We start from the raw sequence: 116,461 nt of genomic DNA, 5'->3' as shown, positions 1-116,461 counted from the left end.
AGCACAATTTCCAAAGGCCTGTATGCGAGGACATAAGGACTCCTAGAGACTTCGTAGCGCCGTTGAAGGGAACGCTGAAGAATATCACCATTCTGGAGCGTCTGCAGAACGATCCTGCACACTTCTGCAAAAAGAGGAAAACAGCAAAGAAACTCACTGGCTTTTAGACGATGTACGCATGCAGGCTGTTCAACGAAAAAGAAAACAATGCCTTCATCGGTGCCTCCACCAATGAATAGGAATGGAAGAGATTGTGCAGTTGTGAACCTACATGTGCTGGACAATATGCTGTTCAAATACAGACATCAAAACTTACCCTCTATTTTATGATGGGATTTTAATCGTCGTGCTTTCTACTTCTTGTTAAAATGCTTCCTTGAGGACACAGGACAATTTCCGTGCTGACAGTCCTCTGCAGAACGTATCTATAGAACTGCAAAATCCCGATGCCCTAGAGTGAGCATAAGTACAGGGGCAATTACACTTAGTGGGAACACAGCTCTTCGTGGCTGTGCTCGTGAGGAGCATAATTGCGCCCAATAGCCAATAGCAAATTCACGCAAAATGATGGACCAGCCGAAGCTCAACCTGTGCCTGTGCCACTAAGCCTTGATTCATGCCCTGGTTATGTGCAATGGTGCAAAGCACGTGCGTGGATACGCGGAGACGTGCTCACGATAAGCGTGATTGACCCTGTACAAAATCGTCCCGTTGTTCCGAGCCATGCTAGACTGCATCGTGAGGTGACGCCCCAATGATGTACAACGTGGTTACGATACTACCTGAATGCACATCGGGCAATTCGACTTCCAAAATATGCATATATGATGTTGCTTTTTGTTATAGGCAAGAAATGATATAATATAGGTAACAACTCGATTAAATGCAAGTGCACATCACGATAAAAAATTAGTGTAGAGAAAAAGTTACATCATCATTGCCCTTTTCTGAGAAAATTATTTGAAATAGCGGATTTTTTCCCATTTTAAGCTATCATCAATCCTTCCAGCTTGTGAAATACAGCAAATGTACAGAAGAAAAGCATGAGCTCAGTTTCATAACTATTTATGTAATCTTAAACATTACAAGACCACTCCGTATTATCTAACATTTATAAGTACTGAGAATTGTTAGGGCGGATTTATTAAAGCTCGAAGATGCTGTTTTTTGGAATTCAAATAAAAATTGTTAATTCTTGATGGTTTTGAATTTTGGCAGATTTTGAAAAGGCTTCGAACAAAAAAAAAAAAAAAAAGAAGAAACTTTGTGATCTAAAGCTACATATCTTGCCTGAAGTGAAGAATATGACTTGAAAAAGGGAACAAAAAAGGGTGCAGTGGGGAGACCTCCGTTTGTCATATGCCAGAAATGTAGAGTTGAAAATTTATCTTTCTTTTTTCCTTTTTTGCAGCGCGTCCATCCTGATGCAAAGTTTGCGATGTAAAAAAAAGTCGACTTCCCATCAAAAATAAAACTGTTTTACAGCATTTCAAAGAGTACAATTCGTATAGATTTATTGAATGAATACTAATGTGCAATAAAATTTTAGTGTGCATGCAGCAGACCTCCAAAGTTGCAACTTTAAAAAAAAAAAAAACAAGAAAAAAAAAAACAAAACAAAAACGACGTTGTCTACTTCTTGTGATATACGATTTATTTACCGAGAAAATACGGCGTATTTTACAAAATAAGCGTCATTAAGTTGAGTAGACATATTTGCCTATCACATGTAAGAAATTAAGAAACCATAAAATGGTCAAGACACCTCGATTACCGTTCTTTTCTGAAAACACCCATATATGCCTGTATCAGAGAAATTATATCCACAACTGATCATTAAATGTAGGCTTTTTGAACTAAAGACGTCTTCAGAAAACTTTTTAATTATATCCTCTATGTTAACTTTTAACTACTAAATATAGGCACAATTAATGGTTTCAGTTACATCTTTGTAGCTTATCACTATAGCGACTGCCGTAACAGTTTTCAAAACTCCAAAAATACCAATATTCTCAGCCTTGCGGCTTAGCGAATTTGGGCACATTTATTGCGCAATTCGAAAGTCACGCGCCCTCGTTTTGCGCTAAGAGACGCCCACTAGTGCAACGTTACTAGAACCAGCTGCACCAGTGTACATTACTCCACAGCGCACGAACCACGTGACCTTCTCGAAGGAGGTCCCGTGGCCCACCGAAAGCCACGTGCCCGTAGAGTCACGTGAGTTGATGGACGTCGCTGTGCGCACGTAGCCGGGGTTCTCGTGCGGACGCACTAAAAATGAGAGGACGGACCTCCCTGAGAGGCTGAGACACGTGGTTCATCAGGTAGTGAAGTTACTCGAGACCAGCAATTGTTCTAACCGGTTCACTCGGTGCAAAATAAGGAGAAAATAAGCGCAGCAAAGTGTAGTCTCTACAGTTGGCATCAGTGGACGTCCTTCAAGCTTCAAAGTACGCCTTTTATATTCTAATTTGAATATGTGGGGGACGAAGAATGATTAACAACTGCTGCAGAACAGTTTTACAGTGAGAGAGGGAATAATAGTGATGTGCTAACAACTGTTTGTACACATTTAAGGCAGTTAAAAAATTCTTCCGGGATAGACATTATCGGCAATTCCCAAAATGTCAACATCGAATGGCACCAAAAAATGCACACTTGGTAGTTACAGGCACAGTATGCTGAATTAAAGCAATAACTGGAGCGCATGAAAAAGCCGCGAACAAAATAGCGTAGAAATTGTTTGAGCAAGACTAATTTACAAACAAATAATTGCGACTAGAACACTGCACGGACTTGGGGCGGCCCGAAAGCCCGATCCCGACCCGGCCTGCCCGGAAGTGTGCTGCTTTGCGTGGCCTGAAGTTACGGGCCCGGGCCCGGTTCGAGCTTAAAGTAAAGGACCCTGATCGGGCTCTGAACCGTATATAGGGGGTCGATGCGCGGGGATTGAATAATATTATTGTGGAGTGAGAAATACTTCAGGTGTTAAAGCAGCGACACGTTTTAAATAAAGCCACGTATAATGCGCGTACCAAGAACGTGCTCCCGCATCTTGCGACTGTGCCACAAAAAGTTTCTGGAGTAACGGTTGCAGTTCGAGAGGCAATAACCCCTGTCGTTCAATCAGCAATGGTGGAAGATTGTTGCTCTATGGCAGTTTATATGTGGAGCGATGATCAGAGGAAGGTGAGCTTCGTTATTGAAATTGTTCATTTCACCAACAAGGGGGAATTGAAGAGCTTTATTAACGATTTCCCTCTAAATAAAAAAAAAAAACGATAGAAAACATCAGCCAAGAAATTGTGCGCAGGTCTGCGAGATTTCGAATCAACGAACTTGGCATGCTAAATAACGTGGTATTTGTTATCGATCCCTGGCCGAACGTCATTAATGCGCTGCAACCCTACGTGACCTTGAATCGTCGTTTCCGTATACTAAACACAATCATATGGGTCCCTTTTGATGTCACGTTTCTCACTCGAAAGCTTCCTGACTTTCGTGGAGATCTGCTGAACCTAAATACCGCTGTGTGATCCGTTAACCAAAGCGTGCTCTATAGCTAACTGCCCGCCGAAGTATTCCATAAAAAAAAAAAAGAAGAAAAATATGTAAGCCCCAGGTAGAACGCGAAGATTGCAGTAAAAAAAAAAAAAAAAAAAAAAACAAAAAAAAAAAACGTCGATTTGAAAAGAGCACGACGACATTGAAAGACTTTTGAACGAGAGAGGTGGCCAACTGCTGACGGAGGTTAGCAGTGCAGTGCTGAAAACATTAGTCATTAAGTTTCTGGAGGGAGAAAATCCACAAACTGCGGGGAGAAAATCCATTGATGTGGTCTCTGGTACTAAGTACTTCAAGAAAGTAAGTACAACTTGCGTCTCTTTCCATAGACAGCCTAGCGATATTTTATCTAGGGTGCTGGAACTTCTTCACACTATATCCAAGTGCATTAACGTCACGAAAATGCGTTTCCTTGGACGTTTTTTTCGCCATTTGCGCATGATGACTGAAAACGAGTGGCGAACTCCCGCCAAGCGTTGCCGGGGATGCGTTAATCTTTCTTTGATGGTCTGGTTTGTGGGGTTTAACGTCCAAAAGCGACTCCTGCTATGAGAGACGCCGTAGTGGAGGGCTCCGGAAATGTCGACCACCTGGAGTTCTCTAAGGTAGAGAAGAAATGTTGCGATGAACTTCCAGTTAAAATCGAATCAAACGCAGTAGGCTTTTTGAGAAATTCAGAAACTAGCGCGATGTCACTGAACCAGTAGTAGTTCAAGATGAAACAGCAAAAATATTACACCACGGGTTCATGTGAAAGCACTGCATATTTGCTACTGTAGAGGGGGGGGGGGGGAGGGGAGGGGAGATCAGTTGAGCCGGATTCCTCGACTTTCGGATCCTGCACGAAATGTTATGTGGATTCCAACCACGAACGCTAGCAGCGAAAGAAATTTCTGTGTCGCCAGCTTCGTACTTCAGGAGCGTTGGATTGAAGCCTGCAACTGTTGACAGCCGAATCTTTCTGCGCTAGAATATGTTCCATAAGTTATATATATATTTTACGCTGGTTCCACCTACGCAAAATATCAAGCCGTATTGAGGTGTACGTCTGTTCCTTTCGTTTAGTGTCATTATCAAGTAAATGTTTTTTTTTTGTTTGTTTTTAAGTAAATGTTCCTGTTCTGTGTCATTTATATTAAATTTTATTACTTATCCAATTGTTCAAAACACGGCTTCTGTGGATATAGGCATGTGAGCCGGGCCAGCTGTATTTTCTTAGAATTACATTTTTTGGTCCAGAGGAGCTTTGAAATAATAACATACTGTGTACCACTTTTTTTTTGAATACATTGTAACAATGGATAAGGGCAGGAATCATTGTTTGTTCCAGTATGCGTATAAGTATATTAAAAGCGCACTGAAACATTTCGTGATTGAAGCACAGTTTATTTTTTTAATTTTTTTTTTTTGCCTCCACAACGGTGCAGCCTTCTGCCTTTTCTTGTTTGAAGCTGAGCTGTTTGTCGCACTGAGTTAGCACTGATGCGAATTTTTATTGTTGTCTTCATGACCCACGAGCAATGTCTTACTAATGCACGGACAGGGATAATATTTGCTTCTAAACCTCCACGTTTCTTTATCACCGTTTGAATGATGTATATGCTTCGCCCTGCAGTTTGCCACATGGGTTGTACGCACGTTATCTTCGGTTTTGATCAGTTATAAAAAAAATACGACCGGTCTCATTTACCTGTGGATTTTTCGTCATCTTAAAACTCATTTGCACGCTATTAAAAATACGTTAGGAGGATGGGTCTGGGACACTTATATATCTTAGAACATACAGTACGAAATACACAAAGCCGTTTGCTTTTGGCCTACTTGAACGGCGACCAGATCGGCCTAATGAATTAAACCCGTCAAATTCTGCTCATTGAAGAAAGTAATTCCACTGGCTACGAGTATGCTTAAATTCTAAATATCGCCAGCCGGGAAATATAAGTGATCAAAAACTTTAAGGGAACACAAAGCAGCTTATTACGCATGAATGCAAACATTTTCATTTGGCTGTTGGAATGATGTTTAAAAAAAAAAAAATATTTGCTAATGCATTTTGAGCTTCTTTGTGGGGCAGTTCTTTATTTGTGTATGAGTCTATCTTGTTCACAGTGAGCAGTTTACCAGCAAGGAAGTGACCGAGCTGGGCCCCACATAGATCTTTGCGGGCCGAGCCGAGCTCAGGATCATTTAGTGCGCCAGGACTGGCCCGAGCTCGGGCCTCAAATTTAGGCCTGTGCAGGGCTCTAGTAAAGACAACGCTTGCAAATGATATTAATTATTATCACTATCGCAACTATGACATAAATTCCAAGCCACTGCAATAACTAGTAAAACCATAAAGAAAACACTAATGAGTTCGCTTTTTCTTTGCACCCTCTTGTACGCAGAGTTCTTCGCTTTTTTTATTTTTGGTGCGAGCGTGTACGAGCAACAGATGCGCGACCAGCAGATCGTGTGAAGTAATTCAAGAGCCAATGCCATCGCAAAAGCTTAGCCGGGGCTGCACCGTTTCACTTCCGACATTCGCCCTTCTCTGCAAACCGGAACACATCCTTTATATTGCATTTTTATGAAAAACACAAGACGTCGAAGTGAAAGAACCCGTTCAGCCTTTCTGCTGGCGTCCTTTAAAATGACTGCAGTGAACTCTTTGCAATTCGGTTTGACTGCTCCTTCCTCCTCCATCTCATGCTTGTGCTTCTTTATTATTATTATTTTTTATGACTTGCTTCCTGATTGTGAAAAGAATCTGCCCTTGGTTGGGCGCGAGCACATTAAACGTCCAACCGAGGATCCGGTTGTCGCTATCACGAACCCGAAAAAGGGTCCGCACCTATAACCACCGTCCTCTTGGCTCCAGGCCGAACTGAGGAAACCTTTCATCCCCCTTACCCTCTTTCGCTTCTCCACCGCGTGCTTCCTCTAAGTTTATGCAAGCAGGCAACGCTTGCTTCTTTTGCCTGTGTGGCGCGCGAGCGCGTACTCTGGTCTCATCTGCGGGCAGCACGCGCCCGCTCGTCCCCTTGCTACCCTTACCCCGGGTCGCTGAGCTGGCCAGTCAAGTGCTTTGACCCCCGCGGGCCTTGTCGCCGGTGCTGCGGAGACATCCGGCGCGCGGCGGAGCTAGCAGAGCAACATCTTGCCCCTTTTTCACCACCAGTCGCGCGAGCGCGCGCGCGGCTGTAACCAGGCGGGCCCAACCCGCTCACCGCAGACGCCGCTGCAGCAGCCGAGCCAAAGCGCTTCGCACCGCCCCGCCGCCGTGTCTGCTGCTGCTCCGCTCACTTGTCCCCCTCTCCGAACCGTGCGATCCGAGCGGTCAGGAGAAAAGGGTAAAACAAATGAGAAACAAAAGAAGAGGAGGAAGAGGATGCTCGATTAGATCGGCTATTTAGTGCATCCAGACCGGGGCGTCCGCCTCTGTGGCCGCGTTCCACCAGAGATCCGGTAGGTGGCGCTGAAAACGTATGCGACTTAATGCGACTTCGACGTTCTTTCTTTCTTTCTTGTAGTAATGTCGAGTCTCGTGGCCGAATCGTGGTGATGAATGCGAAACGAAAAGATACGGTTTGGTTTGGTTTTGGGGTTTAACGTCCCAAAGCGACTCCTATGAGAGATGCCGTAGTGGAGGACTCCGGAAATTTTGACCACCTGGGGTTCTTCAACATGCACCGACATCGCACAGCACACGGGTGCCTAGCTTTTCGCCTCCATCGAAAAGTGGCCGCTGAGGCCGGGATTCGATACGTGCAGAAGAAATGGTGAAACAGCGACCATTTACAGCGTCTGTCTTATCGGGTATGGTAGCTTCTTCACTTGCATTGTGTGTTATGAGCTGAAGCTTTCCTATGCCTTTCATGATGCGATTTCTGTGGTGGTAGTGCAGCACCCATTTTGTTTGACTGGGATAAGAATAAACTACTTGTAATGGTGAAAGAAAATGGTTTAATTGCCGATTATAAACGACACCACTCGGTTGTTTTAACCCTTTAAAGCCAAATGCCATAAATTTGCGGCATGTCGCTGGATCGACGTGTACTGACGACTGCTGCACGGAGCTGCACGCAAAGTTTGAGGTCTACATGTTCTTAGACGCTGCTGAATCTGGAAAGAATATCCGGAATAATTGTGATAAGGATGTGGGAAGAATAAGGAAGCGCTAATTTGCGAATTCCAGCCAGCGTCAACCAATTACGCGATCACTTTTATTCTCTGGCAAATGCTGCGGGGAAAGTAACAATCTATTTATTGGACAAAAATAAGGTTTACTGTACATGGGCTCTTAATTTGGATTCACATCTTCTATTTACTCTTCCCAACATCTTGGCGCAAAATGCACCAATTGCTAATTGTGGCCAATCGTTAACACGCTAATTTCTGACATTTTAGCGACGCTATAAAAATTTTTATATCAGATTTTGAATACGAATACATTACGCAGCGTGTATTCTAGAGGAATTATGTTTCTGTAATTGCGTCATAAATTCAGCGTTAAGGGGTTAAACTAACTGGAATCGAACAAGTATGGGAATGAAAACATATATCGCACGGCGTCGATGCGAAAGCCTTTATTGAATTGTTTTGTAAGGACTTTCGAAGACGTGACGGATCCTTTGCAAACTGAACATGAGCATTTTATCTATCTGCTGACACAAGTGGCAACGTATAAAACTTCCAAAGGATAAATGAAAAGGTAGGGTGACGCGGGGAAAGATGCATTTACTCTTGGCGACAAAAATGCAAACTTCTTTCAACTACTCCTCAAACTTTAATGCCCGCACTGTTAACGCAAATGCGCGGCGCGGAAACAAAAACTAATCCTAAATTTTCTATGCCACAAACGCCGGAGACGGTGATGTCAAAGCGAGGTATTCTTTCAACTATCCTGTTACAAATTCCAAACTCACGCGAATAGTTGTACTCTCGCCAGTGTACAAGGACAGCTTGAAGAGCTGCGGACATTCACGTATCTTCTGTTTTTGTTTCTATCGTAATAACAAGGTCCGACACGTTTCTCTACGTTCTGCGCAGCGCGCGTCATATCGCGAAACCTTACACCAAGCATCCGCTGCTTCTGCCGAGCGTTGCGGAGGCGCAAGCGATCGCCGCGCCCTCGATGTTTAAGAAGTGTCACCACGTTCACGACGTGAGGCTGAAGTGGATCTTCTCTCTCAACTCTTTTAGCGCTGTGGCGGGACATGGCGTCGTCGCGCGCTCGAGGGATGCTGCTGCTGCCGGCGGCGAGGCGGGGCGCGGGCGGGTGGCGAGGGCGTCGGGAGAGAAGGCGACTGCACGGCCGGGCGGCGTGAGCCGCGTGCGGAATCGATCGCGTGTGCGTGCTGCGTCGAGAGTGCGTGCATGCGTCATGGGCCGTGAGTGGAGAATGTTGACTCACGCGCATCGGCGCGGCAGCGGCCGCCGGCTTCCTTCCCCGGTGGAGCAGCGCGGCGGAGGAGGCGCGACGACATGTCCTCCGGCGAGGAAGCGGCGGCGCCATTTCACGGCACCTTCACGAAGGACATTCTGTATGAGCTGCACCGGCGCCAGCCGCATCGGTTCCACTTCATGACGAAGTTCAACGCCAAAAGCGCCTCGTGGAAAGACTTCGAGTTGGTGGTGCTCGACGGCGAGCTGCGCGACTTCGCGCGATGCGTGCACTGCAAGAACTTCGTCTCCTACTCAAGCAAGAAGGGTACCGGTAGCATGCTGCGGCACCGCTGCCACGCCAAGGAGTCCTATTTCACAGGTGAGAAACTACTTGACACCGACCGAAACACTGCGCTGGCGGTCTCCCCCTCCCACCGAGCCCCCACCCACCTGCCAAGCGCAACACCACTCCAGTTTCCCTCTCCCGTTCACCCTCTTTCACCACTTTTCGCAAGTACACTATAGGCAAACTTTTTGTGTAGTGTAACCCTCGCGCATGGTGTCGCCTCGATCATAAATGTGAAGCAGCTGATCGAGGTGCACTTGTCATGGCGTGAACATGCACGGGAAGATAAGGGTCATGTGCATTATTTAGTGCTTTGCCTGAACGCATTGAGGGTGCTGCCCACACATTCGATCAGTGCGTTGGCAGCCTGCGCCCAGCTTTGCTCAAGAGATATTGTGAACCGAACGGAATAAAACTTAGCGTAGCATGAATTTCACGTCCCATCATTTCTCGACGCCGTATTCGTGATTAGCGCTGGCGTAGTGTAGTTTAGTGCGCATTGGTTGTAATGACAACTCGTCGGATCTTGCGTGAATCACCTTCTTGTACGCATCAGTACGTGCGATTGCTACTGTACTTTTGCGCCGTGCAAAAGTAAACGCTCTATGATATCATTGGAATGCCGCTGGGAAGCCACGAGTGAGCACCGTGGCACGTGCACTACGCTCATGCAACCCCCCCCCCCCCCCCCCCCACACACACACACACACACACACACCAATCTCTCCTCCGATTTTGTACTTTTGCTTCTGCTAGTCCCGTTCCGAGAACCACTAACCGCGCAACACAGTACTGATAATGTGGGTGATAGCAACCAAGTCAGCAATATGCGCTGAGACACGTTGCGTAGCGCTCATGCAACCCGCACTCTTCTAGTGTCGTGACTTGGTTCATCGCCTTCCGAGAACCCCACTGAACAGGTACTCTAGATGAGACGTCTTTCGTGTAGGCGCGCACTCTTCTACGCGCACATTGGTCATATGAAGCAAGTTCCTTGCTGTCTACGAAGATCCGGCACTCTCGACGGAATGTCAGCCCACGTGCAAACGCATTGGAAGGCGAAGATCCGATTGAGCTATCTCTGATAGTTTGACAGGGTGGTGATAAGCGCCGATTCTAAGAAGAGGGGTCCAACTTTCGAAGACTGCTACTCGGCTGTGATTTCCGGCCTGATGTATAGCGGACTGACGGAGGGAAGGGAACCGGCGTCATGTTCATTCCTAAATTCCGCGCTCGATTTAAAACTCTATAATTATAATGCAGGTGGCTGGATGAAGCGAGTGTAACAAAATGGGACGAGAATTGAACCGGTGCTCAGGAATGATGAATAAATCGAGTGAACTATCCGACTGCGCTTCACTTTCTTTTCGCATTACTCAAGACGTGACAAAAAAAGGGGAGATAACTAAGACATCGGCTACGGGTTGTGGATAGCGCATACTTTTTTATGCAAACCCGCGTGAAAAAAAAAAAAAAAAAAAAAAAAAAAAAAAAAAAAAAAACTTCAGGCATGAGACCTTCGTCTCTTTCCCCGCTGTTCACATCGGATGTTTGGAATTCTGATCTTTTTCGCACTCTTGCCATCAGAAAAATGAATATGTATAAACGTCGACTCCAAATAAACTTGGAAACAGTATGAAGCAATTTTTCACTTGTATATATATATATATATATATATATATATATATATATATATATATATATATAACCCTTCAGCGTCCCATCTTTGGACGTTAGGCTTGGGGGTTGGGTACAAATTCCATTTCCACAGACGGTGGCTGACAATCCGGCTTCTCGGCTTACAGCGTCCGATGTGCAAAGCGTGCAGGCTCGAGCAGAGTATGAAGGGCAGGCGCAGTGCATACGCGCGCTTATAGCGGTGCACTGGCGGTTCGTAATGAATGTTCCTGGATATATTTTTACCTTTGCTGCTTATTTCACGAATATTTAGTCGAGGATATAGAAGGCGGAAAGTAAGGAATGGAAAGGAAAAAAAAAAAATGCCCGTAGAAGCAAGCAAAAGTGACAGGGAACGAGCCGAGAGTTATGCGATGGGCGCCGCGCGCACAGACAGGAATGCAGCTGACCTCCGGTGCGTTTATTATGCTGGCTTGCTTGCTGCACGGTCGGGTATGCGTCGAGCCAGGTGTAAAGTGGAGAAAAGAAAGAAACGAAAAATGTATAGAAAGCCGCTGTTACGCTGGATCAGCGCATGTCGGAGCCAGCGGCGGGGCGCCCAGAGGCAATCGCGAACTGGAGCGAAGTCCCGCGATGGCGTGAGGGAAGGTGTTCTCTCTTTCCCTTTTATTTTTTTTTTTAAATCTCGACCAGGGCTTTATTTTGAGAGGAGAGTGAGAACAGATCCCCCCATGCTCTTGTCGGAATCGCAATGCATTGATATATGCGGACACAAAAATATTCTCAAGTAAGAGGGTTGATTTGTTCAAAGTGGGCCTCTTGCGGTGAGCAGCCTTCCATGATGATAAACCACAGCAGACAAAAAAAAAGAAAAAAAAAAGAAAGAATAAATACAATAATGCCGCTCGTGCCGTTGGCCAGCTTTGCTCAAAACGTTTTCTTAAGCACTTTTTTTTATTGCTTTGTTCTGTCATTTCTCGTGTAGAAGAGGAAGATACAGCAATCCCCGTGTGGGTGTGAGCAATGTTTAAAATGGAGAAGACAAAATGACCTCCGCATATCTGCAGGGATTTGCGTTGGACACTATTTGTGGAATTACACATGACTACATTATAGCAACTGGTAGGCTAACCTGTTAACCCTTCTCGAAATGCTTCCAGGTTATTTTCTTTCATCAAAATTAGTTATTTTTATTATTTTATAACCATAATTCTTATAGCTGCGTTGTTATATTTATTTGAAGTCTCGCTTTGCGACAAGCTTGTGCCTGTAATTGAGTTTGTGGACAACACCACACCTTGGTCAATCCCCCATGCTTGGTACGTGTCATTTTTCAAGTGGCCAACAACAACGACAACTCTGCAACCCTTGATACAGAAAGAGGAAGTTATGCATATATAAGAATGGGGTAGGAATGGCGATAGTCGGCTGTTGTTTTTGATATATCAAACACCGCAGAGTCCACTGATAACTGCGTTCACTATATACTACGTTCAGTTAATAACTATACTGCATGCGCATCAGTTACAATTTCACGGGCACAAGTACGAGCCTTGGAAACAAAGTGTCTGCCTCTAATGCACACATCTCGCGTCAAACTCAGCTTGAACATTTAGGAAATCTGAGCTTTGTTCTTCTCAGCATCGTGTCTAAGCTGCGGAATGCAGGATTGTGTGTTTGGGAATATAAAAACAACGAGACAGCAATGAAAATTAAAGCGATAAAATGCTTCGCAATATTCATTGCGTTCTTCCCTAGAAGAGTATAGGCAACCTGCTGGCACAATGTTTTACTTGCGTTTCCCGAAACCGCTCGTTCTCCAGATCAATACGGCAAAATATAGCCTTAATTTTCCGCGAAATCCGATTAACTCGTGTTAGCGGCCGACTTATTGCGCCGGGATTTCCCGCCTGGGTGGCGGCTGTGTGAACCTTGAACCACACGTGAGCGTCCCGTGAGTGCGTCTTCGAACATGTAAACCAGTCCCGACAACCCCCCACCTGCAGCGTGCCTCCGACGAGTCGGCGCCGCGGTGGCTGCCGCCGTGCGTGTTTACCTTATTTTGGTAGTGATGTTTTTTTCTTTTCTTTTTTAATGGGCCTAGTGCGCAGCGAATACAGCGTCCATGTTTTGGCGCGAAAGAGTGCGATCACGGGACTCCGCTCGAACAGAAGTGCGCGGTGCGCCAACAATTAGATCGGACGATTGAAGATATGTGCAAAAGAGTGCGCAGTGCGGCATCAACTAGAGCGGACGGTTGACGAAAATTTTCGGAAGTGCGGGACGAAGAATAAGATAGTAATCAAGTTTTTTGTCTTAATGTGTGGTGAGTGTTTCTTTTCTCATATTTTCCTCCCTCTTTTTTTTCTAACACTCGGTACGAGTGGTGCGATATATTGCTGGGGATGTTAGAATCTCCATGCGAGTCGCCCCGCCGGGGTGGTGCAGTGGTTACGGCGCTAGAGTACTGTTCCCAAGGGCGCGGGATCGAATCCCGGCCTCGGCGGCCGCTTTTCGATGGAGGCGAAAAGCAAGGCGCCCGTGTGCTGTGCGATGTCAGTGCACGTTAAAGAACCCCAGGTGGTCGAAATTTCCGGAGTCCTCCACTACGGCGTCTCTCATAGCCTGAGTCGCTTTGGGACGTTAAACCCCACAAACCAACCAACCATCTCCAAGTGAGTCTCATTCTGATATTTATTTCCCCTCGCATTGCATATCCGTTTTCCTGTACTGTTTCTTCCATTTTCCCACCGTCGTATTCCTTGCGGCAAGAGAGTTGAGATGGTGATATAATGAAGGAAACCTTTGTTAAAGGCATAATATCGTCAGAAGCGCTGTGGAGACCAGCCTAAACGTACTCCAGACTAACGTGGAAGTATAGCTTGCTGGCTGTACGGCGTTTTAGCAACGAACGTTTAAGCACAGACATCACCGAACTGTGCTGCTACAGACGTAATTCAGAGTTCATGTCTGTCATGGCCTTTGTCGACAAACCAGCGATCACTATTACGAAAATTGGAAAGGTTTATTCACGTCTTCTGCGTTTACGAAATCCCTGTAACATCAGCTTAGCAATGGGAAGGTGTCACTGAACGGGGCAGTCTCGAAAAGTATTGTTTTATTGATTTTATATATTTGTATGATGGCGTTAAAGTTGGTCCAAGCAAGGCGGGCAAAAGTAGTACAAAAAAAAAAAAGCAAATGGTTATTTGTTACACACCGATAGCACTTTGACATGGGTAGCCATTACGATCATGTCGCCTCTAAAAATATAACGAAATACAACTGGTTAAAAATTCGCTCAGTGGTAAAAAGAATTTCAACATTCTTGGAATTTGTAAACATGCAAACCTCTTCAAGTAGTGATTAGCAGTCATCGATTGTTGTTTAAAAAAAAAAAAAAAAGAAAGAATATTTGTGGATGTTGGTGCTGGCGAAATCGGGAGTTAAGCTGTAATTCCAATCTTGATACCTTTGGCCGGGTGCAGAGTTGTTTTATTTGGTTCGTTTCGATAAGGAGAGATGAATCAGAATTTCGATATAATCTTATAGAGGAAACATCTAGCGCGCCTTTGAACCTGTTCTACGTGTGCAATGTATTTTGTGTTTGTGTGTGTGTGTGTGTGTGTGTGTGTGTGTGTGTGTGTGTGTGTGTGTGTGTGTGTGTGTGTGTGTGTGTGTGTGTGTGTGTGTGTGTGTGTGTGTGTGTGTGTGTGTGTGTGTGTGTGTGTGTGTGTGTGTGTGTGTGTGTGTGTGTGTAGGTCCCACGTCACGGCAAATAATAAATTCATAAGCAATTTTTTTCACTCTGCATAGTGCGCCTTTTAACTATCACATTACAAACAGGTTTTTCATTGCATATAAAGTTATATGGCGAATGCGATCCCTTTAGGTTAGCTGGTCATTAATTATAACACCTGAATTCTTTATATGTTTTTACTTCACTCACAGATGTATCAGGGTGTGGCAAACTTCAGAGACGTCTTCTTTCTCGTGATACGCATAAATACTGTTTTATCAAGGTTGAGGGCCACTTTTTGCACCAACACGCAGCATGATTTTAAGGCCGTATTTTGATGTGAATCAGAGCAAATTTCTTTAAATAATAATAATATTGTTTACTGCGCAAAATTCTCTTTAAACTTCGCAGAGGCGGGTCCTTCAAATTTAAATTGAGGCTTGTTAGACTTGATCTAATAAAACCTATTTCAGATGCAGCATGAAGCATAAGAGAAAAAGAGTCAAGGAGTTATTTAAGATAAGCATATCGACATACACATTATTAAGACAAGCATATCGACATACACATTATTAAGACAAGCATATCGACATACACATTACTACAATCATCATAATGTACTATCATATCTTCCAGTTTTAATAATATTATTATAGGGCTCTCGAAGCAATAGGCCGGTGATGTATGGTGACCTCTGATCGATGTTACGTAAGCTTCGTGGTTGGCGTGCGTTACTTTGTCTCACAGAAGTGCTTCTATTATCTCCTTTCGCTCTCCACTACCCCGACAAGCGAAAAAATCAGCGGTCACTGGGGCATCCTTCGGATCGAAGTACACGCTCGTTTCGGTGTAACTACAGTGTTGTGAGACAAATTACAATAGGTACAAGCTTCACACAGGAATTCTGTACAGGAACCTTGCGGGCTAGTGGAATGTAAAAGGAGCTGTAGCGTTGGATTAGCAAAAACTCCATGTCCCCACGGGACAGCCTTTGCTGTCGGTGCACTCGTCGCTCCTGGATAACGAAGGATGCGGTAACCTTCAGACGCGATACCGTGGAGCTATCAGCTAACTCGCAAAGGGGATGTTACCTTTCGTCACCATTTGCCGTCGATATGGCTTTTCAAGCCCAAGTCGGCTGCTGTGTTATATTGCGTGGATATCAAGATTTCATCAAGGGAAGATAGGGGGCTAGGATGCGCAAAGTACACCGATGGCCGCTGCACTTTGTGCAGAATAGAGGTGAGGGAGGTAAAGAGCTATCTGAGAGCAGTGCATTGGATATGGCCTGGCGGTCAATTTTTTCGAGCTACTTGATAAACCAGCACATCGCACCTAGTACGAGCTCTCGTATAGAGTGAATCAGGCTATTGTAAAAGGTGAAAGCTCTTTTAATGTTACAAGCGATATGTGGTCAGGTGGTTTATTCTATAGTTTTTAGCATTTGGTTTTGTTGTAAGTGCTCAATGTTATGCATCGAACCAGCTTCGGCTGGTTATACCCAAGTTGCCTGCTGAAGTTGCCATATATACGTAGCAAGAGATATTCAATGTTGTGGTTCGCCCTTAGCATGCCGTTTTGCAGTGCGCTAATTCTGGCTTTCGCAGATCACTTCGATAGATGTTAATATTGAATGTTCTTGTTTTCTTCCTGATATCCTGATCTCCCAAACCTTGTAGCAGGGGTAGGATTTAGTTTTATTTAAAATAACTACCACCGACTTTGCGGATGACGCCATGACACTTTGGAGTTGTCACGCCACATGGATGACAGGCATGGACGTGCGTATAGACTGCTACCAGAGTGTCCAGCTTCCGACTCGGCAACTGTCAGATGGGGAAGTAACAAGGGTATCGAACATGGTAACCTTGGGTCTCGTGTCAGACATGCAACACCTAGGCCAGACAGGGGTGTTCTTACGGCTTGGCTAAAACAGGACTTAATTTCTATGTGGGGTGGTGTTTCGCGTGGTTTGGTGGCTTACAACTGCGTGCCGTGTGTGTTTGAGATGACGTGTGATGCAATAGGTGCACAAATTAAAAGAGCAACCAGTGATTTAGCAAAGTACGCGAATTGGGACGTAAATGAGAAAGGAGAGCAGCAGACGGTGCCATTAATGTGATCGCGTCATGCCTTTAGTGGAGCTTAAGGAATGCTCAAATTTTCTGCGGTGAATTATGATTGCGCAGAAGACAAAAACGCGTCCACCTCGCCCATATGCCGCTCGAGGCGACGCCGAAGAGGCACAGTTCCGGCAGGTGTCATGAAAGCGCTTCTTTCATATCCATCAAGAACTGAGAAAGGATTGAGTGCCAGCTGAAGAACGGTTATGAGGGACAATGTGGAGCATATATAGACTCAAACTGCACATAAATACAAACACGTCTGTTTGTTTCTCTACCTCTGGGGAGCTGAGCTCAAGTTTCGCGTCACTGATTATCGTGATCGTCGGCCACTATATTTTTTTGTGTGGTCATGATCGATGAGAAATTAGTAATTGAATCATTTCCTGCTTAAAAGGCAAATTATTAGAGAGCAGCAGACAAGAAGTTGCCTATGGGATTTGAGCCAACGACTTCTGCATATCGCATACGGTGCTCTGCCAACTTTCGAGTGTGCCAGTACTTCGTGCAACCTAATCTTGAGAATGTTCACGAATGCCACTCTCGAACATAGCTGGGGACCGTCCTGTAATGACGTAATTACCACTTCGCAACCGACTTATCGGCATGTTAGCGGCTGACAAGACGAATGTTGAGGAACAAGAGATCGTTCGGGAAATTATCGCAGACTGGAGGCGAAAGGGTATTGTGACCGAGACATCTTCACCTTACGCCAGTCCAGTACTATTCGTAGAAAGAAAAAACGACGAAAAAGGGTAGACGTCGACAAAACCACAAGACCGGCTGGACAACGACATCTCCAGTGAAGGGGAAGAGATCGTATTCGAAGCGGAAGTGCAAGTTGGACTGATCTTTATTTTTTATTGCTTTTCTGACGCTTTCATGCCATCCCCCAGTGTTGTGCTCCCTTTTTACTTTAACGAGCACTTTAAAATCTGTCAGGATGCCCGAGTGTTAGCGGCTGATTTATTGTGCCGGGAATTCCCGCCTGGGCGGCGGCTAACCACATGTTAAAGTTACCCCGCCTTTCCCATAGGAAGGGAAAGGCGCAGTAACTGTTTCACTTGTTTGCTGTGGACACCTCAACCGCGCCGTAAGGGAAGGGAGGAAGGTGGGAGTGAAAGTGTAAAGAGAAAGAGGAGCCGTAGTGGAGGGCTACGGAGTAATTTCGACCACCTGGGGATCTTTAACGTACGCTGACATCGCACAGCACACGGACGCCTCTTCGTTTCGCCTCCATCAAAGCGCAGCCGCCGAGGTAGGGTTCGAACCCGGGTACTCCGGCACAGTAGTCGGGTGTCTTATTAATAATAATAATAATAATAATAATAATAATAATAATAATAATAATAATAATAATAATAATAATAATAATAATAATAATAATAATAATAATAATAATAATATTATTATTATTATTATTATTATTATTATTATTATTATTATTATTATTATTATTATTATTATTATTATTATTATTATTATTATTATATTATTATTATTATTATTATTAGATGAGGTGGTGATAAATGCAAATTGCAAATGCAAAACTATCTTATAATAATAATAATAATAATAATAATAATCAATCAATCAATCAATCAATCAATCTTTATTTAATGTGCGCAGGAACAACCATGTGGTCTTCGTGCTGCAGCACAAATAAAAAAAGAAACAAAAATGAAAAAGCACAAACATGTTTACACACACAAAGAGAACACAAAAAAAGAAATAAATAATACATGAAATGAAACAGACGAAAAGTATCACGGAAAGTAAGCAAACAATGAGTAGCATCACTTATATACACAGTGAGAGAATTTTTTAGCACACCAGGAAATAAAGAAAAAAAAAAAAAAAACGAACGGTAGATAGAAGACAAAAAAAAAACAACAACAACAAATAACTGACATTGATTATAGTAATATAGAAATATACATAAAATAAACAACCCTTCCAGGCGCAACAAGTGCATGGTACTTAAAACACAGGCTAGAAATACAGAATAATACAATAAAGAAGTAAAATTGAACAAGGGGCAGTAAGATTCGAATATAAAGTTTAAAGTTGAAATATAAGTAAGAAACGGATAAAAAGTAGTTCACGATACAGACAGCATTGAACAGGAGAAAAAGCAAGAAGTGAAGTAAATACAATTTAAGGCTAGAAAGTGGGAGTTTTAAGTGATAAAGTACTATTTAGAATACAACGCTACGAACATCCAATGTAAATGAACAGAGCGAGTTTTGGAAGATGTCAAGGTGAGGACAAAAAGAGTTAAATAACCACTGCATCCTGTCCAGAGGGGAGTGGGAATGAAGAGGAGAAACCTGAAATGGTCTGAATTCCCTCATGCTCTTTCGCGGAACGCGCAGTAGGATGTACTCTAAGAGCTGAGGGCACATAATGTGGCCATGAAAGAGTTTGTACAGAAATATGATATCAAGTCTGATACGACGGCAGTGAAGGGTAGGAAGATTCAGTTGGGCGCTCCTGGTGGAGCGAGAGGGGGAAGTTGCGCAAGGAAAGCGATAATGAAATATCCGTAAAAATTTTTTTTGTACTCTGTCAACCTTGTCCAAGTTCGATTTGCAAGTGCCATTCCAAACAACCGACGCATACTCCAAGACCGGCAGGCATATGGACAGGTACAGTTTTAGGAACGGAAGTGGAGTATGGAACTCTCTCGAAAGTCTGCAAACGAATCCGAGTGTGCGCATAGCCCGCTGAGCAATGCGGTTAATGTGAGAGGAGAAGCTGAGGGTGCGGTCAAAAAGTACACCAAGGTCATTAATTTCATCAACCCTATCCAACAGCACGGAATTCACAGAATAATTGTAGAGAAAGCTATGTGTTTTACGAGTAAAGGACACAACCCTAGTTTTGGAAGAATTGAGGGTAAGTCGATTCATCGCACACCAATCAGAAAAAGCAGATATGTCCGATTGCAACAACACGCAATCTTGAAAAGAATGTATTACCTTGAATATTTTTATATCATCAGCATAAAGAAGAAACGAGGAGTTCTTTATCGCCGCGGAAACATCATTAATAAAAACGGAGAAGAGAAGCGGGCCTAGTACTGAACCTTGAGGAACTCCACTCGTTGCAGGGTAAACGAAAGAAGTCTGTCCATTGACACTGACAAAGCAGAAGCGATCAAGGAGATAGTTGCGTAGGAGGGCTACAAGTGAGACTTCAACGCCAGAGAGTAGAAGTTTTTCAAGAAGAAGTGAGTGAGTAACAACGTCGAAAGCTTTGCTCATATCACAGTACACAGTATCAACCTGACCCCTCTGAAGGACAGCTGCAGAGGCATACGTCATAAACGTGACAAGGTTGGTAGAAGTAGAGCGGCCCGACATGAAGCCATGTTGATTCGGTACTATGATATGTTTGAGATGGAAGGAAAGTACGCTGTGCAAAGCTAATTCGAACAGCTTAGAGGTTGCACATAGAAGAGAAATCGGACGATAATTGGAAACATCAGATTTGTTTCCAGACTTGAAGACAGGAAACACGCGTGCCATTTTCCACACGCGAGGAAAGGCAGCATTTTTTAAACAGTTATTAAATATGGCAGTCAGTACTGGTACGAAGATATAACTGAAGGCTTTTATTATGGCAGCTGGAATGCCATCAGGTCCAGGAGACAAAGATGGTCTCAGACGCTTAAGACTCTCAGTTATCAACTCCTCGTCAAAGAGAATGGAATTAGATAGTGCACCAGATGGGAGGCAAACGGAATCACAATGTGGATGTTTGTAAACGGAGGAAAAATGTTGTGCAAAACTGTCGGCAACATCCCGAATTTCCGAACCCTGAGAGTCAACTAAGCTGATACTTAAATCTGATTTAATGGAACGCTTGCGAACGTAACGCCAGAACTGACTAGGACGATTTGAGGCATTCCTCTCTAAAGACTCAAGATAGGAGTCGTAGTCCCGCTTGTATAAGCGTTTGCAAAGAGAACGCACACGGCGAAACTCCTCTGCCCAATTGTGAAACCCAGGGCGTTTCGCTTTACGATGGGCCCGTTCCTTGAGCTTTAACGCCGTTATTAGTTCCCTTGAAAACCAGGAAGGGAACTTCCTACGCGTAGGAGTATACAAAGGTATGTACCGACGCATACCATCAAGAACTATTTCTGTAAAGCGACTGACTTGTCTATCTGAATCATTAATGTCATTTAAAAGAGACCAGTCGACGGAAGAGAAGAAATTGAAAAGACCGACATAATCACCACGTGCATACGCGAAAAGGGGCGAATTCCCCACCCGATCTGAATTAGTAGAAGGTGAGGCAGAGAGAGCAGTAGTAACTAGAAGCGGAGGGTGAAATTTGTCACAGCGAGTCAGCGGTATGTCTGAACTCGAGACTCGAACACTTTCAAAATTCGATAGACAGATGTCAAGAATATTACCGCAACAGTTTGCAATGAAATTGTGTTGCTGCAAAGAGTTAAAGGCTATAAAATCAAGTAGAGCGTTACACTTACTTAATATGTAATGATTGTTGTGAGAAGAAATAAGTGAGTTCCAGTTGATACCAGGAGTATTAAAATCACCTAAAATAAGAAGTTTGTGTTTGCTATGACGGGTTATAACATGTTCGATTGAGAGCAGAACATCATCATAGGCTGAAGGAGGTAGATTCGGAGGAATGTAGAAAGCTGCAAGTAAAAGTTTTTCATATCGATTTAAAGTGAGCTCGAGCCACACACATTCTTCAACAGTTTCCAGATCGGAACGTCGAACACACTTCACAAAACTGTCAATAGCAATGAGCACTCCACCTCCTCTTGATTTGGGACCTGTTTCAGGGCGGTCGCTACGAAAAACAGAGTAATTATTTGGAAAGAAATCATTGGAAGGAATATCACTTGACAGCCAGGTTTCGGTAACCACAACAGCGGTATAACAAGAGGACAAGACGCTAGAAAAAAATTCTGATCCCTTAGTCCGAAGACCTCGGGCGTTTTGATAATAGATATCCAAATTAGGGGCCACTGCAATTTTGCGTCAGTTCAGAGGGATGAAGCATATCGTCGTAAAGCTTCCCACGAAAGTCCTTGTATATGCAGCCCATCGGCCACATCGAAGGCTCAACAAGCTTACTGTAGGATTCTTCATCAATTTCAATATGGAAGGACGAGTAGGAGTCGTACCTTGTTTTCAGCTGCCGGCAGGAAATGGGAGTAATATTCACTGATTTTAGATGGTTGGTAAGGTCTACCGATGTAGTATCGGGACTGAGTTTAGAGACGAAAATAGTCTTCGGACGCTTCTTTTGGTAAATGGCAACGTTCAGGACAGATGAGCTGGATGCGCCAGTAATGGCTCGACTTCGGTGCTTCTTCATCGCACTGGGTAAGTCAACCGCACGGCGAGGAGCAGAGGCAGAAGATGAACAGGTAATATCTCCAGTAGTCATCCCTCGATGAAGAGCGGCGGAGTAGTCCACAGATGGCTGCTCCTCACGGGTAGGATTGCCCACGGAGACAACGAGAGGACGCTCGACGAGAGGACGCTCACACTGCGAAGCAGCGCACCGCACAAGCTCCTGGCGTAGGCCGTGAACATCGGCACGTAGAGAGGCGATAACCTCGGCTTGTTGTACGAAAGCCCGCGAGTTCTCTACACGAAGGCGCTCGTTCTCTTCCCGTAGCTGGGCAACCTCATCGCTCAGAAAAGAGATTCCCTCAAGCGCGTCGAGGAGGAGAGCCCGTAGCGAGGCAAACTCACCGCCATGTTCGCCGGTCGCGGCTGAAGGGGGAAAACCGGTCGGGTGGCTGGGCAGGAGCGGGGCACCAGGGACTCTAGCACCACCGTCGCTAAGCCTAACACCGTCAGACGACGACGACGCACACAAATTACACAAGAATGGCCGAGAGCCGGACTTCAGAAGTTGCAGCTCGTCATCCGCCCAGGTGACGCACTTCGTGTGAACACGCTTCGCACAGTCGGCACATCGTAAAAACTGCTGCTTGCCAAAAAACGGGCGGGAGCACAGCGCACATGCGTCCTTACTGGGCGCCATCTTGGAAAAAAAAAAAAAAAAAGAAAAAAAAAAGAAAAAAAAAATAATAATAATAATAATAATAATAATAATAATAATAATAATAATAATCAATCAATCAATCAATCTTTATTTAATGTGCGCAGGAACAACCATGTGGTCTTTGTGCTGCAGCACAAGTAAAAAAAAAGAAACAAAAATGAAAAAGCACGAACATGTTTACACACACAGAGAGAACACAAAAAAAGAAATAAATAATACATGAAATGAAACAGATGAAAAGTATCACGGAAAGTAAGCAAACAATGAGTAGCATCACTTATATACACAGTGAAAGAATTTTTTAGCACACCAGGAAATAAAGAAAAAAAAAGAACGGTAGATAGAAGAGAAAAAAAAAACAACAACAAATAACTGACATTGATTATAGTAATATAGAAATATACATAAAATAAACAACCCTTCCAGGCGCAACAAGTGCATGGTACTTAAAACACAGGCTAGAAATACAGAATAATACAATAAAGAAGTAAAATTGAACAAGGGGCAGTAAGATTCGAATATAAAGTTTAAAGTTGAAATATAAGTAAGAAACGGATAAAAAGTAGTTCACGATACAGACAGCATTGAACAGGAGAAAAAGCAAAAAGTGAAGTAAATACAATATAAGGCTAGAAAGTGGGAGTTTTAAGTGATAAAGTACTATTTAGAATACAACGCTACGAACATCCAATGTAAATGAACAGAGCGAGTTTTGGAAGATGTCAAGGTGAGGACAAAAAGAGTTAAATAACCACTGCATCCTGTCCAGAGGGGAGTGGGAATGAAGAGGAGAAACCTGAAATGGTCTGAATTCCCTCATGCTCTTTCGCGGAACGCGCAGTAGGATGTACTCTAAGAGCTGAGGGCACATAATGTGGCCATGAAGGAGTTTGTACAGAAATATGATATCAAGTCTGATACGACGGCAGTGAAGGGAAGGAAGATTCAGTTGGGCGCAGTTGCGCAAGGAAAGCGATAATGAAATATCCGTAAAAATTTTTTTTGTACTCTGTCAACCTTGTCCAAGTTCGATTTGCAAGTGCCATTCCAAACAACCGACGCATACTCCAAGACCGGCAGGCATATGGACAGGTACAGTTTTAGGAACGGAAGTGGAGTATGGAACTCTCTCGAAAGTCTGCAAACGAATCCGAGTGTGCGCATAGCCCGCTGAGCAATGCGGTTAGTGTGAGAGGAGAAGCTGAGGGTGCGGTCAAAAAGTACACCAAGGTCATTAATTTCATCAACCCTATCCAACAGCACAGAATACACAGAATCATGGTAGAGAAAGCTATGTGTTTTACGAGTAAAGGACACAACCCTAGTTTTGGAAGAATTGAGGGTAAGTCGATTCATCGCACACCAATCAGAAAAAGCAGATATGTCCGATTGCAACAACACGCAATCTTGAAAAGAATGTATTACCTTGAATATTTTTATATCATCAGCATAAAGGAGAAACGAGGAGTTTTTTATTGCCGAGGAAACATCATTAATAAAAACGGAGAAGAGAAGCGGGCCTAGTACTGAACCTTGAGGAACTCCACTCGTTGCAGGGTAAACGAAAGAAGTCTGTCCATTGACACTGACAAAGCAGAAGCGATCAAGGAGATAGTTGCGTAGGAGGGCTACGAGTGAGACTTCAACGCCAGAGAGTAGAAGTTTTTCAAGAAGTAGTGAGTGAGTAACAACGTCGAAAGCTTTGCTCATATCACAGTACACAGTGTCAACCTGACCCCTCTGAAGGACTGCTGCAGAGGCATACGTCATAAACGTGACTAGGTTGGTAGAAGTAGAGCGGCCCGACATGAAGCCATGTTGATTCGGTACTATGATATGTTTGAGATGGAAGGAAAGTACGCTGTGCAAAGCTAATTCGAAAAGCTTAGAGGTTGCACATAGAAGAGAAATCGGACGATAATTGGAAACATCAGATTTGTTTCCAGACTTGAAGACAGGAAACACGCATGCCATTTTCCACACGCGAGGAAAGGCAGCATTTTTTAAACAGTTATTAAATATGGCAGTCAGTACTGGTACGAAGATATAACTGAAGGCTTTTATTATGGCAGCTGGAATGCCATCAGGTCCAGGAGACAAAGATGGTCTCAGACGCTTAAGACTCTCAGTTATCAACTCCTCGTCAAAGAGAATGGAATTAGATAGTGCACCAGATGGGAGGCAAACGGAATCACCATGTGGATGTTTGTAAACGGAGGAAAAATGTTGTGCAAAACTGTCGGCAACATCCCGAATTTCCGAACCCTGAGAGTCAACTAAGCTGATACTTAAATCTGATTTAATGGAACGCTTGCGAACGTAACGCCAGAACTGACTAGGACTATTTGAGGCATTCCTCTCTAAAGACTCAAGATAGGAGTCGTAGTCCCGCTTGTATAAGCGTTTGCAAAGAGAACGCACACGGCAAAACTCATCTGCCCAATTGTGAAACCCAGGGCGTTTCGCTTTACGATGGGCCCGTTCCTTGAGCTTTAACGCCGTTATTAGTTCCCTTGAAAACCAGGAAGGGACCTTCCTACGCGTAGGAGTATGCAAAGGTATGTACCGACGCATACCATCAAGAACTATTTCTGTAAAGCGACTGACTTGTTCATCTGAATCATTAATGTCATTTAAAAGGGACCAGTCGACGGAAGAGAAGAAATTGAAAAGACCGACATAATCACCACGTGCATACGCGAAACGGGGCGAATTCCCCACCCGATCTGAATTAGTAGAAGGTGAGGCAGAGAGAGCAGTAGTAACTAGAAGCGGAGGGTGAAATTTGTCACAGCGAGTCAGCGGTATGTCTGAACTCGAGACTCGAACACTTTCAAAATTCGATAGACAGATGTCAAGAATATTACCGCAACAGTTTGCAATGAAATTGTGTTGCTGCAAAGAGTTAAAGGCTATAAAATCAAGTAGAGCGTTACACTTACTTAATATGTAATGATTGTTGTGAGAAGAAATAAGTGAGTTCCAGTTGATACCAGGAGTATTAAAATCACCTAAAATAAGAAGTTTGTGTTTGCTATGACGGGTTATAACATGTTCGATTGAGAGCAGAACATCATCATAGGCTGAAGGAGGTAGATTCGGAGGAATCTTAATAATAATAATAATAATAATAATAATAATAATAATAATAATAATAATAATAATAATAATAATAATAATAATAATAATAATAATAATAATAATAATAATAATAATTATAATAATAATAATAATGAGCTCGATGCGCCATTACTGGCGCATCGAGCTCATCTGTCCTGAACGTTGCCATTTACCAAAAGAAGCGTCCGAAGACTATTTTCGTCTCTAAACTCAGTCCCGATACTACATCGGTAGACCTTACCAACCATCTAAAATCAGTGAATATTACTCCCATTTCCTGCCGGCAGCTGAAAACAAGGTACGACTCCTACTCGTCCTTCCATATTGAAGTTGATGAAGAATCCTACAGTAAGCTTGTTGAGCCTTCGATGTGGCCGATGGGTTGCATATACAAGGACTTTCGTGGGAAGCTTTACGACGATATGCTTCATCCCTCTGAACTGACGCAAAATTGCAGTGGCCCCTAATTTGGATATCTATTATCAAAACGCCCGAGGTCTTCGGACTAAGGGATCAGAATTTTTTTCTAGCGTCTTGTCCTCTTGTTATACCGCTGTTGTGGTTACCGAAACCTGGCTGTCAAGTGATATTCCTTCCAATGATTTCTTTCCAAATAATTACTCTGTTTTTCGTAGCGACCGCCCTGAAACAGGTCCCAAATCAAGAGGAGGTGGAGTGCTCATTGCTATTGACAGTTTTGTGAAGTGTGTTCGACGTTCCGATCTGGAAACTGTTGAAGAATGTGTGTGGCTCGAGCTCACTTTAAATCGACATGAAAAACTTTTACTTGCAGCTTTCTACATTCCTCCGAATCTACCTCCTTCAGCCTATGATGATGTTCTGCTCTCAATCGAACATGTTATAACCCGTCATAGCAAAAACAAACTTCTTATTTTAGGTGATTTTAATACTCCTGGTATCAACTGGAACTCACTTATTTCTTCTCACAACAATCATTACATATTAAGTAAGTGTAACGCTCTACTTGATTTCATAGCCTTTAACTCTTTGCAGCAACACAATTTCATTGAAAACTGTTGCGGTAATATTCTTGACATCTGTCTATCGAATTTTGAAAGTGTTCGAGTCTCGAGTTCGGACATACCGCTGACTCGCTGTGACAAATTTCACCCTCCGCTTCTAGTTACTACTGCTGTCTCTGCCTCACCTTCTACTAACTCAGATCGGGTGGGGAATTCGCCCCGTTTCGCGTATGCACGTGGTGATTATGTCGGTCTTTTCAATTTCTTCTCTTCCGTCGACTGGTCCCTTTTAAATGACATTAATGATTCAGATGGACAAGTCAGTCGCTTTACAGAAATAGTTCTTGATGGTATGCGTCGGTACATACCTTTGCATACTCCTACGCGTAGGAAGTTCCCTTCCTGGTTTTCAAGGGAACTAATAACGGCGTTAAAGCTCAAGGAACGGGCCCATCGTAAAGCGAAACGCCCTGGGTTTCACAATTGGGCAGATGAGTTTCGCCGTGTGCGTTCTCTTTGCAAACGCTTATACAAGCGGGACTACGACTCCTATCTTGAGTCTTTAGAGAGGTATGCCTCAAATCGTCCTAGTCAGTTCTGGCGTTACGTTCGCAAGCGTTCCATTAAATCAGATTTAAGTATCAGCTTAGTTGACTCTCAGGGTTCGGAAATTCGGGATGTTGCCGACAGTTTTGCACAACATTTTTCCTCCGTTTACAAACATCCACATTGTGATTCCGTTTGCCTCCCATCTGGTGCACTATCTAATTCCATTCTCTTTGACGAGGAGTTGATAACTGAGAGTCTTAAGCGTCTGAGACCATCTTTGTCTCCTGGACCTGATGGCATTCCAGCTGCCATAATAAAAGCCTTCAGTTATATCTTCGTACCAGTACTGACTGCCATATTTAATAACTGTTTAAAAAATGCTGCCTTTCCTCGCGTGTGGAAAATGGCACGCGTGTTTCCTGTCTTCAAGTCTGGAAACAAAACTGATGTTTCCAATTATCGTCCGATTTCTCTTCTATGTGCAACCTCTAAGCTTTTCGAATTAGCTTTGCACAGCGTACTTTCCTTCCATCTCAAACATATCATAGTACCGAATCAACATGGCTTCATGTCGGGTCGCTCTACTTCCACCAACCTAGTCACGTTTATGACGTATGCCTCTGCAGCAGTCCTTCAGAGGGGTCAGGTTGACACTGTGTACTGTGATATGAGCAAAGCTTTCGACGTTGTTACTCACTCACTACTTCTTGAAAAACTTCTACTCTCTGGCGTTGAAGTCTCTCTCGTAGCCCTCCTACGCAACTATCTCCTTGATCGCTTCTGCTTTGTCAGTGTCAATGGACAGACTTCTTTCGTTTACCCTGCAACGAGTGGAGTTCCTCAAGGTTCAGTACTAGGCCCGCTTCTCTTCTCCGTTTTTATTAATGATGTTTCCTCGGCGATAAAGAACTCCTCGTTTCTTCTTTATGCTGATGATATAAAAATATTCAAGGTAATACATTCTTTTCAAGATTGCGTGTTGTTGCAATCGGACATATCTGCTTTTTCTGATTGGTGTGCGATGAATCGACTTACCCTCAATTCTTCCAAAACTAGGGTTGTGTCCTTTACTCGTAAAACACATAGCTTTCTCTACCATTATTCTGTCAATTCTGTGCTGTTGGATAGGGTTGATGAAATTAATGACCTTGGTGTACTTTTTGACCGCACCCTCAGCTTCTCCTCTCACACTAAACGCATTGCTCAGCGGGCTATGCGCACACTCGGATTCGTTTGCAGACTTTCGAGAGAGTTCCATACTCCACTTCCGTTCCTAAAACTGTACCTGTCCATATGCCTCCCGGTCTTGGAGTATGCGTCGGTTGTTTGGAATGGCACTTGCAAATCGAACTTGGACAAGGTTGACAGAGTACAAAAAAAATTTTTACGGATATTTCATTATCGCTTTCCTTTCGCAACTTCCCCCTCTCGCTCCACCAGGAGCGCCCAACTGAATCTTCCTTCCCTTCACTGCCGTCGTATCAGACTTGATATCATATTTCTGTACAAACTCCTTCATGGCCACATTATGTGCCCTCAGCTCTTAGAGTACATCCTACTGCGCGTTCCGCGAAAGAGCATGAGGGAATTCAGACCATTTCAGGTTTCTCCTCTTCATTCCCACTCCCCTCTGGACAGGATGCAGTGGTTATTTAACTCTTTTTGTCCTCACCTTGACATCTTCCAAAACTCGCTCTGTTCATTTACATTGGATGTTCGTAGCGTTGTATTCTAAATAGTACTTTATCACATATAACTCCCACTTTCTAGCCTTAAATTGTATTTACTTCACTTTTTGCTTTTTCTCCTGTTCAATGCTGTCTGTATCTTGAACTACTTTTTATCCGTTTCTTGCTTATATTTCAACTTTCAACTTTATATTCGAATCTTACTGTCCCTTGTTCAATTTTACTTCTTTATTGTATTATTCTGTATTTCTAGCCTGTGTTTTAAGTACCATGCACTTGTTGCGCCTGGAATGGTTGTTTATTTTATGTATATTTCTATATTACTATAATCAATGTCAGTCATCTGTTTTTTTTTTTTTTTTTTTTTCTTCTACCTACCGTTCTTTTTTTTTTTCTTTATTTCCTGGTGTGCTAAAAAATTCTCTCACTGTGTATATAAGTGATGATACTCATTGTTTGCTTAATTTCCGTGATACTTTTCGTCTCAGTTTCATTTCATGTATTATTTATTTCTTTTTTTTTGTGTTCTCTCTGTGTGTGTAAACATGTTTGTGCTTTTTCATTTTTTTTTTGTGCTGCAGCACAAAGACCACATGGTTGTTCCTGCGCACATTAAATAAAGATTGATTGATTGATTGATTGATTATTATTATTATTATTATTATTATTATTATTATTATTATTATTATTATTATTATTATTATTATTATTATTAATATTATTATTATTATTATTATTATTATTATTATTATTATTATTATTATTATTATTATTATTATTATTATTATTATTATTATTATTATTATTATTATTATTCGCCTGTATGCTGACAGGGCATTGAGGTGTCCACTGAGTGGAGATATAAGGTAGTTTTGCATTTGCAATTTGCATTTATCACCACCTCATCTATAGGCCTGTGCGCCGTCGGTTAGCCCCCTCCGCCTCGAACCCACTACCTCTGGCTCCTTCAGAGCCCACACCTCTGTAGAAGCGGAGGAATCCGCCATAGCTCTTGCAATCACTTCTGCTGCTGCTGCACTCACCATCACAATGAACCGCGCTTCAATATTTTGCTAGGGGGCAGCTACTCTCACCTCCAGTTCTCAACCACCCGACCCGTTGAACTCGTGTGGGTACCATGCCCACTCATGCAAAAGCGGTAAAGAGGTGGCCCACTTGTACTGGTGCTCGAACGCGTCGACCAAGCGGCGGGTCCCGTTGACCCAGGTAGTGTCAGAGTTCACTTACTCACATAGGATGACATGACACTCCACTACCGAGCAACTGTGTGCTAACCTTCATCCCGCTCATCTCTTTCTAAGCCGCACCAAAACACATGGAGAACTCCAAGCTCGTACCCGTCCCTTGCAAGCATTTCTGGCCCTGTTCTCCCCGTTCCAATACCAACCCGAATGCACCCTCTGCGGGGCCCCGAGCGCTACCTTTGAGCACGTCATGTTCATCTGTGGAGAATTCCGTAGCCACAACGAGCTACACAATCTGTTTCACGATACGTGGAAAAGAGGAGAAGAAATCAGTTTTTTAATCTTATTAAAAAATTACGATATAGGCTCTTGTTCCTACCGGTGATAACTAAATGTATATGTGTAGGTTAAATGTTCTAGTAATATCAATGTACGTTGTACACTTCACATTTACGTGTGCATTGTAACATGTGCAAGTGCGTTGAAAACAGTTCAATATTTCATTGCTTTTGTTATCATATGCACATTCGTGATGTGAGGCGGCTCTGTTACCTGTGCTCCTTTCAGCGAACCAGTTTTTACTTCCTGTTTCAAATTGAGTAAAAAAAAAAGACACGGAATAATTAAAGAAATTAACAGAGTGAAGTGTGGCTTCATGTGCTTTGCTATACGGAATGTATATTGTTTTATGTGAAAAAAAAAAATGAACATGCAGTTAAACACGATAGCGCACGAAAACTTCGCTGCAGCAGTATGCGTCGTGATCCGCAACTGGAGCCGGCAAATAGTAACCATTAATGCTGTCGCATCATAATCTTAAAAGCAGAACTTGTGTCCTTCGCTGGCGAGAAGACGTCGAAAACATCAACCTAACTGCGCTATCTACCGTGATAAACTACGTAAAACGAGTGCTTTCGCACATTATAGTACGTTTTTCCACCTGTGAGCTCGCAATTAACAAAAGCGTCACTACGCCATGTATCGGCCAAAGTTAACTTGTCCGGCCGCTTGACCTGCCAACAGCTACATGTCACAGTCTGGCTATATAGCTTGACCACGGTACCACCTATGTTGTACCACCAATTCACCTGTGATGGCAGATGCAGCATGATGCTCCCTCTGGTGTACTTAAAGGACATCGCTGAGAACAAGACCAAAACACAAAGTAAAAAAGGACGGACACAGGCGTTGTGCAGGTGCCTCTTGTTGTAGCCGCGCCGTGCTCCTCGACTCCATTGTACATTGTCTCGGCAACTTAATCGCTGGAAAACCATGTTAGCTCAGGCCTAAATCTAAGTCTAACTAAAGGAAAACCAATCTACATCACGGCTTCGTTTCGAATGACTGCGTTTAGCAGAGTTAAGCCTCAGCTATGTTTTTTTTTTTCGCTCTGTTTACCAGGAACCGCGGCGCTCTGTTGAAATCCCATTTAAGAGTGTTTATTTTTGTTTTAAGATTTTGCTAGAGCCATAACTCTGTAACGACCGAGACATGACACCTAGTTTGGCATTGGAGTTACATGAAACTGTGAAATTGTATCGCATCGCCGTTTGCAGCGCTTATCCTCACTATGATCTGTACGCGTCGTTTGCTCGACGCCCCCTATATATAATTGAGGCTGAAAACGTCCGTGGGTGCCTCCTTTGACCTTGCGGCAGGTATACGTGTACCCTTCCAACCCGCCCTTCATTCATATCTCCGCTAACGGTGCTCTTCCATTTGCCTGTTCTACTCCAGGTGCAAATCTCGCCCAGGGCCAATCTGAGGCGGGTTTCGCAGCTATAGTTCCTCCCTTACCACTCTCGCAAGGAGCGCAGTGGACGAGGAATTATGTTTCGTTATCAGCACTCAGAAGCGTTGCACATACAGAGCAGAACGCCACAGCCCATTGTGGAGCTTATTCCTCGTTGATGTGCTAACCCTGATTCCCCCCGCCCTTTCTGACCTAAGGGGCCGTCGTTTGCACAGGGCAACGTTCTTAGTCTCTATCTAAGGACGTTGGCACAGGGCTGTGACAATGAAAAAAGTGCATGACGGTAGGTATGAACTGCGGATAGGGAAGAGGGCGTGAACAAAGTTGCTTTTCACTGTCGTACCGGCACATTTTAGTAGAAAACAGTGCGTATCCGATTTTTCATATTTTCAAGGGCTGTACGTAGTTGCGGCGGTCGGCACTGTAGTTGAATGTACCTGGCCTAAACGGAGGCACCTACCACGATAGAACACACCTACCCAAATCGAATACACCTATACACAATCGACGGCAACTACAACTATCAGTCGAGCTAGAGCCAGCGTGCAAAAAAAGTTATTTAAAAAAGGACTTCAGTTTTTGATTGTAGAGTATTGATAAAGCTGGCTGCACTGTGGAAAATGCCGCCCCGATATCAGTTAAAAAAAATTCTTATCAAGCCGTCTTTGCTGTTCAGCGTTTTTCGCGCTGAGCCTTTTCTTCTGATACGTGAGCCGAGTGTCACGACGGATACTGCTACGGCACAGTTTTCTTTCTTTATCATGTTTGATTTCGGGCACACCTTTAACGTAAAATAATATTATTTCTTCGCATAGCAAAGCGCTTGCGGCCACACTTTTCTAATAATTCTTTTCTAATAATTTTTTTAATAATTTCGAGTCTTTTTTTTTTCTTTCTTCACGCAATTTGAATCAGGAGATAAAAGTTGGTTCCCTGAAAAGAGCACAGGTAAAAGAGCCGCCTTGCACCACGAATGTTCGTATTACAGCAAAAGTACAGAAATATTGAACTGTTTTCAACGCAATTCCACATGTTCCAATGCACACGAAGATATGAATTGTGTACAGCGTGCACTAATGTTATCGGAACATTCAATCTACACATGTGCATGCACTCAGCGCCGGTAGCTTTACATGAACTTGTGTAGTAAATTTTTTAATAAGATTAAAAAAAAATCTAATTTAATCCCTGCTTTTCCCCGTATCGTGAAATACATTGTGTGGTCCTTGCGCATACGCGAATTACCTATAGATCTCAAGCATATATGTCCTGAGAGAGGGGTGGGGGGAGGCACAGCCCTAGCTCCGGCAAACGATGTGAGGCCTGTTGGGAGTATACAGCGCTGCCTACTCAGCAGTATCGTTTCACTCCACAAAGTTAACCAATTGGTAAGGAGTTGTCTCTTGAGCAAAAACATTTCGCTGTGGTTTAGTCCTGGTTATATCTAGATGGAAGCGAAAGCTTCTTTTGCCTGCTAAATTATTCCTCTATCACGCCCTATCAGTGTAAGGTGCTACATTACTGGGGACACTTAAGCTCAGCCTTTAAGGGTATGACGCGAGAGTGGAAGCTACCAGCCCACATATAAAGTCCCGCTTTAACCAAGCCGTATGTACAGGGTCGTCCACTTCTAGCTAGAACACGGTCACTGCTTTTAAAGCAACATTGTATCTGACGCAGGCAGATATCGATGCAAAGCGATGCAAGCACACAGAGACACGGATGTGCTGCTTCACATGGCCAGCCACTTTAGATTACTGCGTGGCCGGGTCGGATGCAATGTTGCTTTAAAAGCAGTGACCGTGTTCTAGCTAGAAGTGGACGAGGCTGTACACGCCTGCGTGTCGTAGGGGTAATGCGAATGCAAATGGTTCTGGCAGGCTGATTCTGATATCACCCTCTCATATGAAAGAAGAGATCCGAATTGGCGCTCTTTCAGGCGCCCATCGACGCTGACCCTGAAGGCTCGAGCTGGCTGGCGGAGTGAAGCTTCTGCTTCAATGGGGTATTCTGAGCAGAAGGCGCTAGCATCATCGTACAGGTCGTATGCAGTATGGTTTCCGACATTGTCGTTAACTGTAATTAGCTGGCAGTAGTTACATCCTGATTTTAATCTAACAGCGTTAAAGGTCCCGTCCTCCAAAAAATCCGGGGTTAGCATTGACGCCTTTGTGAGCGGAAAATCTTGGGCGTGCCTCTGTGAGATGGCAGGTGACATGGAAGGTACTGATAGGTCCCCGCGACTTGTACCACGCCACGGGACGACGTGACATGGCCGCTTTGGCAGGAGCTACCAACTCGGAATTCTTCTATGAGACGGGAGTGGGAGGGAATCGAATGAACCATTGGACTGCGAGTCAGACGCGAGCTACCTCTAAGCCACACAGGCGCGTTCGCACGGCTTGAGCATAGCTGGGTCTGTATGTATGCTTCGTGGTCTTTAATATTGTCGTAATGTTAATTACTTAGTGGCGCCGCCATGTGGCCGAGCTCGGGAGACTGGTACGCGCTCGTCTTCGCTCGGATAGCCCGCTCGCGGGTCGGTTCACCAGTTTTGCCTTCGTTCGCCGGTGTTTTTGTGTTAGTGCCCAGTAAACCGACTTACTTAACTCTACTGGTTTCTGTGACGTTTTTAATGTGGTAACTTACGACTTGAGGCTACAGATTGCGTTTGAGATAACGATATGATGCTACCGCGTCATACCCTCAAATCTGGAGCTTAAGCGCTCACCCCAATTTTTACACTCCGCTTTCTTCACATCGTGAACTACGTGTGTAGTTCACATCGTGAACTACACATCGGCAACGAATACCCACTGAAACAAACAAATGTTTTGCCGCGTGTGTGAGCAGCAGGTCATTGCTCCCACGTCGACTAACGTCCTCCCCCTATCGCACTCACGAGATATACGTTCCTTTGCAGAAAAGGGCCTCTCGGCGGAGATAAACGAGCGCGTGCTCGGGGACGTCCTCCCACTCGCGCCACACGCCAAGGCGCTCGCTGTCTCTGGGTTCGTCCGGAGTTCCGCAACGCACGCACTGTGTGCCGGAGACGTGAGGGCACACATGTGTCGCAAGCCACAAGTGCTCTTAGACGCAAGTGCATGCTTGATGCCAGTTCCTCTCGAGAGATTTCAAGCTGCCGTTGCGTCACCGAGTTGTGATTGCAGCAATAAAAGGCGATAAAATTAGTAGCCGCTTTTTCAACGGCGTTTATCTCTTGATCACGACGTAAACACACGCGACATCGCCTAATGCGCCGACACCGCTGGAGTCCGAAGTGCATGGGAGAATTGGCATGCTGCATCAGACATTGGAGAGAACCTTGCTACAGAGTCTCGCTATACATGCACGTACACTGCACGTGCTGTCGGCAGCGGAAACGGTGTAGACCACTTGAACTTCGATTACACTTCACTGCCACGCCATTTTACAGCAGCGCCGAGTGTCGATAAGGGCGAAAGGGATATTTTTTATCTGCACGCATTTCAATTTTGTTAATTCAATACGGGGCGCTATAGCGTGACGAAGACTCCGAAAGGTGCCATGGGAGCTGCGAGCGGTGCAACTCCGAGTGGTGTACACTGATGTTTCCTAAATCAGTAAGCGCAAGAACCGATGCACCATGGGCATTCGTCACCGCAAGACGATCTACGGTTTCACGTATGATTGAATTGATTTCGCTCTTCAACCATCTTTTCTGTAGTGGTTTTTGATGGGTAATATATCCACTTTACTGGGTTCTGTAACGAGTAAATACAGCAGAGCAAAGTGTGCATTACATTTTCTGTAGCTCTAATTTCATCCGGCAGCCTGAAGCACAATCAAATTAGATTAAGCGAGTTCGGCACTGATCACTGCCGATTCATCAGTTCGTCATGATTATCACCAGATCTATCTGGGGAGCTCTTAATCTACAACCATATTTATATTCAGTGCAGCAGCAGAGGCGTTAATTCAGGCTGGTGCTGCTATATGCGTTGAAGGCATTTGGTCTCTGCTAAAACCACACGTGTTTTCCTGTTTCAGCATTTCGAGTAACCTTTTACGAAGCCATTAGGCTGAGACCGATATTTTGCCGTAAAGCCGCATTCTTTCTAATACAGCGATCGACTACACAACTCTTTTCCTTGCGGAACTCGGCATCAAATACACAAAATTTCCAGAAGGCCTTTTCAGCAGATTTACAACGTTCTTTAGCCTTCGCACCTTCTTCCGGATAAGTTCTAGCGGTCCCTTTGGAAACGAGGTAAAGACCCAAGCCTAAAAAAGAAAAAAAAAAAAGTAAACGAGCGAACGAATGAACATAACGTCGCATTTATAAGCAGTTATTTTTTCCAATTATTTGTTCCGCATTTCGTAATTCGTTAACACAGCCTTTTGTATTCTATGGCGACGCGCACGTCGGCCGCTGTCAGGGGCCGACGTGCTTTAAAAAAAAAAAAAAAAATTAAAGTATGCAGTTTGAGATACAATAGTTTAAGGTAAAACATCTCAGATGTGGCGAACTAATGTTCTGCCTAGCAAATTAACTAAACGTATGAGATTAGCACAGTTGCGGGTTACGACCAATGGGAATTCGAACTCCTAGACAAGACGATACCATACCAGTTTCTGAAACTGCTAAAGATAATTTTCTTATGCCCTTCAGCTCAAGGAATTCCGGCGCTTTTACAACACCCGAACTTTGTATGCTTTGTATGCGCAGAAATATTGTTATTAATGGCCCATCTTCTGAAGGCGTGTTGCAGTGACACGGCGTGACACTCGAAGTGCCTCCTTTGCTGTGCCTTATCATACAGTTTCTTTTAAAACTCCGTCTCCCTAAAATACTTTGACCACGAAGCTTTTCACGACTTTTTCCCTGCGCCAAGTGGAAAAGCATATGCGGTGCTACGAACGTTCTCACCAGTTCTGTTCCAGAAGATAATTAGCAGTCCTACAGGCACCTTATCTTTGAGCATGGTCGATAGCGATGAGAGCTTCGATCTTCGCCTAGCAATGTGCTGTTTCATTTGACAGTTCAAAGAGGCCCAGATAAATTGGTGTTTGCCAAAGTACTTCCGTCACGTCGTAAATCAGAGTGGCATGTCCAAAAGAATCAATTAGCATAAACTTAGGGCAAAGACAACGCTCTGGAACATGTAACTTAAACATGTTCCTCTAACGATAATAAGGTCGGGCTTCTTGAGGTGGCTTGGTGGAGGTCGGGCACGAGAACTGCCGATAAACGCAGCACAAACGTTCGGCAGTCAGCAGTGAGAAAAGACTAACGAATCTGTGCACATCAAGTCGCAGCATTTCAGATTGGTGATGAACGACGAGTCACTAACTCGTCTCACGTAGCCGCGACCATCGTTTTGGCCTAAATTAGACCGGCAGATTTCTTGAAGCCGAACCTTCCTCCGTAACACATCTCGCTTCGCGGATGGAAGCCTGTAAAGTTCGCTTGCATCGCGGACTAGGGGCTAACTGCACGAAAGAGACGCATACTTGCTCGCGTCGTTCAACATGTTTGGCACCGGGGTGGAGGAGGAAGCAACAAAAGAATGGAAAACATGTGAAAGTGTTTTGCCAGTGGGAGGTCCTAACGTCGGAGGAATGCGTAGGGAAGGAGACAGGCGGCAGTCCTCAAAATGGGGCGCTGTATACTTTTAGCTGTTTGGTTTAGTTTGAATGTACTCTGTAACATGAATGGCCTTCGTATTTCCCTCGTCGCATAAAATGCGTACGTTATAAACGACGAGATGGACATATATATATATATATATATATATATATATATATATATATATATATATATATATATATATATATATATATATATATATATATATATATATATATATATATATATATATATTATCTTCTAATCTATGACTTATCTTTATGCAAAAATGGGAAAGGGTTTTGTTCAGAGGGGACGCACTAGTTGTCGTACTCTGAACTTAAAAACTTTGAAAATTCTATTTTGTGGCGTCTATAGTGCCGATTACAAACGTGCGATTTCAAAATATTGTTGTGGGATGTACTACAGCAAGTTTTTAGTCCTGATCGGAGTGGTGGGATACTAAGAAGCGTTACCGTTATCACAATGCTTTACAGGATTGTGGAGAGAGTGCATACTATTGCGACCACCCCCCTTTTATTCATCATATGAGCCTTGAATGAACAGGGGGTAATTATTCTCAGGTGGTTAAACTCATATGGCTTGGGGCTTGTGCCGTAGATAACGTTACTTTTGATGATGCCCAGATTTTTAAAACAATGTCTAACGCTGGCGAATTCTTTTCTTGCGCCTTTAGGTTACGCGGCAAGGAAGAAATCAGGTGAGAGATAATCTTTTTTTATCAGTTGGTGGCTTAGAGAATAAGTTAATAATCGCGATTAATGTAGTCGTTTCTGCACCGTGCGGCGGATGGTTTTGCTGCATAGATGCCCATTCAGATGTGTATAGCAAATGTTAAATAGTATATAGGTAGTCTTAGACGTGGCGAAAGCACGGTCCTCTAGAAAAGGTGCGGCACATAATGTTAGCTTTTACGTACGATATCACAGTTGTATTTTTTGTTCCTAGTAGTCTTTAGAACCATCGTACTATCTCATATCCGTAAAGCGAAAAATTTATCAGTAGTATTACATGTGGCAGGAAAGGTGTGGCACGTATTGTTAGCTTTGACGTGCGACATCACAATTGCATTTTTTTCTTGGTAGTTCTTCAAACCGTCAATCTATCTTATCAAAGAAAACGATGAATTAAACAATGTGAATGCTATGTGGGACTCGATTTAGGTGCGGCTCACTAAAAGATAAATTCGAGTGTAGATCTCCAGAGCGTGCGCCCTTTGGGGACCTTGCAGAAGAACAGAGCTAGGAGCTTTCTGCTCAGACATCTAAAGGTGTTTCGATCCGCGGATCCGATAATTTGATCTAAATTACATAACCTCTTTAGCGGTTAATATAATCGCATACAGCCAGAGGGACCTTTTAGTCATGCAATGGCGTCGAAAGGTTTCCCGTGAGTAATTCCTTCGGACCTGGTAGCGGGACAAAGAAGGATGTGGCAGGCGAAAGGAGGTTCAGGACAACTTAATCGGATCACCCGCGGCGTCATGGGAGTTGGTCGATGCCATTGGCTAAATGGACTTTCTTGAGAGGCTTTTGCTCATCTTCCCTCAATATTTGTAGTTAATACTGATGAGTGGATCGTAAAGCAGCGCGAAACACTAGACGAAAAGGAACAGCTGACGGCATGAGCGCTTTACGATGAATCCATTCCAACTCGCCCATAGTTTTCTATGCTCGTGACTTGTGTGTGCACTGATCCTCTCGGAGTATCGATCCAATATTCATGCAGTTGAAAAGATGGCACTACAACATGGTTACACGCGATAACCCCCCCCCCCCCCCCCCCCTTTTCTTCCTAACACACAAACACACACGGGACAACACCTTGCGTCTATAGTCCACGCACGCACGTGGCCATGACTGGCTTCCCGGAGCCCGCTTATCGTGGGTCGAGTAGGGAGGGTGTAGCTTGCCAGAGTGACGGCTCGTTGCAACGATGTTAACAAGCCGAGTGGCTACACGTATTGTCGCTGATATGGCCGAAGGGTTTGGCGCATGGTCACTCACTTCGCGCTTTTCGTTATAACTACTCGGTCCAAGGCCTGATCTCGGATAAAGCGTTCCTGGAAAAAAACAAAAGTAAAAAGAACAGTAAAGGCCTGCCAAAAGCTTGACCCTTGTGTCCTTGCTCGTTCGCTTTCGCAAGCGCTTGCTCGCGTCTGCTACGTTTATGTGTGACAAACTCTTCATTCCCTGGCGCCTTCGCGGGTTGCGAAAGCCGACCGAATAACGCCGGTGAAATGATGGCACGAGAGGCTCTCCTCCTGCGCGTGCTGGCAGGTGACGCCGGCGCGAGCGTGAGAGACGGCGAATTTTCGTGCGTGCGTGTTCTGTTGGCAATTATATCGCCGGCGATTCCGATCTAGTCCGCACTGTACCTCCTATAACTTTAAATTTGATAAGAACGGCCGGGTGACTGTTGGAGTGCCACACTGTCTAAGTGCACTATAGATAGGGGCTGGAAGTTTCGGCTTAAACCGATAAAAGACTGTGAGAAGCACGCCAAACACACATTTCGAAATAAGATTTTACCAGAAAAAAGTCAGTGTTATGGCCTGCAGTCTATAGCTAGATGGCTGTTGAGTTTGAGTTAGTGAGTAAATGTTGGAAATGAACTAACTATAGGCAAGCTATAGCGGAGTGACGCGACACAGGTATTGTTACGAAAGCAGGCGTAAGTCCGATTTGAGGTACTGCTTCGCTAGTCTATAGGTATCAGCTGACCGGGAGCACCACCTCCTCAGCACCATCTTGTTAAGTAGTCTTTGTTCTCTTTAATCACTCGCTTGGAACAGTTTGTTGGTTAGGATAGCGTTGTAAGCGGCATGTAGTACAGTTATGCGAAAGTTTGCATTGCTTCATGCAAAGATAAATTCTGGCTACCGCGACAGCTGAGCTGCAGTTCCGTCAACCCGCAGACTATGTCATGCTCCGCCATCTCGTCCAACCCAGCGCGACATCGGAATGATAACGATGATAACGGAAGAATGATAAGACCACCCTGTTCTTAGAAGTAAGTTTGACAAACATTTCTGTCTATCTGCTATCTCATTTAACTTTTATTTTTTTATAGTGACAGCAATTCCATATCAAGCGTAGTTTCAAGGAGAGCTGTATTTACGCTAACTACTGGTAAAACAAAAATCATGTCATGCTGAAGAAAGTACCAAGATGTCTGAACTCACAGCCACAGCTAATATACTGTCAATACTGCAACTTGTTTTTCCTCGGCTAAAACTAGTGTCATTTAATGAATGGGCTTTACAAGATAAACATCACTGAATTGCTTCCCTTCACTTCTGTATATGCAACTAGACAAAAGGCTGAGAAAAATATAACACTCTTCCGCATGCACCATAACTGATTCGAAAACTTCCATTATTTTCTCTGGGAGGACAGGCTGGAATCGCCTTGACAAGCGTGCCGTTTTCCAACCAGAGCGGATTCTGTCTTCTTTAAACAGCTAATTTTAGATGAAATCTGGCATTTCATTACTTGCCTTGATTCCACTTATATGTATTTTTTTTTTACATTCTCGGCACTTGTTTTCTTTTTAAAATTATGTTTTTATATTTCCTGTTGTATGAGCCATTACCACCAGAAATATAAAGAAAGAATGTGCACAATGTGCTACGTACCTTATTAGCATATATATGCTCAAACTCACAAAAAATATATGCCTTATAAAATTTTCTCTGTGGTAGATGAAAGCGCGGACGTAATATAAGCAATCATGATAATCAATGAGAATTAACCATTACGGCTGTGCTCGAGGTGAGAGCGAACCAATGTTTGTATTCAATAGTATTCCGTACTTTTATCGGACATCCATAGTCGAGCGCTAAGATACGAAACTTGTGTTCGAGGCGTCGTTCAGATCATACGCGAAGGTTTACCACTAGCACCGTGCACAGAGGCTGCGCTGCTCAGCACTCAATGGTGACATAGAAGGGGTGAGAACAAACCAACATTTTTCTCAACCCTTGCGTTCTTCGAGCAGTTTCATTCGTCAAAGCATACGTAGAAGACTACATTTTGCAAACCTAGGCGATGCGCTGCTCTACTTATCGATTCTTCAAGCGCGTCATTTTCTGTCAATCGGGTGTGACTGTGTGTGTGAGATGCACGCGTGCACAGCGCATCGAGTCATCGCATTTAGGTCGACAGCCGTTTCCGCCCTGGCGTGTGACGAACGAACCGAAGAGTAATGTGTCGGACTGGTCGGGAAGCGTGCAACTGGCTGCGCAGTGAGACTCAAATAAGCTGCGTTGCGGCAATCGTGTTAGCAGCTGTTTTCAGTCATTTTTATTATTATTTTTTTTGCAACCGCGCTTCATGCGCCTTTTGTGGATTTTGTCTTTGGCAAGTGGAAGCACTGTCAAACACACGAGCGTATTTTTTGGTTTGTTTTCATTTACGCCGTTCGTTCACCGTCGAAACATAAAAACTGGCTCTTCACCAAGGTCTCCTAATCTGGATTGTGTCAAAGGTGCACGGTCATGTCACAGAGATATAAGGAGACAAGCATGCCCGCACGCACGCAAACAAGCGCACAAAATCGTTCACGTACAAATGCTTGCGACACCAAACTGCTCATACAAGCCGCTGTCGAAGCCTGTACGTAGAACGAAAGCTTTAGCCAGGTGTGGAGTCTGAAAATGGCTGGGAGTGCTGGAAGTGGCTCCACTGACTTCGAGAAGGACTTTTTTGGCTTTCTGGTATAACCCTTTAGGAGAATGCAAGTGAAGTGTTCGTTTGTTTGTGGCATATCCAACGCAAACTGTGGGCTGCTATACATGTGCGCCTTCTGATAACGGTTAATTGTTACAGGTGATGTCGGTTTGTGTTCAGGAAACCGATATTTGTGATGAAAAGGCATGGCGCCATTTTTAAGGAACTAGGCGAGACAATAGAGAGATTTAGCTTACCGTGGTCCGCGATCCGCCACCGTGGCTCTCTACCGCGCGTGGGCGGGGCGGTCAAGCTGATTGGTCCCGAAGCGGCAGGTCTGTGTGCCGACATCTACCGACATCCAGTATGTGGCGCCATCTGTCGGCGTCAAGGGGGGTCTGGGCATGCGCAGTGGAACGCGCGGTGGCGGAGCACGGTAGCGGATCGCGGATCACGGTAAGCTAAAACTCTCTAATAGGGGTCGCGCATCTAAATAGCTGATTGATTTAATGATGAACTGCTACAGTGAACGTTCGGCTTCGGGGTGTGTTTCAGTCAAATCGTCTGCGAAAGAAGGTTACAGAATTTTAAATAAAAAAGAATTCTTAATCGTAAGGTGCCCAGCAGGCGCTATAACACTAAGGAAAGTGTAGGAGATTTCTTCAGTTGCAGTATAAACAGCCGTCACTTTACCCCAGTAGTACAGCACCAAACTCGAAATTCGGTGGTCGTGGGTTTGAATCCCAGCGGTAGCGTGCGGTTGTTGTTTTTTCCTACTATCTAACTTAGTTATCTCCAAAGTTAATTATTACTTCACATTCATCAGCACAAAAAAATCATCCATGTTTTCCTTCATGTCCGTATTTGTTGGCTCCTATCTTATCTCATGACAAAGCCCCCGATTTTCCTTGCACCTGTTTGCTGATTACTATTGCCTCGAGCTTTAGTACTGGCGCTGTCAATGTCATACGCTCGGAGCGCTTTATTATTATTTTTTTTTTCTGGATAAATGCTTGATTTTTCATTCACCGTATCCGTGACAACGTAAATCTGCTTCACGTGGTCTCTCTCGAGCAAGTATTTTGGAAGTATTCGGGGTGAATAAATTTCCCTTTCTTGTGGCACACAATTTATACCGTTAGGTGTTTCAGGTATGATGGGTTAAGAGGGAAATAAAGTGCCAAATGCAGCCTGGTAGCCGTGATGACGCCAATCCAGTAGGCACGTGCTGTTCTTGGAAGCGATCAGCCCTTGTTCATACACCGCAGCAGCAGTGAACCGTCGACAGGGAATAGAAAATACCGTTTAGGGTCTCGGTTGTTTGCTAGTATATTGTTCTAGAGGGCAGCTGTTGAGCGTTTGTTCGCCGATTGAACCGTATCGCTGTTATTGCCATTGCCGGTGTAACCTAGTGAAAGAGAGAGACAGTCACGCGTCACTACCCAAAGAGAATTTCTCAGAAGAGGAGGAGAGCCACGATTCTCCTTCTCGCGATTCTTCTTCGGAGAAATTCTCTTTGGCTTGTCAGAAAGCAAAAAGCACATCCATGCATGCAAGCATCTCTCAAATTCTGTGCCTCAGTATATTGCAAAAACGCTTAAATAGCTGCGCTCAAATTTCGCAATAGGGAGCATCGTAATCGTCCATAGATTTTTCTTTTAAATAACGATAAACGTCGTGGGAATTGGATTAGAGCAGACAAAGTTACAATTCGGAGTAACAGGAACCTAGCGATCACCCTGCAGTGACCAAATAGATGTTTGTCTCTAGAATTTCCTAAGGCAGCTCCTTCTAAGAAAAAAAAAATGCTTGTAAATTTCTTAAGCATCAACTGACTAAAAATTTGTAATGCCGAACATTTGTGTCACTGTACTGTCTGCGTTGTTTTTTTACACAGAATGCGGGAATTATTTAAACAGTTGAGCTCTGCCTTCAATTAAGGGTTTGAGGCGATATCGTAGGCGACTACCCGACATGTAAAGCCACGCTTTAATCAAGCCGTAGGAACGTGCCTGCGAGGCCCTAGGTGTAGATGTGCTTGACTTGGTATCCAACGGCATTGGAAGGTTTAATCCTATTCCACCTGCCCACCTCAAAGAGCAACCCGGGTTTGCACCTCATCCCTATTTCCTGATATCATGTGGTCTCATTAAGTCACACAACCCGTCGAAGAATCATTGTGCGGCAATGTCAGCTGTCAGCTACCACCTACCAGCACTGCGCCTCTCACAGTGCCGACGACGGAGTTTCTGGGTTACTGACCTTTAACGCCTCACTTTAAAAAAAAAAAAAAAAAGAGAAACCAATTCGGACACTTGCACGTAGATAAAAATTACTCAAGCTAAAGTTGTGCGTTTCTAGAAGCGCTTTCTCCTGATTTTTGAATTTGGACGCTTTAATTAGGTCGGATGGTGTGACAAATGCGGCTATCAAGTCAATAAACGAAATAACATGGTACCCAATTTGCATCACCGCCTTTCTGTTGCGTTACAAACGGGCCCTAATGGACCCCGCCGGATTGGCTCAATGGTTAGGGCCCCCCGACTAAACGTCATTGGAGCCGGGTTCGATCCCCACCGCATACAGAGGCTGCGTTTTGGTAGAAGCGTAACACAAAAGGCTGCTTACTGTGCTTTGTCAGCGCACGTTAAAGAATCCCAGGAGGTCAGAGTTGCAAGGACCCGTCAGCTATACGGGCTTTCTCATTATAGAGATTTAGCATACCGTGATCCGCCACCTACCACTCGTGGGCGGAGCGTACAAGCTGATTGGTTGCAATGCTGCAGGTCTATGTGCCGACATCCAGTATGTGGCGCCATCCATCGGCATCAAATTGATCTGGGTATGCGCGGTGGCGGATCACGGTAGCGGATCGCGGATCACGGTGTGCTAAATCTCTCTATTGCCTGACTAGATTTGGGACGTTAAACGCTTTGAAACGAAAACTAAAACCAGAGCAATAAGGATTACGCTCACCCTTTCGGCGATGCTGCCGCCACTGCCTTCTGTTCTATAGTTTTCTCTTTAATCACGTGTATTATACGCGATTGTCTACTTAGACATGCCTGCCGTGTATGTCCGCATAGGACAGGTAGTAACCGCAGATCCGGACCATGAAATGGCAATAGGACAATAAAATTGCGATGGAGCGCATTTAAGAAGTATTCGCAGATTATGAGTAGCAGCTTACCGGTATCGCTCAAGAGAAAAGTATACAACAGTTGCATCGTACCTGTACTCACCTATGGGACTGAAACGTGGAGGCTAACCATGAGGGTTCTACTTAAGTTGAGGACAACGCAGAGAGAATAAATGGGCATGGACGGGGCATCTAGTGCGAAGAGAGAATAACCGATGGTCGAAAACGGTAACGAATTGGATACCAAGGGAAGGAAAACCTAGCAGGGGGCGTTAGAAAGTTATGTGGGCGGATGTTAAGAAGTTTGCTGGAGTCAAGTGGATGTAGCTAGCACAGGACCAGGTTAATTGAAGAAATACAAGATAGGCCCTCGCCCTGCAGTGGATATAGTCCGGATGATGATAGTCATATGTGCATCGTGTCAGTGAGTATCGTGTCGCATGCAGCACATCAAATATTTCTGCAACTTGTCGTGCAGGCGTTTTTACTGTGTCAACAAGTGGCAACGTCAGTCAAAGAAAAATGCGGGAGAATATAGGAATGTGCTTTTAATAGCTACCATCTTAATTTCTTCAGAAGGCTGAACTCTTTTCTTAGAGAGCTTATGCTCTGCTGGTACTTACGGGTTAGCTGTCAATATCAAAAGCATCGCAACCAGCGAGCTCGTGATGCTTGTCCCTTAAATCGTGCCATCATCTCGGGGTGCCGCATCTTGCACATCCGAAATAATACGCGACCTAAATGCCATCACCGGTGGTGACTATTCCTGGTTTCGCTAGATTTCAACACTTCGGAAAAGGGTAGCATCAGTGGCGACATAAGAGGCCAGAAAAAAGGGGATTACATAGTGGTTTTTTGTTTGAACTTTCCTCGATCCTACCGGCTTTCTAAGCTTTAAATGTTTTCCACCATTTTTCCCTTTGCAGCCCATCGCACGTCCATTCAGCCGTTCAAGTATGCCGCAGTCCTTTTTCGTCCTGCATCGGCATGCACGGTCAACGTGTGCGCTCCAGTTGTGTAATAGGCAAAGACGGTGAAGCGGGCAATTTACGAACCTCGCGACCGGCCAAACACGGTCGCCCGCGTCCTTGGTCTCCCTCCGTTCTTTCTACTCTTTTTTTTTTTCTTTCTAGTTTTGATCCGGCTCGAACACGATCTATCAGAAGTGAATTGTCTCATCTCGAGCCCGTTGGCCGCGCCCTCAGCTGCACCCGTGTTCGTCTTCTCCGAACCACACCCCTTTAGCTGCTGGAGAGCCCTAAAACGTGAGCCGTGCACGTCTTGCCACGGCAGCAACCGGGAAGTGCACGGAGACGGCAGCGTCTTCTTCTAGTTGGGCCGACCGCAAGATAGCTTGGGCCACGCTGGCAAGGAGGGGGGGATGCGGGGAAGGTGATCCACACCAAAGAAGAAGGCCGTTCGTACGATAACTACGCCCGACAAGCGGCGGGCGGCCCAGTCAGCGGCGGCCGCGGGCCGCGCGCGTCCAGATAGCGCCCCGTGGCCTTCCGTTACCGAGAAGCGGTGTCCGATTGTGGAGCGCGCTGGGCGCTTCAACTGACCGCGCCCACCAGCGGGCAATCTGGGTGCATTCGATTGGCGATAGGCGCCGAGACGAGCATGCTCGAGGACCGGAGACGCAAGCTCGCGGCCGCCGCCAGCCACGTGATGCCCGAGCCTCACTGGGGGTCCCGCGACCAGACTGCGCTACCCAAGCGGCGCTGCATTCTTCGAGGCATGGCCCCGTCGCAGCCGCCGCCGCTGGTGGCGGCGTCCTCAACGTGGATGACGACGGAGCGCGCGCAGGGGGGCCCCCCCGGACTCCTGCCCAGACCCGCTTTCCTCACACGTATGTAGTGCTGCAGCAGCATTGTAGTCGTGTCGCGGCGCATCTAAGAGGAGGAGAAGAGAGGAAGGGGTTGGGATTTGGTGAGGAGGAAAGAGAAGGAAAGAGATACCACCATGCAGAGCGCTCGTGCAAGCGGTGTAATGTACCGAGGCGGGAGCCGGTTCTTGTGGACTAGCTAGTGCTGGTGACGCAACAACTTGCCGTTGGTGTTAAAATACCCGGTACGGGGGAAAAAAGAAAGAAAAATATTGCGTGAAGCTGAATGTGCCGAACGGCACGGCAGTGACGATGCGCATATGTAGCGCTAGGTGCTTACCCCTGTGACAAGAATTACAGCTAGGCTGATAGGTAGCCATTGCTTGTGTGCAAATTCTGAACCTTTAATTTTAAACACTTATTATTTGATTGCGGGTTGTCGCTTTTATTTCATAAAATTAGGAATGCTAAGTGTCATCCGGTAAGCAACTTGCACACTGATGTCGTATCGTCATAGGCTATGTCGCTCATTGCCACGGTTTGAGAAGTTTCCTAAAAATGGCGTGTAAGTTACAAGGGACAAGGCAAGCGCGGGAAGATTACAGTGCGCCAGTGCACGGCTAGCCAGAGCTTGCCCTGGGAAAGGAGGACGGAGGGGTTGTAATTGTTGTGGTCAATAACCAACATATTTCATGGGGGGGGGGGGGGGGGAGGTGAGGTCGGACTGACTTGTGTTCATAATACGCGTGGTGCCGTGAAGTACTGTAGTCAGTTGTCCCCCTGTGGTACCAGATCCGGAGCTCGTTTATTTAATTGTATTTTAAAATTTAAATATACTACTAAAGCGTACACTTGAACGTAAACCGCGCGCAGTGGTATGGAGCTCCTGAATCTTATTCCCGAGTAGGGGCAATGGAGACAAAATCATATTTTTTTCTGAGCAACATTCAGACGGCTGAGCATCTCGCGACTCTCGCAACAAGATAAGCTGTCATCACCGGACCATTTTCGCATAAATTTCAACTGTTTAGTTTTTTATTCATGCTATGTAACGTGACCGGTGGTCGGCTGTTGTGAGTTTGCTTTTCTTTCACCTTCTACTTCTATTGTCTCGCGCGCGCGCACACACGCACGCACGCACGCACGCACGCACGCACGCACGCACACACACACACACACACACACACACACACACACACACACACACACACACACACACACACACACACACACACACACACACACACACACACACACACACACACACACACACACACACACACACACACACACACACACGCACACACACACACACACACACACACACACACACACACACACACACACACACACACACACACACACACACACACACACACACACACACACACAAAAGTTGCCGGAGCAGCCTGTGGCGGCAATACCTTATATAGCTCACATACTTTTGTTCTTAATAAGATAGCCTGATCGCCATTAAAATGTTTTAATCAGTCTATGTGCATGCTAACATAATTTGTCTCTTTGACCCTGCGAAGCTTTATGCGACATTTGTTAAAGAAAGGCAGCCAGTTTTTCACCAAAGCACGAAAAGTTCTCTTCAAGTTTGTGTCAGGATTCAGGACAACGACGGCATAGAGTTCAACGTGAAATGGTCTGGACTAATTAGGCGATGCATTTTGGCTTTGCAACAAAGTTGTTCATTAACGCCTTGCAGTTGCTGCACTTTCAACAAAACATGTTGGTGTGCGAGCTGTACTTTATCATATTAGTAACGGGGAAAAAACAGCCAGATTTTAATGTATACGCTTAACACCTCGAAATTACTAACGGCATTTACCTCGGGGAGTTCGCATTGACGTCGTTCTCATCGCCAACCAGGGTTAACAATTATTGAAGATAGTTCTTTTTATATCCCGCTGAACAGCCACCGTCGAAAGGTTATGGACCGCGCAGTATTTAGCGGGACGTCTTGATTTCGACTTCGCATTTGCACCCAGCTTGGAAGAGGTGTAATAAAATGTGTAATCAGGGTAATGGGTGTGCATTAGATATTAAAGCGCAGAATCTGAAGCGACGCTCCTTGATTGATGAAAAGAAAGTCTTGTTCGCCACCATCGTGCCCCGTGAACTTATGGCGCCAAGTGAACGTTTTTTTTTACTCATTTTCCTCTTTTGTATGGTGTGTTTTGCCTGAAGAGAAGAGCGTTGAGGTGACCGTGGCATCAAGAGAAAAAGCGAGGGAAACAAAAAAAAAATAAAAATAACCGATTCTCTTAACAGCATTAGAAGCTTTACAGCTGCCGACTCGGCCACAACCTTTGTCTTCTACGGTGATCATTGGAATGACTGTGGCAACATGGTTTTCTCCCTAATAATATTTAGCCTAAATCAGAGTACACTCAGCGGAGCTCATTGTATTTAGCGACCTAATAAACTTGCAATTCTCAGGGAAATTTTATGTATCTGGAAAAATCAGTGCATGGCCTGCCATGCCATCAAAAATGTGACCAAGTCAGTCACAAGTATAGACGGAGATTTACGCAGTGTTCTCCCGTGAATTTCAGTCGTGAATTTCAGTCGTGAATTTCAGCCGTGAATTTCAGTCGTGAATTCCCAACACATGGTTCAATCACAATGGCATGTTTTTTCCCTTGTTATTGTGTACGCAATGACGTAAGTTCATTTTAGTTGTTCTTCCAGTTCTTCCAGTATTATTGAAATAATAACGGTAAACAAGGAAAAGTTATGAAATTTCAAAAGAGCAGCTTGCCAGACACCTTGGATCCGGTCCCAGTCTGGCTCCTTCGCCTGCATGTTGGACAGACTTTGTGGCTGAGCATTTCGCGCCAAATTGTATAGGGATACCTGGAAGCCTTATCGTTAGATATGTGACAAGTATCTTGTATCTCCCGGATGTTTTCACGACGTGAGTGGGCTTATCGCAAGCGCGTGTAATGCCCCGTTTTGACCTGTAATGCTGTGTGCGCTCACTCGCTGGTACACTGTACGGTCAGCGGAATTTCGTAAAGCGTTGAAAGTTGTGTGTGCTTACACTGTAGTTTACAGTAAAAACTCTACTACGGATAGATTAGAAGCATTCTCACCGGTATATTTACATAACCACGCTTCGTTCCGTCCAATTATTTTCCAGTATCTATTGTCTATCTTAAGTTTTTACTCAAAGCAGGAGTAAGAGAGCTTGCCCCTGATCGAAGAAGGGAGTTTCACTGTACACAGCGATACTTTTAGCACCTTCCTTCAGGTCATCGTGATCGGGAGCCCCAGAAACGTACTGTTAGTTGCTCGCTTTAATGATATGAAGATACTACTGTTATTAGCAAACGTATTCAGCGGACGCCGGTAAGCGAACAGGTGCACCCGTATGCAGACAAGAACTACCGGGATCAAGGTCAAATAATTGTGTCCCTTCGTCGATTTGTTGTCACAAAAATATCAGGAAATCGTAATGTGCCGCTTTTTAAAATCTGCCTCTATCCCTATGCAAATTATTCCTTCAGAAACCCTTCGCGGTGACTGCACCGAATCTGTAAGAAATCGTGGAAGTTGTGTAAGGCGAGGTCTTGGGCGCTGAATCAATTTCAAAAAAGAAGAAAATGTTGAGGAGTAAGCTGGCATGTTTTTTATTTCTTGCCCGAAACGTGCGCTTGAACCCGAGTATATCCTCTCAGCATACTCCGTGAACTTGCTTTTGATTTTCTTGAAAGGGGACTACTGGATTTTGGTTGGTAATCGTTGATTAAAACAGTCAAGGGGTCGACGGCCCAGATCTAGGGGTCGGCCTAGACTTTTTGGAATCTGGCAGCCTTTAGAGCGAGACCGATGAGCGTTCGTTGGTCGTCCAGGGTAGAGCTGCGTAGACAAGCCTTCCAGGTATGTTGTGTGGGTGTTGGCATGGGTTGTCGTGGAGATGTCCCGACCATATGAAGGAGGTCTGCTGGGATATTGCAGTGTTTACACTTCGGCATATACCGTTCAGGAAATATATTATGGAATCTTTTGGGATTGGGGAAAGTGTCTGTCTGGAGTTGGCGCCACATGACGGCCTCTGTCTTTGTAAGGTCTTGGTGCGCACCTGGATAGAGTTTGCGAGAAAGGCGATAGTGTTGGAGCAGGTCGCGTGAAGTGATTATGGTGTCCTTCCTGACCAAGGCGGGCATGTTGGGGGCGGGATGATAAGCTGCTCGGAAAGTGAGCCCTCGAACTAGCTCATCTGCTCCCTCATTACCATTGAGACCTATGTGGGCTAGAGCCCATATCAGGAGGGTCAGGTGTTTAGGAGGATTTGATATGAGTACGCGAAACGCTTCGACTGAAATACGGCCATGAGTAAAATTAAGAACGGCTGGAGCGTTTCACCGTCTTATCTATATGCAGTCTTCCGTCGACCTGCGCACCAATGACTTTAACCGAAACTTGTTTCGGTTTAATGGTTTAATGTGCCAATGCGAATCACGCCACGAGAGACGCCGTAGTGGAGGGCTTCGGCAACGGGGGGTTAATTAACGTCCGCTGACATGGTGCAGTTACACGGGTGCTTAGCTCTTCGCACCATCGCAAACCTTCCGAGGCGGCCGGATTCAATCCCGCATTCTTGGGTATATAGCAGTCGAGCGCCTTAACCACTACGTCACCGCGACGGGGTAACCGCGCAACTGAAGTTGCAATAGAGGCTAGCGTAAGTTAAAGCTAAACGCGCAGCGTATAATTGCCGTGTTAAGAGGATGAAGGTAGTGGATTTGTGATGGACATTGTTGATTTTCGATGAAATTGTGGTAAGCATCGACACAAAAGAATTGTCCAATGTTATTGGTCTGCTGTGTTTCATCACGTTCACGCTTTCTTTTCTTCTTCCTTGTGCTGCTGTAAAAGTGTCCTAGAGGTTAGAGGATAATTCCGGGTTTTTTTTTTTTCGACATCGGCTTATTCTGGCATCACTTTTACTGTAGGCTTTCCTCTCCGCTGTAATACGTTCTACCAAACAAATTCTTCCGAATTTGAGCGTCGTGCCATAATTCATTCCTACGCTGCTAGATTTTAAAATTTGCCGTCTTTTTTTTTTTTTTTTTCCTCAGTTTAGGCGATTTCTGCGGGCAGCATTTCGTTTGCGATGACACAAACATCATACCCTCGTTATTGCTCGCTCCTTGTGTTAAATTTTGAGGTCTGTATTAGGCCATTTAAGGCATGTTGTGAACTGCGTGCTGATTTGCTGCCCTACATCACCCAAAACATCGTTACTGACTACGTAATCAGCTTTGTTACGATTTGCCGCTTTTGTTTTTATTTTAAATACAGTTCTACATAGAATCTTAAGATGTGGTTCGTTGTGTCGGAGACATGGAACACCAAGGAATCTAATGCAATCAATATATCAAATGATATAAAAAAGAACACGGAGTTGCCCTTTAAGGAGAAAATGTTGGGCAAATAATGGAGCGCTTAATGCTTCCTTTCATCTTGCACGCACACCAAACTTCCCAAGATGTCACCGCGGTTCTGTTGTGGAAGCAGCCTGTGAAGCGATGCCTGTGTTTCATGCTTAGCTCTTTTCTTTCTTATAAAGCCCTAATTTGTTCTCGATAAAGTACCTCTCATATATTAGAATGTGCTAATCGGTCGATGCAGGCTAACTGCAATTCGTACCCATTCTTCTTTTCAAACTTTCGGCATCTCAGTTTTGCATAGAGTGAGAAATGTCCCTTTATATGTGCACCAGAAAAATGCGTAATGTGCAACGTGCTTTGGTTCAATCAGACGATGCAGTCTGGCCCTAAGACGAAGTTAACTAACGCCGCGCACGTACTGCATTTTTGTGTGCCGTTTTCATTTTTTCTCTTTGCTTTTTCAGTAGTGGTATACTGTATATCTAAACACCTGGAAATAACTATTGAATTTTACGCAGGGCAACTCGAATCAGCGTTGGCGTATTCGCCGATCTCATTAAAGTTTTTGCATAGCTCTTTTTTTAACAGCCGCCATGGAAAGTTTATGGAACGCCCATGGTATTAAAGGGACATTTTAATTTCAGCGCCTCATTGCACTCAGCTTGGAGAAGGTATAACCAGCCTAACGATTTGTGGACGAACCGGGCAGGGCACAGTTTCATCTCGAGTTGTGTGCCGTGGAATTAAAAAAAAAAGAAAAAAAGAGAGAGGCATTTCATTTTTTCCGGTCTTTTTCACCTCTCTTCAGCGCTGCTTATTTTGCATAGGATACGAGTGCATAACGTGGGCGTGGTATTCCAAGAAGAGAAATGGAGCGTGACATAGAAAAAAAGAAAGGTGGCTATTTTGAAAAAAAATCTAAAGATGATTATGATACTCTCTAATGCGAAATATGAGCGCAGCTATCAAAGCGTTTTTGCAATATATTGAGACAAAAAATAATATTGAGAGGTGCTTGTACGTATGTGTGTGCAGTTACATAGCGCTCTTTACTTTTCTGGCGAACCAAAGATAATTATTCAAAAGAAGAGCAAGAAAAGCAGCTAGCTAGCGGAACGAAGTCTGCGGCTCTTCTTTCTTGCCTTCTGCGGAATTCTTTTTGGATCGTGATTCTGTCGTGACTCTGGACTCTCTTTTGTTATTTTACACCGACCACAACGGCGACACGGCCAAAGCACTTTTTATGGAGTTCTCCCCAGTGCCTCTAACCTTGGACAGTATTTTAGGTCCCTTAGCCTGCCCTAGGCAACAGAGACAAGCAATGAACTTTCTGTTTGAATATTTAAAAGACATTGGGCTTCTTGACAAGCTATAGCTTCACGCAGTTTTCAAGCTATGAACGTTGTGCGCTTACTGATCACTGTCATGCATTTTTCACGCTGTCAATTTGGTAAGCTCATTTTTAGTACTATGGATCTCATCACTTTAACATTTAACATTCCTCGACGATGAACTTTATCAGTACGCATTTAATGATCACATTCTATCTCCCCCTAAATTTATTTCATTTATTTCAACTCCTCTCTGATTCCGCCTTTATCTCCCCAATTCCCTTTCCTACGAATGTCAGCTGCTTTGTAAAATATTGTTTTTTACAGCAAAATAAGTCACCACGTTCCAGGTTCTTCCCATGATCATTTGTAGACTGCATGGTCTGAGCGATTATGGCAAAGTTATTCCTTCATCAATTTTAGCTTAACTCTCAACGCACTCAACGGGTTTGGCCGCAGCTATGAAATATTCGTCCTTGGGCTACCCGTTGACTGCTACCGTGGCTGTGTATTTCACTCCAGACTGTCTGGGGGTTGCTTTGCTAAGCTTCTTATCGCTGGGCATATGATGCGACTGACGACCATGTTAACTGTATTGTTTCGCCCGGGAGTTTTCACGGCGTGACCTTGTTTCTCGTGGGATCCTAGGTAAGTTTTCCACTGTACAGATGCCATGAGCACGGACTGTTGTGTACTTTCACTCAGCCGCCACTGGAGTGTCTCAGGTCCATAGTAGAACGTTAAGTGAATAATAATAATAATAATAATAATAATAATAATAATAATAATAATAATAATAATAATAATAATAATAATAATAATAATAATAATAATAATAATAATAATATGTCGTGACGCTGGGGCTACGTCGACCCGGCCTTCACTTGGTAGCGTGCAGAGACTCGGGGTTGAAGTAGGATTGAATCTTCGAAGTTGGTGAAATATGTACAAGCAGGTTTAATGGCACTTTGAGAAACTTATTTACAAGAATATTTACACGAAAAAGAAGGGTACATCAGCAAAATGGCAAGCGTTAAGAGTTCATAGCGAGAAGCGACTGGATGAGCCGTTTACCCAGGGCCCAGAGCGACATTTCGTGCTCTGCAGCGTCCTTAAAACCCCCTATGTCCAGCCCCTCCCTGAAGATGCTGACCAACCAAATCCAGGGCACGCCCCTCAGATATCGGCATCCAATCGAACACATCACTGCACTGATGGTCTGAAGCACTGACTGGTCCGGCATTAATTCGTTGGGCGTGATCACTTGTTGGCGGGAAAAGCTTGGGAACGGCGAGGAGAGGAGGTACATTTCTATTCTTCAGCAAAGAAACCACAGGCTGGTTCTGACAAGTGGGTTTACTTCTCAGAAACCCAAGTGCACGTGGGCGCCGCATTCGCTCCCAGCATTGTCCGTTTTCGACAATTGCAAATCTTTCCTGCATTCCTGGGAAATCACTTAATGGCTGTATGCGTCATGCTCCTTTCTTGTCCTACACGTCAGCGGACGTGTCACTCTGTCGTCTCCTTTGTCCAGTAGGCATTCCTTACTGGACGATAGGGCTTCTCGACTGGAAGGGTGAACAAAAGAAAGAAAGCACTTCCTGCATTTCCCGCAGGGGGACGTTTCTTTGTGTTTTTCCAGACGTTCTCTTGACAGGGTCAATTTGGCATTTGCAGGGTGTCCACAAAGCAAAACAGGCTTACAAAACAGGATTCCTGGAAACAGGCTCACTTAGAGCCATTGGACCATCACCACATATCCACAGCACTTATTCATGCCCACAGGCGAACAATAGAGCGCGCCAAGGCGGATGCACGGTCGTAACAGCCTCCTCCCCCGCCAGAAGAGTCTCGGAGGGCAGCAGTCGCAGCTGCTGCATGAAGAGATGACTTAATGGCCTGCACGTGAACGCTTGAAGCTCGCTGTTGCTTGTCGCGTTGTCTTGATTGTTGTAGGCCAAATTGCTCGAGCTGTCTGAAACTCAACCACATGTCTAAACAAGCACTCGGCTCCCGTCTGAAGAGACCAGGTTAAAAGAAAACTGCCATTGTTGTTCGAGAAAAGCCCACTCTCAAAACGTTCAGGACCCACGTATGCCTCGAAAACCAAACGTGCTGCTTTACATAGTCACATATATTCAAGCGCACGAAAAAAAAAAGAAAAAAACCTGATTATCAATTTGGATACATGGTGAGGAACACCTCGGACTGCTTAGAAACAGCGGCTAAGCGCGTCCGCATTCCCATTTAACTTCCCCTTTTTGTATCTTATTTCAAAATTGTACTGCTGTAAAATCAAGCTCCACCTAAGAAGGCGACTGTTCTTCGATGTCGCAGTTTGCAGCCAAGCCAGGGGACAATGGTCCGTCTCTACGGTGAATTTGGCCCCTCCAAGATAGCACTTCAATTTTTGAATGGCCCATACAATGCAAGCGCACTCTTTCTCTGACGCGCTATAAGCCCTCTCTCTAGAACTCAGTTTTCTGCTCAAGTAGAGCACGGGGTGCTCATTACCGTCGTCATCTCTCTGGCAGAGAACAGCACCTAGCCCTCGATCACTGGCATCACACTGGACCGTGAATTCTCGGTCATAGTCTGGAGCTCGCAATACCGGACGGCTAATCAGCACAGCCTTCAGGTTTACGAAGGAGGCTTCCTTTTGTTCGTCCCAGACTACATTTGTCGGTTCTGTCTTGCGGAGAGCGTCGGTCAGAGGGCTAGCCAAAGCTGAATAGTTAGGGATGTAGTGATTGTAGTACCCAGTCAGACCCAGGAATGCTCGAATTTCCGTCTTCGTGCTCGGCCGCGGGTAGTCTGCTACCGCAGAAATCTTAATCTCGCTGGGTTTCCTGAAACCTTGACCTACATTGTGACACAAGTAGTCCACGGTCGCCCTTGCAGGCAACATTTCTCGGCCTTTACGGTTAGTCCAGCTTGACGCAAAAGGCTCAGTACAGCTCTTAGATGTACCATATGGTCCGCCCATGAGTCGGAAAAAACCGCAATGTAGTCTAAATAAGGCACCGCGAATGTTTCACACCCCTTTAAAACCCTATCCATGAGTCGGGAAAAACAAAATGGAGCATTTTTGAGCCCGAAACTCATCATTGTTGGCTGGTAGCTGCCCGTCGGAGTGACGAAAGCCGCGTATCTGCTGGCGCGTTCAGTGAGCGGTACTTGCCAGTATCCTCGAGTAAGGTCCAGCGTAGTCACATATGCCGCTCTACTGACCTGTTCTACTCTCTCCTCAATATTCGGAATAGGATACACTTGATCCCTGGTGAGAGAATTTAGCTTTCGGTAGTCTACCACAGGCCTAGGGTCTTTACCTGGAGCTTCTACTAAGATCATAGGCGAAGCATAATCGCTTTCCGAGGGTTTTATTACTCCCAATTCCAGCATGCGAGTTACTTCCCTATCCAGAATTTCTCTTTGCCTTGGAGAAAATCGGTAGCACCTTGATCGCACTGGCACGTCTGAAGTCAGCTCAATATCGTGCTCAGTCAAATCAGTTCTGCCTGGCCTGTCCACGAAGCAGGCCTCAAACTCTGTTATTATCTCGCCCAGATCGGACAGCTGGGATTTCTTTAGTTCTCCTCTCTGCTCCGTCTTTTTGAGAAGCTCCTGAGCGTTGCTTCCCTTTCCGCTGAGGCAAATCAAGTTGTCCCCCATCTCCTCGGGAAGGTTTAACGTTAGATTTACCTCGGCTTGCTCCATAGCTAAGTCCTCTCGGGTTCCACTTAAAAGTCTCGGGAGATTACTAGACACTGGCGGAAAGAGGTTATTCTCAAGAACGTCCTCATTCCGCGTCTCATCAAGCTCACTTTCAAGTTGATTTATCTGAGATGCCTCGCTCTCAAAGTTTTCTGACCTGCTATCTTCCGCATTTACCACTGTTTTAACTGCCGTTTCCTCAGCTGTGGATTTTTCTGGAATGAGCAGTGTAGCTAGTTCTCGCGCCTTTGAACGGGTTAAGGCTTGCACAACTCTGTTTCCGAAAAGGATGCCCCTCTTTCGCAGTAGCATGTCCGATTTGTTAGAAAACAAATACGGATAGCACTTAGGAAGCTTTCCTGAAACGGCAGCCTCGGTTGTTAACTTGCCGAAAGGGCCCTCGATGACCACGTTCGCGATTGGCAAGCACACACTCTGTTCCTCCACTACCTGGCGGATCCATGCACACTGTCCTGTATAGTCGGAAGGCGACACATACGCCGGATGGACAACATCCATCGTTGCGGCCGAATCGCGCAGTACCTTGCAAGGCTTCCCGTTGACTACTAGGTCATGCAGGTAGGGTTCTAAAAGCTGCATATTTTCATCGCAGTCCCTGACATACGAGAAAGCAATCTTTTCTTTCCGGCAGTTGACGGCAATGTGACCCTGCTCATTACACCTAAAGCATGTGAGCGGCTTCCTAGCCTCAAGCTTATTCTTTGTGTTCTGCGCGTTGGTCACTTCCCCACTTTTCTCACTGCCGTCCTTTCTAGGGCGTTTGCCTGAAGAAGCCTTCCTTTCTTCGTTTGCAAATCTAGCAAAGTGCCTTTTCTGACGGTTATTCGCACTGAACTTGGGATTGCGGGGCCTATCCACTGCTGGGTTGCTGAATTGTCGGCGCGAAGCGTACTCCTCAATGAGTTCGGCAGCTTCAGTTGCCGACTTAATGTCGCCTCGGTCCTGTAACCAATTTCTTTCTTTTTCTGGGAGGCAGTTATAAAACTGCTCCAAGAGAATTCGCTCGATTACAGCGTCCCTATCACTGTAGGAATCTGTGCTCTTTAGCCACTCGCCCAAATTTACTCTTAAATTGTACAGGAATTCAGGGTAACTCTCGTCCCTGGACTTAGTAGCGTTCCGAAAACGTTGTCTGAACGCCTCGGCGCTAAGCCTATACTTTCTCAGAAGGCAAGCTTTGACCTTCTCGTAGTTGTCCGCCTCCTCCTTGCTTAGCCGCGCGACAACCTCCGCTGCCTCGCAGGGCAGAACCGTCAATAATCTCTGAGACCAAGTGTCTCGCTGGAAGGACAGTTTTTCGCAAGTTCGCTCAAAGTTAGCCAGATACAGACCGATATCCCCTGATATCACATATGGCTGCATGTACTTTGACATCTTGAAATCTGCCTCCTTGTTGAGAAGAGGCACCGCTAGCTGGGGACAATTGCCCGACCTCTTGCTCAACTCTAGTTCTAATTTCCGGAGCTCAATTTCTAGCTCCAGCCTTTTTGCTTCTCTTTCAATTTCACGCTTCTTTTCCTCTTTTTCCCTCTGAAGTTCACGCTTCTTTTCCTCTTTTTCCCTCTCAAGTTCACGCTTCTTTTCCTCTTTTTCCCTCTCAAGTTCACGCTCACGCCTCTTTTCCTCGTTTTCCCGCTCTTTCTGCTGTCTGAGATGCTCCTCCTTTTTTTGTCCGATGAGGTTCCATGCTTCACTGAGCTCCTCATCATCGGTTCCCAAATCAGTGATTGCTTTTATAATCAAGGGTTTTCGTGCCAAACCACTTGTATCAATTCCCAATTCCACACACAATTGCAACAGTTCCGGTTTCTGCAGCTTTTGTAGGTCCATGATCGCTCCGAGTGTCGGCTACTTCCAAAACAACAGTGCAAACTACCAAACCTAAAGGCGTTTCAACACTTTTTACCAGTTCTAAAATCTAACCCTGTTCTAGAACCTGGTCCACATCAGAAGAAAAGCCAAGCACTCACCCACACATGCGATCGATGTTCCGAGCTGCTCTCTTGTTGGCCGATTGTTGCGCCTGCTTGTTGCTTGAGATGCCACCTCCGATCACCAGATGTGGCTTGTAGATTCTGATCCACCTCGAATCACCAGATGTTGTAGCTTGTAGATCCAGATCCCACCTCCAGTCATCAGATGTTGTGGCTTGTAGATTCAGATCCCAACGCTGGACACCAGTTGTCGTGACGCTGGGGCTACGTCGACCCGGCCTTCACTTGGTAGCGTGCAGAGACTCGGGGTTGAAGTAGGATTTAATCTTCGAAGTTGGTGAAATATGTACAAGCAGGTTTAATGGCACTTTGAGAAACTTATTTACAAGAATATTTACACGAAAAAGAAGGGTACATCAGCAAAATGGCAAGCGTTAAGAGTTCATAGCGAGAAGCGACTGGATGAGCCGTTTACCCAGGGCCCAGAGCGACATTTCGTGCTCTGCAGCGTCCTTAAAACCCCCTATGTCCAGCCCCTCCCTGAAGATGCTGACCAACCAAATCCAGGGCACGCCCCTCAGATATCGGCATCCAATCGAACACATCACTGCACTGATGGTCTGAAGCACTGACTGGTCCGGCATTAATTCGTTGGGCGTGATCACTTGTTGGCGGGAAAAGCTTGGGAACGGCGAGGAGAGGAGGTACATTTCTATTCTTCAGCAAAGAAACCACAGGCTGGTTCTGACAAGTGGGTTTACTTCTCAGAAACCCAAGTGCACGTGGGCGCCGCATTCGCTCCCAGCATTGTCCGTTTTCGACAATTGCAAATCTTTCCTGCATTCCTGGGAAATCACTTAATGGCTGTATGCGTCATGCTCCTTTCTTGTCCTACACGTCAGCGGACGTGTCACTCTGTCGTCTCCTTTGTCCAGTAGGCATTCCTTACTGGACGATAGGGCTTCTCGACTGGAAGGGTGAACAAAAGAAAGAAAGCACTTCCTGCATTTCCCGCAGGGGGACGTTTCTTTGTGTTTTTCCAGACGTTCTCTTGACAGGGTCAATTTGGCATTTGCAGGGTGTCCACAAAGCAAAACAGGCTTACAAAACAGGATTCCTGGAAACAGGCTCACTTAGAGCCATTGGACCATCACCACATATCCACAGCACTTATTCATGCCCGCAGGCGAACAATAGAGCGCGCCAAGGCGGATGCACGGTCGTAACAAATAATAATAATAATTGGTTTGCAGGAAGGGAAAGGCGCAGTATCTGTCACACTTGTTTCTGTGGACACGTGAACCGCGCCATAAGGCAAGGGAGGAATGTGGGAGCGAAGTGGTTAGAGAGGAAGAGGAGCCGTAGTGGAGGGCTACGGAGTAATTTCGACCACTTGGGGGATCTTTTAATTTAGGGCTCTGCCCTGATGGGGCTGGTGCAGGTGGGTCACCGCTGCTTGCGGCGGGGGCTGGCCTGGCACCGAATTTTTATCTGTTGTAGGCCGTCATTGCACACGCCACCGCTGGTGATGGACAACGGCCGTTGTTGCGGCGCGCGCCTTTCTTTGCCTCTTGCTTTTCTTCCTTCTCTATATTCTCTTCTATCTGCACGAGGCAGCGAAGGTGGCTCAGCTACAGAGCCAGTAGCAGGCCCGTGCATTTTCTTTTCATTCTTCCTACAGCCACAACAACAACAACGTGTGCTGGTACAGGTGGGTCTCCGCCGCTTGTGGCATGCGGCTGGCCTGGCACCGAATTTTTATCTGTTGTAGGCCGTCATTGCACACGCCACCGCTGGTGGTGGACGGCGGCTGTTGTTGCGGCGCGCGTCTTTCATTCCCTCTTCCTTTTCTTTCTTTTCTATATTCTCTTCTATCTGCACGAGGCAGCGAAGGTGGCTCAGCTACATAGCCAGTAGCAGGCCCGTGCATTTCCTTTCCTTCTTCCTACAGCCACAACAACAACAACAACGTGCGCTGACATCGCACAGCACACAGACGCCTCTTCGTTTCGTCTCCATCGAAACGCAGCCGACGCGGTCGGGGTCGAACCCGGGTACTCCGGCACAGTAGTCGGGCGTCTTACCACTGCACCACCCCGGCGGGGCAAGAAAATTATGTGTGTACTGCACAATTAAAGATCGAGAACATCCAAACCAGAGAGGGCCTCGGCCTCTATTCAGGCGCGCTTCGTTCCGCCCGAAGAACCCGCTTAATTTATTGTTCTGCTCACTTGCGGCTCCGATAAGGAGAATGTAATTACCGTGGATTGTTCACCTTTGTGATTGGATGAAACGAGCGTGTCAGCAAACGCATTCAGTTGGCGCGATTTAGCGGACGCATGAATGCCCGCATGCGGTCACAAGCTATGGATGTGACAGTCGATGTATCGTGTTTCGTCCTTTTAGAGCGCAGCTCTTGTGTAGCCCGTTTGGCTGTTGAACCGCGTCGCCGTTAGCGCCGCTGTGACTGAGCGAAAGGGAGTCACAAGCCAAAGGCAATTTCTGAGAAGAAAGCGCTGCGCCATAAGCTCTTCGTTCTCTTATGACCCTTCTTTTCTTGTGGTGGTGGAAAAAACTTTAATCTCCAACAGATACAAGATAGGCGTCAACATATCCGCCTAGACGGCAGTCTGGTGTCCTTGGACCCGGGCGGCGTGTACGGCCAGTTAGATTACACCTATAGCTGAGTGTCAGGGTGTGAACCTAACAATATAAAGTCTCACAAAATTCTTCTGTTTTTGTCTCTCGCCTTATATTTTCGATTTCTGGACACAACCATACCATATGTACCAGATCCGCCTTGTCCTGACATAGTTTGCACCTATCTGAGAATTATTCCGCAAAAGTCGTTGTTTGTGAGCGCCTCCAGATGCTTTCTTGGATCTTATTTAGTGTCTAATCTCCCGTTGGCTATTCTACCCTTTTTTGCCGATAATGATTAGTAATATCTGTATAGCTGACCAGTCTGTCCCTGCTCAGAGTGTACTTAGGGTCAGAGCCTATCCGGATGGTGAGACGGCGGGCAAGCTTATGAGCTCCCTCATTTTCCTGAAGCTGAGAGTGGGCTGGTGCCCACATTAGCCAGATTATTCTGTCATCCGACATGTTTTCAGTATCCTCTTTGCCTGTCAAGAGATCCTTCCCTCGAGAAACTTACATATTGCTTTTTTTTTTTTTCAAATCACTTATAATTGTGAGAAATTTTCTTTGGATCGTGAGAAAAATAACCACTGCGCTGGCCGCGTCGCTTGTTGTCGGTGTAAACCGAGCGAAAGAGAGTCACGATCGCGCCGCGAACCACATAGAATTTTTGAGAAGTAAGAGCCACACACTCCGCGATGCTCGCTCCATGGCCCTTAATGTTTTATTCTTATGAAAAAATTCCTTTTGGCTCGTGCGGATAATAGTGCTTTGTAACGGCACATACATACATATGAGCATCTCTCAAATTGTTTGCCTCAATTTATCGCAAAAACATTTAAATAGCTGCTCTCAAATTTCGTATTAGGGAGTATCGTAATTGTGATTAGAGTTATGTTAGCTAGCTACAGCAATTATTAAAAATTATCACGTTCCTTTTTTAAGCCTCCTATTTTGAAACTGTCATTCACTCCTTCAAATTCGTGTCTTAAAGCGGAGGCTCCTTGAGAGGAAAACGACGGTCTGCAGATGCTTTGTAAAGCGTGTTCCCGAAATGCCGCTGAACAAATCAGCTATTAATTTGCAGCAAGAAGTTGTAATACAGATGTTGCGCCAAATGGACGACGTGTGGTCGCTCCTCGGAGCGGTCAAGTGACTCCCTTAACGTGACCCCTACCACTACCACAACCGTCGCATCTGAGAAAACTCCCACGCACAACCGCATGACACAGACTCGAAAGGCTGTTCTGCCCACTTATATTTAAAGGCGAGGTTTGCATGGTGGGCGCGGTACCTTCTATCCAGCCGTTCGCGGCCGCTCGCAAACGCCCACCTGACCAAGGGCCGAAGCGTGAGCGGCGACATGCAAGGCCAGGCCGGAAATCGAGATCGAAAGAGCGAGCCGTCGTGATCGCACTGAACAGCGGCGTCAGCTACTCGCTGAATGTTTTTAGTCAAGTGCCGAGATTTTGTTGCAGTTATTTGTTGCTGTTTTTGGCGCGTCGTTGTGCTTGGGCGATTAGACTGACGTGACCTCAAGGAGAATAGATTTTTATCGCTTTGCAGTATGAAATGTGCATATGAATGCCAGCGTTTCTAGTTCACTTATGCAGTAGACTTGCTTTATGAATTCCGATAAAATAGTTTCGCACGGGGTACCAGCAGTTACGATAGCATTACAGCTCTTGTTTTGATTATGTGTACAGAGAAGGCGGCCTCTCGCTGCCTATTTATAATTCTTAGTCAGCGGTCCGTAAATTTTTATTTGCCTATCTCTAGTTGTAAGTCGGCAGTCCTGAACATGCACCATGCAACAAGTCCCATAAAAAAAGAAAAAGGAAAATGAAGGCCAGCTGGCTTAGCTTGGAAAAATGGGAATAGGTGAGCTAGCACTTTGTATTTCATTTCGGGTTCGGTTCCGGGTCGCATGCACTCATTGACATGTAGCCATAATCTATACCGCGTTATGTGAAAGCCCACTCGTCCAGGCATGTTGCCCCCTTTTAAGCATGCAAATCGTTACAAATGCGCCTGCATGACCTATTGGAGCACAATCTCTGATTCAGGATCCAGGGGTACCGGTGGGTTCGATTCCCATATTTTAATTTGCGGGAACCGCCAACTTGTCCGCAGTTCCAGCAAATTAGGCTTCAGATAGGGAGACATCGGCAAAGCAAGTGACTGGGGGCTCTGTGCATAGTGCTAACGCACGAAAAGCGCATGCACAATACTTGCTTCATCAAATAAGCACGCTGCAAAGAGTTTAGTAGCAAGCGCTGCTAGCGAAGAAAGTACAGCCACTGCTAACCGCTTCTGTAGTCACTGGCCTGCGTGTTTGTGTTTGCCGTGGAAACGTTTGGGACACAGCTCGTATACCCTTTGTCAAAATTGTATAGCCCAAAAACTCACTTTTGTTAGGCCATGCGGTCCTAATCTGTGGATCAAGGAGGACGATACGAGAGTTCCTTTTAAGACGAAAGCCTTTCTATAGGCTCATGGTGAATGTCTCGCGTCTGCGAGATGTGTCCGCGAGATTTCGCGAGATGTGTCAGCGAGATTCTTCGAGATTCCTCGAGATGTGTCTGCGAGACGTCGCAATTGGTTCTGACGTCAAGGCTTTCGCCATTCAGCTCTTCAACGAAGCTAAGTGCAATCATGTAGTTTTTACTTTCGGAATATTTGTAATTGTGACAGTAATTGCGATGCATAGCTAAGAAGCTAAGCATGCGTAGTATTCTCCCGATGTCGCATTTTGTGACGAGTCCATTTCGGTAGCGTTGAGGATACCCGGGCTGGCACAAACCGACTTTTTCAGGCTCCATCCAACCGCCGCGGACACTTGTTTGGCTGGGCCTGCAAAAGCTGCGGTTTGTGCCAACCCGGGTATCCTCAACGCGACCGAAGTGGACTCGTCACATAAGCCGACACCAGGGCTAGTGGTTCCTTGGCGTAGTTGTGGCTTACCTTGTTGTTCACGGTTGTACCTTATGATATTTCATGGCTTATCATCACGGTGAAACATTGATTACAGCCGTACATCACGTCAGATTAAAGTTTATTCCGATTCCACATCATCATCACCGTTACACTTCTGTATAGACATAAACACAGCCCGGTGATCCGTATAATAACATGCAGCTGTTTCCACAGTTTTGACACAGTATTCAGACTTCACACTTTGTCCCTGATAGGTTAAATCTATGGTTGTCCCCCATTGCATGCGGCACCTGCTAAAGGTCAATCGGCGGAGTCGCCGCGGCGGTGGCGGCGGCAGCGGCGGCTCCAACCACTTGCGCCTCTCCTGTGATGTCACGTGGTTTGCGCATGCGCAGCTGTGGCTTTTTCTAACGACGGAGCACACGCGAGACTCGGAGTTGACTAGCCTAGTGAAGCTTTTCGCTTCAAAAGTTTGGGCAATTGCTGTCTAATGCCTTAAGCACTGGAGCTGCGGCTGGCGTGAGTAAAAGCGGCTGAGCGAGGGCAGCGAGAATTACATAGGTGTGTGTGTGTGGGGGGGGGGGGGGGGGACAAATGAGAAGAGGGAATGTGCACTTTAATAACAAAAAAAAAAGTAAATACCTTTGCAGCGTTCTCGAGCAAGTGTCAAGACACTGTCGTAGATACAACTGCGCGCAAGCTTTGAGACGTCGGTCATCATCATCATCATCATCATCATCAGCCTGATTATACCCACTGCAGGGCGAAGGCCTCTCCCATATTTCTCCACTTAACCCGGTTCTGTGCTAGCTGCATCCACTTGACCCCTGCCAACTTCTTAACCTCATCCGCCCACCTAACTTTCTGCCGCCCCCTGCTACGCTTTCCTTCCCTTGGAATCCAGTTTGTTACCCTCAGCGACCATCGGTTATCCTCTCTTCGCACTACATGTCCTGCACATGTCCATTTCTTCTTCTTAATTTCTACTAGAATTTCGGTAACTTGAGTTATTTCTCTGACCCACTCTGCACGCTTTCTATCAATGTTACCCCTGCCATTTTTCGTTCCATAGCCCTCTGGTTTGTACTCAACTTAAGTAGAACTCTCTTGGTTAGCCTCCACGTTTCAGCCCCATAGGTGAGTACAGGCAAGATGCAACTGTTGTATACTTTCTTCTTGAGCGATACCGGTAAGCTGCTAGTCATAATCTGCGAGTGCTTGCCAAATGCGCTCCATCCCAATCTTATTCTTCATAGCCTGAGTTGCTTTGGGACGTTAAACCCCACAAACCAAACCAAACCAATCTTATTCTTCTTGTTATTTCCTTTTCATGGTCCGGATCTGCGGTTACTACCTGTCCTAAGTAGACATATTCGCCTACTACTTCCAGTATTTCGCTACCTTATGTAAACTGCTGTTCCTTCCCGAGGCTGTTGAACGTTACCTTAGTCTTCTGCATATTGATTTTCAAGCCTACCTTTCTACTTTTCCTGTCTAGGTCATCAATCATTATTTGCAGTTTATCCCCCGAGTTGCTTAGCAAGGCAATGTCATCAGCAAATCGCAGATTACTGAGGTATTCTCCATCTACCCTTATCCCTAACTGCTCCCATTCCAAGTCTCTGAATACTTCCTCTAAACAAGCTGTGAATAGTACTGGGGAGATTGTGTCTCCTTGCCTAACACCTTTCTTTATGGGAATTTTGTTACTTTCTTTATGCTGAACTATGGTTGCTGTGCAGCCACTATATATATATTCCAGCACTTTCACGTACGGCTCGTCTACCCCCTGATTTCGCAATGCCTGCATCACCGCCGAGGTTTCAACTGAGTCAAATGCTTTTTCGTAATCAATGAATGCTATGTATAAGGGCTGGTTATATTCCGAGCATTTTTATATCACCTGATTGATGGTATGGATATGATCGATAGTAGAGTACCGTTTCCGAAACCCTGCTAGATCCTTTGCTTGATTGCAGTCTAAGGTTGTCCTGATTCTATTAGCGATTACCTTAGTAAATACCTTATACGTAACAGACAGTAAGCTGATTGGTCTGTAATTTTTAAGGTCCTTAGAGTCCCCTTTCTTGGGAATGAGGATAATGTTTGCATTCTTCCATGGTTCCGGTACCGTCGATGACAAAAGGCACTGCGTATACAGGGTGGCTAGTTTTTCTAGCACGATATCCCCCCCGTCCTTCAGCAAATCTGTAGTTATCTGATCCTCTCCAGCTGATGTCCCCCTTTTCATAGTTTCTAGTGCTTTCTTGACCTCGTCCTTCGTCACTGGTGGAACGTCTGACTGTTTTTCCCTACCGCCAATCTCATTACGGTCCTGACTACTTTGGCTACTGTAGAGCTCTGTATAGAACTCCTCGCCTACTTTGACTATCTTTTCCATATTAGTGATGACGTTGCCCGCCTTGTCCCTTATCGCATACATCTGGTTTTTGCCTATGCCCAATTTCAGTCGGTCATCACTTGGAGAAAAAAGAAAATCACGAACCGCTGCTCGAGTCACAAGACAAACTTTGGACCTTTCGAGTGAAGCAGGAGCCGGCGTAATTCCCGTTTAGGGCTAAGCGCGTTGTGAACGCAGGGGCATGACGGAAATGTCTGAATTAATCGATCTTTTACTGTCCTTGCACGAAGCAGGAGTCGCATCTAGATTGGCGGTGCATGCCGGTGTTAGCAGACACTCGAAAAAATTAAGAGAAGCAATTTATTGAGGTCGCATTAGGAATTTAGGCAGAATGTCAGTCCACAAGAAGAAGGCTTCTGCATGAACTCTACTATTGCGATGCGTGTTCCGTTCTGTCGCTCCGTCAAGCTTCGACTGGCTCTCTCGGTATTCACATTTCACCACCTTCACACCTTCACCTTCACTTTCTCCCATGGTCGAATCCCTGATACCGACGCGTACATCAGTTACACACACACACACACACACACACACACACACACACACACACACACACACACACACACACACACACACACACACACACACACACACACGCACGCACGCACGCACGCACACGCACACGCACGCACGCACACACACACACACACACACACACACACACACACACACACACACACACGCACGCACGCACGCACGCACGCACACACACACACACACACACACACACACGCACGCACGCACGCACGCACGCACACACACACACACACACACACACACACACACACACACACACACACACACACACACACACACACACACACACACACACACACACACACACACACACACACACACGCACGCACGCACGCACGCACGCACGCACGCACGCACGCACGCACGCACGCACGCAGCTGTACACGTCAGAGACGGCTCGTTCTCTCTCTCCTCACGTGATGTTGCTCTGCGGTTTCGTGCGTTGCGGCGACGTCCTTGAGAAAGTTTGTTTTTGCCTTGGCTGGGTGCGGTGTCGGATAGCGGCGTCAGCGTTAGATGGTCAAGGTAGGAAATGCTCATTATTCGGCGTAGCGCTGACACCCGCTTTCCTGGCACTTCTAGGCTTCAGTCATTAATGAGTCCTTTCATTTCCCGCTTGTGCCGCGGAACGGCGTGGAACTGTTTTCACTCATTGCTCTTTTTTTTTTCTCTCGTTTTCCTCTTCCCCTGCCATCACTCCAGCGGAGGAGCATAACCGCTTCCGTGAAATGGAGCTGTTCATGCGGACGCCGCAGCCGTTGCCCATTGGCCTGTCGTCACAGTTCGTGCCTCGGATCAAAGTGGAGCTGCCGGAGCCTCCCGAGTCCCCTCTTCGGAGGCTGCACACAGACTGCGGCGGCGTCGTTGGCCTGGGAAACTGCGACGACAGCCCGCTGGACGTGCGGATTCACCCTCGGTCCCCCAACGGAACTAGCAGCGCCAGCAACGGTGGTGGCGTTGGTGGCTGCGCCAGGGCGACGCCGACCACGACGACCGTGGGCGGCGCACCCATGGTCGACAACGGGGAGGTCGAGGAGATCGTCGCCAACGTCGAGTTGGCCGAAGACAGCACGGGGGACGTACTGGACGATCGGAACAGCGGCTCTGGCGGCGCCGCCACGGCGGCCGCTGGCAGGATGCCGTACGCATCCGCGCGCGCCGTGGCCGAGCGGCAGCTGGCGGAGCTGCAACGCATCCACGCCGAGGAGGAGCACAAGCTCCGGGTGGAGCTGCTCAAGAAACAGCACGCGGTGGCCGACCTGCAGAGGAAGTACTGGCGAATGAAAGTAAAGGCGTTCGCACAGAAGATCCACCACGGCGACAACAAGTCAATCGAAGAGGACGACTCGGACTCGGCCGACTGACGGACTGCTTGTTGTTGTGCGCGGCTGACGTGCCAGTTCTGAGTCTGTGCGTGTGTGCACGAGTGCTTGCGAGGGCGTGCGTGTGTGTGTACATATTTGGAACGTCTCGACCCATTTCCTGTCTCAATTTATTTTTTTGTATCTCCGAGTGCCATGTGAAAATAGCTTGCTCACGCTCACGTCTGGTCAAACTTGTTGTGGGAGTGCCGCTGTTTCTCTTCCACTGTCTTAAGTCATTTGCAGTTTCGTATCCATGGGAGAAGAGTCACGTGCCCTGTGCTTTCTGTGCTTTACTCGCTCCAGACCTTCAAGCTGTCCTGTGATCCGGAGAGCTGGTCGATGTCTTTTGTTTGCTAGTCATTTGTTTTGCTGTGCGTGTGATTGAAGAGCTTGAAGGAACATTCGCGTTCACATGTGGCTGTGACGCAATCGCCAACTTTGATTTTACTTCATTTCTCTTCCATTGAGCTCGGGAACGGCGCAGGTTATTTTTGCTCACTAAATTACACTGTGGTCAATGTCGTCAGGACTCGTCATTTCGGCTTGTTCGTCTAATTATTTCGCGTGTTCCGACTGGACAGATACAGGATGGCAAGAAGTATATATATTTCGCTCATTAGTGTGTAATTCGTGGACAAACCTTCGGGAAGGCCATAGATGTTTTTCTTTCTGCGCAATTACTGGTATCCGACAATGCCTACACTATTGGTTCGCAGTTGTGGCGGAGCATTGCTTATCTGTCTGTGCCATTACGGTGATTCAGATGTGTTCACTGTATTGGTTTAGGTTGGCCAATAACGAAGGGGAGCAATTAGGCGAAAAGGGAATGGCAATCGGGCTCCAGCAATACCCCTATATATGTGGTCAGCATTTCACGAATGCCATTTTCCCTCTTAACTTCTCTCTCATGAGCAGAACTATTCTCTCTTCCCTAGCTCGCCTCCAAACGCCGTTTTTTTTTTCTTAGCACGCTTAAGGAAGCGATATTCTGGGTCACACCACTGCTAGCATTGAGGGGTCCTCACCAAACTCTGCGAACGTACGTGTCTTTTAGGATCGCGGTCAAGGTGTAATAAGTTCCATCGCCATTGCGGAGAAACGCTTCTTATGTTTCCGAGTGCCTTCTTCGCCAGCATTAAATTTGCAAGAGATGCTGAAGCGGATATTTAACATTCAACACCTTCCTGGGGAGCGAAAAGCGATCATAACAAATTTTAATTCTTAATCTCAAGTACAGTCAACAGGTGCTGGTGTCTACCGTCTCTAGGTACCCTGTACAAAGAACGGAAGTGAATACATTTCATGATTCATTCACGAAGGCAAAATTGGTAATACGTGTACACAATCAGGTGTACAAGTTTTTTTGTTCATCAGTAACATGTAGCTGTAAAAAGCGACTTTCGCCAAATTTAAATGCCAACCATCCGGCTCAGCTAGTCTAAATAACCAATCAGCCGATCCCCACAAGTCCCTAGAAATCAGCTCCCCACAAAGCCTAGTAAGCAGGTCCTCACAAGTCCTAGTAATGACTTCTTCATATGTCCCAGTAAGTTTTATTTTTTTTTATAGGGCAGATATAAAAATGCGGTGAAAGAAGGGCATGCTGGAACAACTGGGTTAATGAGGCCTTATCCTACCTCTCGTGACACCCGCGGTCCATGCACTCAAAGCGCCGTTGAACGCCCACGGTCCAGCGTGGCTTCGAAGGGTGCCGGACCTACAACAACCCCGTCCGTGTTCTTGCGGCCAAAACGAAACGCGATCCTATGCAGCGACGGGAGAGATATCAAGGAATATTGCAACGCGCGTTGCCAAGGGCTCAGTGCAAAAACGTCGAGTGCAACCTGACTGGAAACTTTACGCGTCTTGGTCGCAGCAAATTCGTGGCCGACGACACTTTTACATTGCCTGCTCACTCCGGAAGCTTTGTCGGCCGAGAAAGACTATTCCGAACTGACAAGTGGGCACTGCAGCGGTCGCCTCCGCGAAAACCAGTTCGAAGCAGCCCCCGTTTCGCCTTCCCAGATGAGCTGAGCTGAGCTTCAGTCCAAATGTGTGCCAAGTTTTAGAACCTGTTCTGTATACTGCGACGCAATGCAACGCCGTAAAAGGAGTCACGAAGTGAACGCCATTATGATCTTGCTAAATGAAGTAAGTGAAGAAGTTTGTTTATCGGAATGTCAACCATAAAAAAAAGAAAAAAAAAACTAACTGCTATGATCGTCATGGATGGAGGCTGTAGCATACTTCGAAAGAGCATACATATTTAATCGCTCGAGTGTGTTTTTGTTAAGCACCCATCGGCTACTTGTTACTGCTCGTTGACTACTCGTCAGAAATTCAAACTGTGTCAGATTTGTTTTGGCTGAAAGGGCCAACTTCGCGATTTTGTGAAGGGTGAAAGCAGTTCAAAGGCGACGCATCATATTATTACATGCTTTTCAGAACGGCTAGGGGACACTTTGACGCTGACATCAGTCATCGCATTAAGTGTATTGAAGGGATCGTGTGCTCTGTTTACACGCAACCGGTTCTTTTGCTGAACAATGTGTCTGGTTTGTTATCATTTCCTTGTTACCTTTGTGTCTTTCGATCAATTAATAATGTTGGTTATAATGGGAGAAGAATGAATTAGTAATTTGTGGGGTCAGGTGTGGCAACGCTTATTTATACACCGATATGCAAGGCAATGTTCAACCATGGTACAAATATAAATCAATTAAACTTGTATAGCGCGAGACGCACTTGCTTGTACTTATAGCAGTGACGGTAACCTTTCGCCAAAAGCATGCCTGATGCGTCACGCGCACCCGAATGTATTCAAAGTAGCGGCGTGGGTTTTTGAAACACACCTATACCGCCGTTGTGTGAGTGGCCAAAATATCAGCACTGTTATACATCCCCACTTGGCGGGCGGGACAGTTGTTCAAAATGAGTTTTCGTTATAACTCAAATTTCTGTTCCGGTGGTGAAACACTATTGCTTGACTTCAGGTAACTATGGAGTAGCTGTTCAGTGACTTGGCGGAACAGAGGTCCGCAAGACAAAGAAGTTAATTGCTATTTAAATGGCGTTTTTTTGTTTTATTTGGGCACTGGGCGACGGGATCTCAAACGATGTCATGAAGACACCACAAGTGAGCTAAACATAAAATAAAGAGCATTGGGGGTAGAAATGTCGGCTTACACGTTGCAGGTAGTATTCCGCATTTCTACTTTTTCCTATAGTATTGTTTTTGTAACCTGCTCATCGAAAAATACACAAGTTGATTCGCAGGACAAAGTGGAAGCCGCAGCTATAAAAATATACCAGCAAAGTGTTAAACTGGTGCCAACTAAAAAAATTTAAAAATGCCAAGTCAAAGCGTGTATAGCTAGGGATGTATGTGCTAAAATAGCTTACGCTTCGCTACATAAAGAGGGCAGCAGGAGTTAATGATGCTACGCTGCAAACGGCAGCACTCTCTATTACAGCCCGCCCCTTGCCACGACACGAACTGCAATGTTCGCATACTTACGGAGAGAACTAGTTTTGCCAACCATACGCGCTCGCAGTCGGAGCGCATTTCTATGCTTATACGTGCAGGAATAAGCGGCTCTCGTCTTCCCTACACGGAGCTTTATAGGTACGCACCGAACAGCAGCGGCCAGCTCCGCAGCGGTTTTTTAGCGTGCTGGTCACGCCATAGCTGTCCTCCTGTGCCGACGGACGCGAGCCGAGCTGGTTGTCGCGATTGTGCCAAGGTCGTCGAATATAGGCTCACTTTTTGCATTACATGAATGCTCCGTAGTTTTCCTCCTAATGGTTTCCTCTTAATATTTTTTCCTTTGGTGACTGCTCGGTGGCAGCTGCCCTTCAAGAGGTGCAATGCGTTTCGACATTCTCAAGCTCCTGTTCTATGTCCTTAATGTTATCTGATCTCCTTCGTGAATTTCTTTTTTTCGTTCATACTATGTGGAGTGATGTGAAAGCCCCTTGACCGGAGTGGCATGGAGTAGAGGTGGCTGGGGTGAAATTAAAATATTTGTTGCCTTTCTTTTCATTTGTTTCGCAATGTCCGAAGTGAGAAAATGCAATTGTTTGAAAAGCGCCTGCTTTTCGAGCCTGCGGCGAGTTACACTGTGATCTCACATTGTTGTGCCAAAAGATGCTCACTTTTCCTTTTGGTCAGTGCTGTACATAAGATGATAAATATAAGCGTCTTTTTCAACTTTGTCCCGGTGTGCGTCCTTTGTTTTCATTATAGTTTTCATTTTGCTGAAGCGTATGCATGCACATTACTTCATGCATATTCAACCGCCGGTGTATGAAATCTGTGGTTATGACTTGTGTCCTTGGAGTCCGAGGTCGACGGGTCAGTCCTTGCTGGGATGGCAGCGTTTCGACGGTGACAGAATCCAAAGAAATTGGCAGTGGCTTATCTCTGCTATGCCTGGATATAGACGATTTTAGTTTCGATGCCTGGGCGCAGCCATCTTAGTTTGATGGTGGCGCCCCGTATGAACCAAACTGGGAAAGTCCGCTCCGGCTCCTCTCGACGCCATCTTGGGGTGTGCTGTGCGTGTTGATGCTGCGATGCGGCAGTGTAAAAGTGCTGTTTCGCGGTGCTCGTGAAAGCTATCCGACACCTTGGGGCTACTTTGTGTTTTGTTTGAGCGCGCCAGCAAACCGTATACCATCCGTTTGGCATGGCGGCAGCTGTTGGAAACAGCACTAGCGGCCGGGGCGAGTGCGAAGGAATACGCTCCGCTTCCGCAGGCCGAACTCGTCAGAGTTACTGTGAGGATGTATCTGCTGTATCTTTCACGATACATATATTTTCAATTATACTTCATAATCATAATGATAACTGTACACACAAACACACATCGAATGAACCGTACCGAACGCGGAATACAGATACTACGAAATATACTTTCCAGTCACTGCCGCATTGATTTAACTTGAGGTGGGACCCATTTCATGCGGTGTATTTTCTCTAGATAGTGCATATTTATGATCGATGTTGCGCTGCTTTCATTTGGCATTAAGGGCACGGGCAGCTTGGCGAATGCATGCGTCTCTGTGGTGCGCCGGCGACCGAGTGTGAAAAGCATACGATCCTGCTTCAACAATGTATACTTTCAAGTTAAACCACGGTTCAAGAACAACATATAAAATAAGTAGTGTCTAAAGTACCATCCGTCGACGTTTTTATGCCGCCTTGTACGTTCAGCGGCGCAGCAACACCGTATCCCCGTACCGTCGTCAGCATCGTTTGCACGACGTATTGTTGAGCAAAACGTCGAAAAACGCGCGCTCTCAGCTGCACCATTAACGAAGACGACAAATTCGCAGCTCATGCAGCAGCGCTTACGAAAGCGGCGCCGCCGGCTGGCGCGGCGGACGACGGCACTCTTGCCGAGCGCTACTCCCTAGTTATCGCTAGGCCTAAATTGTTTCGCATCGAAGGCATTTCCGACGGCGCTTTGTAATTGCTCAGCGTTAGAGTAAATGACCTCTCGTGGAACTGCCTTACTGCCGATCCCATTGTATCAGTAAAAGAAAAATGTAAATTTCGGTAACTCCTCAGCAGTGGAGCGTGCATACGATTAGCCGCGCGCTGCACCAGCGGCAGCTGGCTATGTGTTGAGAAACCTGTTCGTATTGCAGTTATCAACAACACGGTATGGGTCAAAGATCCACAAGAAAGTTTTTTTCTTTTGCTGTCGGATTATTGTTAAAGCGAAAAACAGATTTTCTGGCGCTGGAGGAAGAGATCCACCGTATCGTTGGTGGAGGGCTTGCGTGAGGCACGGACTGCCCGGCGTGCGCTTTTACTGCGGCGAATGAAGTAAAATGGGCATCATTCGTGAGTCCATTATTGGTACTTAGTCTGCCTAGCTTACACAAAACGTTCATAGGCGAATTAAATCAGGATGGACTGGAAAGCGGTGAAGCAGAAACATCACAATTACTGCACTCCTACTGTCGTTGTATGCTTCCCGCATACGCTCTCGGCAATCATCTTGCGATTTATTTGTTTTTTTTTGTACAGCCCTCAAACACGTATTGCTGTCCCAATGACATCGCAACTAAAATGGGCGCTAATAAAGGTATTTAAGTCTCTCAAATGACAATATACCGAGGTGCAAGGGCGCTCTGCTAAGCGAATGCACAGCCCACTCTGTACTGGCAACAATGGGCCGGCGCAATGAATTTGTTTAGAGAGTATTTTCCTCCTCTCCTGCTTGCTCTCTCGGTAAAACGGTCTATACGTAGCATAAGGAGCAGCGGTGGCGTAGCAGTAGAACATCCGCCTCGCATGCAAGAGGACCGGGGTTCAAATCCCGGTGCCGCGCATTCTCTACCGGATGAAAAAACAAAAAAATCCGCATGTCGATGGAATTGCATACACAAGTTCGGGGTGCGACCTGATGCCGGTAAACACCTCCGGCAACGCACTCCCTCACCAGAACAGGAGTTGGCCACCCTGGTGCAGTAATTGGCCGCAACCTCCTATGATAAGCTCAGAAATATGGGAGAGGCCTTCGCCCTGCAGTGGGTATAATCAGGCTGATGATGATGATGATGATGATGACGTAGTATAAAGCATGCGCAGTAGCGCGCGGCGCAACAGTCGTAAACATGGCTCCGCCTAAAGGTGACACGTCGGAGAGGAGCGCGTACTGGCTGCGGCGAGGAAGTATAGACCCTAGAGGAAGCGACGCACCTGCGCCTATCGTGACGTCACGCGGCTCTCGCGCATGCGCATAACGGGCAGCGCACACTCACGCGAAACTTAGCTCTGACCTGCGTAGTGTAGCTTTACGCTACAAAACCCCATGTATGGATGTATTGGTTAATGGACGAGTTGCCGAAATCAAACTGAAGGCCACAACTACAGTTCGGCATCACGCGTAGTCCACAGAGTTACTGCAGCATGTAGTTCATTAGTTGGAATTAGTTGGAATTAATCCCAGCATTACATCCCTCAATACTGAGAATGGCTGTGCTTATGTTACTTATGCATAGCTCTAAAGGACTGCATTAAGTTTCAAATTCTAGCGCACCGAAGTCAAAACCTGCACTATAAGAAAAAATGTTGAAAGACATGATGCGCAAATAAAAGTACTTCTTATCAGATGACGTATAAATGTTGCGGTTCCGGATTTATCACCTCGTTTCGATGTGAAAAGTCGCACGCATACCTATGATGGGCCTCGCCTCATGTCTATTATAGGGGGCCTGGAGACCTGGATCAAAACAACCACATACAGATGTATAAAAGATGCACAGTCCCGGTCGAAGTTTTATGAAACTCGAATTAAATTTTTGGTGTACAGAAAGCGTTGATCGAATGTTTAGGGGAATCTCCCAAGGTGGAATAGATTTGTAATAAGGAGTAACTCATTTACATGCACACAAGCGCAGCCATGTGACTACAAAGGAAAGCTACACAGCTTTTCTTTGTAGCCGTATGGCTGTGCTTGGGTGGATGTCGGTGAGTAATTTCTCCTCATTACAGAGAGCATTGACTGTGTTTTGATCATGCAGGACATTGTAGCTAAACTCAGGGGCACCATATGTGCCGACATTTCCGGGCTGCACGTGTAAAGACGGTGACGGAGCTAAGCTTTTGAGGTGATACTGCATGCATTCTAACTTCCGACTGCGGATATTCCATATACGGCCAGCATGCGGACAAGGTAAGTACCCAGCCTCAATCTTCAAGCTGTGATAAAGTGGCCTAAGGATGCTCACCTTCCTAAGTACCCTCACATAGCATTGACACCATTACGAAAAGCACATAGGCCCGAAAATGCTTCGTGGTAGTGTCATCGTTCCAGAGAGAAAGGTAAGTTGCATGAATCTGCATTCGCGTTTGGTTACCGAACAATAAAGTCCCGTTACCTTGCAGTTTAATGCAGCCGCAGATGCACGGAAATAAATGGGACAAGCCTTTTTCTTTGCAGTGGGCATACTCAGCATGACAATAGTGATGACGATGATGATGAAAAACCGCACACAGTGCATTTGCTGAGGGGTCGGTTTATGGGAGACTCGGTGTATCGAAGTTCACATAGACAACGTAGAAATGTAACCTGGGAACCGTGCCAGTTTTAACACGGGGAAATGGGCCAGAGGTAGGGTATAGAGATCAACCTTCCATAATTGAGCAGAACGAAACTACTGTGAGACAGAAAGTATCACCGTAGGTCTCCGAAAGGCCCTTACATTTATTTATATAAGAACTGTCTAATTTCCGCTATTCTTGCACGTGGCGTCGCTAATTACGGATTACAGCTGATTCATCACTGTATAACAAAACGCATCGTCCTTGAGTTTGCCCTTTTCGACAATGCGTACTTAAAGGTCCACTGTCCAGGGAAGGCCCTTTTAGGCAAAGGAGCCCAGTGTTTCAATCAGGTACCGGAGATAGTCTGTGCAAAATTCTACAGCGACACGCGCGCCGCAAAGCATCGAAAATACAATTCAAAGCTCTTTCATGCTCTCCTTTGAGAAGCCAGCTTCACCGCTTCCTGCGCTGGCCCGACGGGCCCCGATAATGACGTACGTACCGTGAACGACGTCCATTGGTCCGTCTCGCTGACTGACGGGAGAAGGATGGGTGTCTACCGCTCGCAGCGCGCTTTTCCCTCGCCACGGCCAGACTGAATCCAGCGGCGCGCGCTCCCTCGACCGTTTTTTTTTTTTTTCGCGCTCGAGGAGAGCCACGCCCCACCTCCCGCCAAACGCGGAGGAGGAAGGGGAATTTGTATTGCGGAGGCTAGACGACCTCGGGCAGGAGAGTGAAAAACCTTTGCGAGGGAACGGAAGGAGAGAGGCAGGATAGAATCGGGTGATTGCGGTGGCTGTAACTACGTTATTAGTTACTCTTCAAAAACATTTTGCGGCCTTGCGTTCCAGGGGCGAAGTCTCACAGTCACCGGGGAAGAAAATATTTTCGACCGGAGGGTGGACAGTGGGCCTTTAAGATGAGCACAGTGAGTTCAGATACCTTCAGAGTCAGTGGACCCGGCCAGGCAGAAGATCGTCGTCAGCCGGGCCGCATACGTCATGGATAAACATAATATGAACGTTTAGATCGTGAGTGGGGTCGTGCGGAGACCCAGGAGGCCTGCGTGCCTCGAATTCTTCTGCAAATAAAGTTTTTTCCTCCTCCTCCTTCCTCCTTCAGAGTTCAGATATCGCACTGTCAAGTTATGCAAATTCTCATATTCTGCGCGACTTTAATTGACCACTTATACAACCTGATTTACATACGCACTAGCCTGAGGGCAATCTCATTAGTACCTCCTGCACAGCCCGTTCGTATGTTGGCGCGCTTCCAGGTCGAGGTGAAATCAAGAGAAGCGGTAAGAAAATTTAAAGCTTGCAGCGCTGCTTGTGCCATCTATCGGTAGTAGCACTACTTCCGACCTTTATAGAGAGCTCGTTGCAAAGGCCGCGATGTGGCGCTCGTTGCGTACTCGCGACATGAGGTCTGGTTTTTGAGAAAGGTTGTCCTTTTGCCTGATATTTTGGGTGCGAGTGTGTGTGTGTGTGCGTGCGTGCGTGTGTGCATGTGTTTGTGTGTGTGCGTGTGTGTATGCGCGCACGCGCGCAGGGGGAGCTTTCACTATATGTGCTGACCATTTTAGACAGTTTGTCAAGTTCCAAAGCTGAACTCTAACCGTGAAGGTTTCATTGTCGGTTTGCTGGCTGCGCGCCGGATAGTTCAGGCTCTAGCGTGCTTTTGCGCACGGCAGATCGGATCGCCCGGCATTGAATTCGAACGCTGAGTTTTCGACCGCTCTTCCTGGTGCTGCGTGCTTCAGTCTGCAGAAATATTCATAGCTTGTATCTTTAACCCATCGTCAGCACTTAAAAAGCAGTTGTTCGTATCGCCATGAACAATCATTATTGCAATTATCGGGAATTGCTTCCGTGCTTGCCAGCAGGACGTTACCTATGCACGGATTTCTTTTCTCTATTGCCTAACAAAAGAAAAGTTACAAACCTTAGCTGACCACAGCTAAACAACGTTATTGTAGCTGTAGGAAGAAGGAAAAGAAAATGCACGGGCCTGCTACTGGCTCTGTAGCTGAGCCACCTCAGCTGCCTCGTGTAGACAGAAGGTGGTAACAACTTTTATTGCCACGAAATGAAAGGAATTATTTCGGGCTGGGGCGAGTCTAGGGTGGCCTCCAGTCGGGAGCGACCTCTTGAGCTCGCGTGACGAGGGCCAGTTGCGTGGTTTTCCTTGGGCTGGCCAACAGCTTGTCCCATTCCTCCGCTGAGGGAGCTGGCAAGAGTGTCTTTGGAGGGGGATTGCTGGCGCATTCCCACAGTATATGGTCTTGAGTGGCCTGCGTCCCGTCACCGCAGTGCCGGCATGCAGGGTTGAATTCTCCGTTTGTAATTAACGATAGTCGGTAGGGGCTAAGAATGGCCTTTGTTTGTAGGCGTCTGAGTGTCGTGGCTTGCGCCCGGTCGAGGTCGGGGTGAGGGGCGGGGTACGTGCATCTTAGCTCGCGATAAAAGTTTGTTACCTCCGCGTATGTGCGCGGTGCCTCCACAGGCGCGTCCGTTCCCGATAGATCTCCCGTCTCCCGGTTGGTTAAGCCTCGGGCTAGACGGTCGACCCCTTCGTTTCCGGAGTTACCCGCGTGAGCCGGAACCCATACGAGATTGATGTTGTGATTGAGAGATCGGTTGCGCAGAATTCGCGCCGCGAGTGCGCTTACAGAATTTTTGGCGAAATTTTGAACGGCGCTTTTTGAGTCGCTTAGAATAGTTTTGGTGTGGGGATCCGCGATGGCCAGTGCGATAGCTACTTCCTCTGCCTCGCATATGGAGCTAGCATGAAATGTTATAGCGTTAATGAAGGTTGACTTTGGAGTGGCCATACATGCCACGTATGCTCCGTTTTTGATGTGCTGAGCTGCATCCACGTACACTGCTTGTGGATCGTCCTCGTACTGTTTCTCAAGGGTCTGTGCCCTTGTCTTCCTGCGGGCATCATGTCTACCTGGTAGCATGTTTTTGGCTATTGGTTTAACAACTAGTCTACTAGTTATGTCAGCCGATAAATGGGATGTTCCGCACACCTCCTCAGTGGGGTGGATGTGGAGCTTGTCGAGAATTACGCGTCCCGCAAGGCTGCGTGACAGGCGGGTCACTTGTGCTGTCTTATGGGCTTCAATTAGTTCAGATAGTGTGTTAAAAATTCCTAACTGCAGTAGTCGATCTGAGTTAGCGTATACTGGTAAGCTAAGGGCCGCTTTGTATGCTGTTCTAATTATGCTATTAAGTGCATGTTCGTCCCTACGACGCAGATGATAGTACGGGCAAGCGTACATGATTCTGCTTATCATAAAGGCTTGGATAATCCTGCACAGGTCGGCTTCTCTCATACCCCTGCGACGTGTGGCAATGCGTCTCACCAGCCCACCTATCTGGTGCGCCGTGACGCGTAGCCGGCGTATAGCTTCTGTGTTCTGCGTATTATTCTGAATCAACATTCCGAGAACTCTGATCGTGGCTACCGGGGGTATCGGATGGTTGTCAATGTGTAACTGGATAGGTTCTCGAGAATCTGGCTTTACCTGTGAAGCTTGTTTGTTCCTTATAACTAATAGTTCTGATTTAGCCGGTGAGCAGGTAAGGCCGTTTTCCTGCACATAAGACTGTACCGTGTCAATAGCTCGTTGTAATGAATCTGTAATATCTCCATCGGAGCCAGAATTGGTCCATATGGTGATGTCGTCGGCGTATATGGAATGGTGTATGTGTGGGATATCATCTAACAGACGCGGGAGGCCGCTCATAACGATGTTGAAGAGAAAAGGTGAAAGTACGGCGCCTTGCGGTGTTCCTCTCGTCCCTAGTGTAATTTTGTCGCTAACTTTGTCAACGAAATGGAGCGTAGCCGTACGCGCATTCAGAAAAACTGATTTATTTATAGGAAGGGAAAGGCGCGGTAACTGTCTCACTTGTTTTCTGTGGGCACCGCAACCGCGCCGTAAGGGAAGAAGGTGGGAGGGAAAGTGGAAAGAGAGAAAGAGGAGCCGTAGTGGAGGGCTACGGAGTAATTTCGACCACCTGGGGATCTTTAACGTGCGCTGACATCGCACAGCACACGGACGCCCCTTCGTTTCGCCTCCATCGAAACGTAGCCGCCGAGGTCGGGTTCGAATCCGGGTACTCCGGCACAGTAGTCGGGCGTCTTACCACTGCACCACCCCGGCGGGGAAGACAGAAGAGAAAATAGAGAACAAAGAAAAGGAAGAGGGAAAGAAAGGCGAGGGCCTCATGCAACAGCCGTCGTCCACCACCTAAGCGGTGGCGGGTGCAATGACGGCCTACAACAGATAAAAATTCAGTGGCAGGCTATCCCCCGCCGTCAGCGGCGGTGACCTACCTACCCCAGCACCACAACGTGTCGGTTAACTTAGTAATCGTTCATGAAATGTCTGCGGCCGGGAATGTGAAATATTGTTTTCGATGTGGTGCATGCTCTGCTTGCTGTCGTTGTAAATTGAGGTGGTAAGTGTAAGATCCGGTGAATCGACCACCGTGCCACGATACCAAGCAAATCGATAGTACTTGTGATCTTCGATTGCGTGAAGCTAAAAAAAAAAAAAAAAACACCCGTCGTTTAATCTGTTCTCCGCAAGGTATGTCTTGTATTGGGCAGGTTCAGCTCTTATTTTCGTCTACGATATAATTTAGTCACGCGCAGCATAAGCTACTGCTGAAAGTCACCATCTAGGCGGAAGTTGGCGGGGAACATTATTCGTGGCTATAGGTGTTATCCTACATGAGGCTCCTAAGTAATATGTATATACGTATAAGTGATCAGGTATACGTAATATACATTGTATAGTAATGATTTGCTAATACGAGCACGTTTATTCCGAAAATGGAGTAATTCGCTAATGTCGTTCAGTCCCAATGCGAAAATCTGGTCCTCTTTTTTTTTCGGAGTATTTTGTACAGAGTAATGGAGATAAGAGGATCTTATGGGGGTTAATTCTCGCAATAATGCACCAAGGGGGGGCTAGACGCTACAGTCGCCTTCTAGCCCCGACGTGCAGCCCTAGTAGTCAGAGCTGAGACCCCCAACCTGCGGTGTGAGAAGTCGCCACTGCGGTGGGTTCGGGCCAGAGGAGACAAACACGAGTTGCGAACTTGAACAAGCTTTAATTTATTCGAGTAGTTGTACACGGCAAATCAAAAGCACACAAATACAACCGCCGTAGCGAGCGAGCGCCGCGTACGCGGGTGAAATAAAACCACCTAAGGGGGAAGCACGTGCAAGGAGGTGAGAGGTAGTCTGCTCCCGTTGCGGTAAGTGCGTACGGTGAGTGGGTGATTCTCGGTGACTGCGGTTGTCTCCTCGGCGGAAATCATGAACCGCGCGCGTGCGCGCTCAACTGCCGAAAAGCCCCGAGCGAGTTGCTACAGGCGTGCTTCTCGACTCGGAACGGGAGAGGAGGTCTCTGTGTTAGTCCGCGAGGAAAGAGGGAAGCCCGCGGCAGCGTCGCCGCATGAGATCGGGAGGCAGCCGGGGCAGCATGCCCTCTCCTCCGCCAACCTCTCTACCAGCGCGCGTAATCACGCGTGTTAACTACGCGCGGTCCTTATAATGGAGGCAGGGAACTGTGAGTCCCCACAATCTGCATGACAACACACACACACACACACACACACACACACACACACACACACACACACACACACGCACACACACGCACACACACACACACACACACACACACACACACACACACACACACACACACACACACACACACACACACACACACACACACACACACACACACACACACACACACGCACACGCACACGCACACGCACACGCACACACACACACACACACACACACACACACACACACACACACACACACACACACACACACACACACACACACACACACACACACACACACACACACACACACACACACACACACACACACACACACACACACACGGCTCCCATGATCGACCTTGGCATTCTGATTTGCTCATTTGGTTTTCCTTGCTTTTACTTTATGTGGTACTGTTTTTGGCTCCCACCCTATTCGTTTACATTTGTATTGGCGTCTTTCACTGGCGACATGGTCGAACAAGCAGAAAAACGGAATAGCGCGACAAACGTTCATTTCTTTCCTTATCAGATCTCTGGCTCTCCTATCGAACTTGTCCCGTCCTATACTTACCTCGGCATTACTATCAACAATGATTTATCATGGCGTGAGCACGTGTCAAAGCTAATATCATCTGCAAATAAAAAACTAGGCTTTCTTAAACGTCATCTTCACGACGCCCCTCAAAATGTAAAGCTACTTGCTTATAAAGCTTTGATCAGACCAAAACTTGAGTATGCATCCGCAATTTGGAATCCACAGCAAGCATACCTCATTGATTCATTAGAAGCCGTGCAAAACAGAGCCGCCCGTTTCATTCATCGTTCATACTCATCCTATGTTAGTGTTTCATCTCTAAAGCTACAGTCTCAATTACGCAGTATTTCCCTCCGTCGCCGCATTTCTAGCCTGTGCCTATTTCACAAATTTTATTACTCCCAGCTCAAACAGCAGCCATACATCTGCGCACCACCACCACGCACTTCTCAACGCATTGGTCATCCGCTGAAAGTTTCAAGCCAGCGTGCCCGTACTACATTTTCCAAGTTAATTTTCCCCCAAACAGCCAGCGACTGAAACGACCTTGCCCATGAAATTGCAGCCATAACCTGCCCAACAACCTTCCTAGATAAAGTTACATCCCACCTGTCATCATGAAATAAATGTTTTGCTTTCTCATGTTAACCCCATTCCTTATGTAAAATCCCCAACAAGGGGGTCCTTAAGGAAAATAAAATGAAATGAATGAAATGAAATTTTAACTTAACTGTCATATTTCGCTTTTTCTGTTCATGAAGAAACTTGGCGTACCTGAGCTACGCAATTCGATTCAAAAGTTCATGCAGAGCCCTGGTGAACATGACTGGACATCAGAGAAACAACAAACCCTGTATAGAAAAAAGAAAAAAAAGTAAAGCACAGTTCAATAATGAGGATTGCCAACGTGTTTTATTAGGCAACAAACGTCTCAACCATAACAGACTCACGGACAATGATCAACATCCAACGACACTATTCTAATCTCCGATGCTTGAACGCAATAAAAACGATTTCATCTCGGTTGTATCGATGACCACCATTCGATATCACGGAGAACACAGAACCTCTTGAAATGTGCGCTGTGGAGACACGTATACGTCTGTTGAAACAAATGCAACAATGCGTTTCTTTTCCACATATAAAGCGAAAATTGCGCCCAAGGTCAGCTCCCAGCCATTGACTAAGCATACATTATTACTTGGTGTGCTGGGTAGTCCCTTGGGGTAGGAGAGGGTATTGAGAAAAATACATCTTGTACGCAATGAGTGTTGGGCATTGCTATTCCGTATGATCTTTGTCAGCAAAGGTTTGGCACGCAGGAGGAAGTGGAACTTCAGTTCAACACGCATGAAAGCAATATTGAACTCGAGTAAGCAAAGAACTGAACCACTGATTACTTTCAAATTGAGAACAATTGCTAGCTCTTTAAAAATAAAACAATTTATCCACAGTCGACGTGACATATCGTACATAGTCAACAAGCTTTAAAGTGCAAAGAAAAAACAATCGATCGGCAGCTCGCTAGCGCAACGTCATAAAGTGACGACAGCGAACCAAGGAGTGCTTCGACGACAGAAGCGACATAAGGCGTCGAAAAAGAAAAAGTAACATCCAGTATTGCGGTCTCGACGTCACAGCGTTTTTGTGCTTTTTGCTTAGGGATGAGATCCACAACTATTCCGTGGCTCGGATTGGATTATGTTAATGTGAAGTGAAGGAAAGAGCCACACAGGAGCGACGGCTGAACAAGATTAAGAAACGCATGTCAGTCACGAATCCCCTATCCTTAGCTGCAGCACACAGTTTATTAAGGTAGGCAGGAAGGAACACTGAAGATTTTATTTTCAGATTGAAGGAACTTCTCATCATAATCATTGCTTTCGCAGGGTGGGCCCACATTTACATAAAAAAAACGATGGGACAAAAAAAAAAAAGAAAAAAACAGCGGGGAGACCAAGCCAAGACAAGTTATGTCGACAAAACGTCGCCTGTCAAACCGAGACTGCCCCCCGGTCCTTGTCTATTTTGTTTTGTGTTGCCACCAGGGAAAATATAAGAATATAATACAGGGATTTGTTCGGAGTGCGATATACAGTGTATTTAGACACTGATTTTGGGCTGTTTACTTCGGAACTGCTGTATTCCTGTACATCGAAATCTGTAACGTGGCTCAAACAGATAGCATAAGCTATATTCTTGAACCCCTTGCCTGCCGGGAGAAAATAGGCAATTTCAGTAGAGTGTTGGTGTGACAATTCTTCGCAGCCAGAAAATTAATAACATTTTGCTTACTGCAGAGCAGCAAAGTGTAGGCAACAAATATTTTTTTCTGTTCATTGGCATAAAAATATCAACAATAGAATATGTACAGCTTAAGAAGGAAAAAGATATCGAATTCTTTGCTTACAAAGAAAGAAATATTTGATTAGCGAGACCCTTGAGATTTGCACAATTATGAAGAATGATATTACATAGCGAGCGGAAAAAAAAAACGCGAAAAAAAATAGAATGTACGTCTTGTGGCCACACCATACCAGAATGCCAGAAACCATTATTGAGAGTGCAGAACTCATTATAATAAACTTCCCGGTTAGCCAAACGAAAAATAATTAATTTCTTGCGTGTACCGCCGTGGGCTACGACGCTGTGCACTGCCAAAGTGAACTCTAGGACGTCTTACAGGAAATTTTATTCACTAGATTGCTGGTTCTGTAGAATCGTTCAGAAAAGTCCCGGTATCTTCAGAGAGAACAGAAAGGTAGTGAATCTCCTCAGCAACAGCCGAAACTAAACCACTGTCGGGCACGTTCATGTGTACTTGTGTACTACTCCACCTACACTATAGGCTACTCAGCCTAGCCCACACTGTTTGTGGGGACTAGTGCGAACCATTGCTGTGAGAACTGAAATAAAACGAATCGCAGTAAGCTGTTACTTGTACCGAAAAAGCCAAGTGGAACTTCTGCGAAATGCTTGCAGCAATTGCTTCATGGTGACAGCTTTCGCTCGAATTAAAACAAAAAATGATATACTCCCGTTTATGCCCAACAAAAACACGACTCGCGAACTAAAGTATAATCTCTTGGCAACATACTGAGTGGCGTTGCTCGCCCCAAACCAGCCCGGGCTGCTCAAAACAGGACCTTTCATTCCATCGTTCAGAAAGTCAGCTAAGTGTTAATTGTTTTTTTTTTCTTGATGTCATCATACCAACAAATACAGAGCGATATAAAGCTATGCTTGATCCACAAAATCTCAATTAATCCACCTCACATGTCTACAATGCTTGTGAATGAAATTTTTGCTCAACTGAAAATCTTGCTTATAGTGTAGTTCAATCATTTGAGGTCTATAAGTTACAATTCCATTCAAACACCTCAACACGATTACATAAAAACGCATGAACAAAAAAAAAAAAAGTCAGAATAACGCGCATTTGTACTACATGCAGCAGAAAATGAACAAGAGGTGTAGATAACGGCTCTCAGGGGAAGAGGGGCAGCGTCATAAAGGAAGGACAGTTTCTGAATTCTTCGGCATGTAACAGCCCGGTCTGCAATCGTATTCACTGCCAGGGCGCAAGTTTGAGAAATACGAACAGCGGCTGTTAAACACGAACTCTACAAAAGAAGGGTTAAATTCACAAGGAGCATACATAATAAATGAAAGTGCAAGCAGATGGCAAGGTTATTGCAAAAGTTGATTACGTGTATGCTCACTGTCAACAAATTCTCCGACTACGATGTTCGCTACTTGGCCCGCCATTTCATATAACAGGCCGAGATTGGCCTCAACGTTTCAATATAGATCTGTGACGAACAATAACATTGAATAGTAAAATGTTATAAAACTATCATTCAGGAATCAAACCAGGTTTATGCTGTGCAGCGGGCCCAAGAGGCTTCTCCTATACGCATTTGTTTCGTGTACTTGGGTCTCGTGTTTCCCCACCTTACTTAAGACGGAGAACTGCTAGTCAACCTCCGCAGATACAGAAAATGGCTGCAACTCCATTACAAGCAGCATTCACGGCACGGATAACGGCTCATTTCAACCCAGACACTACCTGTCCTTCAAGCATCCGCGTTGCATCGCAAGAGGGCTGTAGAGCAATTAAAGGCCCCGCGCTTCACAAAGCTGCTGTAGTTAGAAGCCTTCGAGGTTTTTTTACTTCTTACAGGGCGCATATAGTGCTTTATTTTGTGCTGCTTTAAGATCGCAGTCCTTTCAGTGCACTAATTTTTTTTTCTTTTTTTCTGGTATAGCTAAGCCCCGAGGCGCTTGTGTCTATAAGCTTGGCCTGGTGTTCCGAGAAACATATCATGTAGCTAGTCGAGTTATCGGGTGCCATTAAGATACAAAGAAAACAACCTTGCGGCTTAATTCGGACTAGGTAGATTTTCGTAATTAGCCCAATAGTTTAGTTGAATGGCAATGGACATTAGTTGCTCGCTCTCTCGTCATGTTACGCACAACTATTTGAACGACGTTTGCAACTTAGGACGAAAGTATGATGCTAGTCGTGATATTTGTTTTTGTATCATGAGACTTTGGTCAGGGCAATGAGAAAAGTGAAATGGTACTCAAGGCTGTGATAGAGGTCACCAACTTCCCAATCCAAATGAACATTCGCAGTGTTGTTTATAGGTATCGGATATTCACTTAAATGAGCTTAATTTGAAAGCTGCTCATTTGACAGGCTGAATTAAAAACTATTTTCAGGGTTTCGTCTACTCATATTACTAGGATTATTGAGAGACTATTACTACGCAGTGCACCGCGCTGTATGAATTGGGAAGCCTATAACACGAATAAAATTTATATTTTCGGCCCATTCTGAGTCGAAATTAACAGGACGTATAAGATGCGGGCGCTCTCATTTCAAATCACTGTTTGCAAAATCTTGGAAAGAGCAATGACCAAAATAATATTTATTCAATACTAAGGGAAAGGGGCGACTAAGCAATCTAAGACTTCTTGCACCGGGCACTGGGCTAAGTGAGCCTTCTTCAAGGTTTTATGTTTAAACATTGCTGTATGATTCGAAAGGTCTCGTTTTTTTAAATCTTAAACTCGAGAGAGACATTTTTACTTTTTAAAATTATGCAAAATATTCCTGTAGAATTTGAGTATTCCGCATGCAGTTAAAATGTAGCTTACCGAGACAATCATAGGGATCACAGCAAGGTTTTTTTTTGTTTCCTTAAAAATAATAATAGTCTGTTATGCATCGCTCGCAACCTATTTTGGGGATTTCCCGTGCGATGGTGGTCACTGGTAAACTTCTTCCACGCTCAGCAGTTTCAAGCTCATTTCGGAAGCTTTCCTTTTCAGCTCGCCTTCCCCTTTAAATGTGACAAGTCTAAAGGAAGACTTCATATCTTGCCCTTCTATGAACGGGAAGAATCTGAGACAAGCGGAAAAACCTGAAATTAACGGCCTCTCCTCATCCCCTATACTGAAAATTTGCTCATGAACAGGAAAATTAACTGAAAGTCTTTAGACAGGGCCGCTAATAAGTTGCGCTGACCTATCAGTTATGGTCCGTGACACTGTAGTAAGAAAACAGCCAACCAATACGTTACCGGGCTCAAATCACATAAGGATTTTTTTTTTTTTCAGTTTTGGCATCTTGTGCTTACTCCATTGTAACAAGTAGCATGACATTAATGACTAGCGTAGTGACTCGCTGCTGTGTCTACAAAGCTCTTCTCTGGTGGTCCATTTTTTTTTTCTGAGGCAGTATGCTTCTTAAACGATTCCTCCGACAAAAACGCGGAGTAACAACAGACACTCCACTTTCGTGGCATGCTTGCGGTGCTCCGAAGACCGACAACACCGCGACCTGTAAGTGAACTATCGGCGCAGTCACATTTGGCAACAACGAACGTTCGGCAGCTAGAATCCCCGGAGAGGGATGGTCCCTAGGACTGGCCCTTGTAGAGCACGGTGAGGACCTCCGACAGCTGGACGTCTATGGGCTCGCGGGTGTCGTAGAGCGTGGGCGCGTCGAGGATGATGGCGCACGTGCCGACAATGACGGCTGCCGTGAAGATCCACAGGAACAACCGATCCAGCACCATGGCAACGTACTTCCAGTCTTCCTTCACCTGAAGCGCACAGCAGACACCGAACGCGTGTTGAAGCACACAAGGAAAGAAAAATCTCTTGAAAGGAAGCACAGAACTTGTTGTTTGGCAAGTTGATTTAATGATTCCCGAAGGACATATTATATATATATATACGTATACAAGAAAGGTAGAAGAAAGGTAGCCTTCTCAGAGGTAGAACATGTTATTTGGCTATTCGTAGTATTCTTCAGACCAAAAAAAAAAAAAAAAACAGCTATTCTACAAGCACACGCACATATGCAATATAGGTGGTCATGTTCTGAAAAGAAAAAAAAAAGGGGGGGGGGGGGGCATATATATATTCAATGCAGTGTGCTATAGAACGCAATTTCGGAAATGGATGACAAGCTAATCAAAACTGCCAGAAGAGCTTGTGCACAGTGCCGTGTCATGATATTACCATGGGAATTGTAGACATCTTATGTTCATGTTAAGACTTGTGAATGTTGCTCCAATAAATGGCTTATTTAAACAACCACATTTGTCAATTTCACACCCATTGCCCTAAGCAAAGCTCATGACTATTGACACAATCGTGCTTTTTCACGTGACTTCCGGTATGCGTCATGTATGATACAAAACGCTAAGGAATGAATTGCTTTCCCCCATTGCTGTCGGAGACGCAGCTGCAAAGTGGGGAATTATGCCACAGCGAGATGGTTGGTGCTAGACGGCACAATTACTTTTTTTTTTTTTTGTTTTGGTTCATATGCGTGCCTGCAAGGTCAGTATTCAGTGGGTAAGATAAATTCTAAGCATACAAAGTGTCACTTCTTCATGTATAAAGCGTTCAAGGACATTTTTTTTTAATGAAAGAAGAACTACTTAGACAACACAACAAAGTAAGTTCTATTTCGCGGCTAGTAGGATTAAAATGCCCCTTAAGGCTTCGATACCGTACATTGCTTACCTGCAGTTGTTACGCTCATAATCTTCTCCTCAACTAAGAATGTGCGACAATTAAACTGTTAGTCATCGTCTAGTTAGTCTTTTCGTTTTCGTTTTCTCTCTCTTCTTCTAGAGCGTTAGTTTCGTTTCTCGCTCTCCTGTCATTGCAGGTCAGTTGCTATGACAATGCCAGACTAGTGTGTAGGCAAAGTTCTGCGTGCAGGCTGTACAGTGAACTGCACTGTGTGGCGACTTTCATGCCATAGAGTTGATAGCAGTGACTTCAACTCTAGGGGCCTTGAAGTATCTCACAATGCCGGCATGAAAATGAATACGAGATAACACTGCAGGAGAAGCGAAGACTGCTACATTCCCATATTAATTCTGCTGCGCCATTCCAGTCTTCATGTTGACAACCCCGCTTGCTAGTATCTCACGTTCTATCTCACGTTCTTAACATACCGCCTCCGAGGGGGCGCCTCTGGCGCAAGGAACCTCCGCTGCAACTCGTATACCGTCTCTGACGGCGCTCCCCTGGTGCACAAGGTAAACCGAACGAACAACGGAACTTTACTCTCTGAGCTTCCGTTCTACTGAACCGTGACGTAAGTTCATCTACGCGGAAGGCTATACGAAAGGTGCGAACCTCAATGTGGTCCTCGTATCGACGCGTGTGGTCCGCTATAAGGTGCACCGACTCCAGGGCTCGCTGCAGCTCGGGGCAGAAGTGGAGCCGCATTCCTGGCCCCGCAACAACGGGTGACGGGGGCGAAGGGTGGCGGCGGCCGACTGAAGGCTCCGCAAACTCTACGAAAGTCTCGCTGGACGCTCTTCGAAGACCGTGCACTTTGCAGATAATGGGGTCCTCCCGTTGGAAACCGTCTTCGAAGCCGGGCCCCGGTGAGGTGCTGGTCGAGGCGTACGACTCTCTTGTATCGGTGCCGTTGCAAGTGGAAGGCACCACGAGCTTGAAAGGCGGCTCTTCCTGCGCGGGTCGCGGCATCCGGAGCAGGCGCGGCAGGGTTTGCAAGAACACCCGCTTCACCCATGGCGCCATGCGGTGTGTGGACGAGGTGCGGAAGTGTACGTTGAGGACCACCACGGTGACGCATATGGACAGCGTGACCAGGACCATGGTGAAGAGCAGGTACTTGCCGAGCAGCGGCACCACCAGGGACGCCGGAGGGATGATCTCGGCCAGGAGCAGGAAGAAGACGGTGAGCGAGAGCAGGATGGAGATGGAGAGGGCCACTTTCTCGCCGGAGTCCGAAGGCAAGTAGAATACGAGGACGGTGAGGAACGAGATGCCCATGCAGGGCACGATGAGGTTGACCGTGTAGAAGAGCGTCTTGCGGCGCATGCTTATGTTGAAGGTGATGTCGATGTAGGGGTGCTCGCAGCAAGTGTAGTACTTTTCGTGGCGCACTGCGGGCACCTCGAGGATGTCCCACTCGACGCTCAGGTAGAACTCCGTCAAGTCCACGCCGATTTCCACGAGGCTCTGGTTTTGCACCTCGTCTACATGCCGAAGGTCCACCTGCGTACAAATCAATCAATCAATCAATCAATCAATCAATCAATCAATCAATCAATCAATCAATCAATCAATCAATCAATCAATCAATCAATCAATCAATCAATCAATCAATCAATCAATCAATCAATCAAACAATCATAATGATGCTGTCATTACAATGTTGCTTCTCCGTTCATTCGTCCACTCCAGGCAATTGTTACGGAACTTTCGATGTCACCCGATATATCATTCACTTTCGGGGAAGAGTATTCAATCGAACTACTGCGACACGAAAAAAAAAAAAAGAACACTGCGACATAAACGCTCCTTGTTGTTCGTTGTGATCTTATTTGACCTATACAGCAGTTACTGGCGTCGCGTCGCCAAGGACAACACCTATCACGGAGCGGCCAATAGGCGCTGTTCGCCTTACTATTTCTGGTTGACAACGAAGACAGCTCTGAATTTTATTCCTCATAATAATTCAACTTTTCCCGACAGGCTTCATATTTTTGCGGAATGCTCATCTACTGCAGAGATGAGCACGTAGGATAACGGCTATGGTCGGTATTTACAATACATCGAGATTGGGACTGGCCCTTTTTTTGACTATGTCTTTCTTTTTACTTAAACGGACACCTCTCAAGCTACATATTACAGCTTTTCGCTCGTGGTCTATCCATTTTCAAGGCGGTAAATAAAGGCTTATTCATTAATTCATATTAAAAAGGAACGCACGGTTGGTTTTCTTGGCTTGTCAAGTTTTGAACTCTTGCTTCTCGGATAGCATCTTTGCAGCAGATACGTTTTTATTGCCAGTACGTTAGTTCGCTGCTTCACGGAAATTGAGACAGTGTATTTTATCAGATTGCCTTCAGGTAAAAAAGATACTTCTCGGTGGAATAACCTTAGATAAAGTGCAGGCACCGGCAAATCTTTACAGCAAGTTCGATGCATCGGAGTGAGACATTATGCAGGACTGCGAACTTTGTTCACATCTAACTTGAAGGAGATGGCGCTGAACACAAGGGCGAGGCAAAAGTACATACCAGTATACAAAGATTATGCCAGAGCTGCGCCAGAGTCTGTTTTTGCGCTGGGGTTTTCTTCACTTAACACAGCGCACAAAACCGCGCCGAAATTCTCTATATGAGTGTCTGGCGCGCACAACTAATTTCTCAAGAGATGCTATTAGCTCCGCTTAGGATGATATATGCGATATATGGGTTTAACGGGTATCTGAGTGACATTAGCTATGTGGGACGCCATACAGTGGAAGGCTGCGGAAAATTCGACCATCTATATAGGCTTCTATAACGGTCGCTGATATCGTACAGTAGATGGGGCCCCCACGTTTTGCCCCCAAATGAAACAAATATGGCTGCCACAGACAGGATCGAACACATCCTCGAGCTCGGTGGCCTAGAGACTAAACACATAGCCATCGCGGAAAAGCTGCTCCGCTGCAAAGACACTGATGATACGCTATTTTTATGCAAGCTAGTAGGCGCATATCATGTGTTCTTGCGAGCACATTTGTGTGTTCTTTTAATTTTCAGTTGCACATGGAAAAGAAAGCGTGGGCTATGGATAAAACCGTCTAGAAATTTATGCCCAGCAAGTTACTTCCTCTTCGATGAGACAGCTAAACATACAAAAGCAGGCCCACTATGATCGAATGGAAAACTGCAGGCGGTCACAAATAGCGACATAAAAGTTAAACGAAAAATACATGATTCAAAGATGTGGGCGAAGTTGAACTTAATTTTTGAACAAATTGCTGAGACAACGTGACACGCAACGTTCTGCAACGTTTATCTCCACCAAAGTCAAATTTCCATAAGAGAAAAAAAGAAACGAATAAGCTTTTCTTCCAAGCACATCCAGCTCCATATAGAGATGTATTTGCCGTGCAGGGAACCTGGCATAAACGCATAAAAATACGTTAACACGAGCCTGTGTTTTCCCCAGTGCCTTTCTAGCCACGTGCAAGGGCTTGCCTTCATATTCGCTTTAAATAGGCAAGCGACCTCCAAATTTAATATCTGCTATATCATTTAATAATGTGAGTGAAATAGAGAAGTTTGCGGTGCGCTGTGAAAGTCAAGGAAACTCTCCGACACAGACTTTGCAAGTCTGATTATGACAAAGCGGGCTGCCATATTCCCGCGTGGTATCGTTCTTAGCACGATAACACAGGCGTCGAGCGCTCCGCTGGCTATCCGTTGCTCTGCGCTGGCATTAATTATGATGTAAGAGCCCACTTTCTAACGGCTTGAATTTCATGAGGGTAAAATTAATATGAAGAGATGACTGCTCGCAACCGGTGAAAAGAGAGAAGAAGAAAGAAACGAAGTGATGAAGAAACCAAGGAGAGAAAAGAAGAACGAAAGGAAGGAAGCAAGCAGGCAACAAAGAAGACGTTTTTCTGTGCATAACTTTATCTATATTCGTAGCCGATTTGAATGGTGTTTTCTCGGTGAAAGATAGAAGGCACATTTGGCGACTTGACTGATAAAGAGAATCGATACGAACTGTTTCTTGCTCAATTCTTTAAAACCTGTCTCCGCGTCATAACCTGTTCAATACCGTCTATAGTTAAAAGGCGCCCGGGAGGTAGCTAAACTATAATGAGTGGTTTTTGGCAGGGAAAAACACCGTTATATGTCGACGTTGTGTAACGACACAGGCACTGTCCTGTACGACATTGCGGTGTAACAGCACCGCTGTTAATCACTCATGTATGAGCCTCTTGGTGGCTTTTAAGCGCATTGAACGGGAATGATCTAATCCTAACCCGTCCTCTTCAGAGATACGTGCGTTTATTGACGAATATACTTTTCTCTTTTCATGCAGGGTTCGGTGCTGGCTCCTTCTTGAAAATATTCGTGCTCTCAATGAAGGCCAATTAACTTCGAATAAAGCTAATAAAAAGGAACAGTCGTTCAGCACAGGTTACTGCACCAGATGAGATCAGTGCGGAACAATCACGCAGCCAGAAAAGCATAAAAAGCGTAACAAAATAAAGAGGGTCACAAAAAAAACAGATTCATAGCGCCTCCACTCCGAAAAAAATTGGAGTTTAACTGTGGTCAACCCTAGTTTAATTGCGATAGCAACGGCGGAAGTCTCTTTTGCCTGCTACATTAATCCCCTATCACGCCCTATCAGTGTAAGGTGCTAGATTATTGGGGACACTTATCCTCATCCTTTAAGAGTATGACGCGAGAGCGTAAGCTACCAGCGCACATATAAATGAGAAGGGTTCAATTCTGCTGAACTGAATGTGGAGCGAAAGCATTACCTGACGGTGACCGAGCGTTCTTCTCCTCCTCCTCCTCCTCCTCCATCATCATCATCATCATCATCATCATCATCATCATCATCATCATCATCGTCGTCGTCGTCGTCGTCGTCGTCATCGCCACCATCATCATCATCATCATCATCACCATCATCATAATAATAATAATAATAATAATAATAATAATAATAATAATAATAATAATAATAATAATAATAATAATAATAATAATAATCGTCGTCGTCGTCATCGCCATCATCATCATCATCATCATCATCATCATCATCATCATCATCATCATCATCATCACGGCTGTTCAAGGTCAAACGTGGCCCTTCCCGGGACCACGCGATGGCCCGGAACCTGGCGCAGTATTGCTATCGCAATAAAAGTCAGTAAAGGAAAGACGTCAGCGTTGACGTCTTCACGTGAAGACGCAACTACAGGCGAGTTCAACGAAACTTGCGCTACTAAACACGCTAAAAGCATACTGCAAAAATGAAATGATACTATACTATTGAACATAAATTCTTAACATGGTATGAAAGACAGCTTAGAACTGTGTTCTAGAAATTCTGTTAAGTAAACTTTTTAGTACAAAAGCAAACTTTCTAGTCGGCATGATTGTGACTCGTATTTATTTCGACTGGTATGCACTATACGGAATGTCAAGAGTGTGAAACCATTGCATTCATAGTCGTCTCGTTTCTTAATGTGGCAGGCCAAATGTGCTGTAAAACGAAGACGGGAGATGGAAAGGCAGTTGAAGAGGGCGTGACGTGGTGCATCGACCAGCGAGAACTATATATAGCTAGCCGGAGAGATGTGAATCGAGATGTGCCTGTAAAAAGTGAATGTAATTAAACCGCGAGCACCGCACGATGGTTGACGCAGTTACCTCGTTAGTAATATCTACACTATTCAGGTATTTAGGTAGTAGAGTTATCATTCGAAATATTTCTAAATAGTGAAGAATGAAAGGCTCGTTGGTATGAACAATTAGCTGTCAGTGCAGCATCGTCCTTGCCTATATGTATGTCTCTCTTCTGTGCCTCGTTGTCTGTTGAGCTGCGTTTTTCATTATGATTGCCAAACTAGTGGCGTTTTCCAGAAGTAGAACAAAGAATGCATTATCCTCGTCACATGTTCGAAATACAAAAAGGACTCGGCTTGGAATACTCAGCGCGCATAAGTATTGTCACATTAGCTAGCCGGTGACAGTTTTGTTTAAAATAATTAGTTCGATTTCACCATATTGTGAATCGCGCTCATTTCGCTGTATTACGAATCGATCTCATTTAACAACTTTAAAACTAACACTTGCATACTTACAGAGAAACATTTTTCACAGACACTTATAAACTATTTCCGTATGCAAATACGTCTGGCCTTCTCTGTTGCTGTTTTTATTAGTTACGGTTGACGGTCAGCGCCAAATGTTATCGTAACTAAAGTTAGGACGTAAACCACGGGGTGCTTTCAAACGCGGTCAAAGCCGGCAGCTACGTTGCCAACTTCCTCTCGCACAGACACTAAATCTCCTAAGTCCCTGGCAGATTTGCGATAACGCGCCTCTAATCTTGCTCTAAATTTAACGGCACAGATGAGTCCAGCCTTGGCTCAACACCACTCTCAACGCGAGAAAGTTTTCAGCCTCTCTACTTGTTCGCTTTGATTAAATACTAGTACCGCTTATTTCCTCGAATGCATTAAAGCTTAAAGTAAAATTGTTGCTTGCATTAATCGAACGAAACAGGTTTGTTGAAATCCAAGCGGCGCCTTTTGTAGAATTTAGTCTAATGATAGTTTTAGAGGCGAAGTAAAGTTTCGTCTAAGCCAGGCAGCGCGAACATGGATATTGCGTAATGCGCACGTGCCAGGGCCGGAGTAAGTGGAACTTGCCGCATAAACTTAGTAAACGAGTGTATTCTTCCACTGCTTTTGTTTAACTGCCTTTCTTCGGAAAATACCTATTTGGAAATAGCATTCACAGTGTCTGTTGAATAAGATAATATCCCAATGGGCAAGTTTCAGCCAAGGGCGTATGTTACTCATTACCCGTCACATCGTAGGCATCTCAGTATTATTAATTATAAAGAGGGGTAATCATTGCGTAATTATTCTTTATTAATTATTAACTATCAATATTTGGCCATTATTATCTCGTGTATAGAAATGAGCAATTACTTCTTTGACTGGGGACTCATGTATGGTCCAATCACAGCGAGGTGAAAGTTGATATTTTCATGAAGCGGTGACAGAGCTCTAGGCAGAGGAAGAGGCGAATAAAGTGGCACTGTAATGAACTCTGTACTGGGCTGACTTGCGCCCGCAAATTGAACTGACCGATGGCGATGACAGCAATAAGGTTCAGCACATCCGCTGTTCCTGGCCGCGCCTAATTTAAAGCTGAGGAAGAACTTTCGGAATAAAGAACGAATCGCTTAAATACAGCGAAAAATGGACCACTTGCTTGCTACTAGAAACACTCTAGCATCCCTCGTCATGAACTAAGAAATAAAGCCGTGTGCTTACAGTTTTGAGAAAGAACAAATTAAATTGCAAAGCTTTGCGGCGATATAAAAGTGAAGGGCACCTTGAATCCGTCGTAAGTCCACGATCCGAACTTCATGAGGCACGTCTGCTCGTCGAAAGGGAAGAACTCGACGTCGATCTCACAGGAACTCTTGTAGATGGCGGGTGGCTTCCACTGGATGCGGCCCGTGTAGTTGAGCTGGGCCTTCGTCGACAGCGTCACTTCGAAGTTCCCGTCGGCGCTGCAAAAACGCATCTAGTTTGATCATCATCATCATCATCATCATCATCATCATCATCATCATCATCATAATCATCATCATCATCATCATCATCAGCCAGACTGTACCCACTGCAGGGCGAAGGCCTCTCCCATATTCCTCCCCATTGACCCGGTCTTGTGCTAGCTGCATCCACTTGACCCCTGCGAGCTTCTTAACCTCATCTGCCCACCTAATTTTCTGCCGCCCCCTGCTGCGCTTTCCTTCCCTTGGAATCCAGCTCGTTACCTAGTTATCTATAGTTATGTTAACTAGTTTGGTAGCTGGCGACGATCCTACTCGTTAGGAAATAGCGAGTGGCACTCAGCTAGGAGTGAAGCTGCAAACAGAGGGCGAGCAGTGGCTTCCCTATAAAACCTAGTCGCTTTAGCAGGGCGTAAATCTTTACCGAAATACTTGCAGCTCCAATTATACTGAGTATTTGTCTGAAGAGCATTTGGCTTCATGGAAATGATATCAAAGTTCGGCGCTCCATGACATCGAATTGTCAATTTTTATTTAACTGCTGCTTTACAGAGCTTTCACAAAGAAAAAAAAAAAACCCATGGTTTTAACTTCAGCTGATAATTTAGCCCCAGTCGTACACAACCAGAAATATTCCTGTGCCATTCATGAGAACAGTTAGAACACGAGTTGCAGTTACGCAAAACAAAGACGCGTTTACAATGTCACAAAGTGCAGTCATAAAACAAACCGTAATAAGCCATAGTCCGAGATTCATCAGAGTAAACGATTAGAGTGGATCAAGTATCTGGGTTTCTCAGTACTGTTTTTAGTAATGAGCGAATTCTGCTTGCTTATTTCTGAGCGCAGGTGCACGGGGGTCACCATATCCTAGCAGGACTACTGCTGCAGCAGTATTCTTTGTTTCAACCCAAGCCTAAGTTTAGTGCTGTCTGCCAGCATCCTCGGGAGTCACGTGGGCTTATTGTATAAACTAATGGTTACAGCGGCCTTCTGCGGCTGTTGGAAGCCCCTTGTCGACCATGTGAGGATGCCTGGCTGTAATAGGCGAATTATGCCAAAGGCTTTTAGAAAGTCTGCACGTCCATGTTTAGTCAGATTATTGCTTGAATTCTCTGGCGCCTTTGAGAGACTGACCCGTGTGTGATGTATATATGCTTCGGAACATCAGTGATTTTCTCGCGTTGTGCATGACAGAAAATGAGGACCATTGTGAGCCTTCTAAAGAGGAGCCATTTGACTCGTAAATCATAGCGAAGTTTTCAATCCTCGCGTATGAAAGCTCCTGCGGGATTTTTATCATCGTCATACTAACCTGCCTCTACCTTTAATTCGAGTTCCATTTCTCAAACGCCTGTAGCATATGCCAGTCTCAGTGCTTGTTGCTTCAGTTTCTTATGTAATTCCGAGGAAGTATCGTGTAAAAAAAAAAATACAGCACAGCAGAATTATAGCCTGGCGCTCGGCGCTTGTCCAGCCGACTGTGACACCTGACGAAAAGAGTTATAGAATTATCTGAGTTCTGCGCATCCTCCCATATTTTCGGTCTTTTTCCCCCCCTTTGTTTTTTGACCGAGGGTGTATACCACCCCCGTAAAATATTTCTGGGTAAGCCATTGTACGGAGCTGCCAAATATCGATAACTCTTTTTGTCCTCGGAGTGCTGTTTTTTGGCGAGAAGAATCCATACAAGGCGGAACAGTCAGGAATACAGTTATCTTAGCCGCCCCGCTTGCTTCGTAACAGTTATTCGTATTTTAGCAAGCTTTTGCTACCCATGTTTTTCTGAGCTACCGTAATTTTTAGATGTTTAATTGATGTTGAAACTCAGTTACAATTTAAATTACTTCACCTGACCACATGTTGAGGATTAGATGAAAGCAAACTTTCAGAAAGAAAAAGAAAACCGTTGCTGGGACGCCTTCTCTCAAAAGGTATAAATGCAATTGTTCGTCGGCTACTCTGTCACAGGCTCGCTCAGGCGACTCATGTTCACAACGCCGTACTTGTTGTAGAGGACGATGTCAGGCCTCCAGATGTGATCCGAGGGTACGTGCAGAATGTCGACGCCACCGTAGTCACGCGGGTCCCAGCTCAGCTTGTAGTCATCCCAGTACTGCGAGCACCAGCGATATATTAAAAGAAGCACGTCTGTACAGGAAACAAACACAGAAGTAGTATACAAGAATTTCAGCTATAGGGCGACGTAGCGGGGGCCGTGAAACGCTTCCCATAAACACGTAAAGAAGAATATGCAGCTAGTTTTTCTTTTTTTCTTTTAATCAAACTTCAAGGCAAGCTCCATAGGACGTGATGTAAAATTTCGCAAGGGGACTTCGACATACCCCTGATGAAAGAAAAAAAAATGGCGGAGCCTTCGTTACAATGGCTTTGAGGTAGGGTAAGAACAAGACGTGGAAACGGAAAATGTGAGGCTAATATACAAATTATTGAACACAAAACCACGCTATCCCGGTGGTACTACCCTCGGAGCGCGTGGTCGGAAACCGTTTTTGTGTTCCCTGGCATTTGTGGTATAATCCTGCTCGTGAAATTTTGAGATGCAAAAAAAAAAAAAAAAACACTGAGAGTTCACTGGCGGCCCTAGGTGAGGTTTGTTTTGCCGAGCCGCACACTAGAAAAAAAAAAAAAAAGAAACAAATTTAAGCAGAAATCCGCCTTCAACATCACTGGCCGTTAGCGCCATGACCAAACGACTCTTTAGCGAATTAGGCGTGCATTGAAGCATCGCCTAGCTATGTGCAAAGCCTTTAGCGTGGATTTATGGTCCTGTTATTTGCGTCTGCGGCCTCAATTCACCAAGCAAGTGCTCTTTGTATGCTGCACTACATCTGCGCCGTGGCTCCTTACATGACGCGAGGGTCTGCAGAGAGGTACTGCCTCAATTTACTGAAATTTACGCGGAACGATATCCTTTGGGGCTGCAGAGGCCTTGCGCACATTGAAAGTCGGTGCGTGCTATGTTTGCGTGCTTGTTCTCCACTTGAGGTTTCCCTCTACTGAAGCAGAAATACCCTCATTTGGCTCTGATAACCATACGCAGTGATGTCTGAAAAGAACCCTGCAGATATTCCTCTCCATTTCACTTAATTAATTTCATTCCATGGAGTTATTTTAGCCGTGAAGCTAAGGCAGCTAAACCCGAGAACAAATTCATTAAGGTTGCTTTATTAGTTGGCTTTAGGCCTTCAATCTAGCGCTGGCTATGCTGCTGTGTAATAATAATGTTGCTGAGAACAATAGATGTAGCACATCACGTAGAAAGATAAATGGTAGAGCCAAGCTTACTGCCTTAGCGCATTAATCAGCGAAACTTGACTGCCATCAGTGGCCAAGAGGTCTGGAGTGCCACGCCCCGTTTGGCGTCACACAGGCGACTTCGTGGTTGGGCGTTTCGCGCCTGTTTTAACTCGTATACACGCTCCTGTGCGTATTCGGCCTCCTTTTGCGGTGTTCGGTTCGATCCTGTTTCCGGTCTACTTCACGGACTACATCTACGTAAACACCGTCGTCGCTGTAACGGCACACTTTCACTCTCCTGTACAGAATTCTTGGCAAGCCGATGGCTAAACATCGTGTGGAGCGACCGATACAACGCGTCGAACAGTTCAGGGGGCCGCGGGTGCTATGTCGTGCAAACTTCAAACCGCCTCAGTGGTTGTGTGTCATCATGTCAGACAGGCGTTTCACGCATACGCAGTGTTTCACGCATACCTCCACCCCACTGTCTAGGGGTCCTCGTCACCGCCTCCTTTTTACCACTGCGCTAGTCGGTGCCTCTCTCAGCTGTTTTCGTAACGCTGAGGGCACCTCGTCCCTGCGCCTATCCCCATGACAACCGCGCACCGCCGAGGGCCCAAGAGAAATGGTGACGGGTGGTCGTTACTTTGCTGCCCGCGCGCGCCCATTCACTGGTAACGCAAGGAGTGAGACTATTCTAGCTTTTCGCAGTAAAAAAACAACAACAAAAAATAATGTCAGCGCACTTACCTGCTCTACCCAGAGGTTCGTAGTCATGATTTGGTTCTTGAGATTCTGAAATGCCCAAGGAAAGAGAGAGAGACAGAAAGAGAGAGAGAGATTACGCAACCTTAAACTTCTGCGTTTTGTTTTTGCGGACAGTAGACTCAAACTCAAGGTCTATTGGATTCCTTGTTCTCACGCACGTATGTGCATATGTATGAACATTTCAACCCGCTACGAGAAAGTCGGAGCCGCCCCGCGAACATTTCATTATACCCGTTGCACCTTTATATCCACAGGTTTGTTTTGGTTTGGTTTATGGGGTTTAACGCCCTAGGCTAATAGTGCAGGTTTTCGGGAATTTCGACCACCTGGGGTTCTTTAAACCTGCACTGACATCGCACAGCACAAGGGCGCCCAGCTTTTCGCCTCAACCGAAAAGCGGCCACCGAGGCCGGGATTCGATTCCGCATTCTCCCGTACTTCCACAGGTGACCTCGACCGTATCTGCTGCATGTTAATATGCATATGTGCCACCGTCAAAGGCGAGGGCTGCCTATCTACAGTTTATTATGCGGCTGATGCGTGTTAAAGGAGAGCAGAACGTGCACTGTCCGTCTTCGATGCGGTAGAATAAAGGTATGTGAACAGTGTACAGCCCCGTTTCTTCACCATGGCTCCCACTGGCTTCAGCGCCTATAGGCAGGTCCTAGACGAATAATATTGCAGATTACAGAAAGTCACTTGTTGAGAATAATTAGCTCTATTTTCCAGGCGCTTATTCAGATAACGGCCAGTGTGAAAAGGTTTGCGGTGACTTCGACACGGGTACCATTATTTGAATTTTCGTACAAAACTCACAAGCAAGCTGTTATGATATCGCACTGTGTGACAGTATTGCCTTGTGGATAACGGTACTTCAGACCTGAGGCTAGCAGGAGACCATTTGAAAACGGCCCCCAAACGCTTCTGAAATAAGAATAAGGATAATGATAAAGCGAACAGACGACTTTAGTGACTGCTTTTATTTCTTCTTTTTTTTGTTGTTGCCATGTATATTGTAGCTCAGAGCTATGCCGAAGTCCTTCACTGAAATATCTTGTGTTACTAAGGCGCCTCTAAGCAGCAACACACGGCACCGTGCGCTCGCACAGCAAGGGTCATGTGCGTCGAGAAGGTTGGAGAACGAGAGAGCTTTGATAACATTTGCAACTGCCGAGGCTACGTTCTGCGGGTCAGATACACAAGTTTCAACGAAGATAGGCATACTGGCGTGGAAAGTTTGACGTTTCAAAGCCGACAGCGGCGGATCGTACGGAAAACCGCAGCATGCGGGGCCTGCTGGAAGTGGAGACAGTTTTGAACTCGCTATGTACGCTTTGTCTTCTATTGGAATCAAAATTGTTACTCTTAGCGTCCATCGATTATCCTCTCTTCACACTACATGCCCCACTCATACCCTTTTCTTGATTTCGACTAGAATGTCAATAACTCGAGATATTTGCCTAGCCAACTGTTCTCTTAATGCCTCTTCATGTTACATCGGCCATTTTCCTTTCCATAGCTCGCCTCGATGCAAGTTCAACATTATTTGTTAACGTCCGAGTTTCTGTCCATAGGAAAGTATCCTTATAGGACATGGCTCTTTTATACTTGACTTTTGAGGGACACTGTTGAAGTGCTATTCTAATCTCAGAGCATCTGCCAAAGTGCACTCCACCACATTCAACTAAAATTTTATTTTCGGCGTCTCTTTTTTTAAACCCGCTGCGCTGCTCTCTATTCCTAAACCCAGGATCATGCGTTGTAATCGAAATCATAAAGCGGAAACGGAAATGAGCAGCGTATATAATGCCGGGGCAGCACAACTGATGGCCGTTAGGGGTAACGGGATGGATTCCAATAGATGGCAGGCGCAGAAGAAAGGCAGTGTCAGATAATTAGACGAGATACCGAGATGAGGGAGTTTGCAGGGATCAAGTGGGTGCAACTGACAAATTAACGGGTTAACAAGAGAGTTAACAAGATAGAGAGAAAGTTTGCCTTCCTGTAGGCGTGGTCGGGCGGCTGCTGACGATGATCACGATCAGAGTTGCCCGCCTTTCGAAACGACATTCCTAGTAGAGGATTCGTCTGCAATAATGAACTGCCGAAGAAACGTAGCAGACCGGTGAATGAAAGACTGCGCATGGTCCTAAGGTAGCTTCACAATACTGAGCCACTGCCGACTGACTAGTTCTTCCCCGGGTGCAATCACTGGCCCCATCATGAGCGCCTGCTAAACCCGTAATACGGTGATCGTCGAGCCTCCGTGTTGAATATCCGTGCTATAGGTAAAAAAAATTGCAAAATCGTTCGCTGAATATCGTGAAAAAAAAAAAAAAAAGTCATTTATCTTTTGCGCAAGTAACACACTAAACTAAAATCCACTGAAGCATATGCTCTAAAAAGAAGACAAATTAGCATCTGGTATTTAATTAGCAATTAGTATTATTATTGGTATTATTAATAGCGCGAAGAGAGGATAACCGATAGTCGCTTAGGGTAACCAACTGGATTCCAAGGGAAGGAAAGCGCAGCAGGGGACGGCAGAAAGTTAGGTGGGCCGATGAGGTTAAGAAGTTAGCAGGGGTCAAGTGGATGCAGCTAGCACAGAACCGGGTTAATTGGAGAAATATGGGAGAGGCCTTCGCCCTGCAGTGGGTATAGTCGGGCTTATTATTATTATTATTATTATTATTATTATTATTATTATTATTATTATTATTATTATTATTATTATTATTATTATTATTATTATTATTATTATTATTATTATTATTATTATTATTACGCAAACTTGCCGCTGGCTGCACACTGTATGCGCTTTTCCTGTCTAGTGATGGCAGATTGTATCACTTGTCGCAAGTCGCGATCCGACGACGAAAAATTCATGACCTGTACTGGCTGTAACTTTTCTTACCATTTGGGTCAAAACTGTTCTGGAATCGCGCCAAGCACATTTCACACAATGGACATAGCAAAACGGGACGTGTGTGTATGCAAGACACGCAGAGCGGCAAACAAACGCGCAGGTGATTCCAACTCCCAGACGGATACTGCCGAGGTGGATAAAAGTAGGAGCGTGGAATCGGCATTGCTTTTGGAACTGCAATATATCAGACAGAGGCTAGAATGCTTACCGGCGCTTCATTCGAAGGTTGATTCACTGCTGCTTTTGAGAACTGAAGTGGTCGCTCTAACCAACACAGTTCACGGATTGAAGAGTTCAGTGAGTTTTCTGCCGGAAAAGTATGATTCTGTCCTTGCGGAATTGAAAGCAACGAAAGAACAAGCAAGCTCTCAAGAAGCGGAAGTATGCGCAATGAAAACAACTATCCAGGCTCAAGCCGAGCAACTTGAGCGGGGACAAGCGGAGCTAAATGATAGCGAGCAATACAGTCGCAACATGAATATGGAAATTCATGGTCTCAAGGAAGAAACGGACGAAAATCGGAAGGAGGTGCTACGGGTGATCGCTGAAAAACTAGAAATTCAAGATTTTTTGCTATCAGAGGTTGAAGCAATCCATCGTTTGCCGGGCAGGCGGGATTCTATTCCGAGGGCACTGGTGCGCTTCGCTTCCATTGCTTCCAGGGAAAACCTATTCGAGGCGCGCAGGAAGTTTGAAAAGCTTTGCGAGCCTGGAAAGCGCCCAACGATATTTTTCAACGAGAATTTGACAAGACTGATCCGTGATTTATTCCGGCGAGCAAAAACAAGGGCCAGGCAAAATGAGTACAAGTTTGCCTGGGTTAAGCGTGGAAAGACCTACGTGAAAAAGGCCGAGAACTCGTCTCTTCTACGGATCATTAGGCCAGCTGACCTGGATCAAATTATCTACCTGAAATGGACAACACCTGCTGCTAGTTACCAAACTTTGTCTTTCAAGGACACATTCGGTACAGCTCAGAGAAGGAATTTACCATCGTTAACACAAATGCCAGAAGTCTTCGAAAATACTGGGAAGAATTTAAGCTTTTTACCACGTCAGGAATCGAATTTGTTGACGTATTCGTTTTAACAGAAATTGACGTTTGAAAGGCTTGCCTGCTTGCTTGAACACGTTTTCAGTGCCGGGCTATCAGTGCCGTTTTGAGACGCGGTCTTATTGACGAGGAGGCGGAATCGCTATCTTCATGAGCGGCACGTTTGATAATTCACCTATTGACGTGAACTTCTCTCACGAGGAATGCGTAGCCCTGACGATAACTTGCGGCGCCCGGTGTTTAAATTTTATAGCTCTTTGTCGACCACCCTGCAACAGTGTTACCCGTTTTCTGTTGAAACTTGAAAAGGTGAAGTCATGGAATTCAGTAGAAGAATTATGTCTCGTGGGAGACCAGAATATAAATACCTTGTGCCCTACAGTCGGCTCTGTATCTGACTATTTGTCCCTCCTATCGTCGGTGTTGCAAATACAATACCAGCTCCTATCCGTGAAGAAATAATTGTCACCATTTAACAACTTCCTGTCTAAACCAAGTCGCTTTGCGAGCACCTAACTACTCCTTTACTTCTTGTGTTATTATGCAACGTTCTGTGGACCACTACCTGGTCGCCTGCCGATCCTCTCATTTTTTTCTTTGGCAAGTTCACATTCGGTCCACCTCACCCAATAAGGTATTCTACATCACTGTAACTGACCAGAGGGTCTTAGGTAACCTGAACAGTAGTTTTCACCGGATGGCCCAAACTAGTTATAACTCAGCACAGAGCGTCTATAATGACTTCTGCGACCAAATAAAGAAGTTCGAAAATAGTTCTAAGCGCGTTGTAATAAAGAAACGCCGAAACGATTAAAACTCGTTGACCGAGAATATAATGCGTGCCATTTCATGCAGAGAAAGGCTTTGGAAACGTTGTAAGCATGCCTCAAAAAATAAAAACTTACGTCTCGAATACAAAGCCGCAAGGAATCGGTCGAGTAGTCGCTTTGATAAGATCAACGAAGCGCCAGTATTTTTTTCTTAAAATTTCGCCAGCCGTGGAGGAATGCCGCTAAACATGGTCACTGATAAACCATCTTCGTGGCAACAACGCTGCAAACATTTCCCCGTTTTCCTTTTTTTCAAGCGATTCGGTCGAGGTCGCAGACAAATTCAGCCATGTTTTTTGCTTGGGCTTCTGAGAACGCGGATATTCAATGCACGCTTGAATCACATTCAGCATCTGCTTTTCTACCCAGGATTTCAGGAAATGAACTCTATCATAATTTTCAGGTTTAAGCGCAATAAGCCTCCTGGCATTGACGGCTCATCAGCCAGTGTGCTACAATGGAACTTTTATCTGTTATTCTGCTGTTTATGTTAAACGGCTTTTTTGATAACGGGTGTATTCCAAAATAGCTAAAAACTGCAGTAGTTAAACCACTTTTCAAGGGTGGACAAAAAGATGATATGAAGAACTACCGACCCATTTTTACTCTTCCTATAAGTTCTTGGATTATTGAAAAGTTCCTTTTGAAATCAATGTCCTCGTTTGTTAAAAAAATTTCTATTTTGTCTACTAGTCAGTTTGGTTTCATTTCCGGTCGTGGTACGGTCGCCCTTCTAGAGGAATTCTTTGATGAGGTGTTTTTAGCTTTTGATCAAAATTTTTTTGGGCTAGCTTTGTTTATAGACATATCCAAAGCTTTTGATACAGTTCATCAAGGCATTTTATTATAGAAACTCTATTCCAGCGGTTTCAGGGGTGCGTTTTTCGATGCCCTCAAAAACTACATTTCCGAACGATCACAAATGGTTGTCTTGGACGACATTACAAATGTAAGTGGTAAACTTCCTGTGAAGGCCGGAGTTCCTCAAGGGTCCATTCTATCACCTCTGCTTTTTAATATCTTTATTAATGATTTCGCGCAGGTAATTTCAAAAGGTTTATTATTTCAGTACGCTGATGAGACTGCTTTGTTTCAAATTATTTTTTCTTACAATGTGGTCATTTCTAATTTACAAAATAATGTACATTCAACACTGACTTAGTTCGCTGACAACTTTCTAGAGGTTAACGCCTCAAAACCGCAGTTTTTTTTTTGTTTCAGATCCCCTCTAAAATTTACAGTAATAGATGCGCCAATTTTTTTGCACGGTCACAATTGCCATCCCTGTCGATGAATTAAGGCTTGTAACCTACATGAACTCGGTGAAATACATGGGAGTATCCTTCGACAGTGATTTGGCGTGGAACACTCACTTATCGCACATATGCAACAAGCTTAGAAGCGCTGCATGGTTATTCTTTCATATTAAATCTATCGTTCCATTTCATATAAAAAAAAAAAAAACGTATTGAGCATGCTCTTGTCTACAGTACTCTGCGATATGGGATTACTGTGTCTGCTTCTTGCCCCACGCAATGGAAAAAACAGTGTTGATTCTTTGTTAAAGAATATATTAAGAAATATAGCCTAAAACACTATTTGCTACAAATTCCAACATCTTCCCAGCACTTGGCTTTATGGGTTTTTGGACTCTATGCAAACTGTGGTGCTACGGCATTTCTGGTTTAGCGATTTTAAAATATGTGACACAGCCCTCCGAAACCTTCGTAGTAGTATCCGTTTTGCGGTTGCGCGCTCTTCAATGAGATATAGAGAAGCTAGACGTTGTGTTTATGTGCCGAAAATTTTTGATTATTTGCCGGATGAGATATTTTCGGCTACATCCAAAACTGTATTAAAGAAAATGCTTGGCTATTTGTAACACGAAAAATGTATCTGTCTGTAACGTGTACACTTCAGTTGTTTGATGCTTATTGGTTTTTATTTGCCCTTGTTGGTATAATTCGTCCAAACTGTATTATTATTATTATTATTATTATTATTATTATTATTATTATTATTATTATTATTATTATTATTATTATTATCATCATAATCATCATCATCGTCATCATCATCATCATTACACAATTAGCAAAGGGTTGCGGTGCCTTTAGGTGTATATGCAGCCTGAGGTGCGATGTGAGCGTATTTTAACGCAACCAAACGTGCGGAAAATGTGAAAATATTTGATCAGGCTGTTACATTTGGCTTCCAACGCGCCTTCTGATTGTGATCTATGCAACAAATAATTTCTCTCCTGGTTAATTTATTTATTGGCAGAAGGTGCCACGTCGAGTCGCGATTAAGATAATAGGTCACCGTGAAATTATTGCTAAAGAAGACTGCATGAAGTTGGAAGATAGCCTGAAATTTTTACTGCGGTAAGTTTTTCCTTGCGAATAAATACGGGAGGGATTCTGGGAACTCGAGGCTGAGAAAGCGGCAGGAACATAACATGAGACACAGGAAATAACGAGAACGAGAGGAGCAGCGCCGATGCTGTGTTATTTCCGGTGCCTCCTCGTATATTTGGGCTTTGCACCTGTTTCTTGAGTCAACTGGTTTGTAAGGTCGCAGACAAGACGTCAAAAGCTTTTCTTTATATGCATCATTTGCGACATCTTATCTGACGCGGAGTTTGTGAGGCATGGTAGGGATTACCATGGTTCGAGAAGGCGGATAAGGTCGCGATGTACCGTCTTCGTCGCACACAAGGGGATTCGGATTTTCAGGGCACTCCTAGGTTACTGGCACTATAGCATCTATTTTGGATACGAAGCTTCGAAGCCAAGTTGGAGCCTCCTTTTGTTTCCTTTACCAGCAAACTTCATGCCCGAAAATCTCGTTTTCCAAAATTTTATCACAGCTTAAGCCGGCACCTTGTTCACCTGAAGTTCTGGTAGAGGACGCTAGTTGTAAACAAGCGTGTTATCAGGAAAAAGAGGACGTTCCAAAGGCACATTTACAACAGAGAAGAGCAACAGAAAAGCACACAAAGGGGAGCTTTGAAAAAGAAAACATTTTGGATTGCGTCTTGCTTTTATAAAGGAGAGCTTCGTGGGGTATTCGTAGCAAGGTTTTTGAGCAAGGTTTCACTACTGTGGAGCTTGAGATCTTCATTTTGTAATAATAATAATTGGTTCACAGGAAGGGAAAGGCACGGTAACTGTCTAACTTGTTTCATGTGGACACCTCAACCGTGCCGTAAGGGAAGGGAGGAAGGTGGGAGAGTTAAAGTGCAAAGAGAGAAAGAGGAGCCGTAGTGGAGGGCTACGGAGTAATTTTGACCACCTGGGGATCTTTACCGTGCGCTGACATCAATATCGAAACTCCCCTGATGGGGCTGGGACAGGTAGGTCACTGCCGCTTGCGGCGGTGGCTAGTCTGTTCGAATTTTTATCTGTTGTAGGCCGTCACTGCACCCGCCACCTCTTCGGTGGAGGACGACGGCTGTTGTTGCGGCGCGCGCCTTTCTCTCCCTCTTCCTTTTCTTTCTTCCCTATTTTCTCTTCTGTCTGCACGAGGCAGCGGAGGTGGGCCCCGCCGGGGTGGTGCAGTGGTAAGACGCCCGACTACTGTGCCGGAGCAGCCGGGTTCGAACCCGACCTCGGCGGCTGCGTTTCGATGGAGGCGAAACGAAGAGGCGCCCGTGTGCTGTGCGATGTCAGCGCACGTTAAAGATCCCCAGGTGGTCGAAATTTCTCCGTAGCCCTCCACTACGGCTCCTCTTTCTCTCTTTCCACTTTCACTCCCACCTTCCTCCCTTCCCTTGCGGCGCGGTTGCGGTGTCCACAGAAAACAAGTGAGACAGTTACCGCGCCTTTCCCTTCCTATAAATAAATCAGTTTTTAATAAAGCGGAGGTGGCTCGCCCCGCCGGGGTGGTGCAGTGGTACAGCGCCCGACTACTGTGCCGAAGTAGCCGGGTTCGAACCCGACCTCTGCGGCTGCGTTTCGATGGAGGCGAAACGAAGAGGCGCCCGTGTGCTGTGCGATGTCAGCGCACGTTAAAGATCCCCAGGTGGTCGAAATTACTCCGTAGCCCTCCACTACGGCTCCTCTTTCTCTCTTTCCACTTTTACTCCCACCTTCCTCCCTTCCTTTACGAAGCGGTTGCGGTGTCCACAGAAAACAAGTGAGGCAGTTGCCGTGCCTTTCCCTTCCTATAAATAAATCAATAAAAATAAATCAGCGGAGGTGGCTCAGCTACAGAGCCAGTAGAAGGCCCGTGCATTTTCTTTTCCTTCTTCCTATACAGCCACAACAACAGCGCTGACATTGCACAGCACGCGGACGCCTCTTCGTTTCATCTCCGCCCATTTCCGATGGAATTAAAAGTTGTACAACCAACCAACCAACCAACCAACCAACCATAGAAACGCAGCCGCCGGGGTCGGGTTCGAACCCGGGTACTCCAGCACAGTAGTCGGGCGTCTTACCACTGCACCACTCCGGCGGGCAGTTTATTTTTTCCCACCGACAGAAAATACCTGAGTCATAGTAAAGAAGGCAAGAAAAGCGCCGTATTTGGCAAGCCAAAATGGTCTCACATCTGTCGGCACGCAGCAAATCAAAACTATCCAGAAAAGTTGAGGTAGCTTCTCTTAGGGTTACAAAGATAGTGAAGCACTGTAATTGGAGAGAGCAGAACTAAAAGCGATGACACTGTATTACACGAATTAACAATTACGCCGCATACGTTTATTATTCCATTACACTTATTAGCGCTACATCGAGGCACCCTAACACTTATTATTTAGCCCCGTCTGGGCGGCGCAGTGGTTAGCGCGCTCAACTACTCTGCCCAAGGATGCGGGATCGAATCCTGGCCTCGTCGGTCGCTTTTCGGTGGATGCGAAAAGCAAGGTGTCCGTGTGCTGTGCGATGTCAGTGCACGTTAAAGAACCCCAGGTGGTATAAATTTCCGGAGTCCTCCACTATGGCGTCTCGCATAGCCAGAGTCGCTTTGGGACGTTAAACCCCAAAACGAAACCAAACCAAACATGTATTATTTAAGAATAACGTTACTTATACATCTCATTTCCTGTCGACAGCATGAAATGTACTAAGTATTAAGTCCAACAGCATTTTTGAGAAATAAAAACATATATTATCTTCTCGATTAAAGATTGGTTGGTTTGTGGAGTTTAACGTCCCAAAGCGACTCAGGCTATGAGAGACGCCGTAGTGGAGGAATCCCGAAAGTTCGGCTAAAATGGGGCTCTGTAACGTGCACTGAAACCATACTACTATACCACTGTGCATTGAAGTCTCCAATAATGTTTTTTTTTTGTTTGAGCTACCACGACAAAACCTAATGGCAGCGTGGAAGCACCGTGACCTGTGGACTATTCGATCGTAGAAGACTTACTTGTAGCAGTCGTACTTTGTCTAACTCGTGCTTTGTGTACTGATAAGCGTAGACTTTAGATTAGATTACCAGGCTGGTCAGGGAAGCCAGTGTGCATATGCTTTAACTTTCGAAGAAGTATTACAGGATGTCCCAGTGAACTTCAACCAAAAGTTAAAAAATAGAGCATTTGGGCTAGGCCAGCAAAATTACTTGCATACAGTTGTCAGCTGTCTTCAGCATCACAGCCAAGGTTTTGTTCCGAAATTAATGAATTAGTTAATTAAGTTATTTTCTATTTACTAACTATTGGTTTTAGACAATAAATGTGATCTGCCAAGCTGAAGAGCATGTTCAGAAAGCCCCATTCCAATTGTTTGCGATAAAGAACTACACCCAAGTAGTTTCGCGTGAATGCGCTGGTCACGTGATTTTTTTTCTTTGTATTTCGCAGGCTTTCATTGGAGCTCAGAAAATATGATACCCGTGAGGCAATCGTATTACAAATAAATGGAATGAGGATTCCTGAAAGTGCTCTACAACTTTTCAGATTACATTTATTGTCTAAAGTCAATATTTAGAGTGTGATCAGTATTATCCTAATTGCTGAGTAATTATTTGCGAAATAAATAAATTGGCTATGTTGCGGAATACAGCTGATAGTTCTAGGCACTGCTCTCCCTGGCCAGCTTCAAATGTTTAGTTTTTTAACCCTTGGCGAAAGTTAGACGGGACGCCCTGTATAGAGTCCGTCACATCAGTTGACGTCTGTCATTTGGCATTTTAAGAACCTTCATACACTTCGGGGCAGCTTTCACAGCGAGAATCGGATGATCGTATGGGGTCTACAATATTGTCACGTCGTCATGGCAATTCCGAAGGCAGCAAATGAAGAGACATGTGTTGTACTTAAATCGGGCTGAACTGCGGCCGCAAAATAAGCAACTCGGCGGCGGCGATAACGGCAGGAACGTGCTCGTCGGTCGTCGAAGTACGAATACCCGATGCATTGCGCACTCTGTGCAAAAATGGAATGATAATGCACAGTTGAATATAAATGCCTAACACGTGAAAGACGTAATAGAACTGCGTTCTGGAAATTCCTTGAAGCAAACTTTTCAGTAGAAAAGTAAACTATCCGGCATGTGCGATTGCGACTTGTATTTATTTCGACTGATGTGAACTATACGGAGTGTCATAAGTGCTAACATTTGCATTCCCATGTCTCTCGCTTCTTAACGAGACCGGCGAAGATGTGTTGAAATCGAAAATCAAAGCTTCAAAGGCAGTTGATGAGGACGCTGACGTACACCTTCCCCCAGCAAGTTCCATAGCTGGCCGGTAGAAGACTGACACGATGATTGACATCGTTTACCTCCTTACGAATATCTGTATTATTCAGATATGTAGGTAGTACGTCTATCTTTCGAATACTTTAAACCTGTTGCCATGTTGAAGAAGTAGGAACAAAAAAGAGGCATTATTCTCGCCACGTGTTCTAAATAGAAAGAAGACTCGGCCATGAGTCGGCTTATAGATCACCTCACACGCATAAGTATTGCGAAATTCGCCTGTCGGTGAGGGGATTGATGTTTAAAATCAACAGTTAGATTTCCCCGCGTTGTGAATCAATCTCGTTTTGCCGTATCATAAACCGATCTCATCTACCTAATCCAGCGCTGACTCCTCTTACTGAAAACGTTACTACTTCCGATGCAATTATGATAAACTACTTCCGTATGCAATTATGTGGAGCGTTCTCTGTTGCTATTTTATCAGTTACTGTTGACGGGCAGCACTAAGTGGTATCGGTAACTAGAGTTACCACGCAAATCTCCGGGTGGCTTCAAACGCGGTTAAAGCAAGAAGCTATTCGCACAGGCGCGCTTTTAAAGCGCCTAAGCCGCGGATAGCATTGCGATAAAGCGTCTCTAAATAGTTTTGTCTAGATTTCACGGCAAAAATGAGTCAAACGTTTGCTTAACACCTCTCTCAAAGCTGCACAGCTTTCAGAACCCCTACTCGCTTGATTTGAATAATTACTGGCAGCGCTTATTGACTCAAATGAATTAAATCTTAATGTAAATTTGTTGCTTGGATTGATCGAACGGAACAGGTTTGTTGAAATGCAGGTGATGACTTTTATAAAATCTAGTCTAATAATGGTTTTACGGCTGAAGAAAGCGTACTTTGTTTAAGCCATGGATACAGCGTGAACCATGGATACTGAATAATGCGTGCTTACCAGGGCCGAGGTACTTGGAACCATTCCCTTCTACTGCTGCAGAAACAATGCATACAGATGGTCACGGTCTACGCCCGTAACTAACAAATAATTCATTAAAAAAAAATCCCGTTCTTGAAAGGAGTAACGCAATGCATTCTACTTCTTGCTTCAAGAAACTGTGCACTGGAGGAATAACGTACACGCAGAAGACGTAAAATGAAGTACGCGCTGGTTGGCGCGAAATTGGGGACGCAGCTCTCCATCTGTTGCCAGTTCTTCGGCAAAACATCCAAAATTTTAATTTTCAAACACACCAAAGGCAAGGGCGTTTCTGGCCACTATAGTGCTCTGCCGAGTGTCTTATTGCTCAATCAAGAAACAGTGCAACGAATCTGATTGCCTCTGAAATGCCCCTGTGTGGTCACTAATGTGAGCGCCTAGGCAGTATACTGCTCACACCAAGAGTGCCTGCTGTTGTTGTTGTGCCATTCGAGAATGGCCTTGGAGCACTTGCATCTGAACAAAGCTTCGCATCCTTCACTTCTTTTTCTCCCATTGTTTATAAATTCCGTAGCAAACATTATGGAACGTCGGAATAAAGAATGCACCGGGCCGCTTTTCTATGTTCACTTGTCCTACCCCGCAGTTAAAGCTCTTAAAAACTCACTTGGGGCTAAGCGGAAACATTGCGCACTCCTCCACCGTGTATCAGCTCTCCGCTTGAAATGTTTGCGCTTAGGCCCTGCTTTTACCATGCTGTATTTTAACATGTTTGCGTCTCTGTTCGCTGACTTCTCCCGGGACACACAAAAATAGCTCATTCCCACAGATACGTATCCTGGCGACACAGGTCATGTTTCACTCCGGGCTGGAGCTATTTGCCGGAGTTTGGTCCACGGGGAACGCTGGACGGACGGCGTGAGCAAAGTTTGGCTCGACGTTGGGGAGAAAGCTCGCACTGGTATGAGTTCTCGCCCGTCTGTATATAATACTACGCCGGCGGGGCATGCCGGGGTTCTCTAGCGGCGGAGAGAGCTTCCGGAAGGTTGGGTCGCGCTTAATGTTTAATGGATAACCCCACTGCCTGAATTCGGTTTTGCGCGTCCGTGACGCAGTGGCCGGAGCTTGCTTCACTCGCAGGATGGGTCTGGCTTCCTATAGTAGTCTCTCGCGCTGGGAACTGGACGATGCGCTGTGCATGGGCTTAAGATCGTGTCAATAACTGCTGTCTCTTGTACGCAACTTTCGGGCGTTTGGCGTCGAGGATATGGAATTGTGCGCTGTAACAGACTCTGATGTACACTGTCCTCAGTGGCGCCCCCATAGTGTTAGCCTCGTAGTTTGGCGTAATTGACGGAGTTTTAAACAGTAAACACAGAGTCAGATGCCAGTTCTTGTGATTATATTACGCACACGAAATGTTTAGCTCCCCTGTAGCAATTGCCGAAGGGTTTCACAACAGGTTGACATTGATGTGTCAACTGCACCAAAATACCTTTCTTAGTGCAACCGTGGCAG

The 116,461-nt window shown here is 45.5% G+C and overlaps 2 protein-coding genes across 4 annotated transcripts in view; one reads left to right on the top strand and one right to left on the bottom strand.

The window, feature by feature from the left end:
• Positions 1-8,830: 8,830 nt before the first annotated feature.
• BEAF-32 (Boundary element-associated factor of 32kD) lies at positions 8,831-73,919 on the top strand. Of its 3 annotated transcripts, XM_084607238.1 has the most exons (3): positions 8,831-9,310; positions 38,441-38,464; positions 69,042-73,919. In XM_084607238.1, the coding sequence occupies exons 1-3, from the start codon at positions 9,031-9,033 to the stop codon at positions 69,701-69,703; spliced, it is 966 nt and encodes a 321-aa protein (XP_084463364.1). In that variant the 5' UTR covers positions 8,831-9,030; the 3' UTR covers positions 69,704-73,919. The 3 variants fall into 3 exon arrangements, with proteins under 3 accessions (XP_084463364.1, XP_084463365.1, XP_084463366.1); XM_084607239.1 differs by lacking the exon at positions 38,441-38,464 and having other exon boundaries at positions 8,834-9,310; XM_084607240.1 differs by lacking the exons at positions 8,831-9,310; positions 38,441-38,464 and adding an exon at positions 46,600-47,422.
• Positions 73,920-84,793: 10,874 nt separating this feature from the next.
• Positions 84,794-116,461, bottom strand: part of LOC146186513 (acetylcholine receptor subunit alpha-like) — a 209,075-nt gene continuing 177,407 nt past the window's right edge. Inside the window, exons 3-7 of the mRNA XM_084607237.1 lie at positions 102,534-102,578; positions 100,529-100,638; positions 98,339-98,519; positions 91,569-92,459; positions 84,794-90,013 (exon numbers count right to left, since the gene is read on the bottom strand). Of these exons, the coding sequence (XP_084463363.1) occupies positions 89,828-90,013; positions 91,569-92,459; positions 98,339-98,519; positions 100,529-100,638; positions 102,534-102,578 (1,413 nt within the window). The 3' untranslated portion in view covers positions 84,794-89,827. The remainder of the gene's footprint in view (positions 90,014-91,568; positions 92,460-98,338; positions 98,520-100,528; positions 100,639-102,533; positions 102,579-116,461) is intronic.

Source organism: Amblyomma maculatum, chromosome 6 (genome assembly GCF_055883805.1).
Source record: "Amblyomma maculatum isolate TAMU_Amacu chromosome 6, ASM5588380v1, whole genome shotgun sequence".
Taxonomy (NCBI): domain Eukaryota; kingdom Metazoa; phylum Arthropoda; class Arachnida; order Ixodida; family Ixodidae; genus Amblyomma; species Amblyomma maculatum.
Note: the sequence above shows the minus strand (reverse complement) of the source record. Positions and strands in the feature narration are given on the sequence as shown.

Coding starts and splice junctions, on each gene's coding strand:
- BEAF-32 (XM_084607238.1), top strand. CDS start 9,031: ATGTCCTCCGGCGAGGAAGCGGCGGCGCCATTTCACGGCACCTTCACG. Junction 9,311..38,440: donor CAAGGAGTCCTATTTCACAG/GTGAGAAACTAC, acceptor TTGCGCCTTTAG/GTTACGCGGCAAGGAAGAAA. Junction 38,465..69,041: donor CGCGGCAAGGAAGAAATCAG/GTGAGAGATAAT, acceptor CCATCACTCCAG/CGGAGGAGCATAACCGCTTC.